This window comes from Salmo salar, chromosome ssa04 (genome assembly GCF_905237065.1).
Source record: "Salmo salar chromosome ssa04, Ssal_v3.1, whole genome shotgun sequence".
Lineage (NCBI taxonomy): Eukaryota > Metazoa > Chordata > Actinopteri > Salmoniformes > Salmonidae > Salmo > Salmo salar.
The window spans coordinates 58932157-59052955 of NC_059445.1; the positions used below are offsets into that span (position 1 = coordinate 58932157).

The 120799-nt window shown below is 43.4% G+C and overlaps 1 protein-coding gene across 3 annotated transcripts; it reads right to left on the reverse strand.

Moving 5' to 3' along the window:
- Window positions 1-849: 849 nt before the first annotated feature.
- LOC106603483 (drebrin) lies at window positions 850-111711 on the reverse strand. Of its 3 annotated transcripts, none has more exons than XM_014197241.2 (15): window positions 111472-111711; window positions 30218-30273; window positions 28559-28671; window positions 26009-26083; window positions 21556-21705; window positions 20323-20400; window positions 19677-19828; window positions 19532-19589; window positions 18881-18934; window positions 18385-18499; window positions 17115-17243; window positions 13351-13464; window positions 6302-6750; window positions 3876-3966; window positions 850-3019 (listed from the first exon to the last, which is right to left on the reverse strand). In XM_014197241.2, the coding sequence occupies exons 1-15, from the start codon at window positions 111552-111554 to the stop codon at window positions 2967-2969; spliced, it is 1770 nt and encodes a 589-aa protein (XP_014052716.1). In that variant the 5' UTR covers window positions 111555-111711; the 3' UTR covers window positions 850-2966. The 3 variants fall into 3 exon arrangements, with proteins under 3 accessions (XP_014052716.1, XP_014052715.1, XP_014052717.1); XM_014197240.2 differs by having other exon boundaries at window positions 25994-26083; XM_014197242.2 differs by lacking the exon at window positions 17115-17243 and having other exon boundaries at window positions 25994-26083.
- Window positions 111712-120799: the final 9088 nt, after the last annotated feature.

Consider the following 120799-nt stretch of genomic DNA (forward strand, 5'->3'; position numbering starts at 1 on the left):
GTTTTATTAATTTGTAGGAATTTCTAAAAGCACAATTCCACTTTGACATTATGGGGCATTGTGTGTAGGCCAGTGACACAGCATCTCAATTGAATACATTTTAAATTCATGCTGTAACACAACAAAATGTGGATAAAGTCAAGGGGTGTGAATACTTTTTGAAGGCATAGGGTGCCTTTGGGATGCAGCCTATGTGTTCCATGTATACCTGTGAGGAGAAAGGGTCTTTACAGAACATTTCACATTTTAGCGGATGCTCTTATCCAGAGAAATTTACTGTAGTGAGTGGATACATTTTCGTACTGGTCCCCTGAGGGAATCAATCCCACAACCCTGGCATTGCAAGCACCATGCTCTGCCAACTGAGCCACACAGGACCATACCTGGACTATTACTAAATCAACAGTGCCAACATCTCTTGAATAAAATGCAGTTGAATAAAATACAGATTAAAACAAACATGACAAGTGGCAGTGACAGACTTTTAATGTTGTTGAATGTTTTGTGTTCATTCCTGCTTTGAATGACTGAGATATTTGTTTGCAGAGAAAGCTTTGAAATGCATCAGTGAGCGGCCTGGAGCAATCCAGTACTTCAAGATGATAAATGATATGATCAATATAAAAAAAGTGCACTTCTACCTTAGAATATAATGATATGAGATTCTCTGACCAAAATGGCCGTCATTTTAGTCATGTTGCCAGGATGTCAATGTTCGTTTTAGTGCTCTATTTAATTCTATGATGCTAGCACTTCATGATACTATTGAAGTATTCAAGGATGCATTAGATTGGGGTGATACAGCCAAAAGAAAAACTGTCAAATCAAAAACACTCTCTGAAGTCATCATTTGGAGGTTTTTAAGTCTTTTATTAACATACATCAGCACTTAGCATGTCACAAAAGATCTTGTGCTTATTTAAAAAACAGAGTGTGTGAGAAGCGGATGGAAAAGAGGGAAGATAAATAAAATATATTTTAAATGAAAAGAGAGAGATAAGACAAGGAACAGCTAAGCCTTGCTTTGGGGCAAAGAGGGGTAGTAGTAGTAGAGTAGTAGTATAGTAGTAGTAGTAGTCTCCTAGTAGTGTGATCGGGAGAGAATAATAATAATAACTACCCAGGAGGTTATCAGGGTGAAGAAGTATACATTGAAATCATGTAGAAAGGGTGTCAGTTACTGCTAAAGATGCGGGTTGGTCAGCTCTTACTAAGCATTAGTTGATTCTCATATACAGAAAAAGGCTGGTAGGGATATGGAATCACATTTCATATTTCGCTTCAAATAAACTTTATTTAAACATCTCATTCAATCCCACAACAAGCCTAAATTCAAAGTGGCATAATCATAAGGGCCACAATGACAAAGAAGTGTTCGACGTTCATTAGTTGTAGTTGTGTATTTCTAAAAAACAAACACTATTTACAGGACAAAATACTTGATTGGTTTATTTTCTTATTGCTTGTTGGTTCCCACTCAGAATTCTGTGGTAATAGCACATAGCTATAACAACATATACCTGCTATAGAACTGTTCTATATCTATGGGTAAGAATGCCTGGATTGATATAGAATCAGATCTCAGGAATGAAACTATAACCTTGAACAGTAATGATAAGAAACCTCCTGTAGATCAAATAAAGGAAGACTGGTCTATAAGCCATGTGTAGAGGGTTGCATCAAGAAGCTAGAACCTGTTTCTAAACATTAGAGCAATAATACCGTTTAAAACCAGGCTTTATAATCATAAGCATTTAGAAGGGCTCCTGGCAAAACTAATCCACCGGAATGGTTCTCATTTAGACTGTTAACAGCGAATCAGAACCGAGATAACTGGGTGAGAGAATGAGATCTGTGCAAAAACAACACAGAGGTAGTCCAACAGTAGAATTACAATAGTATACAAAACGGTGCTGAGGCCATCTAGGGACGTGCATGTGAACTACATCATTTTAAAAGAAGGACAAGGGAAATAAATACACATGGAAAGCGAAAGGGTGCATTTGTATCATCTACTGCAAAGAAGGTGTAGTGTTACAAAGCAGAGACTACTGTAGCAGCTCTAGAACCATCTTAGCACAAGACACACTGTTCCGTTCATAGTGCCACAATGTGTGACGAACGTCCTCATTCCCATCTGAGTGCTCTAGATACAGTCATTGCCTAGTTTTCACTGAAGACAAAACAAGAGACTACCACTATTGCCATGATTCAAAGATCCTGAATGTCAATTTATAGAACACTTCTAATAGGTAGAAAAATCATACTTATTTTCCCCATGTCAGATTTTCTGCTGGGAGAGTATGCCAATCAACACAACGATAACAAACTACAATAGATATTCATTTTCAAAGTGACTTGGTACAGCACAAAACAAGTATTTCATTATACCTCCCTTGTGTGTATCAGGGTTTTACTACGGAGTAATACAATGGTACTGCTATCCCAGCCTGTAGTCTGATGTCCACCACGCCTTCATCACCCCCATGGCCAAACTGAAACATCAAAGACTACAGGATTACACTAGGCACCACTCCTCTCTGATCCCACCAGGCACCGCTCCCACTTTTATCCCCAACTACTGTAGCTACCCAGAATGAGGGAGAATGGAGGGGGAGGGTTGCTATACATTCTAATAGGCTACCTGTCTGGTACAGTGTGTTTAGTCTGCTGTAGAAGACACATACATTCTCAAGAAAGTATTCCCCACTCCCCACTATTTACTCTGCATAGCAAAAAAAAAAAAACATAAAACCAAGAGCTCATCATTAACCCATTAGCATCTTTAACAATAACTCAAAAACCTTTTCTGTGGCTAACATCAGTTTTTTCCCCCTTCTAGAACATTATACAGATTTTTTTTATGCAAGACTTGTTGTTATTATTACTTTAAAAAAAGTATATTTCGTTGTTGATGATGCGTTGTTTCTGCTTCCCACCGCCGGACTGGACTACTTCGCCATGGTCTAGTCGCTGTCTTCCATTACAGGGTCTGTGTCCCAGCATGTGATGTCAATCTCTGTACACACGCACAGGGCATAGATAAACATCCATAAATCCACTTGGTCAATGTTTGAAAAAACAAACACACACACACAAACTTTAATCTTTTTATCCATGGTGTCTTACAATATGTCAAATAAATGGGCAGAAACAACCACATACTATAACAATCAGCATCATAAGTCAGACTGTCTTCAAAAATAAGTGTGACAGCAGTTCCTGAATAAAATAGTAACAACAACATGATTAGCCAAGCTGGTGATTGTTAAGGTACCATTTGTAAAGGGTTTATAAAGAGTTTATAATGATGTTGTTAATGGTTATTAAATTACTTGTAAATGCACTATAAACTATTAATTAATGGGTAATAACGCATTGGTCAAAATAGTGCGATGTTGACCATTGGTCTGAAAACCAACCTTTTCTGTTCCTGGGACAGAGCACTAATGCATCACACCCAAGAGGGAGAAAATAACTATTGTTTAACTGTGCAACCATTGAAAATAAGGTTGCATGATTATACACAAGGGTGCATATTATAATAGCATTTGTAAATGGATAATAACAGAAGGTAAATATTGGCTCACTTTTTGGTAAGCACTGACCAGTTAATTGCTCTATTTAAACCAAAGCGATATACGCGTTTATTAATGGTTTATAATGCATTTACAAATGATTAAATAACCCTCAATGATGTAATTATAAACTCTTCAAACACTTTACACGTTACTACTTTTTCATATATTGATGTATTTCCAACAGAATAATCCTCACAGCTTTCAGGCAAAAAGGTTATTTTGATGTTTAATCCTGACATGCCCCGCTCTCTCTCGCTTTCTCACTCTCTCTCTCTCTCGCTCTCCTTCTCTCACCTGGTGGCTTGTTATAAAACACTGACGTTGGGGTCATTTTAGCAGAGCATTTCTCCTCCTCCTGCGATTGGCTGAAGTAACCCTCGTTTGCCTGCACAGACAGACAGGCAGAAACATTAGTTGATAACAGTATTGTTTCTATGCATGTAGACATATAGACACACTATGCTACTGCTGCAGTGCCTTCAGAAAGTAATCACACCCTTTGACTTTTTTCACATTTTGTTGTGTTACAAAGTGGGATTATAATTTATTTAATTGTCATTTTTAGTCAACGATCTACACAATACTCTACTGTCAAAGTGTAATATATATATATATATATATATATATATATATATTTTTTTTTATTAAAATAAAATAAAACACATATATCTTAATTTGAAAGTATTCAACCCCGAGTCAATACATGTTAGAATCACCTTTGGCAGTGATTACAGCTGATTACAGTCTTTCTGGATAAGTCTCTAAGAGCTTTTCACACGTGGATTGTACAATATTTGCACATTATTCTTAAAAAATGTCTTCAAGCTCTGTCAAGTTGGTTATTGATCACTGCTAAACAGCCATTTTCAAGTCTTTCCATAGATTTTCAAGCTGATTTAAGTCAAAAGTGTAACTAAGCCACAAGGGAACATACAATGTCGTCTTGGTAAGGAACTACAGTTGCTTAGCAGACTGTATATTTGGCCTTGTGTTTAAGGAAATGATCCTGCTGAAAGCGGAATTTGTCTACCAGTATCTGCTGGAAAGCAGACTGAAACAGGGTTTCCTCTAGTATTTTGCCTGTGCTTAGCTCTATTCAGTTTATTTTGATCCTAAAAAACTCCCTAGTCCTTGCCAATGACGAGCATACCCATAACATGATGCAGCCATCACCATGCTTGAAAATATGAAGAGGCGTACTCAGCGATGTGTTGGATTTGCCCCAAACATAACACCTTTTATTCAATAATTGTGTTTTTTATCTTTGACACATTTTTGCAGTATTACTTTAGTGTCTCATTCCAAACAAGATGCATGTTTTGGAATATTTTGTATTATGTACAGGCTTCCTTCTTTTCACTCTGTTATTTAGGTTGGTATTGTGGTGTGACTACAATGTTGTTGATCCATCCCCAGTTATCTCCTATCACAGCCATTAAACTCTAACTGTTTTAAAATCACCATTAGCCTCATGGTGAAATCCCTGAGCGGTTTCCTTCCTCTCCGGCAACTGCGTTGGGAAGGGTGCCTGTAGCTTTGCAGTGACTGGATGTATTGATACACCATCCATTACTAACTGCACCATGCTCAAAGGGATATTCAATGTGTGCTCTTTCTCTTTGCGAACCATTGGAAAACCTCCCTGGTCTTTGTGGTTGAATCTCTGCTTAAAATTCACTGCTAGAGTGAGGGACCTTACAGATAATTCACCCGGTACTCACTGTACATAGCCTCGTTATTGTTATGTAAATGTATTGTGTTACTTTTTTATTGATTTGATTTATTTTACTTTATTTAGTAAATATTTTATGAACTCTATTTCTTGAACTGCATTGTTGGTTAAGGGCTTGTAAGTAAGCATTTCACTGTAAGGTCTACACTTAATTTTATTCTGCTCATGTGAAATGTTTTATTTTATTTGTATGTGTAGGGTACAAATATGGGGTAGTCATTTAAAAATCATATTAAACACTATTATTGCACACAGAGTGATTCCATGCAACTTTGTATGTGACTTGTTAAGCACATTTATACTCCTGAACTTATTGAAGCTTGCTATAACAAAATTGTTTAATATTTGTTGACTGAAGACATTTCAGGTTTTCATTTTTAATTCATTTGTAAATATTTCAAAAAACAAAATTCCACTTTGACATTATGGGGTGTTGTGTGTAGATCACAAAAATCAAAATTTTATACATTTTAAATTCAGTCTTTAAAGACATCAATACGTGGAAAAAGTCAAGGGGTGTGAATACTTTCTGAAGTCACTGTTTATCACCGAGCCACTCTGTCCAAACAAATACTACATGTACAGTACAGCCAAGGTTATCTGGAGGCAATTTGTACCATAGATCATTCAGTACTATACTATCTGTTTGTGTTGTTCATCTTTGTTCCAGATCAGGAACACAGAACAAACTGCCATCCTCTCTCTCCAGGTAACCAGTGGCACCCACTAGTGCTGATGTAGAATGCATTTACTGCCATCATGTGGCACATAATATAATACTTTTTTTTTATAAGGAATGATACGATACAGATAGTGCAGACAACATACCTTTGTTGTTGTGCAGCTGAGAAATTACATGCTGTATTGCTGTATTGGCAAATCGTCAACTTAATGTATAAGGGCAACTCTATGCATGTAAAGTACTGCCAAGTAATTTTGCTCAATATACTGTAATATGAGATAACATGACTACTGCTCCTCTCCTGACCTGAGTCCCTTCTTTGAGCAGGGTCTCCCCGTTGGTCATCAGCTGAGTATCATCTGAAGCGTGCTGCAGTGCTTGCTGGTAGCTCAGGGTCATATCGTGGGTCCCGGCCACATCCACTAGGCTGGAGGGCTCTTCCTCGACCCCCTCGGGACCCCCCGGGCAGAATGGTACATCCCCCATCTCGTCAAAGCTCAGCAGGGGCTGGGGTTGCCCTCCAGGGTGTGGGGCCTGAGAGGGGGCGATGCCGGTGGCAGGGCTGCTGTCCCATAGCTCCACCAGGGGGTCTGTGGCGGTGGGGGCAGGCAGGGGCCTGAAGCCTGAGAAGGGGTCATAGTCGTCCGGGGTTGAGGATGGGGGTTTGGAGTCTGTGCGGGTCTGGGGTGCCACGCTCTGAATGGGCTTGGTGGGGGTGGAGTCCTGGACCGGGCCTGGCTGTTGCTTGGGCTCACCTAGAGGGAGAGGAAGGTAGAGAGAAAGGGAGGGAGGGGGACTGTTATTGATAACAGTCAAAACTTGTTATCAATAAGCCCTGACAGGACACAAAGCGAAACAGTCAGAAGATCATCAGTATGCCCTGTCAATCTAGTCACACAGTTCACAGATAATAAACTCCACTTACACATCGTTGCAGCAATAGAAAGACCACACTGTTTATTGATGCTCTTACAGTATACCTACAGTCCAAGATCTCTTAGGTCCACAACATGACATGAATTACAGCTTTAACTTCAGAGAACACCACACAGTGATACCCTTGTGTTGTGTTCCTGTTACACTCATTGGTGTTCAGGTGGTGTACTTTAACACTGTCCACAGTACCAGAGTGCCACCGGGGACTAGAGACATGAGCAGGGGAAGCCCAGCCATCTGTGAAGGCAAATTAGGCCTGGGAAAAAACACACAGTCCCAGGGTGTGTGTGTGTGCATGCGTGTCACTGGCGTTGCACACACCGCCGCAGCCCACGCACGACAGGGGACCAATGAGTTTTGGGGGCCCCATACCCCCAAATGTTACATTTAACCTCTCTAGGGTAGGGGGCAGTATTTGCACGGCCGGATAAAAAACGTACCCGATTTTATCTGGTTATTACTACTGCCTAGAAACTAGAATATGCATATAATTGATTTGGATAGGAAACACCCTAAAGTTTCTAAAACTGTTTGAATGGTGTCTGTGAGTATAACAGAACTCATATGGCAGGCAAAAACCTGAGAAGATTCCTTACAGGAAGTGCCCTCTTTGACCATTTCTTGGTCTTCTACACTCTCTTTATTGAAAACTGAGGATCTCTGCTGTAACGTGACACTTCCTACGGCTCCCATAGGCTCTCAGAAGGCGGCAGAACATTGAATGATGACTTTGCAGGCCATGGCTGAAAAACAGTAGCGCATTTGGTAAGTGGTCGATCAGAGAACAATGAGACTGGCGCACGCGTGCACGAGAAGAGTCCATTTTAGATTTTCAGTCTTTGAACGAAAACAGGGTTTCCGGTCGGAATATTATCACTTTTACGAGAAAAATCGCATAAAAATTTATTTTAAACAGCGGTTGACATGCTTCGAAGTACGGTAATGGAATATTTAGAATTTTTTTGTCACGATACGCGCCGGGCGCGTCACCCTTTCGTTACCCTTCAGATAGTGTCTTGAACGCACGAACAAAACAGAGGATATTTGAACATAACTATGGATTATTTTGAACCAAACCAACATTTGTTATTGAAGTAGAAGTCCTGGGAGTGCATTCTGACGAAGAACAGCAAAGGTAATCCAATTTTTCTTATAGTAAATCTGAGTTTGGTGAGTGCCAAACTTGGTGGGCGTCAAAATAGCTAGCCCGTGATGGCGAGCTATCTACTCAGAATATTGCAAAATGTGCTTTTGCCGAAAAGCTATTTTAAAATCGGACATAGCGATTGCATAAAGGAGTTCTGTATCTATAATTCTTAAAATAATTGTTATGTTTTTTGTGAACGTTTATCGTGAGTAATTTAGTAAATTCACCGGAAGTTTGCGGTGGGTATGCTAGTTCTGAACGTCACATGCTAATGTAAAAAGCTGGTTTTTGATATAAATATGAACTTGATTGAACAAAAAATGCATGTTTTGTATAACATAATGTCCTAGGTGTGTCATCTGATGAAGATCATCAAAGGTTAGTGCTGCATTTAGCTGTGGTTTGGGTTTATGTGACATTATATGCTAGCTTGAAAAATGGGTGTCTGATTATTTCTGGCTGGGTACTCTGCTGACATAATCTAATGTTTTGCTTTCGTTGTAAAGCCTTTTTGAAATCGGACAGTGTGGTTAGATTAACGAGAGTCTTGTCTTTAAAATGCTGTAAAATAGTCATATGTTTGAGAAATGTAAGTAATAGCATTTCTAAGGTATTTGAATATCACCACCACGGGATTCCACTGGCTGTTGAGTAGGTGGGACGATTTCGTCCCACATACCCTAGAGAGGTTAATTTCGTTTTAGAGTCCTAAAGCAACTGAGGAAAAACTAAATTGCTACTGTGTGGCTTGCGAAAGTATTCACCCCCTTGGCATTTTTCTAATTTTGTTGCCTTACAACCTGGAATTAAAATTGATTTTGGGGGGGGTTTGTATCATTTGATTTACACAACATGCCTACCACTTTGAAGATACAACATATTTTTTATTGTGAAACAAACAAGAAATAAGACCAAAAAACTGAAAAATGTAGTGTGCATAACTATTTACCCCCCCCCCCCAAAGTCAAAACTTTGTAGAGCCACCTTTTGCAGCAATTACAGCTGCAAGTCTCTTGGGGTATGTCTCTATAAGCTTGGCACATCTAGCCACTGGGATTTTTGCCCATTCTTCAAGGCAAACCTGCTCCAGCTCCTTCAAGTTGGATGGGTTCCGCTGGTGTACAGCAATCTTTAAGTTATACCGCAGATTCTCAATTGGATTGAGGTCTGAGCTTTGACTAGGCCATTCCAAGACATTTAAATGTTTTCCACTGAAACCACTCAAGTGTTGCTTTAGCAGTATGCTTAGGGTCACTGTCCTGCTGGAAGGTGAACCTCTGTCCCAGTCTCAAATCTCTGGAAGACTGCAACAGGTTTCCTTCAAGAATTTCCCTGTATTTAGCGCCACCCATCATTCCTTCAATTCTGAACCACTTTCCCAGTCCCTGCCGATGAAAAACATCCCCACAGCATGATGCTGCCACAACCATGGGGATGGTGTTCTCGGGATGATGAAAGGTGTTGGGTTTGCGCCAGACATAGCGTTTTCCTTGATGGCCAAAAAGCTCAATTTTAGTCTCATATGACCAGTGTACCTTCTTCCATATGTTTGGGGAGTCTCCCACTTGCCTCTTGGCAAACACCAAACATGTTTGCTTATTTTTTTCTTGCCACTCTTCCATAAAGCCCAGCTCTGTGGAGTGTATGGCTTAAAGTGGTCCTGTGGACAGATACAGTTGAAGTCGGAAGTTTACATACACTTAGGTTGGAGTCATTAAAAGTCGTTTTTCAACCACTCCACAAATTTCTTATTGACAAACTATAGTTTTGGCAAGTCGGTTAGGACATCTGCTTTGTGTATGACACAAGTCATTTTTCCAACAATTGTTTACAGACAGATTCTTTCACAGCTGTAACTCACTGTATCACACTTCCAGTGGGTCAAAAGTTTACATACACATTTACATTTACGTCATTTAGCAGACGCTCTTATCCAGAGCGACTTACAAATTGGTGCATTCACCTTATGATATCCAGTGGAACAACCACTTTACAGTAGTACATCTATATATTTTTTGGGGGGGAAGGGTAGGGGGGGGATGGTTAGAAGGATTACTTAATCCTATCCCAGGTATTCCTTAAAGAGGTGGGGTTTCAGGTGTCTCCGGAAGGTGGTGATTGACTCCGCTGTCCTGGCGTCGTGAGGGCGCTTGTTCCACCATTGGGGTGCCAGAGCAGCGAACAGTTTTGACTGGTCTGAGCGGGAACTGTGCTTCCGCAGAGGTAGGGAGGCGAGCAGGCCAGAGGTGGATGAACGCAGTGCCCTTCTTTGGGTGTAGGGACTGATCAGAGCCTGAAGGTACGGAGGTGCCGTTCCCCTCACAGCTCCGTAGGCAAGCACCATGCTCTTTTAGCAGATGCGAGCTTCAACTGGAAGCCAGTGGAGTGTGCGGAGGAGCGGGGTGACGGGACAGAACTTGGGAAGGTTGAACACCAGACGGGCTGCGGCGTTCTGGATGAGCTGTAGGGGTTTTAATGGCACAGGCAGGGAGCCCTGCCACTGTGACTTTAAACAGCTTGGAAAATGATGTCATGGCTTTAGAAGCTTCTGATAGGCTAATTGACATAATTTAAGTCAATTGGAGGTGTACCTGTGGATGTATTTCAAGGCCTACCTTCAAACTCAGTGCCTCTTTGCTTGACATCATGGGGAAATCCAAAGAAATCAGCCAGGACCTCAGAATTTTTTTTGTAGACCTCAACAAGTCTGGTTCATCCTTGAGAGCAATTTCCAAACGCCTGAAGGTACCATGTTCATCTGTACAAACAATAGTATGCAAGTATAAACACCATGGGACCAGACAGCCGTCATACTGCTCAGGAAGGAGACGCGTTCTGTCTCCTAGAGATGAACGTACTTTGGTGTGAAAAGTGCAAATCAATCCCAGAACAACAGTAAAGGACCTTGTGAAGATCCTGGAGGAAAGAAGTACAAAAGTATCTATATCCACAGTAAAACGACTCCTATATAGACATAACCTAAAAAGCCGCTCAGCAAGGAAGAAGCCACCGCTCCAAAACCGCCATAAAAAAGCCAGACTACGGTTTGCAACTGCACATGAGGACAAAGATCGTGCTTTTTGGAGAAATGTCCTTTGGTCTGATGAAACAAAAATAGAACTGTTTGGCCATAATGATCATCATTATGTTTAGAGGGAAAAGGGGGAGGCTTGCAAGCCGAAGAACACCATCCCAACCGTGAAGCACGGGAGTGGCAGCATCATGTTGTGGTGGTGCTTTGCTACAGGAGGGACTGGTGCACTTCACAAAATAGATGGCATCATGAGGCAGGAAAATGATGTGGATATATTGAAGCAACATCTCAAGACATCCGTCAGGAAGTTAAAGCTTGGTCGCAAATGCGTCTTCCAAATGGACAATGACTTCAGGACAACAAAGTCAAGGTATTGGAGTGGCCATCACAAAGCCCTGACCTCAATCCTATAGAAAATTTGTGATCAGAACTGAAAAAGCGTGTGCGAGCAAGGAGGCCTTCAAACCTGACTCAGTTACACCAGCTCTGTCAGGAGGAATGGGACAAAATTCACCCAACTTATTGTGGGAATCTTGTGGAAGGCTACCCGAAACGTTTGACCCAAGTTAAACAATTTAAAGGCAATGCTACCAAATACTAATTGAGTGTATGTAAACTTTTGACCCACTGGGAATGTGATGAAAGAAAGAAAAGCTGAAATAAATAATTCTCTCTACTTTTATTCTGACATTTCACATTCTTAAAATAAAGTGGTGATCCTAACTGACCTAAGACAGGGAATTTTAACTAGGATTAAATGTCATGAATTGTGAAAAACTGAGTTTAAATGTATTTGGTTAAGGTGTATGTAAACTTCCGACTTCAACTGTACTCCAATCTCCACTGTGGAGCTTTGCAGCTCCTTCGAGGTTATCTTTGGTCTCTTTGTTGCCTCTCTGATTAATGCCCTCTTGCCTGGTCTGAGTTTTGGTGGGCGGTCCTCTCTTGGTAGGTTTGTTGTGGTGCCATATTCTCTCCATGTTTTAGTAATGGATTCAAATGGTGCTCCGTGGGATGTTCAAAGTTTCTGATATTTTTTTGTAACCCAACCCTGACCTGTACTTCTCCACAACTTTGTCCCTGACCTGTTTAGAGAGCTCCTTGGTCTTCATGGTGCCGCTTAGTGGTGTTGCAGACTCTGGGGCCTTTCAGAACAGGTGTATATATATATACTGAGATCATGTGACACTTAGATTGCACACAGCTGGACTTTATTTAACTAATTATGTGACTTCTGAAGGTATTTGGTTGCACCAGATCTTATTTAGGGGCTTCATAGCAAAGGGGGTGAATACATATGCATGCACCAATTTTCCGTTTCTTATTTTTTTGAATTTTTTAAAATAAGTTCTTTTTTTTCATTTCACTTCACCAATTTGGACTATTTTGTGCATGTCCATTACATGAAATCCAAATAAAAATCAATTTTAATTACAGGTTGTAATGAATGAAGAAGAAAATGTTATATTTTTGTCAACTCCGTAAAACATCCACTAGTTCTGATTTTTGTCTAACGTCAGCTTCGTCAGAGTGCTTAAAGATCTGATAGAATTGTTGTTTTTATTGGGAATTTTCACATCAATCATTTTCCATATTTTACAAATGTTTGTATTGAAGTTTTATTTTTATAGGCAAAAATATATCTGTTTTGAGTATCTGTGGTCAACTCTGTCATTGATGGAGTCAATATTTTTGGGGTTAATATATAAAAAAAAATGTAATCACTGTTCTGCAACATATGCTTATTTTTTTGGGTATTTGCTGTGCTTTATAAATGTTTTTTTAAAGTTCTAAATCTAGAAAAAAAAACGTGCCAAAAATTATCTAATGTTAGAATTAAGGCCTTTAAACACTTGTTGGACAATAATTGTAAAAATGAAATGCATTTTATGGTGTCTAACGGAGTTGACATGAATCCAGTTTGTGAATTGTTTTTAATTAGGATGTTGTTCCTTTACATGGTGTGATAGCTGATACTTTGGTCTATCAAAATATATATTTCAAATGTTGTTAATATTAAGACAAAATAAAAATGCGTGTGAATGTGTGTGCCCGCTGTCTTTGTTTGTCTGAGATGAATGATATCTAACAGAGTAAGTGCTCTCAATGACTTTCAATGCTAACATTAGCCATGTACAAAGTAGCCTATAGCAACATAATCAAACAGAATTCAAGGATTTAAGTCCTCGTAAGTGCCTCAGGCTTACCCCAGTATAACCCAACTCTGCCTAATCTTACCCCACTCGTTCCGGCTGTCATCCTCCGCCTCCTGGATGGGTGTGGTGACTATTTTGGGGATTGGCGTTGAGGACGTTCCCATACTGTGATCTAAGCTCCCTTCATCATCGCCATCTGGAGGAATATCAGAAAGTGTACACCATAACAACTTCAAACCATCACCACCAAACATCACCATCGCACAATCATATCAATCCCAATCAAAATGCCACCAAACAATTAAATCACTAACAGAATGAAAATACTGTACCACCCAACAATCAAATCACCAACACATTCAAAATGTTACCAACCACAGACAAAATGCCACCACAGAATCACATGAACACAATTAAAATAATACCATTGGTCACAATGAGCAGTCAGGCTAGCCTGAACACTGCATTCAGTTTGACACTGATGACAATGGCACGGTTATTTGTTTTCAGGATTGACTTGAATGGTGCAACAGCAACTGTGGCAGAGTATTTCTGCTAAAGCTCAAATGTAGCTGGGGATGAGATCATGTGACGTAAAATCACTGGTGATGGTGAAGCGTGGGTCCTTTCCATCAGGCATTTCAGAAAATACACTACATGACCAAAAGTATGTGGACACCTGCTCGTCGAACATCTCATTCCAAAATCATGGGCATTAATATGGAGTTGGTCCCCCCTTTGCTGCTATAACAGCCTCCACTCTTCTGGGAAGGCTTTCCACTAGATGTTGGAACAATGTCTGTGGGGACTTGCTTCCATTCAGCCACAAGAGCATTAGTGAGGTCGAGCACTGATGTTGGGCGATTAGGCCTGGCTCGCAGTCTGCGTTCCAATTCATCCCAAAGGTGTTCGATGAGGTTGAGGTCAGGGGTCTGTGGAGGCCAGTCAGGTTCTACCACACCGATCTCAACAAACCATTTCTGTATGGAACTCACTTTGTGCACGGGGGCATTGTCATGCTGAGACAGGAAAGGGCCTTCCCCAAACTGTTTCCACAAAGTCGGACTGCCAGATTGTGAAGCGTGATTCATCACTCCAGAGAACACGTTTCCACTGCTCCAGAGTCCAATGGCAGCGAGCTTTTCACCACTCCAGCAGACTGTTGGGACTGCGCATGGTGATCTTAGGCTTGTGTGTGGCTGCACGGCCATGGAAACCCATTTCATGAAGCTCCCGACTAACAGTTTTTGTGCTGACGTTGCTTCCAGAGGCAGTTTGGTACTCGGTAGTGAGTGTTGTAACTGAAGGCAGGCGATTTTTATGCAATACACGCTTCAGCAATCGGCGGTCCTGTTCTGTGAGCTTGTGGTCTACCACTTGCTCCTAGACATTTCCACTTCACAATGACTGCACTTACAGTTGACCGGGGCAGCTCTAGCAGGGCAGAAATTTGACAAACTGACTTGTTGGAAAGGTGGCATCCTATGACAGTGCCATGTTGAAAGTCACGGAGCTCTTCAGTAAGGTCATTCTACTGCCAATGTTTGTCTTTGGAGTTTGCATGGCTGTGTGCTCGATTTTATACACCTGTCAGCAACAGGTGTGGCTGAAATAGCTGAATCCACTAATTTGAAGGGGTGTCCACATACTTTTGTATATATAGTGTAGAAGTAACCCAGTAGAGCAGTAGTGTCAATCCCATGCATGAGCTGCAGCAACAGTTACTCCATATGGGCTATATCAGCTCTCCACTACAATACAGTACATGGACTTCAATAAGTACTGTAGCTAGAAGTTGCCCCTAACCACTGATACAGGATCAGATATCCAGTGATTATGGTTAGGAATGGTAAAGTAATCTGATCTGAGATTTGTGGTTAGGGGAATCTTCAGCACCTCAAGCAATAATACCCTCTGATAAAGATCTTCACGGTGATGCTGTTTGTCTTGATATAAACAGTGAATTCACTTTTGGGAGCAGCAATACTCAGTGCAGGATTCCTTTTGTTTATATGTCTTGACTGATTTAATCCTGCCCCAGTATACATTTTGGGTGTGTGTAAAGTCCATTAAAAGTTCTGGAGGCAGCTGATGATTCTCTGCTGTCTGTACGTACTTTGCAAAGAATGAGGGCGCATCTGGATGAGAAACAATGAATATCCACTCAACGAATAAACCCCAGCAAACACATTATACAGGCTGATACACCAAACATAATTCCCTTCAATTCAATTAGGACCAGGAACTACAAACACAATAACAGAACATGCTCTAGTAATTACTAAGAGCCAAGGCATGAACAAGCAAACCAACGATAATGACCAACATCACTGTGACTGGAAACAACAGGACATAGAGATGAATGACCCGATGTGACTGCTCATTATATTGACAGCAGCATCTTGCTTGGGTGGACTTGCCATTTCCTTTCTAATCGAGGGGTCTTTAAATACTAAAGAGAATAGAGGAGGATAGAATATTGCCTCCTGTCCTCATCAACGCTGAACCATTTATAAACAGTTTCAATTTAAGGGGTCAATACACCGAGGTGAAAAGGTCATGATGGTGGTATAGGAATCCATTTTCATTTAAACTAATTTCATGACTTAGCTGATGGATGGAACTACTAGGACCTGGTTGGATCTAGTAGGAGCTGGTTAGAATTAGCTGGAACTGGTTAGAACTGGTTGGCCACCCTTACACAGACACAGACACAATATTAGGAAAGACACAGTACAGTTACAGTACAATTTCTGGTACAATACTCTACATAGGTTAGGGGTAACATCCATTTACTGTATGGACACACAGGGCCCACAGGGTACGCAACACAGTTCCTGAGACCACGGGCAGCTCAATAACGACGGCACACACACTCACAGGTCATTCGTCAGAAGGTATGCAAGGTGTGTGTGCGGACGGAGAAATGGGGCAGGGATGATGGGTAGATGGGGTAAAGGTGGATACGAAGTAAGATTGGCAAAATAAATAATGGAGCATGGAACCTATGCAGGTTTCTATTATTCTCCTCCATTTCTCCTTCTCTCCTCCAGGTGAAAACCTGCCCTATAGGGTTCACTATGACTTTTTCCCTAACCATCCTACTCTCATCTCCACAACCCTGCATAAAAGATCAGACAGATAAATATGTTGACCGAGAGGGATCATGGAGTAAACATTATTGGCGTGTGGAAGACTGAAGGTGGTTGACAAGATAGTGTGTTCGTAAGTTAGGGTAGTTAGTAAGTGAGGGTAGTTAGTAAGTTAGGGTAGTTAGTAAGTTAGGGTAGTTAGTATACAGATTCATTTGTAAAAGGAGATATAAGAGGCACTAAGTAGCAGGCAGAACTAAGGGTCATGATCAACTGCGCTCTTTGATATAAGCTGCCAACATCAGCAAGACAACTAAAAGCAAACTGCATCAGAGTGGGAGTGTAGAGAGAGAGGCCAAACCAGGAGAGTGCTGACTGGCTGAGACACAGCCTTTAGAGGGAACAGGATCTGTCATCACAGCGGAAGTGCTTTTAGCACACTGCACAGCCACCCATCTCCTACAGACAGTACCAATCTGGTCTACTTTACCATGGAGATATCTAATTCAGGCTCTACAAGGACGCAAAATAAAATGGAGCACGTCAAGCCCAGGTTAGCTAACAGTAGGTAGCCACAGTTGTGCTCTGAGCTAGTGGGGGTGGGGGGTGGTATGGTGCAGGAGAGGGGGCTGAGTTTGTTACAGCAGCTTCAGGAGATGATTTGGGGTGACGGGGGGCGTGTACTCTACTGTGGTAATGTGGGGGTGGGTGGGTGGGTGGGGGCTCCCTGCTCCTCCTCCTGTCCAGTACCTACCGGGTGCAGTGGGCTGCAGCCTCGCGTGAGGTGGGGTGCGGAGGGGGGGCGGACTGGGCTCGCTGGGACTGTGCTGCTGCTTCAAAAACGGGCTGTCCAAACGGCCTGGTAACGGGCTGTCCAAACGGCCTGACAAGAGACAGGGCCCAGGGTGGTGACACACACACACATACAGACGCGGGGAGGACAGGGAAAGACGAGCGAGGGAGAGAGTGATAGAGGGACACAGAGAAAAGAGAGACAGGGGAGAGTAAAAGGAAGACAGGAAGGAGAAAGTCAAGATAAAACGAGGCAAGGCCCAGGAGGATCCCCGGTGAGAAGTGAAGGGTTGTGGGAGAATGGGTATGGTCCCATAGAAACCCAATAGTGAGGACAGAATAGAAGAAGAGACGCTCAAGAGAGGATCCAAAGAACAGAGGGAGACACCGGAGGAATAAAACGAACGGATGGATGGATGAATGGAGAGACGGACGACAAGACAAATGGATGCACAACCATGAATCAAATCAAAGAGACAGAGAGAAAGAGACATATCAAGAAGAGGGAGAGTTGTTAGTGTGGTAATGACACTCTGTGGACAAAGCAGGCAGTAGTAGAAGCACTGCACCAAGCTCATTAACGATGGAGGAAGGAACATGGATTCAGTTCAGTATGTTAAGATGGAATGAACACAGAAACTTTCTCCAATGTTGAAAATATCCTGTTGCTTCTAGACGAAAACAGATATTGTTTCAGGGAGATTCTTTGGGTTTGCAGGTGGAGAGGAGAGACAGTGTGTTGTCTTGTTCAGTATGGAGACCCTCACTGAGTCAGGCACTTGTTCCAGTCTCCATCCACTCCAACTGGCTCCTTGGAGCCACTTGTTTTCCGTATCTATGTAGCCTGCAAGGGATAACTGCTACAGCATCTGTCTCTCTTCTTCCATCTTCATCTTCCTCTGTCTTCAACTGGATTACCTCTCGTCTTAGTCTGAATTCTACTCCAACTGTTCTCCTGCCTTCCAGATCTCTGTGGTATACCCAGGTGTCTAGGTCCAACAGGCTCTGTCCACTCATACACAGTGATGACAGACACACTGGTGACGTACAGCAGAGTACAGGGACTGAGGCCTGTGAGGAGGTGAATGACAGGACAAATGGTGGTCAGGTGACCCAAACCCTCCCTCCCTCTCTTCCTCCCTCTCTCCCTCCCTCTTCCCTCCCTCCCTCCCTCCCTCCCTCCCTCCCTCCCTCCCTCCCTCCTTCCATCTCCTCCCTCTTCCTGGTCTTACCGGTCCTGTGGCTAGAGACAGGGGAGATGTCCAAACCAGTAGCCACAGCCTTTTCCTTCTGCTTAAAGAACTCCCTGGGGTTGTCCGCCCGCTGGGCAATGAGGGCTTTCGCCTCCTGTCAACAAACATACATACAGTACAACGTTAGACACGTTGTACTGTACACACGAGATACTCATCGCACATAGGTAATACACTCACACCACAAATGCACGTAAGAGCACACACACTCTTTCAGACAGAATTGACCTTACACACAGAGAGCCAGAGACAAATATCCCAGTATAGCCTGACTAGTCCCATTAACACAGATCCAAAGCCCAGGAGTGCTACTGTCACAATGACACATATATACAGGTGAGGAGTCTGGGCTACACTCTACTTTACTCGCTCAGTCTCAGCCTACTAACACTAGAGAGGCATAGAATATGATATACAGAGTCGATTTTCTGTATGCAATGAATCCCCCCATTGGGACTGATGGTCTGAAACCCACCTCCACTTCAGACTCCTTCGCCTTCTCCAGGTCCTCATAGCTAGGTTCTGCTGTCTGCAGAGAGAGAGAGACAGAGAGAGCGAGAGATGGGTACAAGGAAACCGCCTGCAAGGTAATTACATTCTCACAGCATGGCAGCCATTACAAAATCACAGACGTACAAGATGGCATATTCAAAGTGTTCTGAAAGCAGAAGTATTGTTTTCGAAGGAAGTGAATGGTAAAAGGAAGGAGAGAAGTGAAAACACTGTGGGGTCCAATATTTGGAGAATAAATCTTCTTGTGTCATGTCGTGCCAGAGCTAAAATTATTAATGTTGATGCTACTATTGAATTAAAGTTAGATTTTTTTAAACGGGATAATGAAATAGAACTCTTGTTTCTTCTAAATATTTCTTCCCAGACAATATCAATGATGCATTGTGACTAGTCTTGAAATGAGATCAGAAATGTTCTCTAAAAGCAGACTGCCTCTTTCAGTGGTGGGGAGTGACTAAGGCAAGACCCTCTTTGGCATGGAACAGAGAATACACATAATGCTCTGGTGCGCACACACACACACACACACACACACACACACACACACACACACACACACACACACACACACACACACACACACACACACACACACACACACACACACACTTACTATGAGGGGATGGTTCCGTGTCCTCTCTTTGGCCTCCTCTTCCTCCTGTATCTTCTTTCTGCTCCACACACACAGAGTTACCACATGGACCAAGCACCAGAGTTTACGTGATACAACACATTACCCATAAGTCAGTGCGGCCCACCTGTGTTCCTCGATCTGCCTCTCCCTCTCGCGGTACCTCTTCTCTCTATCCTCCTGCTCTTTCCTTTCCAGCTCCATCCTCTCCTCCTCGAAGCGTTGCCTCTCCTCCGCAACCTTCTTCCTCTCCTCCTCCTTTCTCAACTCTTCCTCACGCTGGTACACACAAAAGACAGAAATATATTTCAACATTTGTTCAATAACCAATTAGTCACAACATAAAACATCAATGACTAAAATGCAAAACAGAACATTTGGCTTTGGTCTTTCTATTGAGCAAAATCAACACAAACTACCATTTAGAGGGCAAAGCCGCCAACTCACAATGATTCAAATTCAAATAACCTCAAGGACAGAGAGCAGTGGATGTCATATCTCATTTGAGTCTGTCTCATTGGCTTGTGGCGTTGCTTCTGGAAGACGGGGGACATTGTTTGACTTTGTTTTGATCCTACTCCTACACACTCCAATTCAAACCACTACTCATGCTATCATTCTTAGTCTGAGGAAAAGGTAGAGAAAAAAGACAGAGGAACGAATAACAGTGCTGCTCTTCTTGTCTCCAGAGTCCTTCTCCCAGTCAACCCCCGCCTCCTTCCATCCCTTTTTTCCTCCCTCCTGACGCTAGCGGGAATCATGTTCATTCCTACCTTGGCTTGTTCCCAGAATTCCTCTCTATTGATCTTCTTCATCTCAATCTCTGCGTTGGTTTTGGTGTACACGGTGCCCTGGACATCCGCCCAATAGGGAAAGAGGAAAGGAGTAGGAGAGAGAAAGGGGAAGTGGTTGGTTACAACCATTAGTCAGAGAACCATGGTGCACACACACGCACACACACACACACACACACACACACACACACACACAGCTCAGGGTCAGCGTCTGCTATAGCACAATTACTGTGCCCTCCAAATCCTATTGCACCACACCACCCGTAACCAGCAGGGTCAGTCTAGACATATAGTGTCATATTTCTGTTGGACACACAATTACCGTATCACTTATTGTGCACCATTGCCTGGATATGATTTATATGGAGTTATATAACTTTAACTTCTATATTATGAACAGCTTGTACTTGAACCCTTTAGGTGCGGGCCTTAAAAATAGATGTTATCCACAAGGTAGCCTGTTCAAAAGTGCCAGTGTGACATTGTAAAACCCTGTGACACAATACATTTTGTTAGTTTGTTAATCTACAGTATATATCATTCTTTAAACTCAAGGAATTTACCTCAGCTTAATGTCGTCATGTTTTGGTAGCAATACACTGTAGACGATCTATCAGAATGTAATGTACCTTTAGCGCAGCAGCTAGCCTAACGTCCTGGTTCAGTTGTGTCCAGATACGCAGAGAGAGAATGAGGAGGGAGCCTGCTAGCAGTCCAGCTGAGTGACTCATTTCTTATGGACCATCTGACACATAGTAAGGCCCATTGTTGAAGTTCCTAAACATTAACAATGCCTCACTCTCAGAGGCCCTCTCCAACGCTCTCTCTTTCTCCCTCTCCCCCTCTCTCCCCCTCTCCCTTTATCTCTGTCTTTATCTCCCTCTGTTGTCTCTCTCTCCCTCTCTCTCCTCTTAAACAGTAACATAGCTGTGGCCTTGTGTCACACATCACACTAATAGAGAGCTCTTTCACAGACTACTTGTTTTGACCTATGTCGTAACGCCCCCTCCTCTCCTGCCAGGCTCCGTCTTGCTGTCCCTTTAACCTTTCTCTCAAGGCATCTCTCTATCCCTCCACCTCCCTCTCCGTCGTTGTATCCCTTCTCTGGCTCCATCTCTCTACTCCTTCCAATCCCCTCTCTCCATATAGCGCTCCATCTTATCCTCCATCTCTCCCTCTCCCCCTCCACCTCACACCCCCTCCATCTCTTACCACTCCATCCTCTCCATTCTCCTCCTCTTTGGTTCTCAGACGGCTGAGGACGGGGCTGGCCACCGAAGCCATCCCATTTGTCAGTCTCTGTCCAATGGCAGATGGTTCGATGTCCTCCATGGTGCTGGCGTTGATGATGACGTTGACTCCCTGCGGGCAAAAAAGCAAAAAAACGCACCTTCAATGGAAGTATACCTTTCCCCTTTAAATGGCTTGTGTGAGATGGTGTCCCATGGTAAAAGGAGCAGGCTCCCAGAGGTTCTGTGGAGGTTATATTTGTGTCAGACTGCAGGGCACATGGAGCACAGGCCTCCTCAGACTACTTTTGATTGGGGCAATGTGCACACACATCACTCACTAGCTTTAGACCCACAGAACACATGGCTGGAAAGAGAAAAGGGGTTATGTCATGTTCAGAGAGGAGGGAGAGGAAGGAAGAAAGAGAGGGACAGACAGATGGCCTAAAGGGATGCAAGAGAGAGAGAGAGAGAGATGAAAAGAGAGCGGGTGTATGGAGAGAAGGAGTCTGTAGAGAAATGAGGATGTAAAGATGTAGAGATATGAGGATTTAAAGATGTAGAGATATGAGGATGTAAAGATGTAGAGATATGAGGATTTAAAGATGTAGAGATATGAGGATTTAAAGATGTAGAGATATGAGGATTTAACCTGATATGGATAGGGGGCAGTATTTTCACGGCCGGATGAAAAAACGTACCCGATTTAAACTGGTTACTACTCTTGCCCAGAAATGAGAATATGCATATTATTAGTAGATTTGGATAGAAAACACTCTGAAGTTTCTAAAAATGTTTGAATGGTGTCTGTGAGTATAACAGAACTCATATGGCAGGCAAAAACCTGAGAAAAAGTCAACCAGGAAGTGTAGGATCTGAGAAATGTAGTTCTTCTTTCTAGTCCCTTTCGAAACTACAGTATCTGTGCTGTTACGTTGCACTTTCTAAGGCTTCCATTGGCTGTCTAAAGCCTTCAGAAAGTGGATTGAGCCTTCTCCTGTCTCTGGGCAGAGTATAGGAGCTCAGTTACTGAGTGGTCTGCCTGAGGACAAAGAGATTGGATATGCGCGTTCCCGCGAGCACCCTGTTTTTTATTTTTCTCCTTGAATTAATACACTATTGTCCGGTTGGAATATTATCGCAATTTTACGTTACAAAATACCATAAAAATGTATTTTAAACAGCGTTTGACATGCTTCTAAGTACGGTAATGGAACATTTTGACTTTTTCTGTCTCGAATTGCGCTCGTGACCTGAACGCACGAACAAAACGGAGGTATTTGGACATAACTATGGATTATTTCGAACAAAAACAACATTTCTTGTGGAAGTAGCAGTCCTGGGAGTGCATTCTGACGAAGATCAGCAAAGGTAATACAATATTTCTAATACTAATTCTGAGTTTAGGTTGCCCCGAACTTGGCGGGTGTCTGAATAGCTCGCCATGATGGCGAGCTATGTACTCAGAATATTGAAAAATGTGCTTTCGCCGAAAAGCTATTTTAAAATCTGACACAGTGATTGCATAAAGTTCTGTATCTATAATTCTTAAAATAATTGTTATATATTTTGTCAACATTTATGATGAGTATTTTTGTAAATTCACCGGAAGTTTTTGGTGGGAATACATTTTCTGCACATCACGCGCCAATGTAAAATGCTGTTTTTGGATATAAATATGAACTTGATTGAACAAAACATACATGTATTGTATAACATAATGTCCTAGGAGTGTCATCTGATGAAGATCATCAAAGGTTAGTGCTTCATTTAGCTGTGTTTTGGTTTTATTGACATATATGCTTGCTTGGAAAATGGCTGTGTGGTTATTTTGGTCTATGTACTCTCCTAACATAATCTAATGTTTTGCTTTCGCTGTAAAGCCTTTTTGAAATCGGACAATGTGGTTGGATTCAGGAGAGGATTATCTTTCAAATGGTGTAAAATAGTTGTATGTTTGAGAAAATTGAATTGTGGTATTTTAGTTGTTTTTGTATTTCGCGCCATGCGATCCCATTGGCTGTTGGCTAGGGGTTCCGCTGGCGGAACGCCTAGATGTAAGAAGTACAAAATGTAGACATATGAGGATTTAAAGATGCAGTGATATGAGGATGTAAATATATACAGATTAAGATATAATGATGTAGAGATATGATGTTAAGATGTAGAGGTATGATGTAAAGATGTAGAGGTATGATGTAAAGATGTAGAGGTATGATGTAAAGATGTAGAGGTATGATGTAAAGATGTAGAGGTATGATGTAAAGATGTAGAGGTATGATGTACAGATGTAGAGGTATGATGTAAAGATGTAGAGGTATGATGTAAAGATGTAGAGGTATGATGTAAAGATGTAGAGGTATGATGTACAGATGTAGAGGTATGATGTACAGATGTAGAGGTATGATGTACAGATGTAGAGGTATGATGTAAAGATGTAGAGGTATGATGTACAGATGTAGAGGTATGATGTAAAGATGTAGAGGTATGATGTAAAGATGTAGAGGTATGATGTACAGATGTAGAGGTATGATGTACAGATGTAGAGGTATGATGTACAGATGTAGAGGTATGATGTACAGATGTAGAGGTATGATGTAAAGATGTAGAGGTATGATGTAAAGATGTAGAGGTATGATGTACAGATGTAGAGGTATGATGTACAGATGTAGAGGTATGATGTACAGATGTAGAGGTATGATGTAAAGATGTAGAGGTATGATGTACAGATGTAGAGGTATGATGTACAGATGTAGAGGTATGATGTACAGATGTAGAGGTATGATGTAAAGATAGCTAAAGGAGAAATATGTACTCTCCTGTGTCTATATTATATTATATCTTATTACCGTGGATAGAAGCTAAAAGGCATCCAAACATCAAAATGATAGTGTTGAATTAATTACAGGATTAATAACATATTTATATTCACCATAGATGACATTCAACCTACACATACTATCAGTCCGCATTCCTGTTTTCCAGTCAAAATGGCTGATCTGTTTGGGAGTGAGAGTGATGCTGTGGGAATCCTGTTGTGTGTGCAGGAATGATCTCTGAGACAGGATAAGCCATACACTGTTTCATCTTCAAACACAAAGAAAACAAAGGCACCGGTAGAGAGAGAGAGAGAGAGAGAGAGAGAGAGAGAAAGAGAGTGTGTGTGTCTGCATGTGTGTCATGTGAGTGAGCGCATGCGTGCGTGCGTATGACGTGGTAAGGTTGGACCAAGGTACAGAGAAAAGACCAGACGAGGAATCAGTGGTTAAGGATAAACATAATACTTTACTGAGAACCGGTAGCCGCAGGATCACAGTACACTTGAACAAACACTAAGTCTTGAAACCTTACTCAGGAAAAGACCACACACAGTAAACAATTCAAGCTTCTGCAAAGGACAACAGAAAACACACCTCTTTAACAGGGAAATCATAATGAGTAAATAGGACACACCTGAGTGTCGTTAATGTCTCTAGGACGGTCTCTGCCGCCCTCTGGTGACAGGTAGAACCATGACAGTGCGTGCGTGCATGAGATTGTGTGCCTACCTGCCTGTTTGCCTGGGTGTATTGCCTGGCTGCCTGGGTGTCCTTCCTGTTTGCCTGGGTGTCCTGCCTGGCTGCCTGGGTGTCCTGCCTGGCTGCTCCTGCCTGGGTGTCCTGCCTGGCTGTCCTGCCTGGGTGTCCTGCCTGGCTGCCTGGGTGTCCTGCCTGGCTCCCTGGGTGTCCTGCCTGGCTGTCCTGCCTGGGTGTCCTGCCTGGCTGCCTGTGTGTCTTGCCTGGCTGTCTGTGTGTCCTGTCTGGCTGCCTGTGTGTCCTGTCTGGTTGTCTGTGTGTCCTGTCTGGCTGCCTGGGTGTCCTGCCTGGCTGCCTGTGTGTCCTGCCTGGCTGTCCTGCCTGGGTGTCCTGCCAGTGTGTCCTGCCTGGCTGCCTGTGTGTCTTGCCTGGCTGTCTGTGTGTCCTGTCTGGCTGCCTGTGTGTCCTGTCTGGCTGCCTGTGTGTCCTGTCTGGTTGTCTGTGTGTCCTGTCTGGCTGCCTGTGTGTCCTGTCTGGTTGTCTGTGTGTGTACCTTACAGGTGTCTGCAACTCCCAGCTCGATAGAGTATTTTCAACCAGCTAACCCCACATTAAATCGAAGGCCAGAGCCGACAGTGTGAGCAAGCAGATCAGTCTGAATGGCCAGTGAAAAGAGCTGTTATGGAGAAGATGCTTGACACTTCACATCAATTGACTGAAGGAATCTGTCTAGAGATTCCTTAAGCTCCATGGCCTTCACAGTCAGGAGAAAAACTCTTCTCTTTATCTCCATCTCTCTCTCTCTCACACACACACACCCCACACACACACACCACACACACACCCCACACATACACCGTTTTAACAAACAGTTTCAAAAGTCTTAAGAGTAGCAGTTGGGTTTACCTCAGTGAGACTGACCTGGAAAAACTCTGCAATGTTAGCCACATGGCTGGCACACTGACACTTCCTGGCATCAGGCACATCCTCACCAACCTGGGAGAGGAGAAAGGGAGAGAAGAGAGGGAGAGGAGAGGGGGAGTGGAGGGAGAGGAGAGAAAGAAAGAGAGGGAGGGAGAGGAGAGAGGGAGTGAAGGGAGGGAGAGGAGAGGGGGAGAGAAGAGAGGGAGTTGAGGGAGTTGAGGGAGAAGAGACAGAGAGAGAAGAGAGGGAGAGAGAGTTAGAGAAGAGGGAGGGAGGAGACTGGGTTAGAGCTACTGTGTGTTTCTGACTTCAAGAATACAGTAGTAGTGTCATCATCGCCGGCGACATCATCATCATCAATCAAAGTAACCACATTGAAAGGATTGGATGTGCTCTTTGTATTCTATTCAAAATGTTGTCTTTGTGTCCAGTATAACAGTAGTAATTATGAGTGAATGAAGCATTGTGTCTCAACAGGAACATTCCTGGTAGCATTACATTACCATGACCTATTCAAAACAACACAATGGCCACTGATTACATGAAAGGAATAGTGGAATAATAATCAAGCATACAAACACATGGCTACTGAACTGGTACTGCTGCTACAGAATTATAAAATAATACAAATAATATCAATTCCAGGGCCATTCACCTCCTAGTTAATAACACATCTCTGGAGAACTTTTGAATTGAATCACATTAGAAGTTATTACGACCACAGGAAACATATATTTTCTGTTTTCTTTTTGGGAGGGGTTGATGGGCGACTGCAGTGCCTGAGAACTACAATAAACCCAAAATGGAGGTTTGTAATAATGGACAAGAGACCCCAAATCTCACTCTAGAGTCATCCTAAAATGTGACAGAGACCAGTAGCCAGAGGGGATGTCTGGGCCTGTCACAACAATAGACACAGTAAGCCCATTAGACTGTCTCAGACTGCCTGAGTTTCACTGGGCTGAATGGACACACACTGACAGGAGGGAGGGAGGGAGGGAGGGAGGAGGGAGGGAGGGAGGGAGGGAGGGAGGGAGGGACGGAGGGAGGGAGGGAGGGAGGGAGGGAGGGAGGGAGGGAGGGAGGGAGGGAGGGAGGGAGGACTGAATGGACACACACTGACAGGAGGGAGGGAGGACTGAATGGACACACACTGACAGGAGGGAGGGAGGGAGGGAGGGAGGGAGGGAGGGAGGGAGGGAGGGAGGGAGGGAGGGAGGGAGGGAGGGAGGGAGGGAGGGAGGGAGGGAGGGAGGGAGGGAGGACTGAATGGACACACACTGACAGGAGGGAGGGAGGGAGGACTGAATGCACACACACTGACAGGAGGGAGGGAGGACTGAATGGAAACACACTGACAGGAGGGAGGGAGGACTGAATGGACACACACTGACAGGAGGGAGGGAGGGAGGGAGGGAGGGAGGGAGGGAGGGAGGGAGGGAGGGAGGGAGGGAGGGAGGGAGGGAGGGAGGGAGGGAGGGAGGGAGGACTGAATGGACACACACTGACAGGAGGGAGGGAGGACTGAATGGAAACACACTGACAGGAGGGAGGGAGGACTGAATGGACACACACTGACAGGAGGGAGGGAGGACTGAATGGAAACACACTGACAGGAGGGAGGGAGGACTGAATGGACACACACTGACAGGAGGGAGGGAGGGAGGGAGGGAGGGAGGGAGGGAGGGAGGGAGGGAGGGAGGGAGGGAGGGAGGGAGGACTGAATGGACACACACTGACAGGAGGGAGGGAGGAGTGAATGGAAACACACTGACAGGAGGGAGGGAGGGAGGACTGAATGGACACACACTGACAGGAGGGAGGGAGGGAGGACTGAATGGTAAACACACTGACAGGAGGGAGGGAGGGAGGGAGGACTGAATGGACACACACTGACAGGAGGGAGGGAGGACTGAATGGAAACACACTGACAGGAGGGAGGGAGGACTGAATGGAAACACACTGACAGGAGGGAGGGAGGACTGAATGGACACACACTGACAGGAGGGAGGGAGGACTGAATGGACACACACTGACAGGAGGGAGGGAAGACTGAATGGAAACACACTGACAGTTTACCTATAGAGGCATACACAGCTAGTTACACATGTACTGTACACACACATTTGTAGACATACATATACTGTACTAACACACATTTATAGACATACATACAGTATACTCTACTAACACACATTTATAGACATACATACAGTATACTGTACTAACACATTTATAGACATACATACAGTATACTGTACTAACACACATTTATAGACATACATACAGTTTACTGTACTAACACATTTATAGACATACATACAGTTTACTGTACTAACACACATTTATAGACATACATATACTGTACTAGCACACATTTATAGACATACATACAGTATACTGTACTAACACACATTTATAGACATACATATACTGTACTAACACACACATGCGCACACACACACACACACACACACACACACACACACACACACACACACACACACACACACACACACACACACACACACACACACACACACTCACCCAATTGATGAGGACGTAGCGCGGCAGTACGGCCGTGGGCTCCTTCAGGCTGCAGAAGCCGTACATGACCCGGCCATTATCAAAGGTCACTGTGATCTCTGCTAGACCTCCAGCTAGAGGAGGAGGGGAGGAGGAGGAGGGAGGAGGAGGAGAAGAGGGGGAGAGAGAGGAGGGGTAAGGAGAGTAGGAGGAAAGGAGGAAGACGAGGAGAGGGAGAGGAAGGTGGAATAGGAGGAAGGGAGAAACAACTGATGAGAAGAATGAGAGGTAGAGTGTTTACAGAAAAACACATCACTACCACTCTCAAGGCTGATCTGACCGTTCCACACTGACACAGGCTCTGTCCTCCTCCACATGATGTGTGTGGCCCAGTGCTCTTCAGTGACTCACAGTTCAGCTCTCCTACGGTATACTGCTCCAGGCACAAACTGGCCTGGTGGAACCAGCCAGGTTGTACGATAGCTCACATTCTATTTCACTTCACGTCTCACCATAGGCAGCTGTCTGCCCTATATGATCCTTACCGTTACCATCCAATATAATCATTCAATAGCTTGATATTGATAGTTCTGGCTGGTTGGTGGGCCGATGCATTTCCTTCATGACTTACACTGAGGAGAGCTGCAGTCTGGTAGCATTGCAGGCTTATGTCCAATGTAAATAGGCAACTTCCAATGAGCTGCTGAAACATTAAAATCTCATCGATGGTAAAGGTATTGAGATGGAGGGACCGCTGACTGTGGTTGGGTAAAGTAGGAGGGGGACTAGAGTGCAGACACATAAACACACACCTGCGTCCTGAACAGGGTCATGATGACCCCTGAGACAGACGCCCACACTCACACCTGACTGCTCCAACGCAAGTGAACAGAGCTGCCACCAATGCCATCACACACTCACAAACACACTCCAAACCCCATCTGTCCAATCAGAGTCAGGTCTCACTGGTCCAGCCCGTCCACTCCACTTACTCTACACCAATAGGATGACTGATAGGTCTGCCTCACCACAATCATAGGCATGGCAATAAATCATGCTTTGTGTGTGGGATGCTGTGTATCCCAGAGCTTTTCCAGGTTCCAACCCTCCACTAATAGTGGATCTCACAAGACCAGGCCAAGCTGGTCTCGCAGACATGATTAACAGAGCAGTGAGAGGAGATGCGTGCACTGCTATATGAAATATGGATCACTTTTATTAACAGGCATAGTCATCAACTTTGCGTAGCAGTTTGGAGGGTTGGACCAGCAACCGAAAGATCACTGGTTTAAATCCTCGAGCCGACTAGGTAAAAAACTTAACCCTAATTGCTCCTGTAAATGACTTAATGACTAAAATGTCAAATGTACAAAAATGTAATAATGATTATGCCTTCCTGATGGAATAGTTAGCATCTTAACAAAACATCATTTCCTTTTCATGTGATTGTTCACACCGACAACAATGGCTGGCTGTCACCTTCAATGGAGGCCTCAAAGCTAATGAGTATGCCCTCTACTGCCACATTTCCCCTCCAAACAGCCAGTAGTAGTCAGTTGCAGGCTCTTTTCCCCATCTCAATACATGTTATCAATGCAAGAGGCACAGAGAGTACAGTTTAAACAAACAAACCAGAACAACAATCAATCATCTTCAGATTTCCTGGTGGAGTTTGCTTACCTCCTGATGATGCCAGGGTCAAATCATTGCTGTTGCCCTCATATGAGAACAAGGCCCTGCATGAGAGAAACACAGAGAGAGAGAGAGACCGTCAGACAATTAGACTCCAGAACAACACAGCATCCAAGCATAACAGCCATACTATCTTTCACCAGAATTTTCTCCAGTATGATTATATTTAACATTCATACAGTGGTAACTATATGAGCAAGGGGAGGAAGAGGGAGGGGGTACGGGTTGGAATGCGCTCCACTCAAGGCCAATACTCTACACACCAGTTCACGGGTGCTGTTAGTCCCGAGGAGTGGATAGGAGAGACAATGGCATCATCTTTTTACTTAGCTGTGTAAAAATGTAACGCCTGGAGCAATGAACTAGCTTTAGAATCCCTTTTCAATTCATTCTGCTAGTTTTACGGCATTAGATAGATATGTACTCAGGCTAAACTGCTGGTATTATTGTTCCCATTCTGAAGACAATGACAGGAGATAGAGACATAGAATTATTATCTGAATAGAGCAATGCAGTGAGACTCTATTACCCAGAATTCTACAGAGAGAGAGAGATGTGTGTGTGTGTAGGTAGATATGTGCACACGTGAGACAATAAGCAGATTATAAACATGTTTAATTAATGACTGTGGGAATACAGTCTCTCTTCCGCCTGGATTATAGCGGGACCATCGCATACCAGCACTCTAGTAATAATGCACACACGTACACAAGTACTAATACACGTACACACACGGGCAAGGGGTGAATGAAGGTGAGTGGGATTACATCCTACATTTCCAGGTGAATCTGGTTGACCTTCCTTTATACTGTACTGTAGTATCTGTTCAGCCAGCCATGAGGCTTCCATCAGAAGGACTGTCTCAATCCCTCTCTGTTTCTCTTCATCCCCTCATCCCCTTGTGTCTCCAATCTCCTTCCCTCTCTCCCTCGGTCTCCAGCCGTACAGGCCTTAACGGTCCTGTCTCTCAGACCGGCTGTCCTTTCTCTCCTCATCTCTGCAGGGTTCTCTCTCTCTCTCTCTCTCTCTCTCTCTCAATTCCATTTCAATTTCAATGTAAGGGCTTTATTGGCATGGGACATTGCCAAAGTGATTGAAATAAAAAATAAACAAAAGTAAAATAAACAATAAAAATTAACAGTAAACATTACACTCACAGAAGTTCCAAAAGAATAAAAACATTTCAAATGTCATATTATGTCTATATAGTGTTGTAACGATGTGCAAATATTTAAAGTACAAAAGGGAAAATTAATAAACATAAATATGGGTTGTATTTACAATGGTGTTTGTTCTTCACTGGTTGCCCTTTCCTTGTGGCAACAGGTCACAAATCTTGCTGCTGTGATGGCACACTGTGGTATTTCACCCAGTAGATATGGGAGTTTATCAAAATTGGGTTTGTTTTCATTCTTTGTGGATCTGTGTAGTCTGAGGGAAATATGTGTCTCTAATATGGTCATACATTTGTCAGGAGGTTAGGAAGTGCAGCTCAGTTTCCACCTCATTTCGTGGGCAGTGTGCACATAGCCTGTCTTCTCTTGAGAGCCAGGTCTGACTACGGTGACTTTTCTCAATAGCAAGGCTATGCTCACTGAGTCTGTACATAGTCAAAGCTTTCCTTAAGTTTGGGTCAGTCACAGTGGTCAGGTATTCTGCCACTGAGTACTCTCTGTTTAGGGCCAAATAGCATTCTAGTTTGCTATGTTTTTTTGTTAATTATTTCCAATGTGTCAAGTAATAATCTTTTTGTTTTCTCATGATTTGGTTGGGTGTAATTGTGTTGCTGTCCTGGGGCTCTGTGGGGTGTGTTTGTGTTTGTGAACAGAGCTCCAGGACCAGCTTGCTTAGGGGACTCTTCTCCACGTTCTTCTCTCTGTAGGTGATGGCTTTGTTATGGAAGGTTTGGAAATCGCTTATTTTTGGATATTTTTGCAGAATTCTGCATTGTCTCAATTTGGTGTTTGTCCCATTTTGTGAAATCTTGGTTGGTGAGCAGACCCCAGACCTCACAACCATAAAGGGCAATGGGTTCTACAACTGATTCAAATATTTTTAGCCAGATCCTAATTGGTATGTCAAATTTTCTGTTCCTTTTGATGGCATAGAAGGCCCTTCTTGCCTTGTCTCTTAGCTCATTCAAAGCTTTTTGGAAGTTACCTGTGGCGCTGATGTTTAGACTGAGGCATGTATAGTTTTTGTGTGCTCTAGGGCAACGGTGTCTAGATGGAATTTGTATTTGTGGTCCTGGCGACTGCACCTTTTTTGGAACACCATTATTTTTTGTCTTACTGAGATTTAACTTACTCCCCCTACACTTTTCCCTCTTACATTATTGAAGCCATACAAGTACTGTTTAAAGATCATTAAGCCTGTTGTATTCAAGCCATCCTTCAGTCTCCTTACTTTGTATCAATTTCCATCCACATAAGGCAGCTATAGCAGAGCAGGGATATTTTTAAGCAGGCCTCTCTCTGGCTGGCCTAACCTAACCCTCCCCATCCCCCTCTCCTCTCCCCACCCCAGCCCACCACACCCAGTAGCTCATCTACAGTCTGTCTGGGACACACCCGGGCCAATGAGCTGAGAGGAGACTGGGATGCGGGGTGACAATGGAGAGAGAGAGTAAATAAGAGAGATACGGGGAGAGAGAGAGAGAGTGGGGGAGGAAGAGACAGAAAGAGAGAGGAAGAGTCAGAGAGCGAGAGAGAGAGAGAGAGAGAGAGCGAGAGAGAGAGAGAGAGTGAGAGAGAGTGGGGGAGGAAGAAAGAGAAAGATAGGGGTGAAAGAGAAAGATAGACATGGAGAGAGAGAGAGCGAAAGAAAGATGGAGACAGAAATTGGAGGTAGAGAAAGCGAGAGAGAGAATGTGTAAGCTAGTTCACGTGTAGCACTATAAATAATTCCCTTTAAAGCAGACTCCTTTTATTATTCATAAAAGACTGGCATGACCTAGAAACAGCTCTGCTCTGTGGAGCCTATGTCACTGGGCCTGGAGAGAGAGAGAGAGAGAGAGAGAGAGACTGCATGGCATACAGCAGGCATGGGGCTACTGCTGAGGGGGAGAGAGATGGAGAGAGCGACATGTGGGGGAGGGGCGAATAGGAGGGAGGGGTTCAGAAGGGTGTCCAAATGAGAGAGGGGGGTGGGGGTGAGGGGGTATGTGGATGGTGAAGAGAGAAGGGTAAGTAGATGTAGAGGAAAAGGGAGAGAGGGGGAGGGTCAAAGTATGTCAGTGGATGCATCGGAGCTGGAGTGAGGGAGTGAGAGAACGCATGGGAGCTGGAGTGAGGGTGTGAGAGAATGCAGGGGAGCGGGGGTGAGGGTGTGAGAGAATGCAGGGGAGCGGGGGTGAGGGTGAGGGTGTGAGAGAATGCAGGGGAGCGCGGGTGAGGGTGTGAGAGAACGCAGGGGATTGGGGGTGAGGGTGTGAGAGAACGCAGGGGAGCGGGGGTGAGAGAATGCATGGGAGCGGGTGTGAAGGAGTGAGAGAATGCAGAGGAGCGGGGGTGAGGGTGTGAGAGAATGCAGGTGAGAGGGGTGAGAGAGTGAGAGAACGCAGGGGAGTAGGGGTGAGAGAATGCATGGGAGCGGGGGTGAAGGAGTGAGAGAATGCAAGTGAGAAGGGTGCGGGAGTGAGAGCGAGGGTGCTGGGGGCCTCTTCTATTGTCTCCCAGGGTGGAAAGAGGGAATGAGCGGGCTGGGACTGAGAGTCCCTCACTATAGACCAATTACACTTCAATATCAGAGAGGAGGAGTAAAAACAAGAAAACAAGACTCCAGGGGGGAGGGGGGGCAGAGAATGTGAACAAGAAATAGAAACAGAGAAAGGGATACGATGAAGATGGGGCAGAGACAGGAAATTAGAAACTAATAGAGATGGTAGATAGAGAGCTGAAACACTGTGGAAAACCCAGCAGATAGCCTATTAGTGTGAGTCTCTCAGTGTCCTCTCTGCTAATAATGCTGTAGATGGAGGGAGAGAGAGAGATGGAGAGATGGAGCGAGAGATCAATGGTATCAGAGGAGAAGAAGAGAGGAAGACAGACCAATCAGGCCGTCAGCAGTCAAATAGGTTTCATTCGAACCCCCCGCAACTCATTTCTGAACCATGTCATCAATGATCACACCGACGCTCGCCCCAGCACAAACAACTAATCTGATTGGCTCTCGGAGGGTCATGGTGTCCAATCAGGGCTGTTTGTCATGACAAAGCTTTTCCCTTCTAGGAAGGTGAGTCAACGTTTCCTAAACACCACCCGAAGCGGCCGGCAGAGACAAAAGAATCCAATACAGACGCCACATCTTGCTTTAATAAAAGGTTTCGTATGTTGAAACCTGCTCTAATGTCCACACACACACACAAACACACGCACGTACACATGCACGTACACACACACACACACACAAACGCACGCACGCACGCACGTACACATGCACACACACACACACACACAAAGCAATAAAAGGGGACTGAGCCAGGTTGTTTTTCCTAAAATGAGGTCGGGTGGCTCAGCCCAAATACATGTACCTCCTGTCATGACTCTCCTGTGAGGATCCGAAGGATCAGGTTACAGTGGGTCCGCTCTACAGCGCCCTCTCTCTCCCACAGAGGGGGAGAGGGGTGAAGTTGGCTGTTTTATGACGGTCCTAAATACCTTGTAGAAACTCTGCTTTATGGCTCTGCAGGATGGAGGTGAAAGAAACATTTTGTTACAAGGAGATTCCTCCCGTCAAAACGCCAACATCAAAAGGCTGGATAATGAAACAATATTTCTAGAATCCAAACATTGGGAATGGTCCATGGGTATTTAAAGAATAACATGTCCAACAGTTGTTGTTTTGTGATATCATGAAGGACGGTATAACTAAATAACTGTACCTCTACAAATGTATACGTCCCAGTTATCAGATTCACATCTAAATGTTGTGGAACTTATATGATTAAATATGAAACTATTTGTGAGAAGACGTAACGTGATGTTAGCCTTCCAAATTAGATAATTGTTTTTCATATAACGTTTTAACCAGTCAGTGACCACACCCACGTGAGCACAGACATTATGTTGGCGTCATGGAATGCCACTTTTGCCAGAGTGCATAAAACCCCTCGTGAAGAATTAACATATTAGACCAAGCAGGCGGACGGTGTTGAACCGGACGTCACGAATGGCTAGAATCTACGAGACCAGAAAAACGTGTAGTGTGGCTGCACGTTGAAATGGTAGGAATTTAAATCTCTAGAGGCCAGTACATTGCCGGGTTGCTACGGTTGTGTAAAATGGTTCAAGCTCTATATTAGACCAACGTGACCGACAGCGTGAGCTGAAAGGTACGAAATGGTTAGAAACTCTGAAGACTACACAGGAACATTCAGTCTGCAGCTGTTTAACCTGTTGGGGCTAGGGGGCAGTATTTTCACGGCCGGATAAAAAACGTACCCGATTTAAACTGGTTACTACTCTTGCCCAGAAACGAGAATATGCATATAATTAGTAGATTTGGATAGAAAACACTCTAAAGTTTCTAAAACTGTTTGAATGGTGTCTGTGAGTATAACAGAACTCATATGGCAGGCCAAAACCTGAGAAGATTCCATGCAGGAAGTGCCCTGTCTGACAATTTGTTGTCCTTCTGTTGCATCTCTCTCAAAATTACAGCATCTGTGCTGTTACGTGACACTTTCTAAGGCTTCCATTGGCTCTCTAAAGCCTTTAGAAAGCGGAATGACGTGTCTCCTGTCTCTGGGCAAAGTACAGCAGCAGAGTTTGTAAGTGGCCTGCCTGGGGACAGTGACACTGGAGATGCGCATTCACGAGACTTCGGCATTTTTTTCTTTCTCTCTTTGAATTAATAAAACGTTGTCCGGTTGGAATATTATCGCTATTTTACGAGAAAAATAGCATAAAAATTGATTTTAAACAGCGTTTGACATGCTTCTAAGTACGGTAATGGAATATTTCGATTTTTTTTGTCACGAAATGGGCTCACGCGTTACCCTTCGGATAGTGACCTGAACGCACGAACAAAACGGAGGTATTTGGATATAACTATGGATTATTTGGAACCAAAACAACATTTGTTGTTGAAGGAGAAGTCCTGGGAGTGCATTCTGATGAAGAACAGCAAAGGTAATCCAATTCTTCTAATAGTAATTCTGAGATTAGGTTGTCCCAAACTTGGTGGGTGTCAAATTAGCTAGCCGTGATGGCTGAGCTATGTACTCAAAATATTGCAAAATGTGCTTTTGCCGAAAAGCTATTTTAAAATCTGACATAGCGTTTGCATAAAGGAGTTCTGTATCTATAATTCTTAAAATAATTGTTATGTATTTTGTCAACGTTTATCATGAGTAATTTAGTAAATTCACCGGAAGTTTTCGGTGGGTATGCTAGTTCTGAACATCACATGCTAATATAAAAAGCTGGTTTTTGATATAAATATGAACTTGATTGAACAAAACATGCATGTATTGTATAACATAATGTCCTAGGAGTGTCATCTGATGAAGATCATCAAAGATTAGTGCTGCATTTAGCTGTGGTTTTGGGTTTTGTGACATATATGCTTCCTTTGAAAATGGCTGTGTGATTATTTTTTGCTGGGTACTCTCCTGACATAATCTAATCTTTTGCTTTCGCTGTAAAGCCTTTTTGAAATCGGACAATGTGGTTAGATTAACGAGAGCCTTATCTTTCAAATGGTGTAAAATAGTCATATGTTTGAGAAATTGAAGTTAATACATTTTTGAGGTATTTGTATTTCGCGCCACGCGATTCCACTGGCTGTTGAATAGGGTGGGACGCAAACGTCCCACTGGCCCAGAGAGGTTAACCTGTTGGGGATAGGGGGCAGTATTGACACGGCTGGATAAAAAACGTACCCGATTTAATCTGGTTACTACTCCTGCCCAGTAACTAGAATATGCATATAATTATTGGCTTTGGATAGAAAACACCCTAAAGTTTCTAAAACTGTTTGAATGGTGTCTGTGAGTATAACAGAACTCATATGGCAGGCCAAAACCTGAGAAGATTCCATGCAGGAAGTGCCCTGTCTGACAATTTGTTGTCCTTCTGTTGCATCTCTCTCAAAATTACAGCATCTGTGCTGTTACGTGACACTTTCTAAGGCTTCCATTGGCTCTCTAAAGCCTTTAGAAAGCGGAATGACGTGTCTCCTGTCTCTGGGCAAAGTACAGCAGCAGAGTTTGTAAGTGGCCTGCCTGGGGACAGTGACACTGGAGATGCGCATTCACGAGACTTCGGCATTTTTTTCTTTCTCTCTTTGAATTAATAAAACGTTGTCCGGTTGGAATATTATCGCTATTTTACGAGAAAAATAGCATAAAAATTGATTTTAAACAGCGTTTGACATGCTTCTAAGTACGGTAATGGAATATTTCGATTTTTTTTGTCACGAAATGGGCTCACGCGTTACCCTTCGGATAGTGACCTGAACGCACGAACAAAACGGAGGTATTTGGATATAACTATGGATTATTTGGAACCAAACCAACATTTGTTATTGAAGTAGAAGTCCTGGGAGTGCATTCTGACGAAGAACAGCAAAGGTAATCCAATTTTTCTTATAGTAAATCTGAGTTTGGTGAGTGCCAAACTTGGTGGGTGTCAAATTAGCTAGCCGTGATGGCTGAGCTATGTACTCAAAATATTGCAAAATGTGCTTTTGCCGAAAAGCTATTTTAAAATCTGACATAGCGTTTGCATAAAGGAGTTCTGTATCTATAATTCTTAAAATAATTGTTATGTATTTTGTCAACGTTTATCATGAGTAATTTAGTAAATTCACCGGAAGTTTTCGGTGGGTATGCTAGTTCTGAACATCACATGCTAATATAAAAAGCTGGTTTTTGATATAAATATGAACTTGATTGAACAAAACATGCATGTATTGTATAACATAATGTCCTAGGAGTGTCATCTGATGAAGATCATCAAAGGTTAGTGCTGCATTTAGCTGTGGTTTTGGTTTTTGTGACATATATGCTTCCTTTGAAAATGGCAGTGTGATTATTTTTGGCTGGGTACTCTCCTGACATAATCTAATGTTTTGCTTTCGCTGTAAAGCCTTTTTGAAATCGGACAATGTGGTTAGATTAACGAGAGTCTTATCTTTCAAATGGTGTAAAATAGTCATATGTTTGAGAAATTGAAGTTATAGCATTTTTGAGGTATTTGTATTTCGCGCCACGCGATTCCACTGGCTTTGAATAGGGTGGGACGCAAACGTCCCACTGGCCCAGAGAGGTAAACCTGTTGGGGATAGGGGGCAGTATTGACACGGCTGGATAAAAAACGTACCCGATTTAATCTGGTTACTACTCCTGCCCAGTAACTAGAATATGCATATAAGTATTGGCTTTGGATAGAAAACACCCTAAAGTTTCTAAAACTGTTTGAATGGTGTCTGTGAGTATAACAGAACTCATATGGCAGGCAAAAACCTGAGAAGATTTCATGCAGGAAGTGGCCTGTCTGACAAGGTGTCGTTCTTCTTGTCTCTGTTTATTGAAGAGTGAGGATCTTAGCTGTCCCGTGACACTTCCTACGGCTGCCATAGGGTCTCAGAAGGCGGCAAAAAGTTGAATCGTGGCTTTGCAGGCTCTGGCTGAAACAAAGTAGCGCGTTTGGGTAGTGGCTGGTTACAGTACTGCGAGACTCAGGCTCGTGCCCGCGTCGACCGAAAGCTTTGTTTTCTTTCCTCTGTTTAGCTAAATGGACATTCCCGGTCGGAATATTATCGCTTTTTTACGAGAAAAATGGCATAAAAATGGATTTTAAACAGCGGTTGACATGCTTCGAAGTACGGTAATGGAATATTTAGATTTTTTTTGTCACGAATTGCGCCATGCGCGCGACCCTTATTTACCCTTTCAGATAGTGTCTTGAACGCACGAACAAAACGCCGCTATTCGGATATAACGATGGATTATTTTGGACCAAACCAACATTTGTTATTGAAGTAGCAGTCCTGGGAGTGCATTCTGACGAAGAACAGGAAAGGTAAGACCATTTTTGTTATAGTAAATGGGATTTTGGTGAAGGCTAAACTTGCCGGGTGTCTAAATAGCTAGCCCTGTGATGCCGGGCTATCTACTCAGAATAAAATCGCGCCACAGGATTCAACTGGCTGTTACGTAGGTGGGACGAATTCGTCCCGCCGGTCCCATAGAGGTTAAGTACTTTTGTCTAGTAAACTCGACAGAGAACCACCGGGTGGTACTCTGAAAGATCCATTCTAACGAACACCTCCTCTGGAAGATTCGGTCTAACAGACACTCCGAGACAGAGAAGCTGCAGCTACAAAGGACATGGTGACCTCTGTTGGACAACCAGAAACTTACACAACCAGAGACTTTCTGTCTAATTACTCCCCGTAGATGGATCGAGCGTTGTCAACAGAGAGACAGCAAAGACATACAGACGTAAATATGCACACTGCAATTCTTTCAAATGAGCGGCCGTTCATGTGCAAAGTATTCGCATTTCCATGAGGATAGTTATCAGCTGTATGTACGATAGTGGAATTCCTTTGGCTCTACCTTTCCCTCTCTTTTGAATCCGCCATTTTGTGTTCAGGCCGTCATATTGGTTTAGTCCACTAGGGACTTTTCATTGCATTGTGTAGTAATCAATGTGTAAGGTATCCTGTTTGTGTGTTTATGTAATTCTGTGTGATTATTTAGTTAGTTAGTACATAAATAATTACGCCAATTTGTATATTGCTGGTTCATCATTTATTCTAGGGTTCGTGCAGATATCCAAGAGTTTTGCAACATTCAGAATGAGACTGATAAGGTAAAAAAGAATGAATGAATTGACTGTGACTGATGAAAGAGATATTTATATCTTAAGAGTTTAGTCGGGAGATAGTAACTCATTAAATAACTTTTCCCGTGGTGACCCAGATTACTATTTAATTAATTGTTATATGATTAATTTAATCACGTAATAATTGAATGTGGTATGTAATTATTTTATAAAATAACAGTCAAACACATTAATGATAGTCACGACACGGCACTCCCATTGGTGACAGATGGGTCATAAGATGGGTCATATAGGTGGAGGAGTTCTAACAGAATGACCTTCTTGATCCAAATCAGTCAGGTTTCAAGACTGGTCATTCAACTGAGACTGCTCTTCTCTGTGTCACGGAGGCTCTCCGCACTGCTAAAGCTAACTCTCTCTCCTCTGCTCTCATCCTTCTAGACCTATCTGCTGCCTTTGATACTGTGAACCACCAGATCCTCCTCTCCACCCTCTCCGAGTTGGGCATCTCCGGCGTGGCCCACGCTTGGATTGCGTCCTACCTGACAGGTCGCTCCTACCAGGTGGCGTGGCGAGAATCTGTCTCCGCACCACGTGCTCTCACCACTGGTGTCCCCCAGGGCTCTGTTCTAGGCCCTCTCCTATTCTCGCTATACACCAAGTCACTTGGCTCTGTCATATCCTCACATGGTCTCTAGTATCATTGCTATGCAGACGACACACAATTAATCTTCTCCTTTCCCCCTTCTGATAACCAGGTGGCGCATCGCATCTCTGCATGTCTGGCAGACATATCAGTGTGGATGACGGATCACCACCTCAAGCTGAACCTCTCCTGTAGGTTCATGCTCTACAACATTCGCAGAGTACGACCCTGCCTCACACAGGAAGCGGCACAGGTCCTAATCCAGGCACTTGTCATCTCCCGTCTGGATTACTGCAACTCGCTGTTGGCTGGGCTCCCTGCCTGTGCCATTAAACCCCTACAACTCATCCAGAACGCCGCAGCCCGTCTGGTGTTCAACCTTCCCAAGTTCTCTCACGTCACCCCGCTCCTCCGCTCTCTCCACTGGCTTCCAGTTGAAGCTCGCATCCACTACAAGACCATGCAGCACCTCCGTACCTTCAGGCTCTGATCAGTCCCTACACCCAAACAAGGGCACTGCGCTCATCCACCTCTGGCCTGCTGGCCCCCCTACCTCTGAGGAAGCACAGTTCCCGCTCAGCCCAGTCAAAACTATTCGCTGCTCTGGCACCCCTATGGTGGAACAAGCTCCCTCACGACGCCAGGACAGCGGAGTCAATCACCACCTTCCGGAGACACCTGAAACCCCACCTCTTTAAGGAATACCTAGGATAGGATAAAGTAATCCTTCTAACCCCCCCCTCCTAAAACATTTAGATGCACTATTGTAAAGTGGTTGTTCCACTGGATATCATAAGATGAATGCACCAATTTGTAAGTCGCTCTGGATAAGAGCGTCTGCTAAATGACTTAAATGTAAAATGTAAATGTAACTGTGTGGCTGACTAGCACTGGCTCAGCGAGTTCATATCCTTTTGGATGGGGAGGAATTTTGAGATTGGAACACTGATTGTGTGTATTAACAGGTTGATCCCAGGGGCACCTCAGCTGTCAATCACAGTGAGTGGGTCTCTATGGGAGGGCTTTACATTTACAGTTGAAGTCGGAAGTTTCATCATACTGAGTGTGTCCTTTTTCCCACCTGCAATGTGGGATATTGTTTTGTATAAGTGCCTATGTGCGCTACGTATTTCACGATCGTTATATCTTTGTTGTTTGGGAAGTTTCACTATCATTAAAATGTGGAACTCTACTCACGCTGCGCCTTGGTCCAATTATTCATACAACGGTCATGACAGAATATCCCACCTAGACAGGACCAAGCAGCGTGCCCAGGAGGTGAAGGAGAGAGTTGGTCATGGGAAGAGATACTAGGTGGATGCGAGACCCTTCCTTCGCGGGAGTTGCCGAGGAGTAAAGGAGGACAGCGACGACGCCGGGGTCCGTTGCCACAAACAACCCAAGGGCAACCCCAAGATTCTTTTTGGGGGGGGCATAAGGGGCGGTCGGCCGAGCCGAGAGCCAGAGACTGTCTGGGAGTCGATAGAGCAGTTTGAGGAAGGATATCGGAGAGAGATGTTGGCTAGGAGTATGCTGCAGTGCAGGCGTTTTGAGGAGCGTGTCATCAGTCCATTGCAACCTGTGCCGGCTCCACGCACCAGGCCTACAGTGCGCCTCCCCAGCCCGGTACGTCCTGTGCCGGCTCCCCGCACTCGCCCTGAGGAGTGTGTCATCAGTCCAGTGCAACCTGTGCCGGCTCCACGCACCAGGCCTCCAGTACGGCTTCCCAGCCCGGTACGTCCTGTGCTGGCTCCCCGCACTCGCCCCGAGGAGCGTGTCATCAGTCCGTTGCAACCTGTGCCGGCTCCCCACACTTGCCCTGAAGAGTGTGTCACCAGTCCGGTGCAACCTGTGCCGGCGCCACGCACCACACCTCCAGTGCGCCTTCCCAGACCGGTACGTCCAGTGCCGGCTCCCTGCACTCGCCCTGAGGAGCGTGTCATCAGTCCGGTGCAACCTGTGCCGGCTCCACGCACCAGGCCGGTACGTCCTGTGCCGGCTCCACGCACTCGTCCACCAGTGCGTGTGTACAATCCGGAGTCTCCAGCGAAGGTCTACAGGCTGGAACCCACTGTAGCTCAGTTGGTTGAGCATGGCGCTTGCAACGCCAGGGTTGTGGGTTCGATTCCCACAGGGGGCCTGTATTTAAAAAAATGTAATAAAAAAAATGTATGCTCTCTACTGTAAGTCGCTCTGGATAAGAGCGTCTGCTAAATGACTAAAATGTAAATGTAAAATGGAACCTCCAGCGATGGTTCACAGTCCAGAGCTTCCAGCAATGGTTCACAGTCCAGAGCTTCCAGTGACGGTCCACGGCCCGAAGCTTCCAGTGTTTATACTTGCGTACTTGTCACAACCGTCATATGAATAATTGGACCAAGGCGCAGCGTGAGTAGAGTTCCACATTTTAATGATAGTGAAGCTTCCAGTGACGGTCCACGGCACAGAGCTTCCTGCGGCGGTGCCATGGCTGGAGCCTTCCACTGCGCCGATGCCCAGTCCAGGCATGGCGTCCAGTCCCGCTCCATGGCCGGAGCCTTCCTCTGCGCCGGTGCTCAGTCCAGGCACGGCGTCCAGTCCCGCTCCATGGCCGGAGCCTTCTTCTGCGCCGGTGCTCAGTCCAGGCATGGCGTCCAGTCCCACTCCATGGCCGAGGCCTTCCTCTGCGCCGGTGCTCAGTCCAGGCACAGCGTCCTGTCCCGCTCCATGGCCGGAGCCTTCCTCTGTGCCGGTGCCCAGTAAAGGCACGGCGTCCAGTCCCGCTCCATGGCCAGAGCCTTCCTCTGCGCCGGTGCCCAGTCCAGGTACGGCATCCAGTCTCGCTCCATGGCCGGAGCCTTCCTCTGATCTGGCCATGGAGCCTTCCACGGCGTTCAGCCCGGCTCCATGGCCAGATCCGTGGTCTGAGCGTGTGCTACGTCCCGCACCGGAGCCGCCACCGACGCTAGTTGCCCACGCTAACCCTCCCCATCTAGTTTCAGGTTTTGCGGTCGGAGTCCGCACCTTTAGGGGGGGGTACTGTCACGCCCTGACCATAGAGAGCCCTCGGGGGTTCTCTATGGTGTTTTAGGTCAGAGCGTGACTAGGGGGGTTTCTAGGTATTATATTTCTATGTTGGTGGGTGTGTATGGTTCCCAATAAGAGGCAGCTGATAACCGTTACCTCTAATTGGGGACCATACTTAGTGCGTCCTTTTTCCCACCTGCTATGTAGGATATTGTTTTGTATGAGTGCCTATGTGCACTACGTATTTCACAATCATTATATCTTTGTTGTTTTGGAAGTTTCACTATTATTAAAATGTGGAACTCTACTCACGCTGCACCTTGGTCCAATTATTCATATGACGGTCGTGACAAGTACGCAAGTATTAACACCATGGGACCACGCAGCCTTCATACCGCTTAGGAAGGAGACGCGTTCTGTCTCCTAGAGATGAACATACTTTGGTGCGAAAAGTGCAAATCAATCTCAGAACAACAGCAAAGGACCTTGTGAAGATGTTGGAGGAAACAGGTACAAAAGTATCTATATCCACAGTAAAACGAGTCCTATATCGACATAACCTGAAAGGCCGCTCAGCAAGGAAGAAGCCACTGCTCCAAAACTGCCATAAAAAAGCCAGACTACGGTTTGCAACTGCACATGGGGACAAAGATCATACTTTTTGGAGAAATGTCCTCTGGTCTGATGAAACAAAAATAGAACTGTTTGGCCATAATGACCATCGTTATGTTTGGAGGAAACAGGGGGAGGCTTGCAAGCCAAAGAACACCATCCCAACCGTGAAGCACGTGGGGTGGCAGCATCATGTTGTGGGGGTACTTTGCTGGAGGAGGGACTGGTGCACTTCACAAATAGATGGCATCATGAGGAAGGGAAATTATGTGGATATATTGAAGCAACATCTCAAGACATCAGTCAGGAAGTTAAAGCTTGGTCACAAATGGGTCTTCCAAATGGACAATGACCCCAAGCATACTTCTAAAGTTGTGGCAAAATGGCTTAAGGACAACAAAGTCAAGTTATTGGAGTGGCCATCACAAATCCCTGACCTCAATCCTATAGAAAGATTGTGGGCAGAACTGAAAAAGCATGCGCGAGCAAGGAGGCCTACAAACCTGACTCATTTACACCAACTCTGTCAGGAGGAATGGGACAAAATTCACCCAACTTATTGTTGGAAGCTTGTGGAAGGCTACCCGAAACGTTTGACCCAAGTTAAACAATTTAAAGGCAATGCTACCAAATACTAATTGAATGTATGTAATCTTCTGACCCACTGGGAATGTGATGAAAGAAATGAAAGCTGAAATAAATAATTCTCTCTACTATTATTCTGACATTTCACATTCTTAAAATAAAGTGGTGATCCTAACTGACAAAGACAGGGCATTTTTACTAGGATTAAATGTCAGGAATTGTGAAAAACTGAGTTTAAATGTATTTGGCTAAGGTGTATGTAAACTTCCGACTTCAACTGTATGTTGAATCTTCCTGAGGCAAAGGGGACATCAGGGCAAGTGTTAGTGTTATTTGGTTCCTCCCCTCAGGGAAGAGCTACAATGTCCCCAAGGGTGTGTTGGAGACTGCTGGTCAAAGTGAAGTTCAATGACACACAAACACACTTGCGTTCACATATGTTCACACGCTCACGCACGCACGCACAAGCACACACACGCTCACGCACGCAAACACAGATGCACACACACACATACACACCCACACACACACACACACACACACACACACACACACACACACACACACACACACACACACACACACACACACACACACCATCTGACCCTCATCAAAACAAGCACATGTACAGTAAAGCCACACAGCCACACTCACGCTGCCCCATATTCAGATCAGGCACACCAACTATTTATTATGTTTCAGCAAAACAGAGCCATAAGACTCCTGAACATCTAATCAAATGGCTACCAAGACTATTTGCACTGCCCCCCCACCCCGCTGCTACTCTGTTATTATCTATGCATAGTCACTTTAATAACTCTACCTACATGTACATATTACCTCAATTACTTCGACTAACCTGTACCCCCACACATTGACTCTGTACTGGTACCCCCTGTATATAGCCTCGCTATTGTTATTTTACTGCTGTTCTTTAATTATTTGTTACTTTTATTTGTATTTATTTTTTAGGTATTTTTTAAAAAACTGCATCGTTGGTTAAGGGCTTGTAAGGAAGCATTTCACTATAAGGTCCACACCTGTTGTATTCGGCACATGTGACAAATAACATTTGATTTGATCAAAGTGAAGTTCAACGCCCCACTCTGGCTCTGAATCCTAATGGCCAAAGCAAACACAACATTACCGTCCATGGCTTGGAGAGATATTGGGAGTCCAAACAAAGAGTTTTTCCAGAAGTACAGAGTGTCAAATATTTCATGACTAAATAGGTAGCTAACTTTTTTGCCATAAAAATGAGACAAAAGCACAAGCCTGGTCCAGTCTAAATATATTACCTCAACATACCAACAATCCAGGAAGACTTCTTCACACCAGCTAAACATACTTTATTAATTTCATCTTGAGAGAAACGCATATTGAGAATGAAATAATTAATATGTATGTCAAAATCATTAGCTTTGCTGTCTACTTGATGATGGCAGTGGAAGAAGTTCTCAGGCTGTACTGTACCACAATGAGACGTCAGCAGTCAGACCAGAACATACTCTACATAACAACTCTTTGTTATCTCAGAACCAAGATTAAAAAGCACGCACGCACGCTCGCGCACACACACACACACACGCACACACGCGCACACACACACACACACACACACACACACACACACACACACACACACACACACACACACACACACACACACACACACACACACACACACACACACACGCGCACACACGCGCACACACACACACACACGCACACACACACACTGCTTGTAAATGAGCTTGCACAGCAGAACAGGCTGTCCCAGCAGATCTAGGCTACAGTAATTACATTACAGATATGAGAGATGGAGACTGGGAAGGAGGTAGAGGTATGGGATGCTCATAGAGACAGGAGTGGTTTGTCAGGATTTATTGGTATCTGGTATAGTAAGCATTATGGCAGCCAGCCAGCCAGACAGACAGATAGACAGGCAGGCAGGCAGGCAGGCAGGCAGGCAGGCAGGCAGGCAGGCAGGCAGGCAGGCAGGCAGGCACACGCACAGATAGCACGGGTGGTAGAGAGAGAAGAGGACAGAGAACAAGCCTGGATTCTACCACCATATAATTATGTTGCTTTATAGAGTGGCCCTACATGGGTATACAGAGCTTTAGTGACCCTACATGGGTGGGTATACAGAGCTTTAGTGACCCTACATGGGTGGGTATACAGAGCTTTAGTGACCCTACATGGGTGGGTATACAGAGCTTTAGTGACCCTACATGGGTGGGTATACAGTGCTTTAGTGACCCTACATGGGTGGGTATACAGAGCTTTAGTGACCCTACATGGGTGGGTATACAGAGCTTTAGTGACCCTACAGGGGTGGGTATACAGAGCTTTAGTGACCCTACATGGGTGGGTATACAGAGCTTTAGTGACCCTACATGGGTGGGTATACAGTGCTTTAGTGACCCTACATGGGTGGGTATACAGAGCTTTAGTGACCCTACATGGGTGGGTATACAGAGCTTTAGTGACCCTACATGGGTGGGTATACAGAGCTTTAGTGACCCTACATGGGTGGGTATACAGAGCTTTAGTGACCCTACATGGGTGGGTATACAGAGCTTTAGTGACCCTACATGGGTGGGTATACAGAGCTTTAGTGACCCTACATGGGTGGGTATACAGAGCTTTAGTGACCCTACATGGGTGGGTATACAGAGCTTTAGTGACCCTACATGGGTGGGTATACAGAGCTTTAGTGACCCTACATGGGTGGGTATACAGAGCTTTAGTGACCCTACATGGGTGGGTATACAGAGCTTTAGTGGGCCTACAGATCTTTTAATTAGTGTATGTGTGTGTGCGTGTGTGTGTGCGAGTATGTGTGTATGTGTGTACGGCCTGCATTTGACGTATGGAAGAACATAGATGGGTTTTTAATTGGAACACAAACCGATATGAGAGGAACCTCTAACATCTTGATTCTATTCTCTACAACACTGGTCTCCAGCAGCAGTGCCAGGAATCAAAATGTCCGTGTCCGTGTGATCTTTGTGTTCAACCCCAGACTGTAGGGCTGCACAATTCACATCGGAATCACAATATTACATGTTATGTCCGTTTTTATACTCAGTTTGTCATCTCTCTCCCCGTCTTCTCTTGTTCCTCCTCTGTTAGATTCACTATACGTTTGCATGTTGTTCTGTTCGATGAAATGAAGTCAACAGTTGTTCCAAACAAAAACTATGCTGCTTTCCACTTTACTTCTTAATATAAATCATTCTATTTCTGTGATTCCAACAGTTCACCCAAGTGTTTTTGATCTATATTGCAAAGATGTATGTATGTATCTGTGTGTGTCTGACTGTGTGTTGTGTGTTGTGTCTGCGTGTGAGGAAAAAAGGGAATGAAAGGAGAAAATGTCAGAGAAAGGGAGAGAGAGAAAGAGAGGAGAGAGAGAGGGAGAGGGAGAGGGAGTAGAGCGGGAAAAGGAGAGAGGGAGAGTGAGAGAGAGGGAGGGAGGGAGAGCGGGTGTAGAGAAAGAGAGAGGGAGAGAGAGAAAGAGAGATGGTGAAATCCTGATATGAGGAAATTGAGCTGAGAAACCTGGTGATAAAATCGGTCTTTTATGTCTCTGTTCTGGCTCCATAGTGAGGAGTACGGGTAGATAGCCTGAGTACTGAAGTCAGATACAACCAACACGGTACTACTGAGACCTAGGGCTATATTCTCTTCTCACCCTGTACTTGTCCTTTTTATACTAAACAATTTTCTCAATCCCTCTCCATTCTGGCACTCCTCTTGTCTTTCTCAAAATCCCTTCTCCCCTGCAGAGATCCTGACAATCTCCTGGACCCTGCTGTGTGTGTGTGTGTGTGTGTGTGTGTGTGTGTGTGTGTGTGTGTGTGTGTGTGTGTGTGTGTGTGTGTGTGTGTGTGTGTGTGTGTGTGTGTGTGATACATCTCAATGACATTGAAATGAGGGCTTGGGGATTGTGGGCAGTGACCTCACACGTGGCCTCACTGTGGGCTGCTGTCAAAGATGACAAAGACATTTCCCAAAGAGCCAGCCCCTGACGTGATGGTGGTTCACCTCATTCCAAAACCAAACTCTGTTGTGATGTAGGTGGTGAAAACAACCCCAGTTTTCCTCCATCATGGCCCCCAAACCACTAATTCACTTCATTCATTTTTCAAACCACCACGTACTGCTGATCCTACAGACAGACAGGGAGTAGAGGGAAAGAGAGAGGGAGGGAGCGAGGCAGAGGGGGAAAAAGAAGAGGGAGGGAGAGAGAGAGAGGAAAGAAATACAGGGTTTAAGGATGGAGAAAGAGAGAGAGAGAGAGTGAGGGAAAGCAAAAGAGAGAGCGAGAGAGTGAGAGAGGAAGAGAAGGAGAGAGAAAGAAAGGGAACGAGGGAGAGCCCAGGATCCCTGACTTACTCATGACAGAAAGAGCCCCTCTCTCTATTCTACACATCAGAGGCCAAATGGAAATCAATTCCACACTAATGCAAAGGTGCTGTGTCAGTCTCTGAACTGTGCCATAGTGGTAAACTGTCTAAAGAACCTGCACACACAAAAAACAGAATATAGTGCACACATACACAAACACAGATATACAGAACTGTACATGCATGAGTATGCAAACAGACACACTGAAGTATATTCTCTATATATACACACACAAGTTCTTTCTCTCTCCCCTTCTACCTACATCATTTTCTTGTAGGGCAGTAAAACCTTGCTCACTGGTCTACTCCCCATGGTGCATCACCATGACAACCAACAGCATCCCCGCCGTTGCCTTGGCAACACCACTTCTTTCCCCGGAGGTGGGAAGTTGGGGTGTGTCAGGGGTGTGTATGTGTGCTGCTTAGCTGAAGCAGAGCAAGAGGAAACACACAGTGGGATGCAGTGTGTGTGTGTGTGTGTGTACCAGATAAGGAAGCCAAAAGAGGCTGTGGAACGGATGGACACAAACCACTTCAAAAAGCTGCACCACAGATCCAGCTGCCTTAGCCTCTCTCTGTCTGCTGAGAATATTCTCTTCGAAAACCAACCTTCTGATAAAGATCCGTATATAATAACACAATATCACTGAGACAGCTGCCTTAGCCTCTCTCTGTCTGCTGAGAATATTCTCTTCGAAAACCAACCTTCTGATAGAGATCCGTATATAATAACACAATATCACTGAGACAGCTGCCTTAGCCTCTCTCTGTCTGCTGAGAATATTCTCTTCGAAAACCAACCTTCTGATAGAGATCCGTATATAATAACACAATATCACTGAGACAGCTTGTCTTCACACCTAATAAAATGAGTTAGTGAGGCCCTTCCAGAGGACTCTATGACTAAGTAGAATAACCACTAGCTATAACTCATGTGTTAAAAGCTGAAATAGTCCTAGATATGGTCTCAGAATCTCAGCCTCATCCTGGGTCATTTGGCCTAATTACAGACTGATCCAGTGGACTAAAGTGCCCTCAGTGTATGTGTGTGTGTGTGTGTCGTCTAGCAGGGAGGGTTCTGGGCATGCTCACTGGAGGGCCACGATGATGTCCAGTCTACCACGCTGTCACTTCTCTTGAGCAGGTCCACATGGAGACAAAGACAAGGACTGGGCCTGTAAGGACACTAAGGAACCGTGTCAACACATACAACACCGTCTGAGAGGCAGGGAGCCAGGCGAGCCTGTCTGGTCCCTGGGAGACCCCCCATTCCACTCCACACACACCCCTCATCCTGTACCAATCAGATGCCCCACTTCACCTTGACAATATCTCTGATTTTAGAATCTGATTTTAAACCTAACCCTAACCACACTGCTAACCTTATGCCTAACCTTAAATTACATATGCATTTTTACAATATAACCATGATATACTCTCCAGCTTTACTTTAACACTGGGAATGACTTGGCCTTTTTATAAGATAGCCTCTCTACTCAGAACGGATGGAGGGCCAGAGGCTGAACATTATTAATATGTGTGGGGGAATTACAGTACAGTAGATTCAACGGATGTACAGTATCCATTTCATCTGCCTCCCAGTTGCCATGGCAACCTGAGTTACACCTCCTCTTCTCTGTGAGTACGTGTGTGTATGCCTGGATTCATGCGTGACTATGTGTGTGTCTCAAAGACTGAGAATGAAGTTAGCAAAAATGGTAGTTGTAAAGCCTCCAGTGTAATACCATAGAGATTTTACATTTTACATTTACATCATTTAGCAGACGCTCTTATCCAGAGCGACTTACAGTAGTGAATGCATACATTTCATACAATTTCATATCTTTTTTTGCTGGCCCCCCGTGGGAATCGAACCCACAACCCTGGTGTTGCAAACACCACGCTCTACCAACTGAGCTACAGAGATGAGAGGACATATTGATTGAGTGTCAAATGAGATGTGATGCGATGTCATGTCATGGGGGGGGTGCAAATAAAGGTCATAGAGGAGCAATTATGACTGAGCCATCTGTGCCACTATCTCCCTCCCTCCCTCCCTCCCTCCCTCCCTCCCTCCCTCCCTCCCTCCCTCCCTCTGCTAACCTCCCTCCCTCCCTCACTCTGCTACCCTCCCTCCCTCCCTCTGCTACCCTCCCTCCCTCCCTCTCTCTCTCCCTCCCTCCCTCCCTCCCTCTGCTACCCTCCCTCCCCCCCTAACTCCCTCCCTCTCTCCCTCCCTCCCTAACTCCCTCCCTCCCTCCCTCCCTCTGCTACCCTCCCTCCCTCCCTCTGCCTCCCTCCCTCCCTCCCTCTGCTACCCTCCCTCCCTCCCTCCCTCCCTCCCTCCCTCCCTCCCCCTTCCCTCCCTCCCTCCCTCTGCTACCCTCCCTCCCTCCCTCCGCTACCCACTCTCCATCCTCATCCGCCCTTTCTTCTCCTTGTCCATCCTACAAATGCCTGTATCACACCTCCAGTGATGTGGTGGTCGTCACTCACAAAATGGTATTTTACCTAATCTTCTTAGACCTCTCCCTAACTGAATCATGCCCCCAAACTGTAGCCTTCTCAACGGTGCATTGTGCAACATCAAACGTGGCTTTATTTCCCCAGAAATGCCATGAATAGAACAGGATGGGCGAGTGTCGGGGCTTTAATCCCATAGTTTAATATGATGAATTATCCACAAGATTTTCTTCGCATAACACTACATCATTCATCCCTGGTTGTATGTTTATGTGTATTTGTGTGTGTGTGTGTGTCACCTGTGAGTAGCTTCTGTTTCCGTGACAGTGGTTGTCTTGGTGTTCGGACTGTAAGAGTGACAGTTGTCATGGGGGACTGGAGACCAACAATTTGTCACATGTAACACATGCAGTAGAGACTGCCTTGATGCTAGAGCATCTGTGTTTGTATAAATAAGATTTGACTGTGAGCTAAAAGAGAGAGAGTGTGCCAAAAAGACAGTCACAGTGTGTGTGTGTGTGTGTGTGTGTGTGTGTGTGTGTGTGTGTGTGTGTGTGTGTGTGTACACACACATACACTCTCTCCAGAGGGTGGTGCGGTCTGCCCAATGCATCACCAGGGGCACACTGCCTGCCCTCCAGGACACCTACAGCACCCGATGTGACAGGAAGGCCAAGAAGATCATCAAGGACAACAACCACCCAAGCCACGGCCTGTTCACCCCGCTATCATCCAGAAGGAGAGGTCAGTACAGGTACATCAAAGCTGAGACCCGAGAGACTGAAAAACAGCTTCCATCTCAAGTCCATTAAACTGTTAAATAGCCATCACTAGCTGGCCTCCACCCAGTTACTCAACCCTGCACTTTAGAGTCTGCTGCCCTGTATACATAGATATGGAATCACTGGTCACTTTAATAATAATGGAACACTAGTCACTTTAATAATGTTTACATACTGTTTTACTCATTTCATATGTATATACTGTATTCTACTATATTCTAGTCAATGCCACTCCGTCATTGCTCGTCCTAATATTTATATATTTCTTAATTCCATTATTTTACGTTAGATTTGTGTGTATTGTTGTGAATTGTTAGATATTACTGCACTGTTGGAGCTAGGAACACAAGCATTTTGCTACACCTGCAATAACATCTGTTAAATATGTGTATGCGACAAATTTGATTTGATTTCATACAAACTTTGGGGGAGAGGAGGGGTTGAGATGGAAATGGAGAGGGATGTTAAGAGGAGGAGGGAGAGGAGGGGTTGAGATGGAAATGGAGAGGGGTGTTAAGAGGAGGAGGGAGAGGAAGGGTTGAGATGGAAATGGAGAGGGATGTTAAGAGGAGGAGGGAGAGGGGTGAGGACAGGGTAGGGTGTAGTCAAAACTATTTCTCTGGTCTGGGAATGCATTGTGAGTAAGGGAGTGAGCTGAGTAAGTATGCTGAGAAAACAAGCTGGGAAAATAGCCTTATATAGTCATGGGTACTGAGAGGTTACTGTGGGCTAAACGGGGTACTGAGAGTGGCTGGGCTAAACGGTGCACAAATCAGAAATAAAGTGACTAATTTCAATGAGGACAGTGTGCGTGCGTGCGTGCGTGTGTGTGTGTGTGCCTGCCAGTGACGGCTCCTTGGAGGAGGAAGGGGAAAATAGTGAAACATTCAAAAAGTTATTCTTTTCAGACAAAACTATCCTAAATATATTCACGTCACCAAAAAAACCGAATTAAAACACACTGTTTTGCAATGAAAAAAGCTTATCCAGCTAATTTAGCCTGCTCAACATCCTGACTCAAACAGAGAGGAATGCTATTTATGTTAGCTAGCTGGCTAAGGCTATCCAACACTGCAACTCTTCCAAGGTAAACTTTCGGTTTTACAAATGTATTGCCACTGTGGCCCACCGGTGTAACTGCTAAACTGCTTGCTGTACACACTGTACTGTGTGATTGTACACATGGATTGGAATGTGGGTTTATTAACACGTTAGTTCTAATTTGTTGACTGTAACGTTAATATGGTGACAACGACATAGGCTGTGTAACGGTGATGGTATGAAGGTTTAGCTTGAAGAAGTTTTTACACTGCTGTTGTGTTGTGCACTGAAGTCCACAAGCGAAGGGAAAAGTTGAGAAGAGGAGAGCAGATAGATGCGAGAAGGAATTATACAACAAACAAAGTGATGATGCTGTATGTGGCCGCTATGACAGTTAACTGTGTGTGCGGGTGATGAGGGGTGTATTCATTCCACGGATTCTGTTGCAAAACATTTCTTAAATAGAAGCAAACGGAACATGTATTAAGGGATGGAGGGAGTGACAGTGTGGGGGACATGGGCAGGCACAGATGAGGCTAGGACTAGCACAAGGGCTGGGGTAGGGTTCAGGCGTGTGTGATTTTCTGCAACAGCAAGTAGCACAGCTGAAGCTGGATCTGTGACACCCCTAGGGAGTAGAGTGGCTCATGGCAGCCGGGGCCGGGACATCTGTGGCTCTGAGGAAGGGGGTCACACAAACACACACAGAAAAACATACACACATAAATAGGCCTAGGCAAAGACACAGAGATGACACGCACACACACAAAATACACACAGTAGACAAAAACATTAGCACACACACACAAACACATTACCCACACATTACCAGAAAAACCCTTTCTGGGAAAGAGGTCACACACACCCAGTCTTTGCTCTTTGACTGCAGGTCACATCTCGACCAGAATACGTGTCACCCCATCACACAGCTGTACTCCGCAAGCCACACATGTCCTTTACTGTGCTGTACACACAATCACACACTAGTGATGTGCGGGTTGTCTCATAACCGGCGGTCCCCACAGTTATATCCACGGGGCGGGCTGGTTTAGGGTCATGCAATATTGTGTGGATGAAGGGCAAGAGGATGGAATAAAGACAAAACAATGCAATAAAATCCCTAACTGTATCATTCCTGTGTAAATCATACTGCAGAGCCCCCGAAGCCTACAACTTAGGGCTCAACTGTAGCGTGACAAATACACGCCAATTGCCAAATGCTTTTGGGAACTTGGGCAGAAAAAGTTAACATTGAGGCAAAAAGGACAATGTCGGAGTTGAATTCAATAATAGAAAATCGCTGAAATGGAGAGTTGAAAATAAATCGAAGGGAAGACCAGAACAGTAGCCTAATGTTTGGGAAAGATTTGGTAAAGTGGTAAAAGAAGATGATATGTTATGTGTGATGATTGTGAGGTGTAATACAAATTTCACAGTCACAAGATGGGGACTTCAAGGTAACTGTACTGTTCCGATGGGTTAAACGGAATAGTAGCCTAACTGAAATCTGGACACTGACTTTAGGTCTATAACCTATCACATAGCCTAATATAATATTAACTCCAGCAGAATTAAGCTTTTATTGCAGTAAAATGATATACCAAATGTAAAATTTGACTCGGGAACAGGAGTGGAGAAATATTTTTTATTTCTTTCAGCATCCTGAGAGAATGAATGTAGGGTTAGGGACCATCTGTAATAATGCTATCTTTATCAGCATCATAAAAGCTGATTGTATTTCAACCACATAAAATATGCATCCAAGCTGAACTAAAATCTTATTAGAAACATGTTAGGTCATTTTAACAGCTTTTTATTTCCTTAAAACCAGGGGGTGGGTTATTGCATTTTCTCCACAGTCCCTAAAAGTATTTGCAGAGCGAGAGAAGCAGAGATGAAAGAAGAAATAGAAAACAAACTTTAACGTTGTCAACTAGATTGAAACATTAATTATATCGATTTCTGGCACTCTGTTGAGCAAGGGTCTATGTAGTCTTCTAGGGCAACAAGTAATGACAGAAGAGAAGCTGCATGTATCTAATTATAGACAAGTTGACAAACAAATAGCCTACCAAAATGTTGGAAATTATAAGCAGAAACATAGGCCTACCTAAAAAGGCCTGTCAAAAAATGATTCTGTCATCTCTGACTGTACATTGCATTTTCTATATTTAGGGGTTAGATTTGGGTGCAGGCCTCAGATTTCCCTTCAAATCAAATCAAATCAAATGTTATTTGTCACATGTGCCGAATACAACAGGTGTAGACATTACAGTGAAGTGCTTACTTACAAGCCCTTAACCAAAATATAGTTTTAAAAAAATACAAAAAAAGTAAAAGAGAAGAATAATAACAAATAATTAAAGAGCAGCAGTAAATAACAATAGCAGGGCTATATACAGGGGGTACCGGTACAGAGTCAATGAGTGGGGGCACCGGTGTCGAGGTAATTTAGGTAGTATGTACATGCAGGTAGGGTTGTCGAAGTGGCTATGCATAGATAATAACAGAGAGTAGCAGCAGTGTAGAAGAGTGTGTGTGTGGGGGGTAGCAATGCAAATAGTCCGGGTTGCCATTTGATTAGCTGTTCAGAAGTCTTATGACTTGGGGGTAGAAGCTGTTTAGAAGCCTCTTGGACCTAGACTTGGTGCTCCGGTTCCGCTTGCCATGCGGTAGCAGAGAGAACAGTCTATGACAAGGGTGGCTGGAGTCTTTGAAAATGTTTAGGGCCTTCCTCTGACACCGCCTGGTATAGAGGTCCTGGATGGCAGGAAGCTTGACCCCAGTGATGTACTGGGCCGTACGCACTACCCTCTGTAGTGCCTTGCGGTCGGAGGCCGAGCAGTTGCAGTACCAGGCAGTGATGCAACCCGTCAGGATGCTCTCGATGGTGCAGCTGTAAAACCTTTTGAGGATCTGAGGAACCATGCCAAATTCTTTCAGTCTCCTGAGGGGGAATAGGTTTTGTCGTGCCCTCTTTACGACTGTCTTGGTGTGCTGGGACCATGTTAGTTTGTTGGTGATGTGGAAGCCAAGGAACTTGAAGCTCTCAACCTGCTCCACTACAGCCCCGTCGATGAGAATGGGGGCGTGCTCGGTCCTCCTTTTCCAGTAGTCCACAATCATCTCCTTTGTCTTGATCACGTTAAGGGAGAGGTTGTTGTCCTTGCACCACACGGTCAGGTCTCTGACCTCCTCCCTGTAGGCTGTCTCATCATTGTCGTTGATCAGGCCTACCACTGTTGTGTCATCAGCAAACTTAATGATGGTATTGGAGTTGTGCCTGGCCGTGTAGTCATGGGTGAACAGGGAGAACAGGAGGGGACTGAGCATGCACCCCTGAGGGGCCCCCCGTGTTGAGGAGCAGCGTTGCGGATGTGTTGTTACCTACCCTTACCACCTGGGGTGGTCCGTCAGGAAATCCAGGATCCAGTTGCAAAGGGAGGGGTTTAGTCCCAGAGTTCTTAGCTTAGTGATGAGCTTTGAGGGCACTGTGGTGTTGAACACTGAGCTGTAGTCAATGAATAGCATTCTCACATAGGTGTTTCCTTTGTCCAGTTGTGAAAGGTCAGTGTGGAGTGCAATAGAGATTGCATCATCTGTGGATCTGTTAGTGCGGTATGCAAATTGGAGTGGGTCTCGGGTTTTTGGGATAATGGTGTTGATGTGAGCCATGACCAGTCTTTCAGAGCATTTCATGGCTACAGACGTGAGTGCTACGGGTCGGTAGTTATCTAGGCAGGTTACCTTGGTGTTCTTGGGCACAGGGACTATGGTGGTCTGCTTGAAACATGTTGGTATTACAGACTCAGACAGGGAGAGGTTGAAAATATCAGTAAAGACACTTGCCAATTGGTCAGCGCATGCTCGGAGTACACGTCCTGGTAATCCGTCTGGCCCTGCGGCCTTGTGAATGTTGACCTGTTTAAAGGTCGTACTCACATCGGCTGCAGCGAGCGTGATCACACAGTCGTCCGTAACAGCTGATGCTCTCACCACATATAGTCGAGCAGTTGCGGATGGGTTATTAGCAATTGCGGGAGGGTGCGGGTGAACAAACAGCTGACCCATAAATCACTCACACACACACACACACACACACACACACACACACACACACACACACACACACACACACACACACCCACACACTAACGTTCATATATCCCCATTTTTAATTGATCTAAATATAAAGTTACATCTATTTCATTCACCCCGTCACAGTAAGAGAGATGTACCAGGGCTTAAAAATAACTCAAGAGTACAGAGGTTTCTATTCTAAGGTATAGCATCAGTAGCTACTGTACAGCTCCATGTCTCAGTAGACACATGAAACAAGCTGCATCTGTCTGAGGAATACAAGCCATACTAAGGGCCAAAAATACTGTAGAAAGGCATCCTTCCTAACAGTCTTCCTTCCCTCCTTAGTTCCTTCCTTGTTCTTGTTTAAGGTATTCACTGATCTGACATGGTACCTTGCTAGAACTCATCCAATCTCTAATACATCAGTGAATATCTAAAGGAATAGGTAGAAAATACTCCTTTATACACATTCTACTACAGCCTAATACCAATATTGTGTACACCTCCAAGGCAGATATCAGCCAGGTATCAGGTATTCCCCTGGTCTAGACTACATACTGTAGTCTGCAGGCGAGAGAATCACTTTTCTGTTTTAATCCGTCTCTTCTTACCACTGCTAGAGACGGAGACAAAGGAGAGAGAGAAGGAGAGTGTGGGAGGACCATTTTTGGGATTCCAATCTTTTGAGGCTTTGTGGTTAGCTAGCGAGAAGAACATCATTCTTGTGAGTCATGCTCTGTATTTCTGAGAGCTGCTGATCCCTCTCTGTAAGAATGTGACACTGAGATTATTGAAATCCCTATGTTTGTCTCTGTCTGACATTTCTGTCTAACATCTCATGAGGCATATCTAAGCTTTCGATTCAGACTCAAGGCCACAGCTCAAAAGATAAAAATCTACTAGTGGTTTTGGAAAGCCACTGACCATTTTATTTTCTCTTTGTGAAACAACCACTACTGAATAGTGAATACTCCTGTGAATTCTCCTCTATAGCCCCAAAACATTTTGGGAAGTTTGTCCATGTCAAGGATCCAAAAGCACATTTCAAGTGTTCTATTCAGATGCAAGGCAACAGTTCTGGAATTGTCAAGATGCTTCAGTGCTTTTGGACAATTTCAGCTCTGTGAAACGACTTGTCTTCAGTTTGTCATTGCAAACTACCTATTGTACTAATGAAACCTGTCCATATCCAGGTTGGGTCAAACTCAGCGCTGAGCCACCGTTCCATCTGTCCCACACTCCACATTGCTAACATGCTAATGGGTAATGGCTGATAGCTATAGCAGATGGAAAAATTGCTGCCTGCCAAACCAGCGGTTGCTGAGGCAGGGAAATTGCTGGATGAACATTCCCACAGATAATGACTAGGGAATTTGGCCAGGGAAGCATGCTGCAAACATCCCGCTGTACATCACTAAGCTCAGGACCCTTGGAATGAACACCTCCCTATGCAACTGGATTTCCACACGGGCTGCCCCCAAGTGGTAAGGGTAGGTATTGACAAGGGGGCCCCTCGGGGGGGGTGTGCTTAGTCCTCTCCTGTGCTCCCTGTTCACCCACGAATGCTTGGCCGCCAATACCATCATTAAGTTTGCTGACTACAGAACGATGGTAGGCCTGACCTCTGACGACGATGCGACAGCCTATAGGGAGGAGGTCAGTGACCTAGCAGCAAGGAGGTCAGCCGATGTCAGTGAACGTCAGCAAGACAAAGAATCTAATTGTGGAATACAGGAAACGGAAGGCCGAGCACATCGACAGAGCTGTAGTGGAGCGGGTCAAGTGCTTCAAGTTTTTCGTTGCCCACATCACTAAGGAATTAAAATGGCCCACACACATCACTGGGGCCAAGCTCCCTGCCATCCAGGACCTCTATACCAGGCAGAGTCAGAAGAAGGCCCTAAATTGTCAAAGACTCCAGCCACCCAAGTCATAGAGTGTTCTCTCTGCTACAGCACGGTAAGCGGTACCGATGCACCAAGTCTGGAACCAACAGGACCCTGAACAGCTTCTACCCCTAAGCCATAAGACTGCTAAATAGTTAGTTAAATAGTTAACCAAATAGCTACCCGGACTATCTGCATTGATCCCCCCCTTTGCACTAACTCTTTTGGCTCATCACATACAGTGTACGCTGTTGCTACTGCTTATCATCTATCCTATTACCTAGTCACTTTACCCTTAACTATATGTACATACTGTATCTACCTCAATTACCTCGTACCCCTGCACATCCACTCGTTACTGATACCCTGTGTATATAGCCAAGTCATCTTAACTCATTGTGTATTTATTCCTTGTGTGATTATCTTTCTGTTTTTACATATATTTGATTGATTTGATTTTCATTGGGTTTCTTTACTTGTGAACACTAAACACAAAACTATTGTCCTTGTTTATGTAGAAGACAGCTTCAAGGTTCTATGTACAGGCACTGATGCTACAGTAGGTACTGATGCTAGGTACAGGCATTGATTCTAGATAATGATGCTATGTACAGGCATTGATGCTAGGTACAGGCATTGATGCAAGATAATGATGCTATGTACAGGCATTGATGCTAGATAATGATGCTATGTACAGGCATTGATGCTAGGTACAGGCATTGATGCTAGATAATGATGCTATGTACAGGCATTGATGCTAGATAATGATGCTATGTACATGCATTGATGCTAGGTACAGGCATTGATGCTAGATAATGATGCTATGTACAGGCATTGATGCTAGGTACAGGCATTGATGCTAGATAATGATGCTATGTACAGGCATTGATGCTAGGTACAGGCATTGATGCTAGATAATGATGCTATGTACAGGCATTGATGCTAGGTACAGGCATTGATGCTAGATAATGATGCTATGTATAGGCATTGATGCTAGATAATGATGCTATGTACAGGCATTGATGATGCAATATAGAGATGATAAAGGTCAATAATAAGAGAAATGTGCTCTATTATGACAAGCTGAGCTCAGACTAGCACCCTGTGGGATTTAGCCTCTCCCAATCAGAGCATGTTTCTGTAGATTCTGAGTGACCTCAGTGTGCCAGTCTGTCAGAGCCACTATGTCAACACCAGCTAGGCAGCTACCCAGAGCATGTCGTCACCTCCAGGCTACCTCCCAAAACTCCCCAATCAGCACAGAGGGGTAGTGTCACTCTCTCTCCTCAACAGATTCTGTCTCAAAGGACACAAGCAGCACAGCCACCGAGGCTGCCAGGTTTCAGTCTGACCTCACACTCAGACAGACAGACAGAGGTTAGATAGTGTACAACCAACTACTGTATTGAAGGGAATTCAGGTCCATTTTTAGGTAACACAACTCGTTTTCATTGTCATTCTACAGCTAGGAAACCAATGTGTTAGTCAAGTTAGACAGTAAAAGCCCAAGCACTGCCAATATGTCAAAATCTATTCAAACCAAATTTTATTGGTCACATACACATGGTTAGCAGATGTTAATGCTTGTGCTTCTAGTTCCGACAGTGCAGTAATATCTAACAAGTAATCTAACCATTCCCCAACAACTACCTAATACACACAAATCTAAAGGGATGGAATAAGAATATGTACATATAAATATATGAATGAGTGATGGCCGAGCGGCATAGGCAAGATGCAATAGATGGTATAAGATACAATATATACATATGAGATGAGTAATGTAAGATATGTAAACATTATTAAAGTGGCATTGTTTAAAGTGACTAGTGATCCATTTATTAAAGTGGCCAATGATATGAGTCTCTACTGTATGTTGGCAGCAGCCTCTCTGAGTTAGTGATGGCTGTTTAACAGCGTGATGGCCTTGAGATAGAAGCTGTTTTTCAGTCTCTCGGTCCCCGCTTTGATGCACCTGTTCTGACCTCGCCTTCTGGATGATAGCGGGGTGAACAGGCAGTGGCTCGGGTGGTTGTTGTCCTTGATGATCTTTTTGGCCTTCCTGACATCGGGTGTCCTGGAGGGACACCTACACCTATAATCAATTCCAAGGTCTTAAAGGTATTCAGGTGACACATCCACTTTCCATGTGTAATCTGCAGTTTTGAAAGGTTCTATAAACTGCTCCTGGCTGCAGAGGAGAGTGGAGAGAAGGGCTACCATCAGACTGTCCTGTCTGGATTTATATAATCCCATGGATATTTCTGGATCTGCCTCAGTCAGAACATTTCATATTAATGACAAATCCTCATATTTACCACAAGACAGAAAATCTGTTTCTGAATTCAGTATCATTGTACCAATGGAACATCCCTACATCATGTAAAATGAGGGTGAAGGAATAAAACAGAGGCAGATTTCTGGTCATGTTCTATACCTAAATTATTATGAGCACTAAAGTAAGTTAGTAATTTGAAAAATAGTAGTATGCAGTACCATAACGCTGGAAAAAGGAAGGCATGTTATTTAAACACAATGCCCAGTCCAGTCTCCATGGTGGTCTGGCCAGCGACAGGACTCCATTGTGCCCTCGATGTATATCATAGCCTTCCCATGGTGCCACAGCCACTGCCATGGCCATTTTCTTCCTCCTTCTGTTCCAATCAGATCTTGCGGCTGACCGCTGGAACACACATACACAATACACTGTTGCCATGCCAATAGCAGACAGTCAACTGTAAACAAAAGTGTGGGGGAAGGAAGGGGGAAGGAAAGGAGAAGCAGAAGCCCAGAGTGGACAGGCTTGTCCCCACTATCGCAGGCCTGCCAAGAGGCTGTCACAGAGCTAATCTGAGTCTTCCCCTTCCCTTCGCCTTGGCAGGAGCTAGTCCCGTCAGCCGGCCAGCCAGCCACACACCCATGCACGCACGCACACACACACTGAGAAGGCCTGGGGAGGCCTCAGCTCACATTAACATCTCCATCGTAGCATCATAATCGAATTGAGACAGTAAAACACCAGCCTGCTGAACACAGCAACAGCAGACAACTGCAATGTCCTCGCCTCTGTCTATGTTCACATGCTGGCCCTCCAACTCACCCCAACTACAGGACATGACATTGGGCCTTACAGACAGAATTATTTAGGAGGGTTTCTTTTATTCACTTGATTTGAACCATGATACAGCAGTAATGTCATTACCAAATGTAATACACATTAACTGGTATATGAATGTCTTTAGGTATACGACATTATTGTTGGTTATCTAGTTCCAAATGGAATCTAATTGAACATTTCCCCAGTCATATCCTCTGGCTGTATAGTGTGTAGTTTCTACAGCATGAATTGGTGGAGGCTGGGCTGGCGTGCAAACCAAATGGATGTGGATCAAAGAGGAGCCTCCTCACACACTCGCTGCCCTTGGTGAGCTGAGTGGCAAGCGCTTCGGTCGGTTGGTCAGAGTGGGCGGTGTGCCAGTGAGCCTGAGACGTGGCTCCTCTCTCCCTTCACCCAGTTTCTTGTGATAGTGCTGGGGCGTTGGACAACGTGCTAAACCTCACCACACATCACTACAATTCAGATCGCATTGCAAATTACAATACACTACAATCCACACAGCACACTGTACAATAGCCCAGGATACTACTACCATCCAGGCAATATCACACTGTACTGTTAAATTCATGTTTTAAGTATCCCTATATTTCTGTTATTACGGGGCTATCACTCTGTCAAGAGCGCGCCTGTGCGGGAAGTCTTGTGGTTGATGGACCTAGCCTTGAGTGGAATGGCTACCTTGTAGTGTGTTCATACGGTATAATAAACTCTGTTAAACTGGAACCTTGTCGTTGTGACATTTCGAGTTAATACAACAGTCCAGGCTACTACTACCCTCCAGGCTATATCAGACATCACACTGTACTACAATTTCAACAACAAGTCATGGAGCAGTGTGGAGTGGAGTAGCGATAATACTATATATCAACCACCCAGAGACTCAAGGCCTTTGTGCCAACAGCCTGATCTGTAGGAGGGTGGTGTCACAATCCACCCATCTCTCCTCAATGTCCTCCCCCTCTCGCTGTTCTCTCTCTTCTTCTCTCATTTCCTCCCTCCGACTGCACCACTATGAACCAGTGTGTTGATGTCATTCCTCAAGAAGCCATTACAACACACACACACACACACACACACACACACACACACACACACACACACACACACACACACACACACACACACACACACACACACACACACACACACACACACACACACACACAAACAGATTTGTAGCTGTTCTGGACAGAGAAAGACTGCTAAACCCCACCAACACTCTCTTAGGACAGCTCCCACAACCAACACTGAATAATCTTTTCCTTTCTGTTAATTTTCCCCCTTTTAGTAAGATTTGTTTAGGACAGAAAGGCGGTCTGTAGCTAGATCTCTTTTCTCCAGAGAAGGGGGTTTTCTACTAGCATTTCCAGGACTCCATCTGAAATGTCTCAGTCTGTGTTGATCATTTGGCTGCTGCTCCAGTGTCTCTGAAGAGCTTTAGATCACAGAGCTGAGTGCTTGGTGTGACTAACACAGCCACGGCTGCTGCTGCCTCTCGCCTCTCTCCCATGGGGAAGAATAACCCTTCTAGCACCAGACAAGAGAGAAGAGAGAGACGTCATCCCAAAAGATCACCATCCAGACAAAGGCGTAGAGTTCTGCTACTCCATACACCATCAAGACCTCAAGAGCAGATATGATCTTCGGCTAATCTTGACACTGGAGTGCTTTAATGTCCGTGTCTTGAAATCTAAACACATCTTTTAAACAGATACGTCTGAAGAAAGCTACAGCGCCAGCCAGATGTCCAATGGAACTGGCTTCGATGGAAAAGAATTGAAAAATACATTTGTTTTATCTGTAATACAGCTCAACATATATCTGTAGGATGTCACAGCTGCTAGGGCTGAGTGGATGGCTGGTGAGGAGAGGGAGTGTGTGATATAGCATGTGAAGGGGGAGAATGAAATATGTGAAGGTAGAGAGAGAGAGAGAGACAGAGAGAGAGTGAGAAAGAGAGACAGAGAGAAAGAACGAGAGAGAGACAGACAGACACACAGAGCGAGACAGACAGAGAGAGAAAGAGAGAGACAGACGCACAGAGAGAGAGAGACAGAGAGAGAAAGAGAGACAGATACATAGAGAGAGAGAAAGAGACTTAGAGAGAGAGCGTATAAATCAATGTCATGTATCCAGCCCCTCTCTCTCATGCACACCTGCACCATACACCCAGTCACCTGCTTCCTCCACCTTCAATTAGAACCTATACAGTGCGTGCATGCGTGTGTGTGTGTGTGTGTGTGTGTGTGTGTGTGTGTGTGTGTGTGTGTGTGTGTGTGTGTGTGTGTGTGTGTGTGTGTGTGTGTGTGTGTGTGTGTGTGTGTGCACAGCCAGTTCCTCCGGTAGGGTAGCAGCCAGGTCTGTCTCTCTGTCTGTGTGCTGAGCAGTTCCATGGCACGGATACATACAGACATGCATATCAGAGACCTAACAGAACAACAAGATACTGGTGATGCATGCCATATTGGAGGTGTGATTGAGATTTACAGTGGATAACTTAGTGTTCCTTCTTTCTATTCCTTCTATGCCCCACTGATGGAGAAGGAGGAGCCCAATGGAGAAGCAGGCGCCTGTATTAAAATGAATTGTAAATGTGAGCATCCGTGCTTTGTGTCATCATCTTGACATCTGAAGAAGAGGTGGGTGGAAAAGCTTTCTGCTCCATTTTTCACAGGATGTGTAAAGTAAAAATAATTAGTGGAAGGCATCTTAGGAGACAGAAATAGAAATGAAGCTGAGACCTGACATTTTGACATTACATAATCACAGGAATAATTTATCAAAGGCACTATGACTACATTACATCCCTGATTGATATCTTCACAGCAGACTTTGATGCAAACCAAGGGCCCATTTCAGATCCCAGGTTACCTGTTTGGCTTTCTCCTTGTTATTTCACTCTCAAGAAGTGGAGCCATTGTGCCGGTCACTTCCCCTCCTGCAACGCGGGGAGTCTGAGACTTTAGGGCTTTACGGAGGGAAGTTGCGACTCACAGAGACTCTATGTTCCTCTGTGTGAAACGCACACACACAGAGCGGAGGCGACGGAAGGCCCCAGGAAGAAGAGGAGGTGTGAAAGCTTTCAAGCTGAACTCTGCTCCATATGGCCACTGAGAAGCTCCAATAACAGAGAGACCAGGGCTCTGAGCCTCGATGCTACTGCTGGGGGACATTTAGCCCAGAGGACCTGCCAGGACAAAGCAGGCACAGCCACCAACTGGGCTGGGAGAATATGGTCTCCATTTTGGGTTGAAAAGAAATCTAGCTCTCTGTGGTGTGTCCATTAAAGCATTTTAGTTAACTGCTACCAAGACCAGGGACAATTATAGTCAGTGGATGTGGTGCCATGGCTAACACAGTTGGAGTTAAAGCCTTTTGATTGAAAGCCAATGTAAAAGGTATAACTAGCCGCCATCCACTACTACACCAATATAACTAATAATGAGTGAAAGTCATAACTGACTACTTCCTGCACCAGAGGCCAATCGCTTTAACATATGAAATGGCCTCTATCTCCCCTCCATCAATCATTTCAATTGACTACTATGGATCAAGGTTTCCAGCTGATGCCCCATTGTGTCTGTCTCTGCCTCAATGGTCCCCTCCCCTAAAGATAGCGCCTAGGCTACAGCCATAGCCCCCTCGCTCCCTAGAGCTTACAGTGCACACTATAGATTAGCCCCTCAATATGGGCAGCCTTTAAACTCAATAAGCTATATTTATGGCAAAAATCAGACTACAGTTCCCAAAAATCGGGCACTAGAATTGCTGATATTATGTTTAAATTACTTATTTATACATTTCACACAATTTTATTAGTCAGAATACAAAACTCTCAACATTCCTAGGAGCTTCTAAAGCCCTGGTGTTGAATAAACATAATGTTGGCTCCAAGGGTTGGAAACGGTTCAGGGAACAGAACCAAAAACCAGAAAATAATGACATTTTTCAATGAAGAGAAACGGAACCTGGAACAAAAGTGATCCATACTGTTCTGGAACAGAACCATTATTTTAAAAGCATGGGAACAGGTTAATAACGTTATTTTACATTCCAGGCATTTTTCCCAGTCCCACACAAAAACGCAACAAAGAGCCTAAGCAAAGCCCTCACTCTGTCACTCAGAAACTTATTCCAGTGTCTGCCTGCAAGCTGAAAATCTTTGCCACTATTTGTGTTCAGGCTACCTGCCCCTCCCTCCCTCCTTCGAAGCATAGGCTACTGTACTGACGTTACAATCGTGATTCAGAAGATAGGGAGATAGATATTTAATTGGCTCGAGAAGAATGAATAAACTTTTTCAATGCTAGTTAAGGATACTTTAGGCCTAGTTATCACATTTCACAATGGATTTATTAACTACAAAACGGTATAACGTGTTTTTAATTCTGGTGACGCTCTGCACACACAAGCTTGTCAGCTAGCTAGCTGAAAGGACATTCAAATTTTCTCCATACAAGCCGCTCCTTCTGTGGACCTAACTCAGATAATGCATGTCATAACAAGTCTCTCTCTCTCTATCTCTCTCTCTCTCCAGTTGAAGTCATAAGTTTACATACACATAGGTTGGAGTCATTAAAACGCATTTTTCAACCACTCCACAAATTTCTTTTTAACAAACTATAGTTTTGACAAGTCAGTTAGGACATCTACTTTGTGCATGACACAAGCAATTTTTCCAACAATTGTTTACAGACATATTATTTCACTTGTAATTCACTGTATCACAATTCCAGTGGGTCAGAAGTTTACATACACTAAGTTGACTGTGCCTTTAAACAGCTTGGAAAATTCCAGAAAATGATGTAATGGCTTTAGAAGCTTCTGATAGGCTAATTGACATCATTTGAGTCAATTGGAGGTGTACCTGTGGATGTATTTCAAGGCCTACCTTCAAACTCAGTGCCACTTTGCTTGACATCATGGGGAAATCAAAAGAAATCAGCCAAGACCTCAGAAAAAAAATGGTTCATCCTTGGGAGCAATTTCCAATCACCTGAAGGTACCACTTTTGTCTGTACAAACAATAGTACGCAAGTATTAACACCATGGGACCACGCAGCCGTCATACCGCTCAGGAAGGAGACGCATTCTGTCTCCTACAGATGAACGTACTTTGTTGCGAAAAGTGCAAATCAATCCAAGAACAACAGCAAAGGACCTTGTGAAGATGCTGGAGGAAACAGGGTTAAAGGTATCTATATCCACAGTAAAACGAGTCCTATATCAACATAACCTGAAAGGCCGCTCAGCAAGGAAGAAGCCACTGCTCCAAAACCACCATAAAAAAGCCAGACAACGGTTTACAACTGCACATGGGGACAAAGATCGTACCTTTTGGAGAAATGTCCTCTGGTCTGATGAAACAGAAATAGAACTGTTTGGCCATAATGGCCATCGTTGTGTTTGGAGGAAAAAGGGGAGGCTTGCAAGCAATTTGAAGGCAATGCTACCAAATACTAATTGAGTGTATGTAAACTTCTGACCCACTGGGAATGTGATGAAGGAAATAAAAGCTGAAATAAATCATTCTCTCTACTATTATTCTGACATTTCACATTCTTAAAATAAAGTGGTGATCCTAACTGACAAAGACAGGGCATTTTTACTAGAATTAAATGTCAGGAGTTGTGAAACTGAGTTTAAATCTATTTGGCTAAGGTGAATGTAAAATGTTGACTTCAACCGTATGTGTGTCGTACAGCCTCTTTGAAGGGCCTGTACTGTATACTGTAGCCGTCATTTAATATGTTATATTTACTGTAGCTTACAATTGCCGTGTGGATGGCAGTCTACATGCACTTGACATAGAGTTTAAGAAATAGCATACTGTAGCTGCTATTTTAGATTTTAGACATATTTTTGGCATTATGGCAGTCTGCACTTTCCACGTAGCTTGGTGTTACTGTTGCTTCCATTTTTGCCATTTTCGAACATAGCTTGGCTCTTGCCATATGTGTGCCAGTTTGTCCTTGATATTAGCGGTTAGCATGCTCATACACATAGCAAAGGCATTTCTTCCCTTAGAGCCAAGTTGTATGAGATCTCAACATGTTGTTTTTCCTACAACAGATGGCCTCTCTCTTTCTGTTCCTGATGAAGGGGTGGTACAAATCGTGTTGTTTGTTTTGAGCCATTACATTTGTTATTGCTGACACTGACTAAATCAATTGGGGAGCCACATTGGCAAAAGTCCATCCCCGCAGAAAACCTCCCCTTTAGTATGGCCCAGGTCAGATGTCCGGTATAATGCACACATATTCAGCTAACTCTTGTTTTTCCCTCATTATTTACTGTCATCTTTAATGATAACCTAAAGCTGTTTTGAGAATGCAGATAGCCTATGGATATTTTTTTAAATAAGCTCTATAGCCCAGTCAACAATTTTTTTTGAGTTGGGTATATGAAACACTGACATTTCTGATTAGTACTAAATATGAATATTTTCATGGAAATTCTGCACTTGATTAGATTTGCTTGCCAGGCAGCTTCAGAACTGTCTTCTAAATCACTTTGAAGGACTCCGTTAACAGGTTTCAATTCCACTCTTGTTCTCACACAGATATTCACCGCCAATGGCTGGTCTTTAGCCTACTTCAGAAGGTGTACAGTATAGTAGTGGTCTATTTAACACACCCATGTTCAGAGAACATCATTACATACATGAATCCCGGCAACAAATGCCCTCTATAGCCCTTGGTATGCACTGATTGGGCTCCTTCACTGTGCTGTTTATACATTTGAACATATTTGTTATTTCAGGTCAAGAAATAATGGGGGGATTTTTGAAAAATGTTGATTTTACAAGAGAAAAAAACGAGTCCCATATTTTCAGTTTCCACCCCCTGTCTGAGAACCTAAAATAGTCTGTTTGAGTGTGCTGTGCCAGAGAGAGCAGCATTGACAGGAGTATAGGCCTACTGAGCTGTTCAGATGGGTCCTTATTGGTAGGCACTTCATCAAAGAGCATGTTAGAATTGTTGCTGTGTACTTGTGGTGTTGTTGTGCTGCTGCTCTGAGAGGCTGTAAACAGTTAACACAGACAGAAGACAGATGTGACCCGAGCTGGAGAGTGATGGGGTCAGTTAGGCCCTGGCAGAATCCATAAAGTGTGTGTGTACAGAATGTGTGTGTGCATGCGTGCATGTGTGTCTGGTAGTACATCTGCCATCTCAACCTCATTGTTCCTCACTGCCCATTTTTAGGACCTCATTGATGGGGTGGGAGGGACCCCCTCCTGCCCTGTCTACTTACACTGGACATCTGGACTGGCCACCTCTCCCTACCACTGACCACTCCCCTGACAGAACTCCACAGATGGCCTTTTCATAGCAGGAAACCATTGAGAGACATCAGATGGGTGAAAACTGTTTAAATGGTAGTTAGTAGTACAGCAATGAGACAGCGCTGTGTTACATGCATACCATGGTTAACAAAGTTACACATAGTTCCTGTACAGTTGTTGGAGACAAAGTAGAGGCAGATGTCGCCACAGTCCCTGTATGTAAGAACTAGCTCTTGGCTTAGATTTTGTGTCAACCAATTAGCATCCAATTACCATCCTACCTTCTGTTGTTGCTGGTGTGACCGTTCACATAAGTGTTATTGCTGTTTTGTGTAGGTGACACACAGTATGTCTGTGGATAGCCGTCACAGTCAGTGACAGCTGTTTTGAGATGTTTCAGTGGGAAGGTGTTTGTCGAGCATTTCTCCTCAGTGTCGATACTAAATGTTAGCCTTGAATGAAATGAGATGGTGGACGATGGTATAGCTGGAGGAACAGCTTGGAAGCAGAAAACCTATTAGCTGGGTTCAATGTTTCTGCCAGGCCCCTGTCTTTCATCATGTCATGTTCTTAATGCCAAAGATAATAGCGCCGATAACACATTTACACCCAGTGAAGTGTAGGCAGTTTCTGTTACAGGAATATTGTACATCATAGGGGCAGATGTAACCGATGTGAAATGGCTAGCTAGTTAGCGGGGTGCGCGCTAATAGCGTTTCAATCGGTGACGTCACTCGCTCTGAGACCTTGAAGTAGTTGTTCCCCTTGCTCTGCAAGGGCCGCGGCTTTTGTGGAGCGATGGGTAACGATGCTTCGAGGGTGGCTGTGGTCGATGTGTGCAGAGGGTCCCTGGTTCGAGCCCAGGTAGGGGCGAGGAGAGGGACGGAAGCTAAACTGTTACACAGAATTAACCACCCCCCAACCCTTTTCACAGGGCCAAATTACTACCACACGCTCGTCTGTATGCACTAATGCATGCACACATTCACACACATACACGCATAAAGCAACCAAAATCCATTTCCTCCTTGAATTAATATGAGGTGATACATTCATGAAAGAATGGTCTGCCATACGCCGTTTGGTTTGCAGTGTTTCGGGGAACGGGGCTGGCAGACGTCTCAGTCATTTGGGTAAATCATTATTATTTTGCCCGGCCGTCTGTTCGAGCACTACTACTGACTGGGCCCCAGCGATAGACCGACCACCCCACTGCAGGTCCCTGGGGATTTTGCTGTTTGGAGATATTCACAGACGGAATTTGAGCAGACACTGAGCGATCACCACATGATTGCATTTGGCTTCTGAGTAGGAAAAGTTGACCCTTGTTGCCAGAAATGAAGTGATTACTGTGAAATTGAGGATGGCGTTTAAACTGTCGGATGTGACACGGAGAGGGAATATATTGACAGAACCACTCAGAGGGAAGAGTCATGAAAATGGATTGAGACTGAAAACTCAGCAACAACAGTAGAGAGAATAAACTGGCTGTTATCAACAGTATCTAATAGGCTTGGGTTTTATTCCTGCAGACATTTATACTAACTGCAGACTTTCGGAGGCATGATTGTATTACTAAGACCTTGTTTCCAACAGCTGATATAAAAAATATGATGATTTCCTTGTTATGATACCTTCCCGGGACATATTATACCAATAATTCCAAATTATGCAAAAAACAATCATATCTTTAGGCCTTTAAACAATAACATCTTCAGGTCTTAAACGATAACATCTTCAGGTCTTAAACGATAACATCTTCAGGTCTTAAATGATAACATCTTCAGGCCTTTAAACGATAACATCTTCAGGTCTTAAACGATAACATCTTCAGGTCTTAAACGATAACATCTTCAGGTCTTAAACGATAACATCTTCAGGTCTTAAACGATAACATCTTCAGGCCTTTAAACGATAACATCTTCAGGTCTTAAACGATAACATCTTCAGGTCTTAAACGATAACATCTTCAGGTCTTAAACGATAACATCTTCAGGTCTTAAATGATAACATCTTCAGGCCTTTAAACGATAACATCTTCAGGCCTTTAAACGATAACATCTTCAGGCCTTAAACGATAACATCTTCAGGCCTTTAAACGATAACATCTTCAGGCCTTTAAATGATAACATCTTCAGGCCTTTAAATGATAACATCTTTGGGCCCTTAGGCATTTGGGCTTTTAACAAATGTATTGCTTTTGGTTGCATCATCATCATAAGCCGTTGGCAGACTATGTCACTGATCAAGTCCCTGGAACAGAACAGAACCCTGTGTACCTTTCTGTCCCTTTCCCAGGCTACTTAAATGCCCTCGTAATAACAGGCTGCTTAAATGCCCTCGCAATAACAGGCTGCTTAAATGCCCTCACAATAACAGGCTGCTTAAATGCCCTCACAATAACAGGCTGCTTAAATGCCCTCACAATAACAGGCTGCTTAAATGCCCTCACAATAACAGGCTGCTTAAATGCCCTCACAATAACAGGCTGCTTAATTGAGCTGACAGCATTTATGCACTGTTTCACTATGGCTGTATTCATCAATCTAGCAAGTAGGCAATATTTTGAATTATGTAGCAGTAGTTTATTTTTCAAGAGGTCACCTATAACTCCAGCACCTGCAAAACATACTGGATATGCATATGTTCTTCAGCTTTTGTACTTTACCAAACATATCATGACATTAGGGACAGTTAAAATGTGTGCATCCTCCGTATCAACAAGAGGAGAAGCGCTGTGAGAAATGTTCTTCTGAGCATATGCCATGTGTCGAGCCAACGACACAAAATTCCTTCTCTACTTATTTTAGGTTAAGGAAGTCTGTGTCATTCTTTATGGTAGAGCTATATAAGTTATGCATATATACAGTTGAAGTAGGAAGTTTACATACACCTTAGCCAAATACATTTAAACTCAGTTTTTCACAATTCCTGACATTTAATCCTAGTAAATATTCCCTGTCGTAAGTCAGTTAGGATCACCACTTTATTTTAAGAATGTGAAATGTCAGAATAATAGTAGAGAGAATGATTTATTTCAGCTTTTCTTTCTTTCATCACATTCCCAGTGGGTCAGAAGTTTACATACACTCAATTAGTATTTGGTAGCATTGCCTTTAAATTGTTTAACTTGGGTCAAACGTTTCGTGTAGCCTTCCACAAGCTTCCCACAATAAGTTGGGTGAATTTTGGCCCATTCCTCCTGACAGAGCTGGTGTAACTGAGTCAGGTTTGTAGGCCTCCTTGCTCGCACAAGCTTTTTCAGTTCTGCCCACAAATGTTCTATGGAATTGAGGTCAGGGCTTTGTGATGGCCACTCCAATACCTTGACTTTGTTGTCCTGAAGCCATTTTGCCACAACTTTGGAAGCATGCTTGGGGTCATTGTCCATTTGGAAGACCCATTTGTGACCAAGTTTTAACTTCCTGACTGATGTCTTGAGATTTTGCTTCAATATAGCCACATAATTTCCCTTCCTCATGATGGCGTCTATTTTATGAAGTGCACCAGTCCCTCCTGCAGCAAAGCAATCCCACAACATGATGCTGCCACTCCCGTGCTTCACGGTTGGGATGGTGTTCTTCGGTCTGCAAGCCTCCCCCTTTTTCCTCCAAACATAACAATGGTCATTATGGCCAAACAGTTCTATTTTTGTTTCATCAGACCAGAGGACATTTCTCCAAAAAATACGATCTTTGTCCACATGTGCAGTTGCAAACCGTTGTCTGGCTTTTTTATGGTGGTTTTGGAGCAGTGGCTTCTTCCTTGCTGAGCGGAGTTTAAGTTCATGTCGATATAGGACTCGTTTTACTGTGGATATAGATACTTTTGTACCTGTTTCCTCCAGCATCTTCACAAGGTCCTTTGCTGTTGTTCTGGGATTGATTTGCACTTTTTGCACCAAAGTACATTCATCTCTAGGAGACAGAACACGTCTCCTTCCTGAGCGGTATGACGGCTGCGTGGTCCCATGGTGTTTATACTAGCGTACTATTGTTTGTACAGACTAACGTGGTACCTTCAGGCATTTGGAAATTGCTCCCAAGGATGAACCAGACTTGTGGAGGGCTACAATTTTTTTCTGAGGTCTTTGCTGATTTCTTTTTATTTTCCCATGATGTCAAGCTAAAGAGGCACTGAGTTTGAAGGTAGACCTTGAAATATATCCACAGGTACACCTCCAATTGACTTAAATCATGTCAATTAGCCTATCAGAAGCTTCTAAAGCCATCATTTTCTGGAATTTTCTAAGCTGTTTAAAGGCAAATTCAACTTAGTGTATGTAAACTTGTGACCCACTAGAATTGTGATACAGTGAATTATAAGCGAAATAATCTGTCTGTAAACAATTGTTGGAAAAATTACTTGTGTCATGCACAAAGTAGATGTCCTAACTGACTTGCCAAAACTATGGTTGAAAAACGACTTTTAATGACTCCAACCTAAGTGTGTGTAAACTTCCGACTTCAACTGTATCTCTCCGCTTCCAGAGGTAATGGAGTCTCCATCGACTTTTCCAGAACAGTCCGGGGGGGCGTAGCTAAAAGGCTAGAGTCGTGTCTGATTTAGCGACACAGATTCACTTTCTGGCCACCGAGTTCCCTGCAGCGCAGCTATAGGAATATGAGAAAAGCAAGGGGGATTCCTAAATTTCCTCAGAAATATTCCTTATTCATGTCTCTAAAATTCCGGCTAATTTCACAGCTGAAACACAGCTCATAACCGAGTCGGGTGAGGGAAGGGGAAGGCATCGGACAGTTTCAATCCAAACGGCTCAAATTGGATTCTCTGAAGCCAGGTATTTACTTTGGCTATTAGATGCATATAAACTGCTTATGTTCATTTCAGTCTCATTACGCACGTGAAACAAGGCCAGTTCTTGTTTTGAAAAGCAGCTGTGAAATGTGCCGTAATTTAGCCTGGGCCTCAGCTCTGTCTACTTAGCCTAGCCATATCCATACAGTATATGGTGTGAGTGAAGCATGCCCACATCTTTACATTGACACCTATACCATGTATATGCCACTCTTCTTTGCACAGGCCTACACCTCCCATTCAAACCACATAGGGAGGATACCGGCTATCCCATGTGCAGACAACAACAACACATGGTTTGTGGGGAGAGGGCTTTGGGTTAAGGCCCATTTATCAATAAAAGGGCTTGAAGTCAAGAGAGGGAGCGAGGGAGTGTGGTAGTGGCCTCAGCAGAGGTGAGGGTTAGTCAGCAAGCCACGTCCATCCCCCAAGTCCTCCAACAGCACAGTGACACAACCATCAGCCTGACAACCCTAATGCCATTATGACAAGGACATTTATATTTCATATGAAGGGGCGGTCGGACAATGTATATTTCATACACTGGGAAGCTATCTGGTGGAGTACATAACTCTGCATCCTAAAAATGCAATGCAAGTGTGCTGGGTTTGCAGAAAATGCTGAATGTTGGGTTTGCTGAAAATGCTGGAGAGGAGAGAAATGGGAGAGATGAGAACAGGAGAAAGAAAACTTGGACAGAGAGGATAAGAGAATCTTATCCGTCCCCATGCCTGCTAGCTAGTATACCTCAGATGCCATAAGGACCTTACGCTCAGTGGCTACTCAACTCCAACGTGTTCATCATTCTGAGCAGTGAGCAATAACTGGGGCATCAGCCCAGCCTCAGACCGACAGAACAGCACAGATCAGAAAGGCTCCTGACGGCAATACTATGATGCCATATAACTATATCAAACAGCCACTACAGCAGCTTCCACAGAGGCCATAGAGAACGCAACAAAGCAGGATGAGATGAGGGGGAGGAGGAGGAGGACAAGCAGCTATAACATGCAGTATCTACCCACCAAAGTCCACTGTTACCATTTTCCCTAATCCAAGCCCGGAGTGTCCTGGGCTTGTGGCTGTCTAAATCCCTGCTGTTTGTTGCTGTTTCCATCTGCCCTACGGCCTGCCCTGTCTGAAACTGTGTGGACTACCAGTGTTAGCCTACGTTGCTACCATGTCATCCAAAGCCAAAGCCGGTAGGCGTAACGGAGAGAACTGTGTTTCTCTATCACAGGTGAAAGATCTTTTAAACTAACAAAAAGTTCTACAAGCAGTTGTTACAACAACAGGAAAATAGATTAAAGAGTTTTGTCCAAATACTGATGGACTCAACTAACAAAATAATGGAAGACTTGACTAAACAGGTCCAGGACCTTAAGAACAGTTCTCCCAAGGAGAGGTGGATGTCCTGAAAGATGACACCAAACTGTAAGTCCACACGAGATGACATCAACACTGTCTGTGAATCATTATTACAGATTACTATGAAAACAGACAATCTAGGGACATTCGAGGAGGAATAACATCATTATCGATGGCATACCAGAGTCTTCACATGAGAACTGGGCTGAGTCTGATGAGAATGTAAGAAAAATGATCACTGAAAAGTTGCAGATGGATCAAAGGAAGATTGAGGTGGACTGCGCCCATGGGTCTGGAAAACCTGTAACCAGCCCTGGTGACAGACCCAGGCTGATTGTGGTTAAGTTCCTAAGGTTTAAGGACAAGATGGCTGTTCTGGAGAGAGCCAAGAACGAGAGGAACCAACTGATTGATGAGAAATTGAAAAGCCGTATGGTTGAAAAGGACGAGGCAAAAAAAGTGGCTAATAAGGCTGGTTGCACATCTGATTGGCAAACTTACTGTCAATTGAGAAATTATGTGACTAAACTGGAGAAAAAAAAAGAAAAATAAATTGTATTATGAAACTCAGACAAATTACATAAAATATAATGTAAAAAAGCTTTGGGATACTTTAAATGAAATTATGGGCAGAAAGACTATTTCAACATCTTTCATTGAATCAGATGGCTAATTTATCACAAAAACCTTTGATGTTGCCAATTACTTTAATAACTATTTCATTGGCAAAGTAGGCAAACTTAGGCATGAAATGCCAACAACAAACTATGAGCCATCATATTCATGCATAGAATACCTAAAAATGAAGAGAAAGCACTGTAATTTAGAATTTTCTAAAGTTAGTGTCGGTGAGATGGAAAATGTATTGTTGTCCATCAATAATGAGAAACCACCTGGTATTAACAACTTAGATGGAAAGCTACTGAGGAAGGTAGCGGACTATATTGCCACTCCTATTTGTAATATCTTTAATTTGAGTCTGGAAAAAAATTTGTCCTCAGACCTCGAGGGAAGCCAAAGTTATTCCGTAACAAAAATGGTAAAGCACCCTTTACTGGTTCTAACAGTCGACCAATCAGCTTGCTGCCGACTCTTAGCAAAAACATTTTTAAATGGTGTTTGACCAGATACAATGCTATTTCTTTGTTAACAAATTAACAACAGACTTTCAGCACGCTTATAGATAGGGGCACTCAACATGAACTGCACTGACACAAATGACCGATGATTGGTTGAAAGAAATTGATAATAAGAAGATTGTGCAGCCTTTGACCATAACTTGTTGTTGAAAAAATGTATGTGTTATGGCTTTTTGACCTCATAAATCGTGGATTCAGAGCTATCTATCTAATAGAACACAGTTGGTTTTCTTTAATGGAAGCTTCTCTAATGTTAAATGTGAAGTGTAGTGTACCGCAGGGCAGTTCTCTTGGCCCTCTACTCTTTTCTAGTTTTACCAATGACCTGCCACTGACATTAAACAAAGCCTGTGTGTCTATGTATCCTGATGATTCAACCCTTTACGCTTCAGCAACCACAGCTAGGAAAATCACTGCAACCCTAAACAGAGAGTTGCAGTTAGTTTTAGAATGGGTGGCTAGTAATAAACTAGCCCTGCACATCTCTAAAACTAAGAGCATTGTATTTGGTACAAATCATTCCCTAAATTATAGACCTCAGCTGAATCTGATTAGGAATAATGTGGCTGTTGAGCAAGTTGAGGAGACTAAAATACTTGGATTCTAAACTGTCATGGTCAAAACATTTTGATGTAATGGTTGTGAAGATGGGGAGAGGTCTGTCCGTGATGAAAAGATGCTCTGCTTATTTGACACCACACTCCACAAAGTAAGTCCTGCAGATTCTAGTTTTATCTTATGTTGATTATTACCCAGGCATATGGTCAGGTGCTGCAAGGAAGGACCTAGAAAAACTGCAGCTGGCACAGAACAGAGCGGCACTTCTTGTTCTTTACTGTAATCAGAGGGCTAATATCAATACTATCCATGACAGTCTCTCTTGGTTAAAAGTAGAGACTGACTGCATCACCTCTTGTTTTTATAATAAATATTAATGTGTTAAATTCAAAATGATTTGCATAGTCAACTTACACACAGCACTGACACACACACTTAACCCACCAGACATGCCACCAGGGGTCTTTTTACAGTCCCCAAATTTAGAACAATTTCAAGAAAACGTACACTATTATATAGCCATGATTGCATAGAACTCCCTTCCATCAAAGATTGCTCAAGTGAACAGCAAACCTGGTTTCAAAAACCAGATCAAGTAACACCTCACTGCACAATGCCTCTCCCCGATCTATTTGACCTAGATGATATGTGTATGTAGGCGAGGTGTAACGTTTAAAATGTATGTAGGTCTGTCCTTGGGCTGTTCCTGTCTATTAATGTTCTGTATTATTTCATGTTTCATGTTTTGTGTGGACCCCAGGAAGAGTAGCTGCTGCTACCGCAATAGGTAAATGGGATCCTAATAAAATACAAAAAATGTCCCAATCTGGTTAACACTGTCGTAAAACACACACACTTGTGCACAAGCTCCTGAAAGCCGCAGCGGTCTAAGGCACTGCATCTCAGTGCAAAAGGCGTCACTGCAGTCCTTGGTTCGAATCCAGGCTGCATCACATCCGGCCATAGGGTGGCGCACAATTGGACCAGCATCGACCATTTCAGTATATATTTCAGTATATATTTCTTCTCTTCTTATTTCAGTATACATTTCTCTCTTTATTTCAGTATACATTTCTCTCTTTATTTCAGTATACATTTCTCTCTTTATTTCAGTATACATTTCTCTTTTTATTTCAGTATATATTTCTCTCTTTATTTCAGTATATATTTCTCTCCTTATTTCAGTATGTATTTCTCTCCTTATTTCAGTATATATTTCTCTTTATTTCAGTATACTTTTCTCTCTTTATTTCAGTATACTTTTCTCTCTTTATTTCAGTATACTTTTCTCTCTTGACTTCAGTATATATTTCTCTCCTTATTTCAGTATATATTTCTGTCTTTATTTCAGTATATATATTTCTCTCTTTATTTCAGTATATATATTTCTCTCCTTATTTCAGTATATATATTTCTCTCTTTATTTTAGTTTATATTTCTCTTTATTTCAGTATATATTTCTCTTTATTTCAGCATATATTTCTCTCTTTATTTCAGTATATATTTCTCTCTTTATTTCAGTATATATTTCTCTCTTTATTTCAGTATATATTTCTCTCCTTATTTCAGTATACATTTCTCTTTTTATTTCAGTATATATTTGTCTATTTATTTCAGTATATATTTCTCTCCTTATTTCAGTATATATTTCTCTTTATTTCAGTATATATTTCTCTCCTTATTTCATTATGTTTCTCTCTTTATTTCAGTATATATTTCTCTCTTTATTTCAGTATATATTTCTCTCTCTCCCTCTGTGTTTCAGTCTCCTTCATACCATTTATAACATTCAGGAGCAGAGCGTGCTCTCACAAACATGTTGTGAACACAACTCACAAGGGAAGAGTGTGTTTGTGAGTGTTTGTAATTTTGTGTGCATGTATGTGTGGGAGATGTCATCCTTCACACGCTCTTTTCTCTCTCCTTCTCAACTCAATCACCACCTCGCCCATCACTGATGACATTCCTGCTCAGCACATTTCAACCTCTCTCTCTATCCTATAATAATCCCCTTGTGGAGGGGCACAGGGACACAGCCATGCCATGCCAAGCCTTGTTAGCATCCACTGTTAGCATTCTGCTAACAGCTATTGAGAGCTAATCCTAGAAATTATGAGATTTTCATTTGATAATGAGATTTATGGCCTAAAGCCGTAGCTTCTGTTGTTCTAAGCTGCAGAAGTCTTCGAACAGGGCATTGAAGGCTGGCCAGGTCACTTCAGAACATGGCTGCAGGAATATGTTTTGGGGTGGGAGTAATAAAGGCCTAGTGCAATTTCTTTATTAAAAAAAAAAGAATACTTTTTTTATTGTGATTTATAAAGGGGGTGCTGGCTACGCTTCAGAACTAAACACAATACATTTGTTGCAGAATTTCACAACTCTAGGCCTTCTATAGATCCATAGCTACTGTAATGTTGGTTCTAATAAAAGTCAACCTAATGGTTTTATGCAGAGGTGGGACCAAGTCATTGTTTTACAAATCAGTCTCAAGTCTTAGTACTCAAGTCCCAAGTCAAGTCCCTAGTCAAGACCGACAAGTCTCAAGTCAAGTTTCAAGTCCTAAACAAGTCATAATGTGCTCTTCACCAAATGTAATACCATTTCATATTTTTAACCATAGTAATAGTTAGTATATTACATTTACATGAATGATTTTAAAAATATATATATTTATTACTTTCCAAATAAACTTTATATTTCCACGGAAATACATGGGTAGCCATGAGAAAGACCCCCCCATAGTGATCGACTATGGAGGATCGCTATGGGGCGCAATCGTGCAATGTAGGCTTGTACACAATCGCCCAACCTTAACACACACACACACACACACACACACACACACACACACACACACACACACACACACACACACACACACACACCCACCCTTTAGTAGGCTAACGTATGTCAATGGATTTAGGAGCAGCAGCAACATCAGGCAGGATTTAGGCTACCAACTGCCTAGCCAGTTGTAGCTCAATATTGGGTGCAATGTTCACGTTCCTGCACTGACTGACTGTGTGGAGGCTCATTGATTTAATGTTACGTTAGCCTACATGCTACACTAGCAAAGTTATATATAGCTGTTGGCTATATTAGCCACGACTTACCGTTCTTTGTGCAGCTTCAAATGTCGAACAAAGTCGGAAGTTGTTTCGCTTTGGAAGTTGTTGCGTTTTTTGTTGACTACAGCGTAGTCTTTATATCCGAAAATAATAATTTGGGGTATCATCTTTCCAAGGGCTCCATCTGAATTCACCCACCGACGTTCCTCTGCACTGCCATGCGCAACTTTTTCTCAGCTGGCACAATTTGATTGGCGGCTGTCCGAATCAAACTGTAATCCGTTAAATGAAAAGTTGATGCGCTGCACACTTTTTTAAATAGCATAATTTTTATATTTGGGCTTGGAGAAGGTATCAAGTCAGTTTGAGTCAAAAGGTTCAAGTCCAAGTTAAGTCATGAGTCATTGGTGTTAAAGTCAAAGTCGAGTTGCAAATCATCATATTTGTCACTCGAGTCTGACTCGAGTCCAAGTCATGTGACTCGAGTCCACACCTCTGGTTTTATGTATTTCCTAATGAAAGAAGACACGCTCAGTGTCAGACTAATGGGATGAACAGACATCTTAGCACACTCAGAACAAAACAAAAAAAACAGCTGGGTGGTGTTCAGTAGAGTGAAACTGAGAAGTAATGCCAAAATGTGTCCAGTGAGAACACAGATTTTAGTTTTGGTTGCAAAACCTTTTGTTATGTTGTGCCCTACTGAACGTGGCCCTGATAGTAGTAACCACCCCTCCTCCTTGGCAGGACCGTTTTACCTGGATTAGCACCTGTCATGACGTTGGCCAGTTGGGGGAGGTTTATGACCCCCATAAATACCTTTCCCCTTTTCTCTCTCTCTACTTTATAGAGTTGACTCTTGTAAAGCCTTTGTAACATAGAGTCTGGTAACATCAAAAGGTGGGAAACGGAACCATATTTCGGTAATCCAACCAGTTGTAAATATGCGTTGGTACTTAACCTGTTGGGGCTAGGGAGCAGTATTTGCACGGCCGGATAAAAAACATACCCAATTTAAACTGGTTACTACTCTTGCCCAGAAACGAGAATATGCATATAATTAGTAGATTTGGAAAGAAAACACTCTAAAGTTTCTAAAACTGTTTGAATGGTGTCTGTGAGTATAACAGAACTCATATGGCAGGCCAAAACCGGAGAAGATTCCATACAGGAAGTGCCCTGTCTGACAATTTGTTGTCCTTCTGTTGCATCTCTATCGAAAATACAGCATCTGTGCTGTAACGTGACACTTTCTAAGGCTCCCATTGGCTCTCTAAAGCCGCCAGAAAGTGGAATGGGGTGTCTGCTGTCTCTGGGCGAAGAACAGCAGGAGAGTTTGTGAGTGGTCAGCCTGGGGACAGTGACACTGGAGATGCGCATTCACGAGAATTCTCAATTTTTTTCTTTCAGCCTTTGAATGAATACAACGTTGCCCGAGAAAAATAGCATAAAACTTGATTTTAAACAGCGTTTGACACGCTCGCGCGTCACCCTTCGGACAGTGACCTGAACGCACAAACAAAACGGAGCTATTTGAATATAACTATGGATTATTTGGAACCAAAACAACATTTGTTGTTGAAGTAGAAGTCCTGGGAGTGCATTCTGACGAAGAACAGCAAAGGTAATCCAATTTTTCTAATAGTAATTCTGAGTTTAGTGAGTCCCAAACTTGGTGGGTGTCAAAATAGCTAGCTGTGATGGCCGAGCTATGTACTCAGAATATTGCAAAATGTGCTTTCGCCGAAAACCTATTTTAAAATCTGATACCGCAATTGCATAAAGGAGTTCTGTATCTATAATTCTTAAAATAATTGTTATGTATTTTGTGAACGTTTATCATGAGTAATTTAGTAAATTCTCCGTAAGTTTTCGGTGGGTATGTTAGTTCTGAACATCACATGCTAATGTAGAAAGCTGGTTTTTGATATAAATATGAACTTGATTGAACAAAACATGCATGTATTGTATAACATACCGTAAATTCCGGACTATAAGCCGCAACTTTTTTCCCAGGCTTTGAACCTCGCGGCTTAAACAATGACGCGGCTAATATATAGATTTTTCCCTCTTTCAATTTTTTTTCTCCAAAAAAACACATTCTGTGACGTGCTCAGTGTTTTGGCGGCATGAAGCTTTCAATAGACCAATGAAATTGCCGAACGGGTTAAGGTCAAACAACTTTTTTGTTTACTGTTTAGATTAAATCGAGCGCTCTCAAACTTCCCATCATTCTGATTACGGTAGTCATTTTGTCACCCTCATCATGGCAAAGACACGGAGAAATGCATATGATGCAGCTTTCAAGTTGAAGGCGATTGATATGGCTGTTGGAAAAGGAAATAGAGCTGCTGCACGGGAGCTTGGTCTTAATGAGTCGATGATAAGACGTTGGAAACAGCAGCGTGAGGAATTGACTCAGTGCAAAAAGACAACTAAAGCTTACTGCTAATTATTTTTTTTTGTTACAGCCGTGTTTCGTTAAAGCCTATTTATTTTTGTTACAAGCCGTGTTTCATTAAGCCTATTTATTTTTGTTACAAGCCATGTTTCATTAAAGCCTGTGTAAAGTTCATTTGTTTCAATGTACCGGTAGGTACCTGCGGCTTATAGACATGTGCGGCTTATTTATGTTCAAAATAATACTTTTTTTTTAATTCAGTGGGTGCGGCTTATATTCAGGTGCGCTTAATAGTCCGGAAATTACGGTAATGTCCTAGGAGTGTCATCTGATGAAGATCATCAAAGGTTAGTGCTGCATTTAGCTGTGGTTTTGGTTTTTGTGACATATATGCTTGCTTTGAAAATGGCTGTGTGATTATTTTTGGCAGGGTACTCTGCTGACATAATCTAATGTTTTGCTTTCGCTGTAAAGCCTTTTTGAAATCGGACAATGTGGTTAGATTAACGAGAGTCTTGTCTTTAAAATGGTGTAAAATAGTCATATGTTTGAGAAATTGAAGTTATAGCATTTTTGAGGTATTTGTATTTCCTGCCACGCGATTCCACTGGCTGTTGACTAGGGTGGGACGCTCGCCCAGGGAGGTTAATGAATATGATCTCAGATCAGTTGTTGTCTGAGACATTAGTACTAATGACAGGATGACAAACTGTATCTTGGAAAGTCGACAAATTCTAGTTATCAGATTCACCTGAAATTGTTGTGCAATTTAAATGTTTAAATATTAAACTATTTGTGAAAAGATGAAATGTAATTTTAGCTTCTTAAATGAAAGAACGGTTTGTCATAGAGAAACTCTGCTCACTCAGAGGCCCCGCCCAAGTGAACAGACATTGGTTGTAAACTATGAAACACGCCCTTCTTTCACCACTATATAAACCCGTTGACGAAAATTCAACTTTCTGTTCCAAGGACGAGAGGTTCGGCGGTCCCCACGTTAAAAGGACAAAGATCACCAACAGAACTAAGCCAACCTCAGCGTGAGCTCTGGTTGAACGACAAGAACGGAATTAGCATAGAATTTCAACGTGAACATGACGATCAACACGCCGAAAGGACGAATTTCGACTATACCAGCCAGAATATAGCATGAGCTTAAAGTATGGCAACTTGGTATGAACTTTGAACTCTTATTCACTAAAGAAGTGATACCTCCTAGCCGTTGCGTTAGCAACAGCAGCTGTAAACATGGGCTAGGAGAGGACGGACAGAGTATCCATCCTACCACGCTCCAGTTCACCACTAGACATTCTTCAGAGGACAAGACATCCATGCTGGACAACCCGGCCTTCTATCTACGACCAATCTACCGAAGCGCAGCTCAGAGTAAATATTTATTGCATTTTCCTTTTTCAAATGGGAGGTTATTTAGAATGCATATGATACTGTATTTACGATAGCATAGCTGCCTCCGTCCCGATAGAGACACAAAATCTTTTTGTTCCTCAGTCTTTCCGCTCTTTTATTCAAAACCCAACCCCCTTTCTTTGTGTAACCAGCCGTCATATCTGTTCCGTCCGCTAGAGACGTTTTCCTTTATGACATCATTTGTAATCAATGTATGATCCATTCTGTGTAGATGTAATTCTGTGTGATTATTTAGGTATTTAGTAGATAAATAATTAAACCAAATTTTGTATTGCTGATTCAACTTGTTAGCCAGGGTTCGTGAAGATAACCAAGAATTTACAACTTTCAGATGAGACTGAATAAGGTGAGGATTAAATATTGACTGCTACTGATGTAAAAGATTACTAGGTCTTTAAGAGTTTATTTGGAAGATAACAGCTCCATAAACATTATTGCGTGGTGCCCCGACTTTCTAGTTAATTACATTTACCTGATTAGCTTAATCAGGTGATATTAATTACTGAGAAATGATTTTATAGAATAGCATGTCATGTCACTTAATCCGGCATAGCCAAAGACACGACACACCTTACTACCCAGCAGTGGACAGACAATGAGAGACTGGACCCATTTTACTCTTTACCTTGGAGAGCCATCTGTCTGTTACTTGCTCACTCTCTCTACTTCTCTCACCCCCCCCCTCTTTAGCTCTCTTCTTCTCTCTTTGTTTGTTTTTGAGTCTTTAGTTTGGGCATGCCTTTTTGTATTTTTCCTTTTTTTACATATTTTTGTTTTATCACCATGTGAACAAATAATTATCTGCTTGGACTGGCGACCAAGAGGTCAAGAAGGAGCTGGCCCTGAACCTAAGGGAAGGTGTCTGTCTCCTGGGTACATACTGTACATTCAACACCTAGTCGCACATGCTTACTTCCCTATGTACCAAATGTTACACATATAGGCCCTATCTAAATGAGCCTAAAGTGAAAAACATACATGGTCATCAAAGTAAAGGTAAAAGGTAATCCCTAGACCAGAAATGTTATGTAAAGTATGTGCCTTTTCCCAACTGACAATAAGGGTCTGGTCTATGAACACAATGTTTAGTATTTTAATTGAATGCGCTGTCAAATTATGTATCTTTACGTAATGGTGGGAGAAAAGGGGTGTGAAAAAAGCACCATGGAGAGAATTATGCAGCTCCTGGGTAGTCTGTTTGTGACCTAGGTTTTTGCGAGGTTCATTTTTAGAGAATTTTGTCTTTAAAGTGTTTGTTTAGATCTCTGTTAGGTAGCTGGAATACGCGCAAAGCATTCCCCTTCCAGCGCACCTGCCCAAACGGTGGATTATGTGCAATCTCGCCATGGCTTCCAAACAGTTTCTTAACAATTTAACCTCTACGGGATCGGTGTCCCCCCAAGCGGGATGGTTGAGCTAAAGTACGGTAATGTGATTAGCATGAGGTTGTAAGTAACAAGAACATTTCCCAGGACATAGACATATCTGATATGGGCAGAAAGCTTAAATTATTGTTAATCTAACTGTGCTGTCCAATTTACAGTAGCTATTATAGTGAAAGAATACCATGCTATTGTTTGAGGAGATTGCACAGTTATGAACTTGAAAATGTATTAACAAACCCATTAGACACATTTGGGCAGACTTGATACAACATTTTGAACAGAAATACAATGGTTCATAGGATCAGTCTAAAACTTTGCACATACACTGCTGCCATCTAGTGGGCAAAATCTGAATTGTGCCTAAACTGGAATAATACATTGTGGCCTTTCTTTTGCATTTCAAAGATGATGGAACAAAAAGAAAAACATCTAATGTGTTATATTCTCCTACATTAATTTCACATTTCCACAAACTTCAAAGTGTTTCCTTTCAAATGGTATCAAGAATATGCATATCCTTGCTTCAGGTCCTGAGCTACAGTCAGTTAGATTTAGGTATGTCATTTTAGGCGAAAATTGAAAAAAAGGGTCCGATCCTTAAGAGGTTTTTAAAGTCATCGGTTCAAAGGGGAACACATACTTCACGGTGAGATCAATATTTTTTCCTTGCTATTTTTGATGCCACACAAATATTTATTTACCTTTTAAGGCTGGTGAAGTTTCCTTTTTGCTGGATTATAAATGACTTTGAGTCTTGCGACCGTGTCACTGACGGATCGGATTACTATTGGACTGAGTGGCATGTTAGGCTGATTTGGACAATTATTGGTTGATTTAGTTACGGACTAATATGGTTGGGACTATTGTGAAAAGAACGTGTTTTCGGTTGTCCTTATCTGATCTTTCAGAAAATATTATTTTGAGTGTTGCATTATACTATTGCTTTGTGATTATTTTGTTCCAATTTCATACATAAGGTATAAAAAGAAATGACAAAAGCTTCAGTTACTCTATAGTTATTTTCAGTTTTTTATAGTTTGAACACGTTTTATCTAGCATCTTATTGCTGTGAATCAGTGTGAACGTTACTCCACATTTATGCACACATCACATTAGGTTACAGACCATGTAGCTAAGCCTAAGACCCCTATACATAACGAGTGCAGCAAAATCAGTAGGCTAGATATTGGTTTCTTAACACAACAGAATACTGGATCAGGGAAAGGAGAGGAAGAGAGCAGGAGAGAAAGACAACCTCTTCTGTGACCTACCGCTACCGCTTCCGTTTTTGATCACAGTCCCCCATCCTCTGTGCTTAAATTTAGCCTGGCTAGATATCTATAACCCCTCTGGAGCATCCATCACTGATGCTCACCTCACTGTCTCAGTCAGAAACTACAGCCCTGTCAGCTCAAAACCAGAAACGGGGATGTCTGTACCTAGCGTTGTGTAAAAGGCAGATGCAGGAAAACAGAAGATGATTCTTGATGAGAATATTATCAGGGTTTTACATATTACATAATTATTAGTATTTGCCTGGATCAGATCCCTCAGATTGACTTATATTTTCTTACCAAATAATAATCCCTAACATACAGGTAAAGAGAGAGGGGGAGAGAATGGAGATATGATGATAGAGAATGAAAGAGAGAAAAAGACAGAGGGAAACTAAAAACAGCAAGAGGCATACAGAAAAAAGAAACAGAGAGAAATGGAAAGAGGAGGAGAGCCAGGAAAGAAAAATAAATAGCAAGAGAATGAGTGCGAACAAGAAAAAGGTACAGAGAGCAAGAGAGAGCAAAAGAGAGAGGGAGTGAAAGAGCAAGAGACAGGGAGTGAGAGAACAAGTGAGAGAGAAAGAGAGAGAGAGAGAACACACAGAGGAAAGGCAGCAAGGGGATTGAAGCCGAGCCCATTCAGACTGATTGATGTCTGCATGGTATTAAAATTCCAGTGCTGTTCTGCAGTCTGCCTGGCCTCCCAGAACACAACACAGCCCTACCAGGACCTTGCCAAGAGTGACTGAAGAGGACCTGGCCACTAGCTGCATATAGATCTACATCTCCTACAGCAACAGCAACAGCACCAGCATCAAAAACAAGGAAATCAAACCACAATCTGCATCACTATCATAGGTTACCTCATAGATGTGGGGACTACCTAAGCACCATTTAACATGACTGCCCATCTTCTGATATGCAGACAAGGCAGAGCAGATAAACCACTGTGTATAATGGGCATTGGGTAAAATCCTACCCAAACAGACTGGTAGAAGGCAGGGACTTGTTAGGTCAATGGCAGCAGGATTTGTTTGGTATTAAACACAGCCTGAATAGAGCCAGCATCAAATCTAATGCTGCATAGAGCACTAGCACCCATTCTATCCTATAGTCAACAGCCCAGAACTGGCATCCACTCTGGTACTGCCCAGGATGCTGTAGTGTATGTATGTATAGAGAGAGAGAACTACCCAGAATGCCCCTGTGAGCAAGCTCACTCCTCCTCCCAGCCCCACCCCCTCTTCTACTGCTGCAGTCTGCTAACCTCAGCAAACTGCAGCCTGGCTTCACATCCCTACCTCCCTCAATCTCTCTTTCCAAAACACGCTTGCAGATGTGTGCAGATAAACAAACGCACGCACTCACACACACTTACACGACACACACGTAGTAACACTCTGTTGGTACACAGAGCCTAACCAGAATCAGATATCTATATTGATCTACTACTGCAGCTATAGGCCCTGGAGCCATCCCCTGTCTGCAAAATAACACCACTAATCCACTGCACTTACCCTACTGTACTTTTAACAATTGACCTCCATCGAACCGGAAAACACACACGTGCGCGCACACACACACGCGCTGCCTTTCCTCCCTGTCCTCCACAAGGCTGCTGCGTCATCATGTGACTTACAGTCAATACAGAAGTATTCATTACTGTATCAAACAGGAATCAAATCCAGAACTTTGGTGATGTAAGCATTATGCCCCACCAACACAGCTACATCCACTACGTTTGTTACAGTAACATAAATCCTCTTTTAAGTGTACAGCTGCTGTACCTTCCTCCTCGCATATCAGTAAGAACCAAATGAGTAGTACAGATAGGGGTGCTTCAGGAATAATGTCATATTTTATAAGTGGTGAGTCAAAGCATGTGTTGCTACGACACCAAATACACCCTGGTTAAAACAACCCTGTTAAAACACTAAAGAACGACAATACCACATTCCTATACTTTTCACTTGACCCAATTGATATACTGGTAACAGTGAATCAAGGCCCAGTTTGAGTGCTGCTACAGTGGTCCTCCTAGTCTCTAGGTTTTGGTTCTCCAACTGAGCCCATTAGAGATGCAGCAGGCAGGGAAAGGAGAGGACATCAAACACTGGCCATGGGCACAGGGATGGAGATGGGGATGGAAAGTGAGCCTGGCTCCGGATCACAAACAGCCCTCTGTTCCACTGAGATTGAGAAGTGTATAGAATGGAACTAGCCCAGGGGAGAGAGAACTATATAAAACCATATGGACTGAACTGTCCAGAGGCATAGAGAGAAAACCAGACCCATGGAGCCAAACAGTGGATTTATAATCTGCTGTATCGCTTCCACACATCTATGTGATGACTTTCAAAGCGCTGGGCTTAATACTCTAAAATGGACTTATACCACAGCGATTGGACAGGAATTTGGGCTGCCCCTCAAAAAGAAGGATAAGGAGTGAGGACACTTGGGACACACACTCTCATGCCAACAATAGTGGTATACAAAGAGGGGACGGGCACTCAGTCACTGATAGACACTGGCCATAACGTCAAGTGGAGAGCTAGTGCTATACTACACTGTACATAAACAGATCTGATACAATCATACAGCCTAGAGTCCTCTCCTCCCTCCCTCTAGTCTGCCTCCCCAGTAATAGGGTACCCAGAGCCTGTGCTGCCAAAGTTGCCTCTAACCACTGATACAGGACCAGATATTTTCTCAATCCCCTAATGATTACATTTAGGATTGTGTCTTGAGCAATCTGATCCTAGATCTGTGTTTAAGGGCTGCTGTGACTGAGAATCCCAATAAACCCTCAATGTTGTGCACCTGGCACCATGTTAGACAAACTGACAGACAGAGATATGAAAGCAGGACTAATGGAATGAGTTCTGCCCTGGGCATCAAACGATCTTTACAGTGGCCAGTGGCACCGTGCACCTGCACCTACCCACACTCTGATCACAAGTCTCACCAAGACAAATCTCTAAACTCTAACTAAGCATTATGTTCATCTAGATTGGGACATAGTCAGATAATCTATGTGCTCATATACAGTGGTAATGACAGAAGAGGAGCCATCTTGGAAAAATACACTGTGCGGATGATGTGATGCAAAATCTGAACGCTAACACACAAATTCTGGTCATGTTTTCTCTTCGTGACAGCTAAAGCTTAATCGTGCAGAGAGAACCTAGACAGCACGAGAGAGAACAATCCTGTCTATGTATGTGCCTGGTATATTTACATCTGATTTATATCTGAAAGCTATGGTCCTATTGTCAGAAAATATGAATTGTACGAAGACAAAGTACATTACATTAATACATTAAACAGCTGCATATTGTCACTGCCACAAATATTTCTCTCTCTCTCTGTCTCTCGGCAGTATTGTGTGTTTTGGGTTTGGTGGGGGAGAGGAGAGGAGAGGAGAGAACTCTATGATCTCATCCTTAATCTCCTACATCAGCTGACAGCAGAGCAGTCTCCTCTCTGCTCCTGGGATTGGGAATTAATGAGAGCGAATGATGTATATGAGAGAGAGAAGGGGATGAGGGGAGAGAGAGATAAGGGGGAGGGAAAGGGGAGAGCAGGCAAGAGAGGAAAAGAGTGTTAAAGGGAGCAAGGAAAATGGGAGGTATAGCAAGGGAGGCAGAGGAGACAGAGAGAGAGAGGTAGGCGAAGCAGGACGCCAGATGGAGAGGAGTGTGGGGGCCTTACTGTGCCCGTAGAATTCCATCAACAGAGTTATAGACAAGCAGCAGTTACCAAAAGATTACCCTCACAGCATGGGAGGAGAAACCCAGACAATTACTGTGATGTACAGTCAAACGTCCTTGAGGATGGAGGAAGGCCCATTGGGGCCATAGTGAAGCCTACACTCACTCCCCTCTCATCTTAGCTGGGCCTAAGCTCTACCCCTTCTCCTCCCCTGACACTGTTCTGCAAATCATTTAATATTTTCCACAAATCCCTAAGCTTCATCCTCCATGCATCATATGAGATGCAGGCAGGTCTTGGCAGCACCGCTATTGGTTGGATATAAATACAATTTTATTCAAGCGATTATAACTTGATTTTCCACAAGGTTTTCATTTTGTGATGTGCCAAGTGGAGCCTTGACCTAAAACATGATATTACTGGGGAGAATGTGAGTAAAGCGGCCTAGTAGAGGACTTTCACATTCATCGAACCAAGCTGAGAGAAACCATACACTGTGCTGGTGCTTCATACTGTCTGCAGCTCTCTTGTAAATCAATCGAAACATATTTTAATCTGACAGAGGAGAAAACAAAAAAGAGAGAAAGGAGATGGAGAAAATAACAAATAAAGGGAGAGCAAAAGAGAAGGAAGAAAGAAAGCAAGATCGATAGAAGAACGAAAGAGAGAGCAAAATAGAGACAGATGGAGAGATAAAACAGTTTGAGCTAGCTCAAAGGAACACAACAAAATTAGACAATTCTTGTTAAAAAGGCGGCATTCAAAGAGTGCAGTTAGCAACGTGCATACTCCGCCCACCTGAGGATCTGTCTTTTTCAGCCATCTATTTCCTGTGTTTGAAGGGTGCAAAATACACCTGTCACTTAAATCTCGCTTGATTGATTGCGTTCATTTTACTCATGTGACTCTTTCATACTCCTGCTTGTGCCTGTCCTTTTTTCCCCGTTAACGTTACGGCCGCAGAAATGTTTGTAATCACCTGTCAAACACAACCTGGTAATGGCTGAAATTGGCTCAATGGAATACATTGTCTGTAAAAATCAAAAATCAACAGTCAGATTATATTATGTCTGATCTCACAAACAATGTAAAGTACGTATAAATAGGTGTAACCTAGAGCCAAGCGTGTTCATTTTTTTTCCCCGAGGGTATCCTGTTATTAACACACTTGAATGAGGCAGTCTAGACAGCATAGTTGAGTGCAGGTAGGCCTAGACAGACAAAGCAAGTGTTTTGGTGGTTGCAGCCATGTCCCACCCCTTTATGTTAATGTGTTCATATATGCAAATACACCCAGTGTATTTATGCAAATGAGGCACATCTATTTTTCTTTAAATTACCTGATACCATTACAAAATGTATATATGAGTGCATTCTAAGATTTTTTTTAAAAGGGTGAAATTTGACAATAAATTGAATACCTGAATTCCTACCATAATCCCTGAAATGTATTAGAATTGTTTTTAAAACCTTTTAACAATTGATAACTGTTGCTAGTGCTATGGTTTCATCTGTGTTGTCAATTCTGCTAATATCCCGGAACGCCTCAACGAACTCTCACAATCACAACAACAGATAGCAGAATCAGATGGAGAGACTCTTTTGGGAAATAAACAGCCCTATTATAAATGCTCTCCTCTATCTTTCTCTCTCTCCCAGAATCTGGGCAAAGGGCCCAAAGTGCTGGTAGCAGTAGGGTTACAAATGCAGCACGCACAGGCAGAGGAGAGCGCAGAGCACAGTGAGCAGATCTCAATACCCCGGTCACTACAACATGTGATGGATAGAACTGTTTTGGGAAAAACAACACTATGAACATTTCAACCTCGGTGGGTCAGACGGAGCATTTACATTTACAGTGCAGCTCAATAGGAATGCCCTGAGAGCACCCCAGAGCATGGTCTTCATGATAAACGACCTGAATATGATTTAAATAAATCCCCTCGGCAACAACAACTCCCCCCTGCTCTCACATTGGTTGATTTAATGACCCCTTGGTAGAGGTGGGGGACTGCAAGAGGGGCCAATGGCGTGGGGGGGGGAAGCATTCCAATCAAATAAACATAATTCCAGCACTGAGGTGGTTGAGAGCGGGTAAATTGTGCCCATGTAAGGCCATTTGTTTTGTTTGTTTTTTGGCTTTCTGATAATGTATCAATATATTTTTTGCTTTGTTGCAGTTTTATACTTTTGCCTTAGGGCAACGCTGTGCCAAAAGGGTACTAAAACACCAAGTAAAATCTGATATATTTAAAACATTTATTATGTGAAATATAGTAAAAACAAGCACTCTTTTCATAAGAAAATACAATATGGGCATAAACTTGTATTTCACTGCCTCTCAAACCTGATTCTGGTATCCATTCTTCCTTGCGGTCACTGTCCTCAAGCACACTGTCGTCACTATCAGAAGGGAAAAGGGGTTTTCTGTTGCCTGAGGGCAATGATGTGTAGTAAAGGGTTTAAAAGGGTAAATAAGGAGACTCAGAATACTAGCTTCTCTGTTCTTTCACTGGGTTTCTGCCAGCGGTCACTGACCAACGTATGAAGACAGGCGCATAATAAATCATTATTTTTAAGACACTTGAATTATGATACTCAGGTAGGTCATGTTACTTTTGTACAGAATGGTATTACAGAGTTTGTAATTCCATATGTGGAAACATTGTTACTGCAACATGTTAACACCACCTTTTCACATGTGAGGAGAATACAACTATTTCACCAACACATGTGAACTTGCAATTCCACATGTGAACATGAAAGTTTTAACATGTGAAACCTCCAATTTCACATGTGCCACTGCATTGCTCATGTGAGGTGAAAAAATATCTTTCCTCTCACCTGAAAAAGTGGTGTTAACATGTGAACTCTACATTTAAAACATGTGAAAATATGGTTTCACATGTGAAATGTAAGTTCAACAGTTATATTACACTTAAAAATACGATTTCTACATTTTGAGGATTCTTTTGTTGTTGTTGTAAGGGCTCCCTGTGCTTTTCTGCTTCGCAGTCCTTTTATCAAGTGCTCTGATGGTACAAAGGAATGGAATATATATCCATTTGAAAAACAAACCCTGCAAACAGTAAAGAAGAAAAAGAACAGCAGGTTCACATATAATGTAACCAAAGAAGGTTAATAATACATATGAATGGATGCATGCGGGTACCATTGGAAGGGTGAAAAGAATGCTACTAGTACTTACAATGTAGAACAAACTGACAAACTGCAGTTACTAATGATAATTAAATAATTCATAATTCCATAGTCATAAATACTGTATGTAACATAAAATGTATTTTAAAAGACCCCAACCCACGTCTTCATTGTGTCTTGGAACACTGTTCTCTCCACTCGTCATCACTGGTGTAGATATCACCACTAACATACCATGACTACGTTTCATCATCATGACCTACAAAATACTACATCCATTGAATTTGTGGCAAACCATATAAACGCAGAATAAATCATTCACTTCAAGCTAGTGAGCAGAACCGTCGTGACTTAAATGAATAATTCAGCTTTGATTGTGTTCTTTAAATTGCTTGGAGATGGGATTGCTTTTTTCTAGTGCAGCTCCACGTGATTGGGAGTCCCGTAGGGCGGCGCACAATTGGCCCGGGTTTGGCCGTCATGGTAAATAAGAATTTGTTCTTAACTGACTTGTCTAGTTAAATAAAGGTTAAATTAAAAAAATGGCTCTGGAGCAGCATGTGTAGGCCTACAGTACATGCTGTGTCTGTGTGGAGTCTGGAGTCGCTAGGAGAACGGGCCTGCCTGTTTGGTTAGTGCTTCACGGGGTCCATGGGAAGTCCCTAGCCCTTACCAACCATTTCAAAATGTCAATGTCAATTGGGTAGGGACGTCCCAATGATCCCAGATAACATGGACCCTGCATGCTCTGGTCCGAGAAGACGGGGGAGGAGCAGACGGGCCGAGAATGGAGGAGAAAAACACAATCAACAGCCAGTACTGGAAATCAACAGCCAGTACTGTACAAATAACTCATCCAAAGTGCTTTGACTTCTCAAAGCTAACACAATATGATACCCCATCACCTTATTAATTCAGCCACTTAACGTTACTTAGATAACTAGCAAGTTAAACGTATGGCTCGGGTTAACTCAGAATTATGCGCTTTTCACACAGGAAAAAAATATTAAAACGCATAAGAAATAGATCTAAAACGCTTCTTCTGTCATTTCTGCACGGCATCACACAATTGTTGTGCTTCAGTTGCACTTCTCCACTCAGATGAGAATTCACATCAGCATACAACGCTCCAACTGATGTGTAGCTAGTTTGCCCCCGACACTTTTCTCGGTGTAGCCAGCCTTCTTTTCTCAGATAAAATGTAAAATTAACTTTATTAGGAAATGTAGCTGGCAAAAAAAATTCTATGATAAACATTCGACATATGATGGCCATGCATCGTTTTTGCAAAAAAAGACATTGCTTTTTCATTGTGAACTCATTTAAATGTGTGGCAGCCAGCCAAATAGCAAAGCTATTTTCTGCCGAATGTGTTGCACTAATGTATTTTATGTGAAGGAAAACATTAGTTGCACGTCCCTGATCACTCTTTTGAACCAAAAAAAACACTTGACTTTCAATATAAAACACAACCCCTGTCAATAGGCTACACTGCTAGACTCACGTGCTCCGCCATCTCCTGTTGTGCTATTCACAAACAAACACGTGGCTGGCTCAACTGTTCTGGGGAAACCACAGTTAAGTTTCAAAATGTAAAATAATGTGGTGTGAAATGAAGAACGCAATCTGCTTCATCGCCTAACGTATTGCACAAGTTGACTGCAGGTATTTACTTAAAGTAGCTACACATTTATTGAAAAACTTCAAATAAATAGTCTCAATGGTATTGACGGTATTAAAAAACCATCCAATGGCTATTTCCAAATGCCCTGGTATACAGTATACAGTGAGGGAAAAAAGTATTTGATCCCCTGCTGATTTTGTACGTTTGCCCACTGACAAAGAAATGATCAGTCTATAATTTTAATGGTAGGTTTATTTGAACAGTGAAAGACAGAATAACAACAAAAAAATCCAGAAAAACACATGTCGAAAATGTTATAAATTGATTTGCATTTTAATGAGGGAAATAAGTATTTGACCCTCTCTCAATCAGAAAGATTTCTGGCTTCCAGGTGTCTTTTATACAGGTAACGAGCTGAGATTAGGAGCACACTCTTAAAGGGAGTGCTCCTCATCTCACCTTGTTACCTGTATAAAAGACACCTGGCCACAGAAGCAATCAATCAATCAGATTCCAAACTCTCCACCATGGCCAAGACCAAAGAGCTCTCCAAGGATGTCAGGGACAAGATTGTAGACCTACACAAGGCTGGAATGGGCTACAAGACCATCATCAAGCAGCTTGGTGAGAAGGTGACAACAGTTGGTGCGATTATTCGCAAATAGAAGAAACACAAAATAACTGTCAATCTCCCTCGGCCTGGGGCTCCATGCAAGATCTCACCTCGTGGAGTTGCAATGATCATGAGAACGGTGAGGAATCAGCCCAGAACTACACGGGAGGATCTTGTCAATGATCTCAAGGCGGCTGGGACCATAGTCACCAAGAAAACAATTGGTAACACACTACACCGTGAAGGACTGAAATCCTGCAGCGCCCGCAAGGTCCCCCTACTCAAGAAAGCACATATACATGCCCGTCTGAAGTTTGCCAATGAACATCTGAACGATTGAGAGGACAACTGGGTGAAAGTGTTGTGGTCAGATGAGACCAAAATGGAGCTCTTTGGCATCAACTCAACTCGCCGTGTTTGGAGGAGGAGGAATGCTGCCTATGACCCCAAGAACACCATCCCAACCATCAAACATGGAGGTGGAAACATTATGCTTTGGGAGTGTTTTTCTGCTAAGGGGACAGGACAACTTCACCGCATCAAAGGGACGATGGACGGGGCCATGTACCGTCAAATCTTGGGTGAGAACCTCCTTCCCTCAGCCAGGGCATTGAAAATGGGTCGTGGATGGGTATTCCAGCATGACAATGACCCAAAACACACGGCCAAGGCAACAAAGGAGTGGCTCAAGAAGAAGCACATTAAGGTCCTGGAGTGGCCTAGCCAGTCTCCAGACCTTAATCCCATAGAAAATCTGTGGAGGGAGCTGAAGGTTCGAGTTGCCAAACGTCAGCCTCGAAACCTTAATGACTTGCAGAAGATCTGCAAAGAGGAGTGGGACAAAATCCTTCCTGAGATGTGTGCAAACCTGGTGGCCAATTACAAGAAATGTCTGACCTCTGTGATTGCCAACAAGGGTTTTGCCTCCAAGTACTAAGTCATGTTTTGCAGAGGGGTTAAATACTTATTTCCCTCATTAAAATACAAATCAATTTATAACATTTTTGGCATGTGTTTTTCTGGATTTATTTGTTGTTATTCTGTCTCTCACTGTTCAAATAAACCTACCATTAAAATTATAGACTGATCATTTCTTTGTAAGTGGGCAAACGTACAAAATCAGCAGGGGATCAAATACTTTTTTCCCTCACTGTATATGGTATACCGCCCAAGCCTAGAGCACAGACAAAGACCCTGAAACTAAACTGAACACAGGAAATAGTTGTTACAGTAAAGAGTAGAAAGGGCCAAGCCACTGAATAGCCTTGACTGGATAGCCTTCATATCCCTGCTAAGTTGTCTTCCGTTCTTCCTTTCTGAAGGAAAGATATGCAGGAGGGAAGGAGTAGTGCCAGGAGAAACAGGGCTGGAGACAAAGAGCATAGTAACACAGAGGCTACCAGAGCCACCACCTGGGGTAAGCTTTTAGCTGCCGGACCTATTTTAGAAGGAGTGTTTCCTCATAGGAAGTCCCATTGGGATAGAGAGCGAGCAGTGGGATCCACCTGAAACAGCGTAAGAGAGGACACAGAAACGCACACAGATCAAACAGCATTACACACACACACACTTCAAACCGCCGCCAACCAAAGTACACCAAGGCCAGTCTTCTGCTTTGGCTTCACCACCTTGTAGTATTTTTCTCAAAGGCCTAAATAAAGCCGTTTTGTTCATATTTCATCAGATGCTATTTTTCATAAGCTCAACTCAGCAGAGGCCTGGGGCGAGGCCTGCTGTACTTTGTCAGGCAGGGGAAGCAGCTCTCTGATAAGACCACACTGCTGTCTGTTTTTGTTATCCCCAAAACTACTGGCACAGCCAGACTTATCTAGGGGGTGAGATGTTTAAAGTTGGAGATATGCTGTTTACTGTTGGGGGATTAGCGGGCCGATTACTTCCACACAGCTGATTATCAAGTCCAACTGAAGCCCAGTCCGGAGGGTAGGGGTGGGGGGTAGGAACTAAAGCTGGAAGGGGACATCAGTAGTGGTTGTAAGGGGCTGGGGGGGAAGATGAACTCACAAGGGGTTGAAGCGGAGTAGGGTCATTGGGGGTGGGTTGGGTGGAGGGTCATGGGTGAAGGGGGATGAAGACACTGAAGAAGGGTTGGGATGAAGTGTAGGAACTGAATCAGAGTGAGGGACTGTGTTAGCTAGCGAACCTCTCCCTCCTGCACCCATAATCCTCAATGGCCTGTTAGCAGTGGCATCATCTGTAGGCACTCAGGCCTGACCTGGACAGAATGCCTATTCCGTCCCAAGAGAGCTAGCATGCTGCATTGGTGTTGGATAGAGATGCTAGCTTGTCGATGCACTATTTATGCTAAACGCCTGTTAGAATCAGAAATAGCCACGGCTGCCTGAAGCGAGAGAGCGGGCACTGCCAGATGTGCTTTAATGGGCAACTGAGCCGACTGCTGCTACTGTAGCTGCTGCTGTGTTCAGCACACAAGATGCTTGAGCGGAGGAATTCCATTTGGGACGGGTAATGCTATCTGGCGCTAACGGTTAGCCTAACATTTCCCACAGCAAGATGAAAGGTCCTCTTGATGCTGAAAGCAAATAGTGTTTATTTTAACACTTTAGAGGGGACCAGAATCCTTTCTATACTTTCCTTTGGGACAAAACTGTGCACTTATTATCAGATACTGACATACTAATACACCTTTCAAACCAAGACGTCTTTATGCCAACTTTAGCATCCCAACAACTTTTTTCAGACTTTTCTTTATATATGAAAGGTATTGCAGGAGACAAAGCCTCTACTTTTATTTCCGCCAACCGACCTAGTCATGATTGCGGTAAAGTTCTGCCTACAGCTTAGTATGAAATGTAGCCGTAATGCTGAGGAGGCATTGGCACGCACTACGCTCTTCGCTAGGCAGCACCCATTACTACTATCCTCCTGCCGGTTCTGAACTTTGCGAGGCATGTCACTTCACCCTAGGGCTGGGCGGTATACCGTATTTTACGATGCACGGATCGGTTTACTTTACCTTCTATAACGGTATTTGAATGTTTGTTTTGTTAACCTCCATTTTTATAGTTTACTTCGCTACTTGAGTCATCTCTTTCCGCTTGCTCTCTCATGCCACTTTCCACACAGACCTAGCGCCGCCCCTTGTCACTCAAGGAGCGCATTTGTTGTTCCTCTTCGACCAGGAGATACTTGCGTTGAGTCTCTCTCTGTATTTATTTTTTTTTTTTATTTATTTAGTCTCTCTCTGTATGGTCAATGCAGCACATGCAACAATGTTGATGACAAATATACTTAAAAAAATATATTTACCTTTATTTAACTAGGCAAGTAAGTTAAGAACAAATTCGTATTTACAATGACGGCCTACCCCGGCCAAACCCTAACCCGGACGACGCTGGGCCAATTGTGTGCCGCCCTATGGGACTCCCAACCACGGCCGGTTGTGATAGTCTGGAATCAAACCAGGGTCTGTAGTGACGCCTCCAGCACTGAGATGCAGTGCCTTAGACCGCTGCGCCACTCGTGAGACAATTCTGTTTTCACATTGCTTCCTAATATAAATCCACTAGCTTTCTATAATTACACTATTTGTTTGTGTTTCTTACATCTGCAAACAGCTAGTCTTAGCCGTTAATTCTATGTTAGCCGCTAAAGCTAATCGCTAGCTAGCTAATAAATGTACTGAGTCAGAGCAAACGTAACTAGAAATACAGCCTGACAATATCAGTTTTGGTGTAGACCTACATCTGCATGTTTTTGTGCAACAGTATATTCTAAATCAAAGGAATACGCAACGCAAAAATATGTTAGCTACATCACGTAGCTAAGATAACATTCAATGTAGCCAAAGATTATAGGGTCCCTTAGAAAACACTTGTCAACATTTTGGTTCCTACCCTGTCACAATGACTCCTCCCTGGCATTTTATTTTGTTGTCATGTCAAACACTGTATTCAAAGTGCCCACTTTTTTATATTCTAACTGTAGAATTAGAATAATCATTCTATTTCCATGATTCCAACAGTTCACCCAAGTGTTTTGCTCCTTGGGCAGTTTCAAAATATCACTTGTTTTATACATGGGCGTAGCCAGAAATGTTAGCATTTTTTAAATAATAATGTATTAATATATCATTTTTTTCTCTAAATTTCTCTCAATCTGCCTGGCAGGGCCTGGTTTCCCATGCCTACGCCTCTAGTTTTATATGACAGCGGTTCCACACGTTGCTGTGACGCAAGTTTTGTGGGAGAAATAGTATTTCAATTGACTGTGGTCAGGGTAGTCTAAGTGTGTCTTGTCTGTTAAATTAACAAAATAACTGTTGATTTCATGTGCATGGCGCAGCCATGTAGCATATAGGCTGCAAAAACCAGTAACATAATTCAAATCAATATCTGCCATTCTATTATTTTGAAAATACGTTTTCAAACAAATTAATAATGGATTTATTTGTGATGGTGTATATTCAATGGGTTTATTAAAATGCATGTCCACCCACATCGGCCCATGTCTACTCCCACTCCTAAATTTGCCGGCATCTACACAGGAAATATAAAAGGCTTAAACTGGCAAGAATGTGGTAAAAATGGGACTGTATGAATTGGGCTCTAAAAAACATTGCCAGATTTGTTTTAAAGGCAACATACCGTAAAGTCTGTCTGTAAAGGGCATAAGAAACCTGCTAAATGTTCAAAGGTCACTCATAAACCCATTCTGAAGGATTGTCAAGCCCTGTGACGTGTTCATAATCACAATAAGCAGCAGAAGACTGAGCTCCAGACAGAATAACAGTCCAGTTCCTACAACTGAGGCCATGCCAAAACACACAATACATTGACAGGATTATTGTTACTGTCTCACACACTCTGGTCTGTGTCTGACGCCGATCTGCTAACTGACAGTATACCCAAGTGCCAAATAATCTGCATTTTCATCACGGTGTTGTTCTGAAAGAAGGGAAGGAATTATTTGACTTATTATACAGGCATCCATTTCCACAGTGAGGATTCCTTTCTCTGTCCTCTCCTAGGGTCCAGAGGTAGCAGAGGGAATGTGATGTGGAGGAGCGAGGAGAGGAATATTTGCTATGACTATGAATCTTCGCTAGAGACTCCCTGAAGAGGATCTGTTTCAATGCAACATACTGGGCTGTAGAAGTCATTAAATCAACACACAGGGACAAACACTGACAGATTGTATGTACAAACGAACTTCATGGCCACCATCTGTAAAATACTAGTCAGTAAATTAGACTCAAGGTCAGAATGGAAAGTGGAGAATGAAGAAGAGAACAGTATCAGGATTCTTTTTGCATTGAATTCCAATTCAAATCAAGTCAATGTTTAGTTGGTAAGGCATTGTGCCTCTACCACATAGGACCTCTCCAAATAGCACATCACTCAGTGGTATTAAAGCCAATGGAGTCCGAACTCAGTTTGAGGAGGTTGTCATGCTTGTGATTTGGTCAATACCAGTAGTCAGAGGCTAAGTGAAAGGAGCTGATGGGATGAGTCCTGTCTGTCTGTCTGGCCTAGAGCCCCCCCCCCCACACACACACACACACACACAAGGCCCAGACTTCCCAGTCTCTCTATCAGACTTCCATTCAACCAGCGACCTTGGAACTGTGAATAGGGAGCCAAACGCCATGGTGTCCTTCACAATATGCCTCTGTCTCCCCGCACACAGGGTGACAACAGACACACTGTCAGCCACGACCAGTCCGTGAAACCACTTCATATAATAAACATTTTCCCAGAATACATCACCGTCCCTGTACTGTACAATACCCCTGTGACGGCACAGCAGATGTCTTCTTCAACCTGCTCAAGCCATTTATATAAATTAAAGTCATGTCTCCGGGTTTATGAGCAAACATTTCAAGGCCAAGAGATGTGACATTTATAAGCATGGTCTCACCAGTTGTACTACAGTAAAGCTTTGATAGAAGGTAAGAAAAAAGGGTTGGCCGACTTGGTGTCACGACCGGTTTGGAGAGCGATCAAGAGCCGAGTGAATCCAGGAGTGAGGAGGTCTGAGTGAATGAATACTAGTAATTTAATGGGTTTGGATTTTACACCAAAAAATCGCTTCAAAACTGTGTTTTTTAAGTGACTTGCCTATCGGTCACATGACTTTCCAGATTCTTACTGCCCTCGCTGGTTTCCAGGTCATTTCTTGGCAGCAGTGAGCAAACAGTAGAGTTTCCAGTCTCGGCTGGTGTTTCTCTGCCTTCCTTTGTGATTCGAGTGACTGACTGACTGATTGAAGGAGCTGAGCAAACCAAAACCGTCTTTTCAAGGTCTACTTTCTAGCTTTGGGCTCCGTAAACAAAGGATAACTTCTTTCTCAGAGGGAAGTTTCAGCTCTGCCAAGGGCCAATGAAAACTTTTCTGTTCTCCATTTGCAGAGCATGCTAGATGGATGTTTTTATACTGTTTTGTCTTTGTGATCTTGGAGCAGTCAAAACGCAAGACCATGAAAAGTCAGTGAAGGAAACTCATCCATGACTTCAGGCAGACAGTGTCCAATCCATCATTTTATTTGTGATCATCACCTTAAAATAAGTTATCTTGCATGGAAAACGACAGAGTAGACAGCCTTAGGTCTAGTTGTGCGACTTATTGTTAGACAGCTGTTCTGCGGATTGACTGCATGGCTTATCTTTTCTACCCAATTGAATCTTCATCCCCATGGCATGAAAGTGCAAGTGGAGTGCAAATGATTTCCCAAACCAAATTTTGACATTTTGTCTTAACTGGAGGGTTAAATAGCATTTATTGTAATACAGTGCTCTCATAGTCAACTCGAAACCCCAGAACACTTGGACCAGAACAAAATTCTTGCATAATAACGTTCTTGAATTTAAAATTAGCAGTTTGTGGATTTTCTTGCTAATTACATGAATGAGGCCAATTCAACCACACTATGCGAGCTCTTCCTGCCTTTTCCCAGACCACTATTGCCCAATATACAGTGTGTGTGGCCTAAATTGGTTCCCATTCTCTCAATGGCACAAGAGTGTAAAAGAACCCTATACAGTTGTAGCTATACCTCTCTTTCTCTATTTGTGTGTTTGCATGCATGTGTGTGTGTGTGTTGTCCCCAGGGATGTCACCAGCACCATGTGTGGTTGACATGGAGGGGGGATGGGCATTTATTTATTTATTTTATTTAACCTTTATTTAACTAGACAAGTTAATTAAGAACAAATTCTTATTTACAATGACGTCCTACCCCGGCAAAACCCGGATGACGCTGGGCCAATTGTGCACCGCCCTATGGGACTCCCAATCACGGCCGGTTGTGATATAGCCTGGAATCGAACCAGGGTCTGTAGTGACGCCTCTAGCACTGAGATGCAGTACCTTAGACCACTGCGCCACTTGAGTAGGAGTGGGAGGAGGAGGCAAGAGATTGAGGGAGGGGGAGGGAAAGGAGAGAATAGGTCAGGCTACTTACACACAAAATGCAGTGTCAATAACAATCGAGGCACAGAAACACAAAGATTGACACCTTAACTCATGTTGTACTTTTGAAGTGCACAATAATCCTGATTTATGTAGCCACATAACTGAAAATACGGGGTGAAATGAAAAACTACCTACAACAAATTTGAGATTTATTGCACATTTTGTTGTTGTATGGATGGAGCATGGTGGGATAGCTTTTAGTGGGCTAGCAGCCAGAGGTGGCCATGCAACCAGGTGACTGACACACTGATGACTTCCAGGAGAATCCTCTCTCCTGAGACAGACAGGAAGTCAGGGGCCAAACCTGCTGCTGATTGGACAGAGAGGAGTCTGGCTGTCTGTCTGAGAACTACAACATACCGGTGATGACAGACGGAGAGCAAAAAAATCTGACTGAGCAAATTAGAACATTGTTTAAAAAAAAATTGACAACTGATTGCAAAAGACAGAAAAAAAGTTTCTATTTTTGTCTTCAGAAACTAAGATATTACACTTTTTAACAAAGCCTTTCTGCTGAAGCAACCAACCAGGACCTCTCTAATCCAAGTAAAAGGATTGCCTTTGACCTGTCCTGTCTGTCTGTAGTTGATAAGCCAATCAATGCAGCCTGATGGGTAAAGGAATACATCATCAGGACCAATAGGAAACATGTCAGGTAATGACTTTCTGAGAGGGCTAGGGGTCAAAGGGTCAAACCCATAGCTCCCGGTGAATCAGCAACAGCCACCACTCTACATGGAACATTCCAGATGTCTGTGTGTGTTTGATATTGGATAACCCTTGTTACATTCTGGCTCGTTGTGCGTCACATCTTCATGGTGGAGTTCAAAAAGCCTCAATTTTCTCTTGCAGGCACTAAAGGAGAGCCTCTCAAGAGTCCTCTAGGCTCTAGCCATAACTGTCACTGAGGCTCTGGCTGGCCCTCGTTGAATCGAAGGACACTATAATATAATTCATCATCCACCTGCATTCTTTCTGCAATAGTTATTACTGGCTTTGCCTATTCTGAACCGTTTTGAAAAATGTCTCGTCATGCCATGATCAGACAGGTAGTGTCTTCTCCCCCTGTATGAGGCATTTGCCGCCAGCGTTTGATTGTTATAGCTCCCACAACGCATAACTAGCTTTGTATTCAGGTTTCAGAGACATGGTTGGAAAGATTAAAAGGCATGATGGGAGGAGTAAGAACATATACTGAACAAAAATATGAGCGCAACATGTAAAGTGTTGGTCCCATGTTTCATGAGCTGAAATAAAAGATCATAGATTTTTTTTCATAACCACAAAAAGCTTATTTTTCTCAAATTGTGTGCACAAATTTGTTTGCCTTCCTGTTAGTGAGCATTTTTTCCTTTGCCAGGTGTGGCATATCAAGTAACTGATTAAACAGCATGATCATTACACAGGTGCACCTTGCGCTGAAGACAATAAAAGGCCACTCTAAAATGTGCAGTTTTGTCACACAACTCAATGCCACAGATGTCTCAAGTTTTGAGGGAGTGTGCAATTGGCATGCTGACTGCAGGAATATCCACCAAAGCTGTTGCCAGAGAATTAAATGTTGAATTTCTCCACCATAAGCCAGCTCCAACATTGTTTTAGAGAATGCAGCAGTACGTCCAACCAGCTTCACAACCGCAGACCACCTGTAACCACGTCAGCACAAGACCTCCACATCCGGCTTCTTCACCTGCGGGATCGTCTGAGACCAGCCACCTGGACAACTGATGAAAGTGTGGGTTTGCACAACAAAATACTTTCTGCACATACAGTACTGTCAGAAACCATCTCAGGGAAGCTCATCTGCGTGCTCGTCATCCTCACCAGGGTCTTGACCTGACTGCAGTTCGGCGTCGTAACCGACTTCAGTGGACAAATGCTCACCTTCGATGGCCACTGGCATGCTGGAGAAGTGTGCTCTTCATGGATGAATCCCGGTTTCAACTGTACTGGGCAGATGGCAGACAGAGTGTATGGCGTCGTATGGGCCAGCGGATCGCTGATGTCAATTTTGTGAACAGATGGTGGCGGTGAGGTTATGGTATGGGCAGGAATAATCTACGGACAACGAACACAATTGTATTTTATCAATGGCAATTTGAATGCACAGAGACACCGTGACGATGACCTGAGGCCCATTGTCGTGCCAATCATCCGCCTCCATCACCTCGTGTGTGTGTGTGTGAGTGCGCACACATGCGGGCGTGTGTGTGTACATATTTTCCTACCTTATCAGGACCGCAATGTCCTGACAAGTCACCAGAATGTCCCGACAAGGTAGGAAAACAAGAACATTTTAGAAAAGTCTGGACATTTTTAATGTCCTGAATTTGTTCAGATGCTATTTTAGGCTTAAGGGTTAGGTTTAGGGTTAAGGTTAGGTTTAGAGTTAGGAGTTAGGGTTAGGTTCAGGGGTTACGGTTAGGCTTAAAGTTAGGTTTAGGGTTAGGGAAAATAGGATTATGAATGGGAATACATTTTTACTCCACAAAAAGTCCTGAAAAATGCATGACAAGGGACAGTGGTGCTCAGTGAAGAAGGAAGGTCAGTTATGTGAACAGAAAGCCCACAATGAATCCACCACTTACTGCTATTAGGGGAAAGACACCTGTGTGTCAGAGGCATTGAGGGCCCATGAAGAGGACTCATATTTTTGAGGGGGTATGATACTTTTGCGGTATGTGCGCGTATGTGTGTGTGTGTGTGTGTGTGTGTGTGTGTGTGTGTGTGTGTGTGTGTGTGTGTGTGTTTGGTCCCGTGTGGCTCAGTGGGTAGAGCATGGCACCACAGGGGACCAGTACGAAGAAGTAGGAAAATGTATGCTACATCTGGATAAGAGTGTCTGCTACATGATTAAAATGCAAATGAAAAAAAGTGCCAGGGCATGTGTGTAAGTGTGTGCATGCGCACTTGTGTGTCAGGGGGCAAGGCAGCCATGATGTTATAGATGATGAGGTATTATATGGACAGGGAAAGAGGGGGGAAGATTGAGGTTGTTTAGGGTCAGAGATGGTTGAAAGCCCTGTCTTTGTTCAGCTCAGTTCAAGTGCAAGTAATTGGGGCAAGCCTGAGGCCCTTTGCATTATCAAGCTATTCTTTGCTATAATCTGATAAATAAGCAAATAAATGGGCCCTTGCAACATTTAAACACAGCCTAAGGAAATATTAACCTTTGTCAATGATATGGGTGCAACCCACTTGAACAAAAAGCAGAGAGTGATATTCAACTACAGGTACGAATTTCTCTAGTAGTGTGGTTACTGGCTAACAGGCAGGTTGAGGGTGGATGCCTCCTCTCAAAAGACTAGGTTAGCCTTCTATCATTTAACAATATAATGTTTACAACACTATTATAATAAAACAGCATGGTAACAGGTCTCATCATCACACATACAAGCTGTATCTTCATAAAATCTTAATTTAGAATATGTAATTTCTATGTACAGGAAAATCTCACTTTGCTTTGCTTCCATTTTGTGGACTTTTGTGAACCTGTTCCAAGCAGACACAGGCTGAAATGGGGGTTAGTGGGGCTCTACAGGGCATGGGCAATCCAACAGGCTGGTGGTAGACTACTGAAGCCCAGTCAAGACATGCAGATGCTGCCATTTAGGCATCATTAAAAGGCTACATCAGTATTGACAAATAAACAAAACAATGGTGACAGACTGATAAAATATATTGTTTAGTAGAAAGAGGAGGAAGGGAAGCGCTACTAAGGTACACAATAGTACATTTTGGTAGACAGAAGGTGCTCTTTGGTAAAAGGGGGGAATTGGTCATCAAAAAGAAAGGAGGACCAAGGCACTCTTTATATAATTCATTAAAATGCCTTTATTTGTATGGCATGTTCAATAGAAACAAAGTTTTAAAAATCCGACGCGTTTCGGCTGCATGGCCTTCGTCAGGGAGTACAAAGAAATAATACAATGTCCTCTTTTGAACAGCTTTTCCAATTAGCCCTAATTTGAAGAGGGAGTGGTTACAAAATTGATTGGACACACCTAGTAAGCAATACTATACACATTAAAAAGTGAAATAATGTAGCTATGTATCATAAAAATACAACTCCAAGCTAGAAGTATCAGAACACTTAGAAAGGTTGTTCTAACCTTAAATATGACTGGGAGAAGTGCCAAGAATAAGAAAGCAATATATTCCATAGTACACTAGAACACAGCAAAACATGAACAACAACAGTCTAAACATAGCTGAGGGCAATTGAGCAAAATGTCCACTAGATGACAGCAAATGGACCTATCACGACCCTACAGGAAGGGTGAGAAATCCATATCTTCATTTAAACAGGGTATTTAGTGGCCTGAAGTATGTAAATCCCAAAACTTTCCCTTTGGTTTAACTGTTTAAGACGGTCCCCTTTTCTAATAGAGGCCGGAATATGATCAATACCCATAGCTTGTGGGGAGGCAGGGTTGCCATGGTGTAAGGACTTGTAGTGCCATGCCATGGGGTAGTCTTCATTGCCTATCCCTATGGTGTACTTGTGTTCCGCTAAGCTGTCTTGAAGGCGTCTCTTTGTCCGTCCAATGTAGAACACCTTGCACTGTGGACATTCCAATCTATAGATGACATGAGTGGTTTTGCAGTTAATGAAATGCTTGACGTAAATCTCCATTTTGGAAGCTGTGTCAACAAAATACTTTTTCTGTGCAATATTTCTGCAATGGTTGCACTGGTTACATTTAAAAGAGCCCTTGGGTTTGTGGTCAAGGCAAGTTTTTTGAGAGTCACCCTGGAAGATAACACCCCAAAAGGCTAAAAGAGAATATTCCATATGGCCAATTCCAAAAAGTGTGCAGAATTTGCGATCAGGAAACAGACTACAGTGTCAAATCTGCTGAAATGGAGAATCGCTTCTTGAATCAGGGATACAGCGTTCAGGTCCTGAAAGATGCAGGTATAAGGGCTGGATTACTTGACAGAGAGAACTTGTTGCGAAGGGGAGAGCCTTGTGATACATCAGAGAGAGTGTATTTTGTTACAAAATACAGCACTGACGCAGAGAACATTAACATAATCATTAAAAATAATTGGGGAATCATCCAAAGTGATACGCTACTACGTCAAGTCTTTCCTGAGCCACCAGTCATAAGCTTTAAGAGATGTCCTACCCTAAAGGACAAATTAGTCCACAGTTATCTTCCGGGTGACTCTTAAAAAACTTGACTTGACCACAAACCCAAGGGCTCTTTTAAATGTAACCAGTGCAACCATTGCAGAAATATTGCACAGAAAAAGTATTTTGTTGACACAGCTTCCAAAATGGAGATTTACGTCAAGCATTTCATTAACTGCAAAACCACTCATGTCATCTATAGATTGGAATGTCCACAGTGCAAGGTGTTCTACATTGGACGGACAAAGAGCCACCTTCAAGACCGCTTAGCGGAACACAAGTACACCATAGGGATAGGCAATGAAGACTACCCCATGGCATGGCACTACAAGTCCTTACACCATGGCAACCCTGCCTCCCCTACAAGCTATGGGTATTGATCATATTCCGGCCTCTATTAGAAAAGGGGACCGTCTTAAACAGTTAAACCAAAGGGAAAGTTTTGGGATTTACATACTTCAGGCCACTAAATACCCTGGTTTAAATGAAGATATGGATTTCTCACCCTTCCTGTAGGGTCGTGATAGGTCCATTTGCTGTCATCTAGTGGACATTTTGCTCAATTGCCCTCAGCTATGTTTAGACTGTTGTTGTTCATGTTTTGCTGTGTTCTAGTGTACTATGGAATATATTGCTTTCTTATTCTTTACATTTCTCCCAGTCATATTTAAGGTTAGAACTATCTTTCTAAGTGTTCTGATACTTCTAGCGTGGAGTTGTATTTTTATGATACATAGCTACATTATTTCACTTTTTAATGTGTATAGTATTGCTTACTAGGTGTGTCCAATCAATTTTGTAACCACTCCCTCTTCAAATTAGGGCTAATTGGAAAAGCTGTTCAAAAGAGGACATTGTATTATTTCTTTGTACTCCCTGACGAAGGCCATGCAGCTGAAACCCGTCGGATTTTTAAAACTTTGTTTCTATTGAACATGCCATACAAATAAAGGCATTTTAATTAATTATATGAAGAGTGCCTTGGTCCTCCTTTCTTTTTGAAAATATATTGTTTCTTGGCTTATGGCATCTTTTATTATTAAAGAGACATTAAAAGAGTGCTGTTGTAGATGATTCAGTCAGATCAACTCTATAGGCCTAGAAGGCTATAGAGATAAACTCCAAAGGATAACACATGCTCTAAAAATATATTTTTTATATTGTCTTGAAAGATAGCAATTGGTTATCTTTAGTTGGAAAAATATGATAATTTAAGCTGTTTAGCATAGAGTCAAAGGCATATCCATCTTCAAAAGAGAGAAGTGATCATCAGTGGACTTCAATGGATGCAGCCTTTCAGAATGTCTCACTCTCTCTGTTAAGGCCAGCTGGTTTTGTAGGTGAAGAGATATTATTCCACTGACCATGTGTATCCATTTCCACACAAAGGGCAGAGAAACGCCTCCACATTGACACAAGGCCCGATGGAATGTGTAGATAACTCGAATGGGACCATCACATTTGCAACTTTTCCCCTCCCAACAGGCCAAAACAGCAGTTACATCGCGTATAATAAGAGGAAGAGAGAAGAGGGAGCAGAAGAGAACAGGGCCGGTCACATTGAGCGTTTTTAGATTGACACTACTCGCCTCGCCCATATCATCTCAGCCCTCGCTAGTCGGGATGCGAGAACGCTACATGTAAATGTTTTTATTCAAAATTAAGAAAACGAGCGGTATGCTATTGCAAAGGGGGAAACGTACGTAAATTATCTCAATATTCAAACCTTTTCAGGGCTCCCCACTTCGTACACTGGCTATGACAGACAGAAACACAGTGGTCGGTGGTCCAAAGTAAAAACTCGCTCTGAGCAAACAATGAATCACCCTTCTTCTTTCTCAATATTTGATCAATGCGCACATTGCCTGCTGCTTTTCTGGACTAGGAGCAGCCAGTGACCGGTGTGTCAGTTGGTCTGCTGTGAACAGCCGCACATTTCAGCACTTTTAACAAGTGGGATTTTATTGTATGACAAAAAAATCCCCCTGTGGGCTGAACGCCCTGCATCTGACAGCTTTGGAATGGAACCGTTACATTTTATGCATTTATGAGTAGATCATCCCGCATCATGGATCGTTACATAGTAGCCTATAGTATCAACTATGATTTCCCTGCGATGTTTGCCACAGTGCTTTTTGCACTTTCATTTGTAGGCTTACTTCGGCATTTCTCCCCATCCCGTTCCTCCTGCAAAAGACCAGGGGGATGCTGCGTAGCCTATCACAAAAAAACAGCCTGCAGACGGTACTGCATGGGGGATGTGCATATCCCGTCCTGTGCATCCATCCGCATCCCCAACAACCGTACCCCCCCTCAACGATTAAACCCTGCAATAAAAACATTTAATGCCGATGAGCCATGATAAATAAGGGAAGTTCAATTGACTTACCAGTCAGTGGACGAGGTCTCGTTGATAACATCCTGGTAGGCTGTTAGAAGGGCCAGTCTGTTCTTGCCGAGATTCACAGCCATGTTGCTGTCTCTGCAATCATCCAGACCGGTGTAATACTGTAATGGAAGTAAAGGAGAGTATAGAGAGAGAGAGAGAGAGGGAGAGAGACACTGCGGAGAGAAAGTGAGAGGGGGAGAGATTCTGAGTGGAGGAACAAAGACAATGCCGCGCTACAGCCCCACAAACTGCGTGGTCCTAGTGCGAAAAATTCACAGGCCTCTAAAAACCACTGCTGGGTCCTAGCGCCATATAGAGCGTCACCGTCAGCAGTCAGCACTAAATCCTGATCTGACCAGGCCCAGCACCGACATGGAATGACTCGTCAAACCAGCACCTGACAAAGACCAGGGAGATGAAAAATAATTTATTTCGAACAGTAGCTATAGCCTCTTACAGGAATGGGGGTCTAACTAACAGGCGACAGGGGGCTTCCAAGTCATATTTTTTGACACTACATTCTCATTAAAACAGCCCTTTATTTAACAGCTGTTGTTTTAGGCTTTTGTCTGGCTCTGGCTGGTTATCCAGAGATGGGTGTTTGATGTCTGGGCCTTGTTGTGGAAAAGAGATTCACCCCAAAGCCACCAGTTCTCAAGGCTGTAGCTAGCTGCAACTCTCAGAGTGATAATGTTTTACTAACAAATAACAGGAGCAATCAGCCCTGACAGCATCCAGCCCAGTCTGGAGTGTGTGTCTGGGATGAGAAACATGTCAGTGTGGGGTTGTGTCATCGTGCGCCTGGAGCTCTCTGAGTGAGCTACCCTAACCCTGAGGACTAGCGGGGGTGGGGGGTCTGTAGTCTGTACTGTATGCAGATTGGGCAGAGAGAGAACAGTTTTGTTGCATGATAATTGGGATAAAGATCCTAGAGCCCAGTCTGGGTCTACAGTGTATTTTTGAGTATAGAGTAAGATTAAGTTGCTAAGGTCAGTTTTGTTATTTTTTTCTCCTTATGGTTATAGCTACAGTTTGGGGAGGGTAAACTGATCCTGAATCTGTGCCTACAGCTGACCCAACTCCTACCCAAACAGTGTTGGACGGAGCCTCAGGGGCAGCCTCAGTGTTGTGCACCCAGGCTTCATTGTGCTCAACACCCACATACACTATATATACAAAAGTATGTGTACACCCCTTCAAATTAGTGGATTCGGTTATTTCAACCACACCCGTTGCTGACAGGTGTATAAAATCGAGCACACAGCCATTCAATCTCCATAGACACACATTGGCAGTAGAATGGCCTTACTAAAGAGCTCCTTGACTTTCAACGTGGCACCGTCATAGGATGCCGCCTTTCCAATAAGTCAGTTTGTAAAATTTCTGACCTGTTAGAGCTGCCCCGGTCAACTGTAAGTGCTGTTATTGTGATGTGGAAACGTCTAGGAGCAACAATGGCACAGTCGCGAAGTGGTAGGCCACACAAGCTCCAAACTGCCTCTGGAAGCAACGTCAGCACAAGAACTGTTCGTCAGGAGCTTAATGAAATGGGTTTCCATGGCTGAGCAGCCACACACAAGCCTAAGATCACCATGCGCAATGCCAATCGTCGGCTGGAGTGGTGTAAAGCTCGCCGCCATTGGCAGCACGCTTCACCATCTGGCAGGCTGACAGACGAATCTGGGTTTGGAGGATGCCAGGAGAGCACTACCTACCCGAATGCATAGTGCCAAGTGTAACGTTTGGTGGAGGAGGAATAATGGTCTGGGGCTGTTTTTCATGGTTTGGGCTAGGCCCCTTAGTTTCAATGAATGGAAATCTTAATGCTACAGCATACAATGACATTCTAGATGATTCTGTGCTTCCAACTTTGCGAGCCAGGCCTAATCGCCCAACATCAGCGCCCAACCTCACTAACGCTCTTGTGGCTGAATGAAAGCAAGTACCTGCAGCAATGTTCCAACATCTAGTGGAAAGCCTTCCCAGAAGAGTGGAGGCTGTTATAGCTGCGAAGGGGGGGACCAACTCCATATTAATACCCATGATTTTGGAATGAGATGTTCGACGAGCAGGTGTCCACATACCTTTGGTCATGTAGTGTACGTCTGCCAGCCCTACCATTGCCAGGGAACTGTCACTCAGAACACAATACGAGACAGGCCATGTTTCTAGCATCCATGAGAGAAAGTGCCATGGATAGTGGCACTTTACATTACAGCATAAACTAAATTGGTAATAACATGGTAATAGAATGTCTCTTGTGTACATTTACGGTTTCATAATGCTTTATTTTCAGGAGGGGGAAGAGCAGTAATCCTTCATCAGTCTAACTGACACAAATCACAGCATGTCACTAATGTAGAAATAGATATGAGTGTCAATCATTCCCCCCAACACACACACACACACACAATACACACCTCTACACTTACATATGCTCTTATCATCTTTATCCAACAATATTCCATCTCCACATCAATGACCCTCATACCACACATGCTCACGCCCCCCGCACTCACCCCTCCTTCCTTGCTGTCTCATCCAATGAGGATTTGTGTTTGGCCCAGAGCGGCCCCCCTCCCTGTTAAGTGGGTTAACATTAATTATTCTCCTCATCCATCCGGTCCTCAGCGTCTCCTGCAGATGGCTAAGGTACCAATTATTTTCACTGGAGATGGTGATTGTTCTCAGGGAAGACATCTGTCTAGCAAAGAATGGGCTGGGATCCAATGTCCAGGATTCTCCAGCAGTGGCATGCATACATGGGGGGTGAGTGTGTGTTTGTTTGGGTGGGTGGGTGGGATCATGGTATGTGTGTGTGTTGGCTTCAGTGTCCAAAGCTCACACCCTGTCTTAAATGGAGCAGCAGGGGATTGAGCCAGTAGCTCCATACAGGACTCTGACACCAGGCTCTCAGTCTTTCAGTGGCCAAATTACTCTGCTGGGGCTGAAGGGAGGAGAATACAGCAGCTTTTGCATCAAGCTCAAACTGAATTACACAACACAAACTAGTTCCTATAATCTGTCAGTAGGGCCGAAAGTAGACTAAAACACCATAGCATTAGATTGAGGAATTAGAATTCATTTCTCGTATTTGAACAAAGTAACATGATTTCTTAGTCATTCAGAGTACTTTCAAACTGGGCTGGAGAAACAGAGGGAGATGGAGGACAATGAGCAGCTTGTTCTGAGCTCATAAAAGAGTGGTATTGATTTATTGATATGGTTCTATTTTAGGAAGTCTATGGGGTGAAGGGGAGTGAAGGCAGGTGGACAAAGACAAAAGGCTTTCGTTCCAACTCACATCTTCACTCTAGTACTCTGGTCTCAGAACTGCACTACTCAGAATGGGGCTTCAATGGACAGCTGCTGTTTTACAGGCTCCGCCTCTACCCTCCATTCTATTGGCGAACATACAATCACTGGAGAACAAACTGGATGAGCTCTATTTGAGACTATCCAATCAATGGGACCTTAAGAACTGTAATATCCTATGTTTCTCGGAGTCATATCTGAACAAGGACATGGATAATATACATCTAGCTGGTTTTTCTATGCATCGGCAGGATCGAACAGCAGCCTCGGGTAAGCACAAGGGGGAGGTGTGTGTCTCTTTGTTAACAACAGCTGGTGTGGGATCTCTAATATTAAGGAAGTTTCGAGGTTCTGCTCGCCTGAGTTAGAATACCTCATGATAAGCCGTAGACCATACTATTTACCAAGAGTTTATCTATATTTTTCGTAGCTTTCCATTTACCACTCCAAACCGATGTTGGCACTAAGACTGCACTCAACGAGCTGTATAGGGTCATACGCAACAAGAAAATGCTCATCCAGAGGCGGCGCTCCTAGTGGCCGGGGATTTTAAATGCAGGGAAACTGAAATCCATTTGATCTAATTTCTACCAGCATGTCACCTGTGCAACTAGAGGAGACAGAACTCTAGATCACCTTTACTCCATACACAGAAACGTATACAAAGCTCTCCCTCGGCATCCATGTGTCAAACCAGAATTCTACCAGAATTCTATTCTATCCCCGATTCCTGCTTACAAGCAAAAACTCTAACAGAAAGTACCAGTGACGCACTCAATACAAAAGTGGTCCAATGAAGCGGATGCTAAACTACAGGACTGTTTCGCTAGAACAGACTGGAATATGTTCCGGGATTCATCCGATGGCACTGAGGTCACCGCAGGGGCGGAAATCCCGGGGGGGGGACGGGGGACACACGACCCCCCCATCCTGGGAAAAATATGATTTGTCCCCCCCAATATATCACTGAAACATAACTATGTAATTTAAATAATATTATTAATATGCAATGAAAGCAATTGTGCTGATTATAGACACTTAATAGCGTGTTTTTAAGTTTCAAAAGATTGCAACCCCCCCACCCTCTGCCTCACAATGGTTTGATCCACTGCCAGTTCCTTAGTTGGCAAGGTAACAGAGGGGTCGTATCTACTGTCTGAAAGGCACTCAATGAACGTAACTAACGTGAGGTTAATCCAGTCAATCGCGCACACACACTAGCTGAATATGCAGAGCTAGCGCGCAAAAGCTAGTACCTATTCCATTTATATGGCCTCGTCAAAGATGGAATCTTTGCTATCGTCAATTTATTCCAAGATCAGCATGCAGATGATGTAAATTAGTGCTTCAAAGTCCCTGTGATAAGGTTAGCGATAAACTGAAGTCCAAACTGAACAGAACTACACTCTCTTCTACCATTGTCTTAAATATATTTAATGGTCTCGTTACAAAAGCTAAATTGTCGCAAGGGAACTTTTATTTATTTATTTTATTTCACCTTTATTTAACCCCGGTAGCAAAGATTATAGCAAACACCACTGAAACGGAATTGGTGCTCGCTAGCTTTGCAAATTCAGCTATTGTTGGAAGCCATTCAATATGAAACAAACTATTAAAATTACAAAAGGTTGCAGCATATGTTGTGTAAATGGTGAACTCATACAGCTGTCAACTCTTGTCATTTTAATCCGTTTCACATTTGCTAGCTACCTTTTAGATCGAAGCCCAAATAGAATGATAAAAGATAAGATGATAGAAGCCCATCTCCTACTGTAAATAACCTACACACTGTGTGTGTGTAGCCAGCCAGCCAGGTAGAAAAATGGCAGAAAAATAAAAGACGGACATCAGAGTATTTTTCAGTACACCAAAACGCAAACTAAGAACCCTAGTAGCCTAATATCTCAAAGACTAGTTGATAAAATGTTCATAAGAAAGAAATTAAATTCTAATGGAAATGTTTCACAATGATGTCATTAGGCAGAGCAGGCAACAGATAGCACACAGACAGCAGAGTTAGGGACAGATATGCAGGGACAGACTGGCAGAGACAGGGAGTCTCAGGTAAGTTTGTTGAGTCTTTGTTTGGCAACATTATGAAAGGTTCTCAATTTTTTTTACTTGTAAAATAGGAACATAATTGGAAAATGCCATGGATACCCCCACTCTCAACTTAAACTGGTGACTGAACTAAGATTTGTTAAAGGCAATGGTATTGCTGTTGTGATTAGTTGTGTAGTTTTGGGTACCGGTAGTTAGGAGTACGGCAAACACCTTATTTCTTTGGTTCCTCAATATACATTTACCATATTACAATGTAGGCTATGTGTTACAGCACTACTTTTGGTGTCCCCCTCAGGAATTGCTCTTGAGAAAATGTAATGTAATTGTCCCCTCCAAAGTTGATATCATATTTTCGCCCCTGGGTCACCGGCTTTCTTAATAAGTGCATTAATGACGTCGTCCCCACAGTGACCATACGTATACAGTACCAGTCAAAAGGGTTTTTCTTTATTTTTACTATTTTCTACATTATAGAATAATAGTGAAGATATCAAAACTATGAAATAACACTCATGGAATCATGTAGTAACCACAAAATGGTTAAACAAATCAAAATATATTTGAGATTCTTCAAAGTAGCCACCCTTTACCTTGATGACAGCTTTGCACACTCTTGGCATTCTCTCAACCAGCTTCATGAGGAATGCTTTTCCAACAGTCTTGAAGGACTTCCCACATGTGCTGAGCATTTGTTGCCTTTTCATAGTTTTGATGTCTTCACTATTATTCTACAATGTAGAAAATAGTACAAGTAATGAAAAACCCTGGAATGAGTAGGTGTGTCCAAACTTTTGACTGGTACTGTTTCTCCCAACCAGAAGCCATGGATTAGAGGCAACTTCGGCACTGAGCTAAAGGCTAGAGCTGCCACTTTTAAGAAACGGGACACTAATCTGGACGATTATAAGAAATCCCGCTAAGACCACCGACGAGCCATCAAACAGCTAAAGCGTCAATACAGGACTAAGATCGAATCCTCGTTGGATGTGGCAGGGCTTGCAAACTATCACGGATTACAAAGGGAAACCTAACCACAAGCTGCCCAGTGACGTGAACCTACCGGATGAGCTAAATGCCATCTATGTTCGCTTCAAGACAAGCAACACTGAACCATGCATGAGAGCACCAGCTGTTCCGGGCAACTGTGTCATCACACTTTCTGTAGCCATTGTAAGACATTTAAACAGGTTACCTTTCACAAGGCCGCAGGGCCAGACGCATTACCAGGATGCGTACTCAAAGCATGCGCTGACCAGGTGGTTAGTGCCTTCAGTGACATTTTCAACCTCTCCCTGACCCAGTCTGTAATACTTACGTTTCAAGTAGGACCACCATAGTCCCTTTGCCCAAGAACGTTAAGGTAACCTGTCTAAATGACTATCGCCCAGTAGCACTCAAATCTGTAGCCATGAAATGCTTTGAAAGGCTGGCCGTGGCTCACATCCACACCATCATCCTAGAAACCCTGGACCCACTCCAATTTGCATACCGCCTCAACAGATCCACAGATGACACAATCTCTATTGCACTCCACACTGCCCTTTCCCACCTGGACTAGAGGAACACCGATGTGAGAATGCTGTTCATTGACTACAGCTCAGCACTCAACACAATAGTGCCCTCCAAGCTCATCACTAAGCTAAGGACCCTGGGACTAACACCTCCCTTTGCAACTGGATCCTGGACTTCCTAACTTCAGATGGTGAGGGTAGGCAACAATACATCCGCCACACTGACCCTCAACACGGGGGTTTCTCAGGGGTGCGTACTTAGTCCACTCCTGTACTCCCTGTTCACCTACGACTGCGTGGCCGCACACGACTTCAACACCATCATTAAGTTTGCTGACGACACAACGGTGGTAGGCCTGGCCTGGCCATTTGGTGCAAGGACAACAGCCTCTCCCTCAACGTCAGCAAGACAAATGATCTGCTCGTGGACTACAGGAAACTGAGCGCAGAGCACGCCCCATTCACATCGACTGGGCTGTAGTGGAGCGGGTTGAAAGCTTTGTTCCTCTATGTCCACATCACTAAGGATCTATCATGGTCCACACACACCAACACAGTCGTGAAGAGGGCACGACAATGCCTCTTCCCCATTAGGAGGCTGAAAAGATTTGGCATGAACCCTCAGATCCTCAACAAGTTCTACAGCTGCACCATTGAGAGCATCTTGACTGGCTGCATCAACACTTGGTATGGCAACTGCTTGGCATCTGACCACAAGGGGCTACAGAGGGTAGTGCGCACTGCCCAGTACATCACTGGGGCCAAGACTCCATCCACCCAAGTCATAGACTGTTCTCTCTGCTACCGCACGGCAAGCGGTACCGGAGCGCCAAGTCTAGGTCCAAAAGGCTCCTTAACAGCTTCTACCCCAAAGCCATAAGACTGCTATACAGTTAATCAAATGGCTACCCGGACTATTTGCATTGACCCAGTTTATTATCTATGCATAGTCACTTTGCCTCTATCTACCGGTACCCCCTGTATATAGCCTCGCTATCGTTATTTTATTGTGTTACTTTTTATTGTATTTCTTATTTAAGTCTGGAATCAACAGGACCCTGAACAGCTTCTACCCCCAAGCCATAAGACTGCTACATACACTGAATACGTACTGCCAAATTCTCTAAAACCAAGTTGGAGACGACATATGGTAGAGAAATGAACATTCAAATGTCTGGCAACAGCTCTGGTGGACATTCCTGCAGTCAGCATGCCAATTGCACACTCCCTCAAAACTTGAGATATCTGTGGCATTGGGTTGTGTGATAAAACTGCACATTTTATTGGCCTTTTAATGTCCTTATCACAAGGTGCACTTGTGTAATGATCATGCTGTTTAATCAGCTTCTTCATATGACACACCTGTCAGGTGGATGGATTATCTTGGCAAAGGAGAAATGCTCACTAACAGGGATGTAAAAGCTTATTTTTGAGAAGTAAGCTTTTGTGCGAATGGAACGTTTCTGGGATCTTATATTTCAGGTCATGAAACATGGGACCAACACTTTACATGTTGTGTTTATATTTTTGTTCAGTATAGTTAGTGAAATTGCTACCTGGATTATCTGCATTGACCATTTTTGCACAACTTTTTTGACTCATCACATAAACAGTTGCAACAGTGTATCTATCCTGTTGCCTAGTCACTTTATTCCTAGTTATATGTAAATATCTACCTCAATTACCTCGTACCCCTGCACATCGACTCGGTACTGGTACCCAATATCTATAGCCAAGTTATTGTTACTCATTATGTATTTCTTTGTTTCTGCTTTGTTGGTACGGGCCGTAAGTAAGCATTTCACAGAGTTTACACCTGTTGTTTATGAAGCATGTGACAAATAAAATGTGATTTGTTTATGCTTTAGCCAACTCCTCTGTCTATGAGGGATGAGGACCACATCCTTGGAAAGGTCTGCTACAACTGACACATAGGCAGGCATGCACAAACGGCTGTATCCTATCCCTGAGTTAGCCTCACATCTGACTGTGTTAGTTTCCAAAAGGAAAACAATTGTGTGGTGTCCAAAAGTCTTGCTCAGACACAGGCCCCCTGAACACACACACTCTTTCTGCTGCCATGGGGAACAGACAGATGGTTGATGTGCTGAAAAACAAAACACACCAAATAAGCACTTAAGGGCCATTGTTGCAACCCCCTGGAGAAAAAAAACAAAACACTTCATTTTGGTGAGACATTCATTCTTCTGTGCTTTATTTTCCACATAATGAACAAAGACTAACATCAAAAGGAGAGGATAAAAGGCAAACTTTTTGTGAGTTCATTTGAAACACTCTTTTTAGAGGGAGGCAAGGTGCTCTGATCTTAAGTGGGTTCAAGAGTTAACATGTAAATCTCACACTACCTCTTAACGCACTTAATAAAGCATTTAGTGTTTTCTTTAGTCAACACAACCTTGGTCAAGTGTGGAGGAAAT

Coding starts and splice junctions, on each gene's coding strand:
- LOC106603483 (XM_014197240.2), bottom strand. CDS start 111,554: ATGGCTGTGAATCTCGGCAAGAACAGACTGGCCCTTCTAACAGCCTAC. Junction 21,706..25,993: donor TCCAGGTCAGTCTCACTGAG/GTAAACCCAACT, acceptor TTTTGCCCGCAG/GGAGTCAACGTCATCATCAA. Junction 3,020..3,875: donor GTTTTATAACAAGCCACCAG/GTGAGAGAAGGA, acceptor GCGTGTGTACAG/AGATTGACATCACATGCTGG.